Below are 117,500 nucleotides of genomic sequence, written 5' to 3' on the forward strand. Positions count from 1 at the left end.
CAGAGCTGAATAGGAAATTTGACTTTCAAACACAAGAATCAAGGGAAGCATGGAAAAGGTAAACAAGAAGAGAAATCATAAGGGACTAACTAAAGTATGTTGTGTATATATATATATATATATATATATATATATATATATATATATATACATATATATATATGTGTGTGTGTGTGTGCAAGTATGTATATGTATGTGTATATATATATATATATATATATATATATATATATATATATATATGGAGAGAGAGAGAGAGAGAGAGAGAGAGAGACAGAGGGCACATAGTGAGTTGAATATGAAGGGATGATATCTAAAAGAATCAAATCAAATTAAAGCATAAAAAAGGAATTATTGAGGGAGGGGAAAAAGGGAGAGATAGAATGGGGTAAATTATCTCGCATAAAAGTGGCAAGAATAAGCAGTTCTGTAGGAAGGGAAGAGGGGGCAGGTGAGGAGAAATGAGTAAATCTTGCTCTCATCAGATTTGGCCTGAGGAGGGAATACCATACACATTCAATTGGGTATCTTACCCCACAGGAAAGAAGGAGGAATAAGATAAAAAAAGGGGAGATGATAGAAGGGAGAGTAGACAGGGGGAGGAGGTAATCAAAAATAAACACTTTTGAAAAGGGACAGGGTCAAGGGAGAAAATTCAATAAAGGGGGATAGGTTAGGAAGGAGCAAAATATAGTTAGTCTTCCACAACATGAGTACTATGGAAGGGTTTTACATAATGATAAGCATGTGGCCTATGTTGAATTGCTTGCCTTCTTAGGGAGCGTGGGTGGGGAGGGAAGAGGGGAGAGAATTTGGAACTCAAAGTTTTAAAAACAGACATTCAAAAATAAAAAAAAAAAATGTTTTTGCATGCAACTAGGAAATAAGATACACAGACAATGGGGCATAGAAATTTACCTTGCCCTACAAGAGAAGAAGGGAAAGGGGGTTGGGAGAGGAGTGGGGTGACAGAAGGGAGGGCTGACTGGGGAACTGAGCAACCAGAATATATGCCATCTTGGAGTGGGCAGGAGGGTAGAAATCAGGGAAAATTTGTAATTCAAACTCTTGTGAAAATCAATGCTGAAAACTAAATAGATTAAATAAATTAAATATTAAAAAGTACTACATAAAAAAGAAATAATATATAATTGCAAAATTGAGTTCTGTATAAAGTGTACTTTTACTTATATATTGTGTTTTATTTATATATTTGAAGTAAGATAGCAATGTGTGATTTGAAATTCCACCTTCAGTTTCCTTTGTTACTCATGAATTCTTTATTTTGTTTTAAAATAAATCTTTCAAGCAATTCTTAATCAAACTAATTTGACAAAAGGCATTCACTTTGCAAGGAAATAGTGATAATGAATTAATAGTTCCTTTGGTTCCAATATTTCATCTGTCTTCATCCTCCACCAGCTCCCCACACCCTAAAAATGATCATGCTATGGGTTTCACTTCTTTTGAGGACAGTTCCTTTCTTTAATCAAAACTATAAGAGCCCAGAAACTCTGAAGTGATTTTGAATTTTAAATAATCCTTTGTACACATCTAAATTTTCCCCAGATACAATTTGTTTGGTTTTTGAAAAGGTTTTATGCAGCTTTAACCTGATCATAGAAAACATTACTAAATATTTAATTTCTATAGACTTTTCTTTTTGTTTTCTCTGCCTTGCCAACTATTTGAAAACACATCCTTGAGTGGAGTGTGTGTGTGTTTAATCAAGAGAGTATTTGTTTTCTTGCCCTTGACAAGTAAACATTTCAGAAGCTTTTGTAGGCAAAGTCTTAATGGCTTCTTGTAATATGACAGAATTTTGTAGTTTTAATGAGTTCCTTCAAATAGAACGATAAATTTGCTGCTTTCTAGTACCTACATTTTTTTCTTTTGATGGAAAAGGCATTAACTTCTTCAAGGCAAATGGAATTTTAAATGGGACATTGTGATAGCATGAAAGAATCAACATAGTTACAACCCTCTTCCCCAGCTATCCAGTTTATCAAATAACACCTCATATGTTAGAGGGTCAAAAACATTTATTAAGTTCTGACTATGTACCAGGTCCCAGCTAAGTGACATAGTCTTCTCTTTTATTTTTTGGAGGGGGGAAGGCAGGGCAATTGGGGTTAAGTTACTTGCCCAAGGTCACACAGCTAGTAAGTGTGTCAAATGTCTGAGGCCAGATTTGAACTCATGTCCTCCTGACTCCAGGGCGGTTGCTCTTCTCACTGTGCCACCTAGCTGCCCCCAAGTGGCATAGTCTTTAGATAAAGTACTGGGATTAGAATCAGAAAGATTCATTTTCATGAGTTCTAATCCACTCTCAGACACTTACTAGCCGTGTAACCCTGAGCAAGTCACTTAACCCTGTTTGCCTCAGTTTTCTCATCTGTAAAATTTGCTGGAGAATGAAATAGCAAATCACTCCAGTATCTTTGCCAAGAACACTTTAAATGAAGTCAAAACAATTCAGGCATGACTGAAATAACTCAATAACAATAAGAACATGTACAAGGCCCTGTGATAAGGACCAGGATGTTTTTTAAAAAAAGGCAAAATTGGCCAAGACGGCAGCTGGTAAGCAGGGAATAGTGTGAGCTCCCTACCGAGTCCCTCCAAAAACCTATAAAAAATGGCTCTGAACCAATTCTAGAATGGCAGAACCCACAAAACAGCAGAGGGAAGCAGGGCTCCAGCCCAAGACAGCCTGGATGGTCTCTGGGTGAGGTCTATTCCACACGGAGCTGGGAGCTGGGAACGGAGTGGAGCAGAGCCCAGCCTGAGCGGCGTGGAACAACAAGACCAGCAACCGGGCAGAGCATGCCCTAGCGCCCTGAATCAGTGAGCTGCAGCAGTTACGAGACTTCTCAACCCACAAACACCAAAGACTGCAGAGAAGGTCATTGGGAAAAGCTGCGGGAGTGGAAGGAGTTCGTGGTTCGGCTTCCAGCCCCGGGGGCAGCGGAGGTGGGACAGCTACGGCTGTTGCTGCTTCCGGCTCCAGGCCCACCTGGTGGGAGGAATTAAGTGGTGGATCAGAGCAGGGGTTCACAGCCTGCCGAAGATTTAAGCCCAGTTTGGGTTAGGGGTTCTTGGGGAAGGAGCAGTGCTGGTGTGGCAGAGCTGGCACCTCTCCCCCAAACGTGGAACATAGAACTCTGTAGTCTACAAGCAGTCATATCCCAATGAAAAACTCAAAGGTCAAGTTAGGTGGCTGGGAATATGTTCAGGCAGGGAAAATGCACTGAGATTCAGTCTCAGACTTTGCATTCTTTCTTTGCTGACAAAGAAGACCAAAACATACAGACAGAAGAAATTAATAAAGTCAAAGAGCCTACAACAGAAACCTCCAAGAAAAACATGAACTGGTCCCAGGCCATGGAAGAGCTCAAAAAGGAGTTGGAAAAGCAAGTTAGAGAAGTAGAGGAAAAATTGGGAAAAGAAATGAGAAGGATGCGAGAAAACGATGAAAAACAAGGCAATGACCTGCTAAAGGAGACCCAAAAAATACTGAAAAATACAGTGAAGAAAACAACACCTTAAAAAACAGACTAACTCAAATGGCAAAAGAGCTCCAAAAAACCAATGAGGAGAAGAATGCCTTGAAAGGCAGAATTAGCCAAATGGAAAAGGAGGTCCAAAAGACCACTGAAGCAAATACTACTTTAAAAATTAGATTGGAGCAAGTGGAAACTAGTGACTTTATGAGAAATCAGGATATTATAATACAGAACCAAAGGAATGAAAAAATGGAAGACAATGTGAAATATGTCATTGGAAAAAAACACTGACCTGGAAAATAGATCTAGGAGAGATAATTTAAAAATTATTGGACTACCTGAAAGCCATGATCAAAAAAAGAGCCTAGATATCATCTTTCAAGAAATTATCAAGGAGAACTGCCCTGATATTCTAGAGCCACAGGGCAAAATAGAAATTGAAAGAATCCATCGATCACCTCCTCAAATAGATCCCAAAAAGAAATCTCCCTGGAATATTGTTGCCAAATTCCAGAGCTCCCAGATCAAGGAGAAAATACTGCAAGCAGCCAGAAAGAAACAATTTGATTATTGTGGAAACCCAATCAGAATAATCCAAGATCTGGCAGCCTCTACATTAAGAGATCAAAGGGCTTGGAATACGATATTCCGGAGGTCAATGGAGCTAGGATTAAAACCTAGAATCACCTACCCAGCAAAACTGAGTATCACGCTCCAAGGCAAAATATGGATTTTCAATAAAATAGAGGACTTTCAAGCTTTCTCAGTGAAAAGACCAGAACTGAATAGAAAATTTGACTTTCAAACACAAGAATCAAGAGAAGCATGAAACGGTAATTAAGAAAAAGAACAAGAAAAAGAAATTGCAAGGAAGTTACTAAAGGTGAACTGTTTTGTTGACATTCCTACATGGAAAGATAATGTGTATGATTCATGAGACCTCAGTATTAGGGTAGCTGAAGGGAATATGCATACATATATGTTTATGTATATATATGGGTGAATGTGTATTTATGTATGTATCTATGTGTATGTGTATATATATATGGAGAGAGAGAGAGAGAGAGAGAGAGAGAGAGGACACAGGGTGAGTTGAAGATGAAGGGAAGATATCTAAAAGAAATAAAATCAAATTAAGGCATGAGAGAGAAACATACTGAGTGAGGGAGATAAGGAGAGATAGAATGGGGTGGATTATCTCGCATAAAGGAGGCAAGAGCAAGCAGTTCTGTGGGAGGAGGGGGAGGGCGGATGAGGGGGGAATGAGTGAACATTGCTCTCATCAGATTTGGCCTAAGGAGGGAATACCATACATACCCAATGGGGAATCTTACCCCACAGGAAAGAAGAGGGAAGAAGATAAAAATAAATGGAGAGGATGATGGAGGGGAGGGCTGATGGGGGTGGAGGTAGTCAAAAACAAACACTTTCAAAAGGGGACAGGGTCAAGGGAGAAAATTCAATAAAGGATAATGGGATGGGAAGGAGCAAAATATAGTTGGTCTTTCACAACATGAGTATTGTGGAAGGGTTATACATAATGATACATATGTGGCCTATGTTGAATTGCTTGACTTCTTAGGGAGGGTGGGTGGGAAGGGAAGAGGGGAGAGAATTTGGAACTCAAAGTTTTAAAAACAGATGTTCAAAAACAAACAAAAATGTTTTTGCATGCAACCAGAAAATAAGATACACAGACAATGGGGTGTAGAAATTCATCTTGCCCTACAAGAAAGGAAGGGAAAAGGGGATGGGAGGGGAGTGGGGTGACAGAGGGGAGTGCTGACTGGGGAAGAGGGCAACCAGAATATATGCCATCTTGGAGTGGGGGGGAGGGTAGAAATGGGGAGAAAATTTGTAATTCAAACTCTTGTGAAAATCAATGCTGAAAACTAAATATGATAAATAAATTTAAAAAAATAAAATAAGGTAAAATAAAGATTTCAAAAAAAACAAAAAACAAATGGACGCTAACAACAGCAGCTGCATCTTGAATCTGTCGCCTTTGTTGGAAATTCCTTGGAGGTCATTGTGAGCCCTCTGGACGTGGACAATGCAGGAATTTGTTTTTTCTTAATTACACTTATTTGTTTCAAGAGTTGTTGTTGAACTTGGGTAGGATTGAGAGGGAGAAAAAATAAATGCTTGTTCATTAAATAAATGAAAGTAAAGGAAAAAAAGAATAAAAGTAGGTGACATTTCCTAAAAAAATAAAAAAAGGCAAAATCATTGCTTGCACTTCAGGAGCCTACATTGTAATAGGGAAGATAGAATTTAAATATATGTCCCAAAAGTTTTAGCAAAGTTTTGTTTTTTAGTAACTTAAGAAGTATAAAGGTCATATATTTAGAAAAAGCAACATTTTAAACATTAATTATCTGTTTTAACATATTCATACATTTATTATCAACTTTTAATATTGCCACCGTCTTGTGCTGTGATCAATTTTTTACACTTTGTAAAAATTTTCTTCACTTGTTTCTCAGTGACTGAAAGTATTAATTTGTTTTCCTACCCTTAATATCATACAAAGAACAAAGTTTTTTTTATGGATATACCTGATAGTTTCGTTATGACCTAACCACATAAGAAAACATCTAATTCATAAAGATCAAACAGTTAAAGCAACCAAGTAAGAGGTCATCCTGTACTGATCCACAAATCTGAGAAAGTGTCTTCCAGAAATTGTCACAAATACACAATGCATATGGGAGTGTATTGTCTTGTTAAATTAAAATTAAAAATTCATTTCTTTGAAAATTTTCAAAATTAAGGAACTTTAAAAGAAGTTGAAATACATTTTGAAACTTTTTTTTAAGTTTCTGGTATGTATAAAATATTCACATGTGTGTATGTGTGTATGAATCCAGGCTTCCAAGCAAAATTGGCAGAATATCTAAAATCCTTCTTTCCCTCAATGTATTTCTCTTTCATATAATCTTTTCAACCACATAGATCTTTCCCCTAAGAACCTCTGCATCCAACTTTACTCTTCATTTAAGTATGTTGCTTTAACTATATTCTGTCAATCCAGAGTTATATCCCCTTCACACTTATCAATAATAAAAAATTGGCTCTAGACTTGGGTGGAATTCTCATGTTGTATTTATTCATATTGATAAATTTAGATATCTACGTCTACGTTGCTAAGTAAATATATATTTTACTCATGAAATATTGTCACTTAAATTATTCAATTTAAAAACCTCAATTGTGTGGAGGATGTAAAGCAAAGATTTTTATTCCACTTTAAGACCAAGTAAGCTGAGACTAAGAGATGTAATGCAACTTGTCTGGAGTCATAAAATTAGGAATAAAACAGAAGAGAGAGGGATTAAATCTATGTCTTCTGCCTCCAAACTCAGTACTTTTTTGAGTAAAATTGGGCTTGCATCCTTAATATTAACTCTATATAGGGAGAGGAATTTCAAGAACAACCAGTATATCCACATGAAGTTAATATAACAACAGGGTTTATTCAAAGTGAAAACAAACTTATTGGAAATACTCTCTCATACAAAAAAGGATACAAATGCTAGATCTCCACCTTAATGCCATTCCTTTGCCCTGCTTTTATCTGGTGCAGAGAAGTAAAGAGAAGAAAAAGAGATTCTGTATAGCTTCTTCACATTAAAGATGTGTCATATTAACTTTGAGCAAGGGAATTACACACTCCAGCATATGAGATCAAATCCCTTTTCAGGTTACTCCAATCATGAGTAGACAAAAATAAGTGCAGAATTAGGTGGAATTTTTTGTAGTTAGGCAGAATTTTTTGTTGTTAAGGGTTTTGCTCATGCATAGTCATCTAGCTCTCTCTCTCTACCTGTCTCTATCTGTACCCATCCAGGGGTTCCTGACCTAAATGGATTACAAACATATTACACCAGTATTACCAGAAATCTGAAGTTTATGACACATTTGATGAAATTTGTATTTAGATTATAAAAAGTTAAAGGAGTGTTACATGGACTTGTTAATACGTGTTCTTAGATATGGCTGTTCTAAAATGGCTTTATTTCCTATAATAACTAAAAATCATTTTATTTAAAATACAAAATGGGACAAAATTCAGTTTCACTGGGGATCTCCTCTCAAGGCAGAAGCATTGCTTTGACTCAACTCACATCAGAGAAAAATATTTTTTTTCATGATTTTGGTGGTACTCCTATACTTATCCTTGTGTTGCTATATATGCATATATGTGTGTGTTTATACATACATATATTTATATATATATATATATATATATATATATTTTATTTTTTATTTTTTTCTATTTTACGTAATCTTCCTTTACAAATGTGTTCTATAACCCTTTCCTTTCTCTATAGACCCATGTTTTAAAGAGAGAGAGAATTTATTTATTTAACAATTTATTTATTTAACATATTTGGTTTTCAGCATTGATTTTCACAGCATTTTGAATTACAAATTTTCTCCCCATTTCTACCCTCCCCCCACTCCAAGATGGCTTATATTCTGGTTGCCCTGTGCCCTAGTTAGCCCTCCCCTCTATCACCCCCCTCCCCTCTCATCCCCTTTTCCCTTCCTTTCTTGTAGGGCAAGATAAATTTCTACGCCCCATTGCCTCTGTATCTTATTTTTTAGTTGCATACAAAAACTTTTTTTGTTTTTGAATATCTGATTTTACAACTTTGAGTTCCAAATTCTCTTCCCTCTTCCCTTCCCACCCACCCTCCCTAAGAAGGTGAGCAATTCAACCTAGGCCACACATGTATTATTATGTATAACCCTTCCACAATACTCATGTGGTGAAAGGCTAACTACATTTTGCTCCTTCCCAACCCATCCCGCTTTATTGAATTTTCTCCCTTGACCCTGTCCCCTTTCCAAAGTGTTTGTTTTGATTACCTCCACCCCCATCTGCCCTCCCCTCCATCAACCCCCAGCCTTTTATTTTTTTTTTATCTTCCTCCCTCTTCTTTCCTGTGGGGTAAGATACCCAACTGAGTATGTATAGTATTCCCCCTCAGGCCAAATCTGATGAGAACAAGGTTCACTCATTCCCCCCTCACCTGCCCTCTCCCCTCCTCCCATAGAACTGCTTCCTCTTGCCACCTTTATGCGAGATAATCCACCCCATTCTATCTCTCCCTATCTCCCTCTCTCAATATGTTACTCTCTCATCCCTTAATTTCATTTTATTTCTTTTAGATATCTTCCCTTCATCTTCAACTCACCCTGTGTCTGCTCTCTCTCTTTTACATATATATATATACACACATACATAAACACATATATATATATACACATACATACACATACATACATATACACATAGATATATGCATACATACACATTCACATATATATATATATATATATATATATATATATATATATATATATATATATATATATATATATGCATATTCCCTTCAACTACCCTAATACTGAGGTCTCATGAATCATACTCATCATCTTTCTATGTAGGAATGTAAACAAAACAGTTCAACTTTAGTAAGTCCCTTGCAATTTCCGTTTCTTGATTACCTTTTCATGCTTCTCTTGATTCTTGTGTTTGAAAGTCAAATTTTCTATTCAGTTCTGGTCTTTTCACTGAGAAAGCTTGAAAGTCCTCTATTTTATTGAAACTCCATATTTTGCCTTGGAACATGATACTCAGTTTTGCTGGGTAGGTGATTCTAGGTTTTAATCCTAGCTCCATTGACCTCCGGAATATCGCATTCCAAGCCCTTCGATCTATTAATGTAGAAGCTGCCAGATCTTGGGTTATTCTGATTGGGTTTCCACAATAATCAAATTGTTTCTTTCTGGCTGCTTGCAGTATTTTCTCCTTGATCTGGGAGCTCTGGAATTTGGCAACAATATTCCGGGGAGATTTCTTTTTGGGATCTATTTGAGGAGGTGATCGATGGATTCTTTCAATTTCTATTTTGCCCTGTGGCTCTAGAATATCAGGGAAGTTCTCCTTGATAATATCCTGAAAGATGGTATCTAGGCTCTTTTTTTGATCATGGCTATCAGGTAGTCCAATAATTTTTAAATTGTCTCTCCTGGATCTATTTTCCAGGTCAGTGGCTTTTCCAAGGAGATAGTTCACATTGTTTTCCATTTCTTCATTCCTCTGGTTCTGTTTTAAAATATCCTGATTTCTCATAAAGTCACTAGCTTCCACTTGCTCCAATCTAATTTTTAAAGTAGTATTTGCTTCAGTGGTCTTTTGGACCTCCTTTTCCATTTGGCTAATTCTGCCTTTCAAGGCATTCTTCTCCTCATTGGCTTTTTGGAGCTCTTTTGCCATTTGAGTTAGTCTGTTTTTTAAGGTGTTGTTTTCTTCAGTGTATTTTTCAGTATTTTTTTGGGTCTCCTTTAGCAAGTCATTGACTTGTTTTTCATGGTTTTCTCGCATCCTTCTCATTTCTCTTCCCAATTTTTCCTCTACTTCTCTAACTTGCTTTGCCAAATCCTTTTTGATTTCTTCTATGGCCTGGGGCCAGTTCATGTTTTTCTTGGAGGCTTTGGTTGTAGGCTCTATGACTTTGTTGTCTTCTTTAGGCTGTATGTTTTGGTCTTCTTTGTCACCAAAGAAAGAATCCAAAGTCTGAGACTGAATCTGGGCGCGTTTTCGCTGCCTGGCCATATTCCCAACCAACTAACTTGACCCTTGAGTTTTTCAGTGGGGTATGACTGCTTGTAGACTAACGAGTTCTATGTTCTACGTTTGGGGGGGGAGGTGCCAGCTCTGTCAGAGCCGCACTCCTCCTTCCCCAAGGACCCCCAGTCCAGACTGGGCTTAGATCTTCAGCAGGCTGTTGCACTCCTGCTCTGATCCGCCACTTAATTCCTCCCACCAGGTGGGCCTGGAGCTGGAAGCAGCAGCAGCCGTAGCTGCCCCACCTCTGTTGCCCCCGGGGCTGGAAGCGGAACAGGGAACTCCTTCCACTCCCGCAGCTTTTCCCACTAACCTTCTCCGCTGTCTTTGGTGTTTGTGGGTCGAGGGGTCTGGTAACTGCCGCAGCTCACATATTCAGGGCGCTAGGGCCCCCTCCGCCCGGCTTCTGGTCTGGATTGTCACCGCCGCTCAGGCTGGGCTCTGCTCCACTCCGTTCCCAGCTCCCAGCTCCGTGTGGAATAGACCTCACCCAGAGACTATCCAGGCTGTCCTGGGCTGGAGCCCTGCTTCCCTCTGCTGTTCTGTGGGTTCTGCCGTTCTAGAATTGGTTCAGAGCCATTTTTTTATAGGTTTTTGGAGGGACTCCGGTACGGAGCTCACTCTAGTCTGTGCTTACCAGCCGCCATCTTGGCTCCGCCCCCCAAGAGAGAAAGAAGGAGAGAGACAGAGACAGAGACAGAGACATAGACAGAGAATGAGAGTGTCAGAGACAAAGACAGAGATAAAGACAGAAATAGAGAGAAAGCTCACACAACTTCAATCAAATCTGACAGAATATGCAATATTCCAAAATCATCTGTACATCCACCCCAAAGACATACCTAAATTTTAAAAAGGGATAGAAAAAGCTTAAACATTGCAATCATGCATTGCTCGTTTTATTTTATTTTTTATTCTTTCCTGTTGCATTATGGGATAATTGCATATATTTCAGGAAGTTCTGTTTACTTCACTTTGTGTCAGTTCCTACAAGTCTTCCCATTTCTCTAACTTCTTCATATTTGTCATTTCTTATAGTTGAATAGTATTTTGTGTACCAAACTTATTTAATGATTCCCAAATCAATGAATCTCTGTATTATTTCTAGTTCCCAGTTTCTAGTTCTTTCCAAATTAAAAAAAAAAGTTTCTGTAAAGATTTTAGAGTACATAAGAGCTTCGTTTCTATCAAATTCCTTGAAGTAAATGTCTAGCATTGGCATCTTTAGGTCAAAGATATGGATAATTTAGGCACTTTCATAGCATAATTCCAAAGTCCCAAATGAACTTAATTTATTCACAGCACAAACAAAAATAAAAGTTTCCCTATCCTTCGACCACTCTTCCAGCTCAATTTTCATCTTTTGGAATCTTTGCCTTTTACTGAGTATGAGGTAGAATATTAAAGATGTTTGGATTTGAATTTCTTTCTTAATTATTAGTGACTCAAAATAATTTTATATGTCTTTATAATTTGCAGTTTTTTTTACTATTTGTTTTTATCTTTTGACTCTTACTTTGAGGGGTTTTCTAATATGTATCAAAAGTGTAGGCTGAGATGAGACCCCTGCTTACACAGTGGTTGGCTCTTTGCCTTATGGCAAGGAATTTGTTGTCATTTGTTTTACTTTTTTCCCCCTAGTATCACACATCAAAGATTATGTTTTGTTTTTTGCTTTAATTTCTCCTTTCCATTTATTGATATCATAACATCTTTATTGTCAAGTAGAAGGAGTTTGGAGGTGGTTTTAATTGAAATATTGATCAGTCTTTGGTCTACATACTAATAATGCTCCTCCTAGTTGTCAAAGTATAGCCCATTACTGTGCCTTTACTTGAATATGTTTAACTTGATGGAACCTGCACAAACTTGTGCTATTCTGGTATCTTCTTGTCATAATATTCTATAACATGAGGTAGAAGAGAAAGATCAGAGTCTTAATCCTGTTTTGTGAAATACTAGATATGTGATATTACTGAAATAATTTGACTTCTCAAAGACTCAATTTGTTCATCTTTCAAATAGGAAAGGGCTTGAACTATATAATCTTAAAATCTCTCAGCTCATAATACTGTGCTCCTATTATCCTAAAATGTACCATAACTAAAAGATACCTTGGGAATAATTTGCCTGAGTTGTAATTCCTATAGTAACCATTTTTGTTTCCTGATTCCACAGATTTGAAAGTAAAATTATAATGTGTCTTTTAGTTGAGACATTTTTATACTTACTACATAAATACTTTACACATGTAAGTCTGGAGTAGAAGGATTTTATGCATATATGTTTTGGAATGTGTGTGTTCATAACAAGGTAAAGATAAAGGGTCTGTAGATTTCCAATCTGATAAATAATTGATGCCTTTTCTTATTTATTTAGTCACATTTTTTAAAAAGTCTATAGTTGAATAGCAAGTTCTCTAGAGTTTATGTATGTAGAGAAGTCAAAATCAACAGATATAAGTTCAAGAAGGTGTAAGAAAATGAGAACAATAGCTTTGTGATATACATCTATGTATATCACATAGATATACATAGATGACATATATGACATAGATATACATCTATGTCACTTGACTAACTGTGAATCTTTCTGGGTCAGACCTGTTATCCTTTGCCCCTCTCACCCTCTAATACCTTGAGGAGTTTGAAGTTGCTTTTCCTTTCTGCCTTTGAATTAAACCCCTATCACCTGTGTTTCCCACAGTTTAGGGGCCCAGGAACTAGTACTCCAGTTCTATTTAATCCCTTCACAGCAGACCAGGTTTGACAAAGTAATGCTTAGTTTCAAGCTATATCAAGAACAAATATATAAACATTTTCTTCAATACCTCAGAGACATAATCCCCCACTATTCTACATCAATATCAGGTGAGATTTGGGGAGCTTGGAATAAGTTTATAACATAGTTCAGTTCCTATGTGCCATTAATCCTGTACTCCTACCAATTTTAAGTCTAAAGGCAACATAGTCAGATTCTACTGGGCTAGTGTGCCCAGACTTACACTCCCCAAAGTGTCACTGCTGGACATGATGAAACATCTGGCTGGGAGTCCTAAACTCTTTCATGCTTACAGTTTCAGCTTCTGGGGTAGATTGATGACTTCATTTTCTGCATCTAGAACAAAAAAGAATTGCTGAAAGACCAAAGATCCATGAGTTTTCTTGGGCCAAATAACAAAAAGGCTGAAGACAGGTACCCTTCAAGCAAACCCTACTTACTACATGGTGTGAGGGAAGAAATCTTTCTCCATAAGATTCAAAAGCAATACAAGCCAAAGCCATTATTGAGTCAGGAAAGGTTTAAATGTACAACAAATGGAAAAAGGATGCTTCGAAACATATGATAGGCCAACATAAAATATTCACATTTTTGTTATGTTTGCTGTCTCTCTGCTTGACTTGTATTCATTATTTCACTAACGTTTAACTCTATTTTATGTAACTCTGATATGATTCCAACTTAATCTTGGTGAAATATTTTGAAGATATCTTCCCATATTTTCTTTCAAATAACTTTATTTATATGTTCATCCACTTGCTTGTGGTAACAATATTTATTGTGAAATTAGTTGTTGTCTTTTTCTTCTTTGTCTCACCCTGGTTGGGGTGAAATATATTAGTACCATATTTCTCTGACAAAGGGGATTTAATAGTGTTACTTATTAGTGCACATTTGGCCATATCATATGAAGTTATGTCAGTGAGGTGGAGTTCACATTGATATAATAAAGCATTTAGACTGGTAAAAGGAAAGTTAATATTAGTCAGAGTCACTATATTACCAAAACCATAATGAGCATGAAATTAATGAGCCAGGGTAATGATATATGTCTCCTAGATTCTCTTTCAAACCTCTCAAAATTTCTCATCTACAAATATTACTATGCAAATGCTATTACAAATATTATTATTCCATTTCCTGGAATGTGAGTCAGTCAATAAATATTGATGAGGCACTTACTATGTGTCAGGCTAAGCACAAAGGCTATAAAGAAATGTAAAAGATAAACTCTACTCTTGAGGAGCTTACAATCTAATAGGGGAAAGAAAATGAAAACTACACACAAACAAGCTATAATGCAGGATAAATTGGAAATAATCAATAGAGGAAAAGCACCAAAATTAAGAGGAAGTAGGGAAGGATTCCTGTAGAAGGTGAGACTTTAAGTGTTTGTTTGTTTATTTAATTTATTTAATATATTTAGTTTTCAGCATTGATTTCCACAAGATTTTGAGTTAGAAATTTTCTACCCCCATTTTTACCCTCCCCCCACTCCAAGATCGCATATATTCTGATTGCCCCTTTCCTTAGTCTGCCCTCCCTTCTGTCACCCAGCTCCTCTCCCCTTATACTCTTTCCCCCTTATTTCTTATAGAGCAAGATAGATTTCTATACCTCATTGCCTGGGTATCTTATTTCCCAGTTGCATGTAAGAACAACTCTTTTTTTTGATCATTTGTTTTTAGAACTTTGAGTTCCAAATTCTCTCCCTTCTTCCCTCCCTACCCACCCTCCTTGAGAGGGCAAGCAATTCAACATAGGCCACATATCTATCATTATGCGAAACACTTGCATAATACTCATGTTGTGAAAGACTAACTATATTTCCTGCCATCCTATCCTGTCCCCCTTTACTTGTTTTTCTCCCTTGACCACATCCCTTTTCAAAAGTGTTTGCTTTTGATGACCTCCTCCCCCAATCTGCCCTCCCTACCATCATTCCCCTTCTCTTATCCCTTTCCCCCCAACTTTCCTGTGGGGTAAGGTAACGAATTAAGTGTGTATATTATTTCCTCCTTAAGTCAAATCCGATGAGAGCAAAATTCACTCATTCCCTTTCTTCTGCCCCCTTGTCTCTTCCAATCGAGCTGCTTTTTCTTACCACTTTTATGTGGGATAATTTACCCCATTCTATCTCTCCCTTTCTCCTTCTCCCAATATATTCCTCTCTCATCCCTTAATTTAATGTCATTTTTTTAGATATCATCCCTTCATATTCAACTCACCATGTGCCCTCTGTCTATATACACATATATGTATATATATTCCCTTCAACTACCCTAATTATGATAAAGGTCTCATGAATTACAAATATCATCTTTCCATGTAGGAATGTAAGTCCTTTATGATTTCTCTTTCCCATTTACCTTTCCATGCTTCTCTTAATTCTCATATTTGAAAGTCAACTGTTCCATTCATCTCTGGTCTTTTCACTGAGAAAGCTTGAAAGTCCTCTATTTCATTGAAAATCCATATTTTGCCTTGGAGCATTATACTCAGTTTTGCTGGGTAGGTGTTTCATGGTTTTAATCTTGGCTTCTTTGACCTCCAGAATATCATATTCCAAGCCCTTTGATCCCTTAATGCAGAAGCTGCTAGATCTTATGTTATCCTGATTGTGTTTCCACAATACTCAAATTGTTTCTTTCTGGCTGCTTGCAGTATTTTCTCCTTGACCTGGGAGCTCTGGAATTTGGCAACAATATTCCTAGGAGTTTTCTTTTGGGGAGCTTTGTCAGGAGGAGATCAGTGCATTCTTTCAATTTTTATTTTACTCTGTGGCTCTAGAATATCAGGGCAGTTTTCCATAATAATTTTTTGAAAGATGACATCTAGGCTCTTTTTTGATCATGGCTTTCAGGAAGTGCAATAATTTTTTTAAATAATCTCTCCTGGATCTATTTTCAGGTCAATGGTTTTTCCAATAAGATATTTCATGTTGACTTCCATTTTTTCATTCCTTTGGTTCTGTTTTATAATATCTTGATTTCTCATAAATTCACTAGCTCCTACTTGTTCCAATCTAATTTTTAAGGTAGTATTTTCTTCAGTGGTCTTTTGGACCTCCTTTTCCATTTGGCTAATTCTGCCTTTCAAGGCATTCTTCTCCTCATTGGCTTTTTGGAGCTCTTTTGCCATTTGAATTAATCTTTTTTAAGGTGTTATTTTCTTCAGTATTTGTGGGTCTCCTTTAGCAAGGTGTTAACTTGTTTTTTTATGGTTTTCTTGTATCACTCTCATTTTCCTTCCCGATTTTTTTCTCTACTTCTCTTACTTGATTTTCCACATCATTTTTGAGATCTTCCATGGCCTGAGACCAATTCATATTTTTCTTGGAGGCTTTTTGATGTAGGCTCTTTGGCTTTCTTGACTTCTTCTGACTGTATGTTTCGTTCTTCTTTGTCACCAAAAAAAAAAAAAAAAACAATTCTGTAGTCTCAGTCTGAGTCCTTTTTTGCTCCCTGGTCATGTTCCCAGCCAACTACTTGACCCTTGAGCTTTTCGTCAGGGTATGACTGCTTGTAGAGAGTACTTTGTCCTATGCTTTAGGAGCCTTGAACTGCTATTTTCAGAGGTACTTCTACACAGCAAGCTCTGCCACAGCAGTGTTCCTCTTCCCCCAAGTAGTGCCAATCAGGACTGTGACTATATCCAAGCAGGGCAAAGCAAGAGAACCCTGCTTCTGTGTCAGCAAAGCACTCCCTGCACTCCTGCTCTGGTCTGCTGCTTGATTTATCTTAGCATGTGGTCCAGGGACTCCAGAAGCAGCCTTAGCTGTAGCTTTGGAAGCAGCCTCAGGAGCTTCCTGCTGCTGCCTCTGCCACTTTGCCACCTCTACTACCCCAGGACTTGGGCTTGACCACTCACTTCTCTCACTCAGATCCAGCATTTTTTCCATTAACCTGCTCCATTGTCTTTGGTGTTTCTGGGTTGAGAAGTCTGGTAACTGCCACAGCTCAGTGATTCAGGGCCCAAAGGAATGCTCCACCTAACTCCCGGTCTTGTCTGTCCTGGTGTGGCCCAAGCTGAGTTGTGCTTCACTCCCGGCACCTTGAAATAGACCCTTCCCAAGGACCATCCAAACTGTCTTGGGCTGGAGACTTGTTTACCTCTGTTATTTCATGAGTTCTGTAGCTCTAGAATTTGTTCAGAGCCATGTTTTACAGGTGTTTGGAGGGATTTGGGGGAGACATTAAGGGAGTCCCTGTTTTCCACCTGCTATCTTGGCTCCACTCCCCTTATGTATGTTTTCTACAGCTTTTTTTTTAAATTAGAAAGTTTTCCCTCTGCAAATGACTTGGAATATAATGGATTCTATATGGTATATTTCATAAGCATTCTTATATTAGTATATAACAGAGTCAAAAGTATTTGCTCAGTTAGTAAACATATAGTATTCTTATTAGAATTATATTCAGGCAACATGAGAAAAATTTTTTAAAAAGGACATAACAAAAGTTTAACATGTTGAGGCGGGTCAAAAAAGACTTTATTAAATATCTTCTATGTGCTAGGAACTCTTCTAAACACCAGAAATAAAAATATCAGAAAAAAATCTAGTCTATGACCTCAAGGAATTTATACTTTGTTGTAATAAGAGAAGATAACACATGAAAGGAAGTTGAAGCTGAGAGAGGGAAGAGTATGGAGGTTGCAGGAGGCATTGACCAATCAAGGGAAGGCAGTGTAAGGATGGCGTGATACTCCAGTATTAAGAAATGACATGGTGAAAATGTTCATAGTTTTAAGACATTAAAGCTTTTTGCACACCCTCTATATAAGGCTTTTGTTTTAAAGAAAAGTCAGTTTATTTGTCCTCTGACTTCCATTGTCTCCCTCAAATTTTTAGGTTTATAACAAATGAAGAACAACATTTTACTATTTCATATCATTTGGATTCTTTTATGTTATCAATTTGAGAAGTAATTTTGCTTTCAACATCACCTGAAACTTCAACTATACACAGGCATGGATAATGAAATTAACTGAGTATTTGGGATCAAAAGGAGTAATGATTACAATACAACACAATATGATTAAAATATAGTACCTAGAGAAATTTGGAGTGTGTTAGTAGATTTTCTTTCATCAGCATTTAATAGATTGTATCAGTAAGGCAAGATTCATGACCTTGAGGATGACCATGAACATGCCTGTATGGTTCAGAGTGTCAAAGTATGAAAAATTCTGTAGGTAGATGGGAAAGTATAACATTTATTTAGGCACCAAAGAATCAAATCCCAGAACCAGTAATTTGATATAGCAGTAGTTTTATTCCAGAACCAGCAAGCCCATCTCAATGTAGCAACAAGGAGATTAAAACACAGTATTACAGGAAAGAGCCAAGTCATCCTGTAACCTTCCCCGCACCCCCTTTCTGTAAACAATCACCTCTGAATCTTAATTGTTTGCTTGCCTCCTCTGTCCTCTCCCCCCACCTCAGTCCTCGGGTCTGCAGCTCTCTGGTCTCCACTGTCCCCTCAGCACTCTTTTCTGCAGGTGTGTGTACTCAGAGCTCTTCTCCTCCTTGGGCTGAAATCTGAAATCTGGCTTCTCTTCTGACTTCTGAATTCTCAGTTTTCAGTGGCTACCATCTGAGTGTATATGTTCTTTTTAGGGCCTGAGAACTACATGCCCAATAGGCAAAAGAGTGTGGGCAATATCTTTAATCACTGATTAGCATCACAAAGGTATGGGCTGGCCTCTCTTGACTGGCCCCACCTGAGGCCTATTGAATGGATGGGAAAGATCTTCAATCACATTATCACCACACAGATTTGTAGTTTATGTATAATATCACATTGAAGGTATTGTGCTTTCCAATTCATTTGGAAGCTTCACAAAATTTGATTGTTTTAAAAATAAACAGAAATTTGCAAAAGAAAAAAAAAAAGAAATGGCATGGTGGAGAATAAAGTTTAGGGATTCATGAGTGGAGCCCACGCAAATTTGATATTGAGAACATGGGCCTACTTCTTAAAAAAGGATTTCTTAATATTGGTTAATTCAAGCATTACTGATCAACCAGAAGAAGGGCTACAGGGATGAAGTGATCTTTCAGGGTTAGAAAGCCATGGAAAAGAGTTAAGATCCAGGAATAGTGGGCTGCTATAGTATGAGACAGAAGGAAGTTATGAAAAACATGGGTGAATAAAAATTAACATATATCAAAAATATAGACCAGAGGCAATAAATTAAACACATCAGAAAAATCGATTATTTATTTAGTAAGAATTGATATAGAGATACATGCAGAATATAAACATTAGAATATCACATATAACAAATGTCTATAAAGAAGAATACTTTTTTCAGAATATTTTAGAAAGGGAAAGCAAAAATTCTATTGATACCATCTTAAGTTATGAGTTGACAATTCCCTACAATTCACGAAGTGATGGTTTTGAGAGAGGAGAAACAAGAGGCAGAGAACAAGGCATAGTGAACACTCCTCTTCTTTCACACCTTGGACTGGGACTAGAAACTATCTCAGAACATACAGGATCTGATGTATAAGCCTCAACACATGTGTATATATGTACAGAAACTCTTTCTTTTACATCCCCTTCTTCACTAAAGTAAAACTGCTCAGCTTCCTCCTGAATCCCACTTCTTCCCTCCTCTCAGAGGCTTAGTAACCAAGAGAAGAACATCTAAGATGATAGGTCATACCCATGTGAAGAGTGGTAGACTGAAAAATGCCAGATCTAAATGAGAGATGCCCTCAAGAGCGCATCAGTCACTTAAATGACATAATATATGTAGCTGTTCTATAAAGTACACACTGTATAGAAATATTTATCTATATACTATCATATATAAGTACATTACATATGATTCTCTTATACACATACATTTATGTAGATTGCAATATCTTCAAAGAGCATCTGAATTTATATTTAATAACTTCCTCTCTCATCGATCCTGAGTTATTATAAAAATAGTAAGCTAATTCTAATGCTTTCCTTGTTATGTCCCCAGTTCTATGTCTTTGATATTTTTAGAACCACTGATCCTAGGCTTTAGAAACACTAATCATAGGCTTCTGATTATCCCTACCCTATCCCTACCCCCTCAAGTTATCTCTTACCATACTCAGGAATACTATCCTGCAGTCATAATCCTGAGTTTGCAGCTAACTGAGAACATCTTGGATAGTAACACATGTTCTTGTTGCTCAAAGATAAATCAGTTTCAGCTTGGCTCAACACTTCCATAACCTAATAACATTCTATCACTATCTCAATAATATGGTGCTCTGGTGGGCCAAGATGGTCCATTTGGATAACAAATATGGCACAATTTGGTATTAGAAATTTCTTCAGCTAAATGGCCTAAGGTGCAAGGTTTTTTTCATATTTGATAGGGAGAGGCTCTCAGAAGAATATATACAAATTGAATATTAGATTGGGAGAGATCATCAGAAGAACAAATAATTGTTTTAGCACCTAGTTCTAAGAGCTCTTCAGACTTGAGAAAACAACTGTGCTTCTGTATTCAACACTACACTTGAACACATCTCAGTACATAATGGAAGATCAAGGGGAATTTAAATCATGTTTATATCTCAGTAAAAACAATTACTTAATTTAAATGAAGTGCCTCTAAATTCTTGTACTATATGGATAAAACCCCTCCTGTGAAAGGTGCACACTGAGGTACATAACTTGGATCCCTGAAAAGCTTTCCTCTTATTTCTTTATTATATTTCTTATATACCTTCATCATTATTTTGATCACACATATAAACATGCAAAACAGTGCAGCAATGATCACTTCAATAATATGAAATTTATATACATTGATGATATTTCCTGACAGCTGAACTGTCAGCTTAGCCCCCAAGTGATAGTGACCTGATTAACTGAATATCACAGATTATCCTTACTCCTTCTTTGTATGGCTCTGGATATTTGGGGCCTTCAAGGTAGTGAAGATACATCTATATTCCTCTTCCTTGCCTGATAATACATACTGTTCTCATAGATGACTGGTGATGCTACTCATATCTAGCAGGTAACATTCAACACAATGGATTCTCATAGGTACTATTTGAAACTTTAGCTTAGCCTGAGAACTTATTGAGATCAGTCAATTTTTTTTCACATGAAACTGCAAATATATTGTATATAGCTTGCTTTTCCTTTTAAATATATAATAAAGTTATCAAGTAACTTTTTCTCCCCTCCCCCTGCCCTAGAGATAGCTATCATTAGAGACATATAAACATATATGTTTGCCAAGGAGCCACCAAAGAAAGACAAATACCGGTTTGCTGATGGCCAGAGGATCCGGGACCTGGAATGGGTCCTCATGGGCTACCAGATGTACCCTCAGGCCCTCACCTTCATGTTTTATGATGTACAAAACCAAGACTTAATGCAAAACCTGATGCTGTATCACTTTGGGAACACTCTGGTTACTGCCCAGGGAGCCCCCAAACCCAGGGGACATGATGGGGGCAGAGAAGTGCAGTGGTACATATTTATCCCAAGTACTGAGAGCTGAGAGAAGCTCATCTCTATGCTTGCCAGACAGTGGGAAACCCCTCAAGCTCACAGGGTAACAGACTAGCCATTGGACAGCAAATAGGATGAGGACTGGGAAATACCAGGCCCATCCAGCCTTTGGCCTCCCTAGAACACTAAGCTCCATGGAATTGCATCTTCTCAGATGTTCACTGGGTGGGGGCTTGGTTTTTTTTTATTAACCTGTTCTATTCTATCATGCTCTGCATGCTGGGAACCTGTAAGAATTGAAAGGAGTCAAAAACACTATGATTTAGTGCTGTCTAGGGCTGTCTCTATTTCCACATTTGTTTTATTTATATATGTACATCAGTCATCCCAAACAATTCCATTGTAAATAATGGTGAGGGAAGCACTTGTGATATCAAAGTGCAGTGTTGTGTCTGTGAGCTGTCTTTGATTGGCTGTGCTGCTAAATATTTAAGTTAGTACAATTTACAGACACTTTTTTTTTACAGATACTTTTAAATTTGTCTTTTTATGAAGTGTCAAAATTGGTATTTATTTTGCTGCTAATCATGAACCTCATAGCAAAATTTACATGAAGGTGCCCCAAGTGTGGGGACATCACTTTGGTGGAAGGTGGCATGCTCTCACTGCCCACAGGAACATGGATGTGACTGGCTGCTTGGGACACCTGGGCCACCCCGCCCCTCCAAGCACCGAGTGTTGCTCCCATCTTCTCCTTTCACAATACCAATAAAGTGGAATTTGACACACACACACAAAAAATATATGTGTATGTTTTCACATATATACAAACATGCATTGCTATATTTATACATATACATACATATTTATGATATACATACATGATATGTATATATTATACACACATATATACATAGAACACATGCATATATGTAAATTCATACTATACATACTTCTATGTATCTTTTTTTTCCCTCTGGATGCAGAGAGCATCTTCCTTCATAGGTCCTTTGTCATTAATTTGTGTATTTATAATAGTCAAAATGATTTAGTTTCTCAGTGTTCTTAAAACAACTTTGTTATTATTGTATACAACATTCTTTTGGTTCTGTTCATTGTACACTTCATTATTTCATGCAAGTCAGAAATTTCCATGTTTTTCTAAAATAATTTGTTCTGTAAGAAATGATAGGGTCAGTCAGTTTCAAAACTAATAACAATACCTTGAATATGGCACAATGAAATTTACTGCCAGTTACTTTTCTACAAATAAATGCCATCAAATTTTTGTAACCACTCTATTGGGTTAGGTCTCTTTCCAAGGCCCATAGGTCTGGGAATCAATGGATAATATAAAGGTTCACTTGAATCTATATAAGCCAACAATAATATTTGCAATAGGTATATGACTTATTCTTTGAAAGCCTGTTTACATAATTTATCCTACTAATCTCTAAATGAGGCCAGAGTTATCAAATTTCAAATGCCATGCCAGAAGGTGCAGTTCATAGATAATATGATAATATATTTATAGCTACAAAGTGTTTTAGAATCCTCATAGTATCACACATTTAGAGTTGGAACATTCAAAGCTATCTAGCTGATATTTTGATTTTACTAATCAAACTGAGACCAAAGGGAATTAAACAATTCAACCAACATCACACACATTGCAAACATCAGAATTGGGCTTTGAAACCAGGTTCTCTGATTCAGTGTCACTCTTTTTTTTTAATTCCTTGTTCTTATTTTACAGAAAACTAGATTCAAGTAAGTTAAATAATTTTCTTATGGTCACAAAGGTGTGGCAGGGGCAGGGGCAGGATATGAACTGAGTTCCCCTGATTCTAAATCAGTGCCCCTTCCCCAGTAGCACAGCACACATAAATATATAATATAGCAATAGGTGACCCTAATTGCACCACTCTTTTACTTACTTCCCAATAAAGTGAATGGATGAAAAATGTGTTTTCTATATTTCTAAGTGCTACACATTTGTGATAACAATAACAATAATAAAAACAATAGGCCAAAAATGTCCCTGGTGCTCAGGGAGCCCGTATTTGAATATTGGATAAAAACACTTAGAGGAGAATGGTTTCCAGGGAAATTTTGGAAAGTTACAGGGAAAAAATTCAATTTTTTAGTAACAAGAGCTATCTCTCAATAGATAAATGGTCAAATGATTTGAATAGGCAGCTTCCAAAGAAAGTAGTCCACCCTAATAACAAATATGAAAAGAAATGCTACAAGTGAATAACAATTAGAGAATTGCAAATTAAAGAAACTCTGAGATTCTACCTAATATCTATTAGACTTTCAAGCATGAAATAAAAAGAAAAAGAAAAAGTTACACTCCTAGTTTTTCTTTGCTGGAAACTCATACAGATCACGAACTCTGACTGTGATTATCCCACAGGGCTTTATCCTAGGCCTTCTTTTCTCACTTTATGGCACTTCACTTAGTGATCTCATCATCTACCACAGATTTAATTATCATCTCTATGTCAGTGATTTTCATACTTGCCTGTCCTACCCCAACCTCCTTGCTGACCTACAAATTTGCATCTCTAACTGCCTTTCAAACGTTTTTAACTGAATGTCCAGTGGATACCTTAAACTCAACATGTCTAAAATTGAATTTATTATTTTTCCTCTTAAACACTGTACCCTAATTTCCCTATTATGTCAAGAGCCTCACTATCCTCCCTGTCCCCCAGGCTTGTCAATTAGGCACCATCCTTGAATCCTCATTATTTTTCTCACATACCGCCATTTCCAATCATTTGCCAAGACTTGTTGATTTCACCTTTACAAAATTCTTGGCTACACTTCCTTTTCTCATCGGTAATGTAAAAGCCTTGTGACAGCACTCATTACCTCATGCTTAGACTATCGTGAAAATCTGATACTGGATTTTGCCTTCAAGTTTCTCCGCATTCCAATCTATGCTCCATCCAGATGACAAACCGATTTTCCTAAAGCTCAGATTTGACCGTGTCATTCTCCATCAAATTCCAATGGCTTCCTAAAATATTCAAAGATCAAATACAAAATAGCTTATTTCGTGCTTAAAGTCCTTCATAATCTTATTCTCCTCACCCCATATGTCCAAGAATTTTTTTCCTTTCATTTCTGGTGATGTATTATTTCAATCTAGTGACACTGGCTTTCTCGCTATGAACGAGACATTCCATCTTTCAAATCAGGTTATTTTTTTCTGCCTGCTCCCCCTTGCCTAGAATGCTTTCCCTCTTCATATCTACCTCCTGGCTTCTCTGGGTTCCTTCCAGTCTCAACTAAAATTTCATGTTCTACACAAAAACTTTCCCACACTTTCTTAACTCTTGCTCATTCTGCTTTTACTTATTCCCCACTTATCTGTTTATATGCTGTTAATTTATCCTAATTTTTGTATGTAATTTTTTTTCTTTGTTGTCTCCCCCATTGATTGTGAGGTTCTTGAGGGAAGGGACTGTCTTTTGCCTTGATTTTGTAGTCCTAGTACTTAGCACAGAGTCTTTTTTAATGCATTCTTAAAATTGAATTTTAGGATGCTGAGTGTATCCCATCATAGGAGATGGGAAGGCGGTCGGATGTGACTGTGTACATTGAGAATGAACTTGGGCAGGAAGGTCAGATGCAGGTGAGGAACAGGTGAAGAAACCCTGTGTTCCTCCCTCACTCCACATGACTGACCCATAAATTGTTCCCTGCTCAGGAAATGTTTTGGCCAGCACTTCACAGCCTTCTGGCTCCTTAAGTTTCTCCTCTCAGGATAGGCAACTGTTTGCTATTTTCTTTCAGTTCCTTAACTATATCCAATCCCCAACAAGCTCACCTTTCACATGCAACTAGTTTGAATAAGCTTTTATTCTTTTTTGTAGCACTTCTGCATCTTCCAAAAGTATCAAACATCTCAAAATCAATACCAGTGTCCTTTAGAATTTCTAGAATTTGTCTGCTGAATACGCATTTTGCGATCTGTTTGTTTCCTTCCATAAACAGCGTCACAGAAGCTTAATTTATAAGTACATTGAGACTTTCTTCTAGTTTGGGGGCCTTGGGGAAAATTGTATCAAGCTCTTTAGATGCCTCCAATTTCTTAACAATATGGAGATCTCACATCAGCTCTCCAGACTGCTATAACCAAAGATAAGTGGGCCAACTGCATGATGTTTTGAGTCCTTGGTGTATGTCTTCATCTGAAAGGAGATCAAAACTGATAAGCTGAATATAATACTTGTTAAGAATTTCTTGGTCAACTTGATTTAGAAAAGAAAGAAGAAAATCAAATTACCAGTATCAAAAATGAAAAGGGTGAATTCACCTCCAATGAAGAGGAAATTAAAACAACAATTAGGAATTATTTTTCCCAGTTGTGTGCCCATAAATTTGGCAACCTTAGGGATATGGATGAATATCTACAAAAATATAAATTGCTCAGGTTAACAAAATAGGAAATAAAATTCCTAAATAACCCCATCTCAGGAAAAGAAAGTGAGCAAGCCATTAATGAACTCCCTAGGAAAAAATCTCCAGGGCTAAATGGTTTTACATGTGAATTTTATCAACCATTTAAACAAAAAATAATTCCTATACTTTATAGACTATTTGGGAATATAGGGGAAGAAAGAGTCCTACCAAATTCTTTTTATGACACAAATATGCTACTAATACCCAAAACAGGAAGAGTCAAAACAGAGAAAGAAAATTATAGACCAAATTCTCTAATGAATATTGATGCAAAAATTTTAAATAAAATATTATCAAAAAGATTGCAGCAACTTATCACAAGAATAATACACTATGACCAGGTAGGATTTATTCCAGGAATGCAAGGCTGGTTCAAGATTAGGAAAACTATCAGCATAATTGATCATATCAACAAAACTACCAGAAACCATATGATCATCTCAATAGATACAGAAAAAGCCTTTGACAAAATACAACACCAATTCCCATTAAAAACACTAGAAAGCATAGGAATAAATGGAGCCTTCCTTAAAATCATAAATAGCATCTACCGAAATCCATCAACAGGCATTATTTGTAAAGGAGATAAGCTAGATAATAAGCTAGATACATTCCCAATAAGATCAGGAGTGAAATAAGGATGTCCATTATCACGCCTAGTATTCAATTTGGTACTAGAAATGTTAGCTCTAGCAATAAGAGAAGAAAAAGAAATTGAAGGAATTAGAATAGGCAAAGAAGAAGCTAAATTATCACTTTTTGCAGATAATATGATGATTTACTTAGAGAATCCTAGAGAATCAAGTAAAAAACTACTTGAAATAATAAACAACTTTAACAAAGTTGCAGGATATAAAATAAACCCACATAAATCCTCAGCATTCCTATACATTACTGACAAAGCCCAACAGCAAGAGATAGAAAGACAAATTCCATTCAAAGTTACTGTAGACACCATAAAATATTTGGGAGTTCACCTGCCAAGACAAACCTAGGGACTATATGAAAATAATTATGAAACACTTTCCATGCAAATAAAGTCAGATGTAAATAAATGGAATAATATCAGTTGCTCATGGTTAGGCCAAGCTAATATAATAAAAAAGACAATTTTACCTAAATTAATCTATCTATGCAGTGCCATACCAATTGAACTACCAAAGAATTATTTTACTTAGCTGGATAAAATAATAACAAAATTCATCTGGAAGAACAAGAGGTCTAGACTATCTAGGGTATTAATGAAAAGAAATGCTAAAGAAGGTGGCCTAGCCATACCAGATATTAAACTGTACTATAGAGCAATAGTCATCAAAACTACCTGGTACTGCCTAAGAAACAGAGTTGTGGATCAGTGGAATAGGATAGGTACACAAGACGCAGTAGTCAACAACTATAGCAATCTCCTCCTTGATAAACCCAAAGAGGCCAGCTTCTGGGCTAATAATTCACTCTTTCACAAAAACTGCTGGGGAAATTGGAAAATGGTAGGACAGAAACTGGGCATAGACCAATATCTTACACCATATACCAAAATAAAGTCAAAATGGGTTCATGATTTAGGAATAAAGGCTGAAAATATGAGCAATTTGGGAGAGCAAGGAATAGTTTACCTATCAGATTTATGGAAAAGAAAAGAATTCATGACCCAACAAGAGATAGAGAGGATTACAAAATGCAAAATGGATAATTTTGATTATGTTAAATGGAAATGTTTTTTTACAAAAAAAGCCAATGCAACAAAGATTAAGAGGGATGGAGAAAATTGGGAGAAAATCTTTACAACTAGTGTCACTGATAAAGGCCTCATTTCCAAAATATACAGGGTACTGAGCCAAATATATAGGAATACAAGTCATTCCCCAATTGAGAAATGGGCAAAGGATATGAACAGACAGTTTTCAGAGGAAGAAATTAAATCAAATCCCCTCTTAGATACCACATCCCTCCTGACAGATTGGCTAAAATGACAAAATAGGAAAATGATAAATGCTGGAGAACATGTGGGAAAATTGGAACACTGTTACATTGCTGGTGGAGTTTTGAACTGATCCAGTCATTCTGGAGAGCAATTTGGGAGTATACCCAAAGGGCTATGAAAATGTTCTTACCCTTTGACCCAGTAATACCACTTCTAGGATTGTATCCCAAAGAGATCACACAAGTGGGAAAAGGACCCATATGTACAAAAAATATTTATAGCAGCTCTTTTTGTAGTAGCAAAGAATTACAAATCAAGGGGATGCCCATCAATTGGGGAATGCCTGAACAAGTTGTGGTATATGAAGGCAATGGAATACTATTGCGCGATAAGAAATGGGGATGATACGGACTTCATAATAACATGGAAAAATCTACAGGATATAATGCTGAGTGAGCAGAGCAGAACCAGAAGAACATTATACACAACCACAGGTATATGGATTCTGTGATGATTAACCCTGATAGACTTTGCTCTTCTCAACAACACAAGGTGCAAAGACAACTGCACAGGACTCATGATGGAGACAGCTATCTACATCCAGAGAAAGAACTATTAAGCATGAATGCAGATTGAGACACACTGTTTACTCTTTTTTTTCCTTTTTTTTCTCTTTTGTTTGTTTTTGTTTGTTTGGTATTTTTTTTGTTTTGTTTCTTCTTTCTCCTGATTCATTCCATTGGTTATAATTCTTCTTTACAACTTGACTATTGTGTAAATAAGTTCAATGTGAAGTTATATGTATAAGACATATCAGATTACATGCAGTTGGGGGGGGTAAAAAATGTGGAACTCAAAATTATGTGGAACTGAGCATTGTAAACTAAAAATAAAAAAATCTTAATTAAAAAAATAAAAGAATTTCCACCATGGGCTTACTGAAGTGACGGTGGGGCTCCTTTCATGAGGAGAAAGCATGGAGCATGTTCCTCAGCTTCTTCAGCCCCAAGGTTAAGGTCTTCCTTCCTGCATTTGGTAGTGGCATTCAAGAGGAATATGGCCGGAAATATGGCACTCCACCTTCCTGGTGAGCTGAGGGGCATGGGGGCCATCTAACCCATCCACTTTCTGCAAGTTCTTAAAAAAACAGAAATGTTGGGTCAGAGCTAATTTCATATTTCTCAGTCACTTAAATACACATAAATATGTGTAATTATATGTGTATATATATATATATATATATATATATATATATATATATATATATATATATTCCTTCCCACATTAAATTTTCCATGATTCTGGCCTTTTATTTTGTAAAATTCTAGACCTAGTCATTATGGAAAAAAATATAAAAGTTCCCATTTTTTTTGTACTGGAAAATTAGCTATTAGGATGAGTAGGCCATAGCCCACTATGCCCATTTTTAACAGATGTTATTGTTTTTCACTATATTTTAAAACATTATCATACAAAGTAAAATTGCTTTTTAAAAATGGGACTAAAGTAGAAAATATTTGTTTTTTTATCTGGAAAAATGTTTCTAGTTTACTTAGGGACATCCATTTTAATGGTAAATAGGAACTTGAAGTGGCTGTCCTGAGTTTCAAAGTATCAAATTATACCCTCAAAATAAGTGGAAAGCTTTGCCACTTTCCTCTACACATTTCTATTGATAATTCTTGGTTATATTTTAAATATTTATTCACCAAACCATGAGCAGACATAAACTTGTGCTTCTATGTATATTCAGTAATAATATACACTCAGTTATAATATCCCCCAATAGACAATGGTTAAAGGATATAAATGCAAGAAAACCTTTGTGTAAAGGAATGTATGTTTCACTAGGCAATTCACTTGACTACCTATTATCTTGTATTTGTATGTTAATGCTGGTTTAACACAATTGTTCATTATTATTTACATGGCATTTTTTGTTTATGGCAGAAATTCTACCAAACTGAATGTTGTGAAGATATAGGGATGTGTAAATACCAATTCAGAATATTTCCAGAGAAAGCCATGGTCAAATAAGAGAAGAGATAGACATATGTAGATATTTTCTTACTTATTCAGTCAATCAGTCTACTGAAGAGCATCACAAATTATGTGTACCTATATTATCAGACAAACTGTCTGCTCTGTTCCTTACTTACTATGAAGCCCATGTCTCTTATCTTGCCTGGATCTGTAATTAAAATATCTCAGTATTTACACTGAGGCTCACATCAGCCTGAATCAAGCTACAGTGGGGAGGAGGTGAATAGGGTTATCTAAAAGTCAAGAACTGCTATATTAAAAAAGGGCATTAAAGATCATTCCAATTTTCTATGAGGGGAAACTATAAGAATGTGATCTGGAATACATACTAATCTTGAAATGGGAAAGAGAGTGAGTAGCTAAGTATGAACTAAAATGGTTATTTTGAATATGGACTTTCCTAAAATATTGCTCAATAATAACATTAAGCAACCCTTTACCCCCAAAATAAAAGAAAAACAGGAGAAAATCCAAATTTATAGAGAGGAAGAATTTAAATGTTTGTTGTATGTGCTCTTAAATAAAAAAAAAAATTACTAGATTATTAGCTCCTTGAGTGCTCACTGAGGTAAGGAAATTGAAAGAGTCCACAGGTCCATTGTTTATAGCATAGTTCTAAATATATATTGAGAGAGGGAGAAAGGGAGAGATAGAAGGGGGTAAATTATTTCACATAAAAGTGGCAAGAAAAAGCAGTTCTGCTGGAAGGGAAAAGGGGACAGGTGATGGGGAATGACTTGAGGAGGGAATAACATACACACTCTATTGAGTATCTTACTCCAGAGGAAAGTAAGGGGAAGGGGATAAAAAAGGAGGGATGATAGAAGGGAGGGCCGATAGGGGCATGAGGTAATCAAAAGCAAACACTTTTAAAAAGGGACAGGGTTAAGAGAGGAAACTGCATAAAGGGAGACAGGATAGGATGGAAGAAAATATAGTTAGCCTCTCACAACATGATTGTTGTGGAAGTGTTTTACATAATGATACATGTGTGACCTATGTTGAATTGCTTGCCTTCCTAGGGATGGTGGGTGGGAAGGGAAGAGGGGAGAGAATTTGGTACTCAAAGTTTTAAAAGCAGATGCTCAAAAAAAGTTATTTTTGCGTGTAGCTGGGAAACAAGATATATAGGGAATGGGGCATAGAAATCTATCCTGCCCTATAAGAAAGTTAGGGGAAAGGTGATGGGGGGGAATGGGGTGACAGAAGGGAGGGCTGACTGGGGAACGGGGCAATCAGAATATATTCCATCTTGGAATGGGGCAGAAATGGGAAGAAAATTTGTAAGTCAAAATCTTGTGGAAATCAGTGTTGAAAACTAAAATATTAAATAAAAATGATAAAATTTAAAAAAAATAAATAATGCATTATACTTTGTTCATAGTGCTTTGAAGAACCTGAGCATAGGCAGGTTCTCAATGAAAGCAGGTTTCAGAGAGAAAAGTGGGATCCTTGGATATTCTATTAGTTTGTAAATTTTCGTGTTGCCTCAGAAAGTAGAGTTTAAATTTCCATCAAGGACATTATTCTCTTGAGTTTTGACCTCACAGCTTGGTTTAGTTTAATGCAAAGAGTGTTGTGCTGTGTGAACTTGGGAAAGTCACTCAAATTCTATTTCCTTATATCTAAAATGAGGATGATGGACTAGGTGACATCTGAGTTCTATCAACCAACCTGGTTTTCTAGCTGGATTTTTAGAGTATAGTATTATCTCGTTTCTCTATCACCTTGCCAGAGTTACAGAAGAGAAAATCATTTGTATTAGCTATTCTGGAGGCCTCTGTATGAAATTATAGTAAAGAAAACAAATTATCAATTACAGAAATACTATTTTGAAATCTAGGATGAAAAAGCTACTCATGAAAAACTTTCTCTACAAATCTAGATCCATATCTTTTCTACAAATTTTAATCTTAAAGAATCTCCCGGAGCACAAAGAGAATGAACAATTCTGAGCCCATATTTGTCAAAGGTAGGATTTGACACTTGGTCATCACTGAGAGGCTAGATCTTAATTTATTATACCACATTACCTCTCCATAATAAAACAACTTGTTGTATACCAGTATGGTTTTGCAGTGGGAGAGCTCTATTATATTTTATATCACTTCTCAGGTATCTCTCTCCTGGCAGCCATCTTGGCCAAAAGTCAGCAACTAATCATATCAATAAAGGTTTCTCTAGAATTTTACCAGGAATTGAAGTTAAACTGCCATAGTTATACTTTGTAAACAATATTATTTTGATTTTAAAAATGTGACAGCATTTGCCTTTCTACAGATCCATGATTGGTTGGTTATTGTCCTTTATTTTTGAAGAGGACCAAAATGATATCACTTTGTTAGAGTCAAGTTGTAGTGTGTTTGACTGTGTCTGATCATACTAATGTGAGTTGGGAATGCTATACCACATGTCAGGTACAAATAGTGCATGTGAACATTTGTGGTGAATTCTCTAAATTCGTACATCTCACATTTCTTTTGAGCTACTTTAATTTTGCTTTGCTTGTAGAGCAAGGCTCCTCCTCTGATGAGGGCATGCCATGCTGGGTAGTCCTGTGCCAGTGTCTTCTATGTCACACAATCTATTCCAACCTTCTTAAGAGAGATCTTGAGAGTGTCCTTGTATCAATTTGTCTGACCACCATGTGGGCACTTACCCTGTGTGAGTTCTCCATAAAAATAGTCTTTTGGCTAGCATATGTTTTGCATTCAAATAACATAGCCAGCCCACTGGAGTTTCACTCTCTACAGTAGAGTTTGAATGCTTTGCAGTTTAGTTCAGGAAAGGATCTCAGTGTCTGGTCTCATCCTGCCAGGTCATTTTCAGAATCTCCCTAAGACAATTCAAATGGAAATGGTTCAATTTCCTGGCATGGTGCTGGTATACTGTCCAGGTTTCACTGGCAGCTCTGTAGAGCATCAGTTTTGTAGTCAGTTAAATAGCTCTTCTCTCCCATATTTTTCTTTGGAGCCTCCCAGACACTGAGCTAGATCTGGCAATGCATATGTTAAACTTATTATCACTGTATATATCCCTGGAAAGTAATACTGCCCAGGCAAGTGAAGTTATCTACAGTTTTCAAAACTTCTCCATTTTCTGTAACCAATGGTTCCACATACAGATGGTGTGGTGTTGGCTGATGGAGCACTTGTTTTTTCTTGGTATTAATTTTTAAGCCAAAATTACCACAAGCAGCAGAGAATCTATCCACACTTTTTTGAGTCTCAGTTTCAGAGGCTGTACTGAGTGCACAATCATCTGCAAACAAAAAATCATGTACCAACACTCCCTCCACTTTGGTTTTGGCTTGTAGCCTTTTCAAGTTGAAGAATGTGCTATCAGTATGGTAGCTGACATTGACACTGTGTTCATTGAAGAAATTTGATAACATGGTTGAAAATATCATGCTAAAAAGCATGGGAGTAAGCACACAGTCTTGTTTCACTCCATTGGTAACTGGACAAGCATGAGAGCATTGTGTATGATTCAGAACCCTTGGAAGCATGCTGTTGTGAAAATAACATAATACTGATGACCTTCTTTGGGCTACAAAATTTTGACATAATTAAATTTTCCACACGCTTTCATTACTGACAGTATCAAAGGCCTTGGTCAGATCTACAAATGTTGTGTACAGACATCTGTTCTGTCCCTGGCATTTCTCCTGGAGTTGTTGGGCAGCAAACACCATATTGACCATTCCCTGGTCCTTTCTGAAGCTCCTCTGTCTCTCAGGTAGATGACCATCTTACAGGAGAAGGATCAGACTATTAAGGAGGACTCTGTCAAGAATCTTGCCAGCAATGGCTACGAGAAAGACACCCCCCTGCTCCCCGCTGCCCCACCATGATTATCAGAAGGCAATCTATTTCCTTTACCTTTATAAAGATGAACAATAGAGGCATGCTTGAACTCCTGGGAGATAACCTCGTCTTGCCATATAATATGGAAAATTTCAGTCAGCTTTTGTATGAGCAATGGACCTCTCAAGTTGTAAACCTCAGCTGGAATAGACTTAGCCCCAGGCACTTTGCTATGAGAGAGGAGTTTAATGGCATTCAGAACCTCTTCTTCAGTTGGAAATTTGTCTAGAGAGGGATTGACCAAATTCTACCTTCTGTGGTTTCAGCTTTGATTGATGATGGTCTGTTGAGAACACTATGGAAGTGTTCAAACCATCACATGTCCTTATCACTAATCAATGTGGCTCCATCAGCCCTGAGTAGCTTTGATGCACCATAGGTCTTTGGCCCATAAATAGCCTTCAGGGCATCAGGAAAGCGCTTTGGATTGTTACTATCAGCATAAAAGTGAATTTCATCTTCCTTCTTCCTGAACCAAGAATCCAGCAACTGTCTAAGCTTTGCTTGTACTTTACTTTAGATGGAATTGAATCCTGCCTTTTTAGAGGTGGATGAATAATTCTGCTGATAATCCCTGTGGAGTTCTCATTTTTCATTTAGCAGCTTGTGAATTTCCCCATTATTTTCATCAAACCAAACTTGATGTTTGTGAGTGTTCTGCCCCAGATGAACAAATACAATGCTGTCCACCAAATATGTGAAAGCTGCCCACTCCTTTTCTGCTCTGCTGTTGCCAATTATGTGTTGGCTCAACTTTCCCCTCAAATAAGCACCAAACTTCCCCACTCAGAGGAGAGTCCTAATCAGTTGACATTAATTCTTCTGGTGGTTATTTTGCCTTGGGGCCACTGCTTTTGTTGAATGTGAATATTTAGCTTGGAGAGCTAAATATGATCAGTCCAGCACTTTATGCCACATGTTGCTTTCCTCACTCTCAATTCCTGTCTGTCTCTTCTCCTTACAATCACATAGTTTATTAAATTCCAATGTTTGCTGTTAGATTGCATCCACAAATTTTATTGCATTTAGATAAATGGAAGACAATGTTGATGACGAGAAGCTTATGAGATGCACAAGTCTTCAGTACTAAGTGATCATTGCCATTGCTGTTTCCAACTCCATTCCTCTCAAGAATTCCTCCTTGCCATGTCTGGTAGTCTGAGGCTCAGTTATCATTAAAGTCACCCAGAATTATAAGGATCTCCAGGTTTTCTTAAAATTTTTCTTTGACTTCACCAGGATTCTTCATGGTGGGAGCATAGGCACTGATAGTGGTGGTATGGCCTTTTCCTGCAAATGACGATCATATTATCCTGAACCTGTTGTTCACTCCTTTTGGAAGACATACAACCTTGTTGACTAGATTGGTTTCAATTGTAAAACCTACACCAACTTGATGGCACTCCCCTTCATTGCATCCACTGCAGAAAAATATGTATCCACTTCTGACTTCATTAAGCTGGTCTTCATTTGCCAGCCTTGTTTCACGCAAGGCTGTTTTTGGATGTGATACTTGCTGACTTCTCTCACAAGACCCATTTGTCTTTCAGGTCTACTGCATTTTGTGTTGTCTGTAAGTGTGTGTACATTCCATGTACCAATGATAAATGGAATAATCTTTGCAGGAATTTTTGTAATTTTTTTGCATGAGTTTTGTCCACAGTGTTTGAGACCCCTTGGTTATCCTCAACCTGGTTTATCATTTCTGCTGAAATGGTTACTGTGGTGTGGCCACTGTGCATGGTATAGCTTTTTGGAGCCACAGTTGAGAGTTAGGTGGACCAGGTAGACACAAAAGGTACAAAGCAGACCTTAAAAGGGTTTAGCTGCCCTTACAGAGTTACTAGTCTTCCCTGAACATTAGTCTCTGCTAAATCCCTTCTGCAGAATCATATTTTACCCTCCACCTCCTATAGTCTTTCAAATATCACTCACATTAATTTATTAATGAGATGTGTGAATGCATTTTGTATCAGAGTATGCATTTTTGTCACCTGTGGTGAGATGCTTTGAGTGCATCAATGGCAACTAAGAGATCATATACTTAATTAAGTGAAATATTTCCTGTCCTTTAGAAGTTAGAAGTTATCAGTAGTAATGGTCTGAAGGAATTCATATGACCTACACAATTTTTATTTCTTTACTATAGGCTTCATATCAATAGTATCTATGGCTTCCTCAAAGCAAATAGAATTTTCAATTAAATATATTTTCCTGACCCTATTTTCAAAATTGCTCCAGAGATTTATGATGTGGCAAAGCCATTGAGTCAAAGCTATATCAACTTATTAATACTGAATATGACTTGAATTGAGACTTCAATGTTATTTTTTAATTAAGATTTAAAATCACATTTTATGTTTTATAAAAAAGTCCTTAAATCAGAAGGAAATTATATTACCCATTTAAATCTACACATTGCATCAAACAATCATTTACTTATAATAATTCACATGAAAAGTCTTGATAATTTAAAAAAATAAGTGACAGATTTTTTTGTGTATATGTGTGGTTTTGGCATCTGTTGCTGAGAACCTTAGTCATAAATGTTTCAACTTTTCTTATAAAAATCTAGCTTCATATGGCACTTTAAATTTTACAAATCAATTTCTTCCAGGGTCCTGTGAGATATGTAGTGACACATCATTTTTCCCATTGATGAATGAGGAGACTCAGGCTCAGAGAGTTTAGGTAATGTCCAATTTCACCCTGCTAATAGTGATCAAAGCCATGAATTAAAGAGCAATCTCTTGAATATGAATTCAGTGATCTCTTACACCATACTGATCATGTTTTCACATAAAATTATGAAGCTACTGCCATTTAGCAGCACAAAATATTAGAATTTGAAAGAATCCTAATGATTACCTTGTCCAGTGCCCTAATTATATAAAAAAGAATGCTGAGACTCTGAGAGGTTGTGACTTCTTTTAGCCTTAATAGAGAGTTGTTCTAGCATCTTTAACAAAGCAGAAATCTTCCTAGGAGATATTTATTATTGATATCTGTGAAAATATTTGATTTACTCATACCACTCCATGAATAGTTAAAAAGAAATGGATTCTAAGCTTTTTAAAAACAACTGAAATCTCTCACTAATGTTTGATAAACAACTACAATCCAGTCAATTGCCTTCTTATGAAATGTAAGATAATCCTTTGTGTTTTTTTTTCCTGTTCTTTGAACATGACTTCCTTGTAACATAGTTGGTTATCCATGAAAATATAATCAAAATGACAAGAACAGAGTCTATATAGCCTGCCAATTTTCTGTTGTTTTTCATCGTTGCTTTTTTTTTCTCCCTTCCTTTTTTCAAGCTGATTCTCACACCTGTTACTAGACTGCTATGCTTGTCAGAAACAATAAAAGGGAATGGCTTTAACCACTGGGAACAGACCTTTTGGTAGGACCATAGGGGAATCCCAGTCAGGAGCCAGCTGGTATTCTTAAATCTATTTATTGCTACAGGCTGTGAGCAAAGGGTTTCTTCTGTATGCTCTGTTCACATCATTTATTTTCAAACATGGGTCTTTCTTTGGCTTATAAAAAAAATCAGATGTAATATTTCCAATGTAAAATTTTCTGTCAAATACTCAGATGCTGTGAATTTGCAAGCACATGCTCCAAGCACTTAAAGAGAGGCTGCTGTCTGCATTGTATGTTTAGTTTCATTATTCCCTGAATATTCATTTGCTTGAAAAAAGGTGGAAAAAAGGTTTTGTGAACCGAAAGAAAGCCAAAGTCACCAACTATTTCTGGCAATATATTTATCCTTATCATCATTCCTATTCAAAGCAAAAATGATTTTAAGGTGGTCGTTGTTGTTGTTGTTTTCTTCTACCCTTCCCGGTATTTGCAATGCCAATCAAAATTCAATTATTTTCTGCTCAAAATAATTTTATTATTACAAAATAAACATAGGTGATGAATATGGCTTTTAACTATAAATTGGTAGGCCAATAACGAGGGAGATTTCTTGTGTTCCTGGGGGAAAAGACTAAAGAAAATTTTGGGAACTGAGGACATTGCCATCTTATTCTTAGGATTTCAAGTAATTTGACTGCAAAGCAGGAAAAAATATATATAAATTTAGCTCTGAATTTTGATTGCTTCCTATTCACACTGAGCTATAAATACTTAACTACAAAATTGGTTTTTGAATGTATTTACACTCATGGCCCTGGAGGTAAAAAGGAAAGAAAAAAAATAGAAAGAAAAAACTCAAAAGGAAAAAGGAATTAAGGGAGAAAAGCAGAAAAAAGAAAGTGATTTTATTAATATTTCACTGAGATAATTTTGAATATAAAATTGATTTCTTAAAAGTTCAGAATTTATATTTTGTCATATATTGTTGGAAGAGTCTGCTAATGATATCTGTTCATCTGTCAACTGTTTAAAGAAGTAACTCTGAACAAGTATCAACATTATGCAATGAGAAGTTTGGCTTTGATGTTAGTTGGAACACAAAGTTGTTCTTCAAGGAAAAAAAAATAGAATGTTATATCAGTATCATAAACTATTACAAGAACTAAGAATATGATTTCTAAGTGTTAGGTTTCAAAAACCCAAACCTGAAAGCTTAGAGAAAAAAAAGAGGAAATACTAAAGTAAAATCCTAAAGAATATGAACAGTGTGGAAAATAATCTGAAAAGAAATCTTCTAAGGGAAATAAGTACTTCAATATAGAATGATTTCATTGAAGCCTTAGAAATTAGCCCATTCCAATATGGTAATTTCAGAGGAAGATTCACAAACTTCCACCTCTCCCCCAGTTTCCACCATTTTCCCCTCTACTGTAAAATCTCTTTGGGTCCTCTTTTATGTCAGGCAATTAACCCCATTCTACCTGTCCCTTTCCTCCTTCCCCAGTGCATTCTTTTTCTCACCCCTTAATTTTATTTTTAGGCACTATCTCATCATATTCATCTCACAACTATGCCTTCTGTCTTTGTATACTCCTAAATGCCCTAATAATGAGAACATTTTTAGTAGTATCATCTTCCCATGTAGTAACATAAACAGTTCAACCATATTGAATTCCTCATGATGTCTCTTTCCTGTTTACCTTTTTAATGCTCCTTTTAAGTTTTGTACTTAAATGTCAAATTTTCTGTTCAGCTCTGGTGTTTTCATCAAGAATATTTGAAAGTGGCATGGCCAGGATGGTGGCATGAACACAGCTATCAACCAAAGTCCTCTAAACACCTGTAAAAATGACTCTAAACAAATTCTAGAGAAACAGAACCCATGAAATGATAGAGTGAAACAAGTCTCCATCCCAAGACAGCATGGATGGTCACTGGGAAGGGTCTATTGCATCCTTCTGGGAGCAGAGCACAGCCCAACATGGGCCATAGCTGAAGGGACAAAGCCAGAATAGACCTCATGAAACAAGCCTCAAGGCCGTGAATCACTGAGCTGTGGCAGTTTCCAGACTTCTCAATCCATAAATGCCAAAGACAACTGATCAGGTCAGTGGGAAAATTGTTGAACCCAGGTGAGAGAAGTGCATGGTCCGGCCCCAGCCCTGGGGTGGAGGAGTCAGCTGTGGCAGTGGCAGTGACAGCACAAATGGCAGGGACTGTTTCCACAGTGCCAGGTCCACAGGTGGGGGAAATCAAGTGGCTAATCAGAGTGGGAGTGCAGGAATCTCTTTGATGGTGCTAAGGAAGCTATCTCTTGCTTTATCCTGCTAGGATCTGGGACACAGTCCTGGTTGGTGGACATTGGGGGAGGAGGAGCCCTGGTATGGCAGAGCTTGCAGTGGATGTAGAGAGGGAGTCCTCCTCATAGTTCACAGGCCAGGAGAGGAGTCCTTCCTCTGAAAAAAAAATCATACCACTTTAGAATAGAAGTAGCTCTGAAAGCAGCAGCACAAAACCCCTGAAGCATGGGACATAGCACTGCACACTCAGAAAGCAGTAATACCCTGACAAAAAAAGCGAGAAGTCAAGTAATTTGCTGAGAAAATGAGCAGGCAGCATAAAAGTATTGAGGCTATAGATTCTTTTTTGGGGACAAAGAAGATCAAAACATACAGCCAGAAGAAGTTAACAAAGTCAAAGAGCATACATCAAAAATCTCCAAGAAAAGTGTGAATTGGTCTCAGGCCATGGAAAAGCTCAAAAAGGATTTTGAAAATCAAGTATAGAAGACGGCAGCTGGAAAGCAGGGACTTGCGTGAGCTCCCCCCAGGTCCCTCCAAAAACCTGTAAAAATGGCTCTGAACAAATTCTAGAACTACAGAACCCACAAAACAGCAGAGGGAAGCAGGGATCCATCCCAGGACAGCCTGGATGGTCGCAGGGTAAGATCTATCATGCACAGAGCTGAGGGGAGCGGAGCTCAGTGTGGGCAGCAGCAGTAACAACCAGACCAGGAGCCGGGTGGCACAGGCCCCAGTGCCCTGAATCAGTGAGCTGTGGCAGTTATCAGACTTCTCAACCCACAAACACCAAAGACAACAGAGAAGGTTAGTGGGAAAAGCTGGGGGAAAGAGTGAAAAGAGTTCACAGTTTAGCAACTGCCTCCCGAGGCAAGCAGGGGTGGTGCAGTTATAGAACTACAGCTGCAGCTGCTTCTGGCCCCAGGCCCACCTGGTGGGAGGCATTAAGTGATCAGAGCAGGAGTGCAGAGCCTGCTTAAGATCTGAGTCAGGTCCAGTCTGGTGGTTCTTGGGAAATGAGGAGTGCTGGTGTGGCAGAGGTGACTGTATAGAAATAGCTCTGAAATCAAGCTTGGAACAAAGTATTCTTTGCTCTACAAGCAGTCATACCCTGACAAAAAACTCAAGGGTCAAGTAAGTTGGCCAGGCAGTGAAAATGCACTCAGATTCAGTCTCAGACTTTGGAATCTTTCTTTGATGACAAAGAAGACCAAAACATACAGCCAGAAGAAGTCAACAAAGTCAAAGAGCCTACAACAAAAGCCTCCAAGAAAAACATGAGCTGGTCTCAGGCTATGGAAGAGCTCAAAAAGGATTTGGAAAAACAAGTTAGAGAAGTAGAGGAAAAAATGGGAAGAGAAATGAGAGTGATGAGAGAAAACCATGAAAAACAAGTCAGTGACTTGTTATGGAAACCCCCCCAAAATACTGAAAAAATATTGAAGAAAACAACACCTTCAAAAATAGACTAAGTCAAATGGCAAAAGAGCTCAAAAAAGCCAATGAGGAGAAGAATGCCTTGAAAGGCAGAATTATCCAAATGGAAAGGAAGGTCCAAAAGACCACTGAAGAAAATACTAACTTAAAATTTAGATTGGAGCAAGTGGAAGCTAGTAACTTTATGAGAAATCAAGATATAGAGGACTTTCAAGCTTTCTCAGTGAAAAGACCAGAGCTGAGTAGAAAATCTGACTTTCAAACACAAGAATCAAGAGAAGCATGAAAAGGTAAACAAGAAAGAGAAATCATAAGGGACTTATTAAAGTGGAACTGTTTTGTTTACATTCCTACATGAAAAATGATATGTATAATTCATGAGACCTCAGTATCATAGTAGCTGAAAGGGATATACATATATATATATACACACATCTATGTACATATGTGTGTGTATATACATATGTGTATGTATATATATATGTGTGTGTGTGTGTGTGTGTGTGTGTGTGTATATATATATATATATATATATATATATATATATATATATATATATATATAGACAGAGGGCACAGTGTGAGTTGAATATGGAGGGATGATATCTAAAAAAATAAAATCAAATTAAGGGATAAGAGAGGCATACATTGGGAGAGGGAGAAAGGGAGAGATAGAATGGGGTAAATTAGCTCACATAAAAGTGGCAAGAAAAAGCAGTTCTCTAGGAAGGGAAGAGGGGGCAGGTGAGGAGGAATGAGTAAATCTTGCTCTCATTGGATTTGACCTTCGGAGGGAATACCATACACACTCAATTGGGTATCTTACCCCACAGGAAAGAAGGAGGAAGAAGATTAAAAAGGGGGGATGAGAGAAGAGAGGGCAGACAGGGGGAGGAGGTAACCAAAGCCAAACACTTCCTAAAAGGGACAGAGTCAAAGGAGAAAATTCAATAAAGGGGGACAGGTTAGGAAGGAGCAAAGCATTGTTAATCTTTCACAACATATGTATTGTGGAAGGGTTTTACATAATGATATGCATGTGCCCTGTGTTGAATGCTTTCCTTCTTAGGGAGGGTGGGGGACAAGGAGGAAACAGGGGAGGGCATCTGGAACTCGAAGTTTTAAAAACAGACATTCGAAAACAACAAAAAAAAATGTCTTTGCATGCAATTAGGAAATAAGATACACAGGCAATGGGGCGTAGAAATTTATCTTGCCCTACAAGAGAAGAAGGGAAAGGGGGATGGGAGGGGAGTGGGGTGACAGATGGGAGTGCTGACTGGGGAATGGGGCAGCCAGAATGTCTGTCATCTTGGAGTGAGCGGGAGGATAGAAATGGGGAGAAAATTTGTAATTTAAACTCTTGTGAAAATCAGTGCTGAAAACTAAATATATTAAATAAATTAAATATAAAAAAGTTGAACAACAAGAAAAAGAAAATCAAGTATAGAAGTAGAGGGAAAATTGTGAAGAGAAATGAGAGTGATGCAAGAAAATCATGAAAAGCAAGTCGACATCTTGCTAAAGGAGACTCTGAAAATACTGAAGAAAATAACACCTTAAAAAATAGACTAACTGCAATGGCAAAGAAGCTCCAAACAGCCAATGAGGAGAAGGATATATTAAAAGGCAGAATTAGTCAAATAGAAAAGGAGGTCCAAAAGAGCACTTGGAGGCTTTTTTGACTTCTTCTGGCTGTACGTTTTAATTTTCTTTGTCTCCAAAGAAATTGAAAGAATCCACTGGTTGCCTCTTGAAAAAAGATCCCAAAGAGATAATTCCTTGGAATATTGTAGCCAAATTCTACAGTTCCCAGGTCAAGTGGAAAATATTGCAAGCAGTCAGAAAGCAACAAGTTGAGTATTGTGGAAACACCATCAGGAGAACACAAGATCTAGCAACTTCTACTTTAAGGGATCGAAGGACTTGAAATATGATATTTTAGAGGGCAAAGGAGCTAGGATTTAAACCAAGAATCACCTACCCAACAAAACCGAGTATAAAATTTCAGGGCAAATATGGACTCTCAATGAAACAGATGACTTTCAAACATTCTAGATGAGAAGACCAAACTGAATAGAAAATTTGACTTTCAGGTACAAGAATCAAGAGAAGCATGAAAAAGGTAAACAGTAAAATGAAGTCATAAGTGAATGTAAAATGTAAAATGATGATATCTAAAAATAAAACTAAGGGGTGAGAGAGTAATATATTGGGAGAAGATAAAAGGGAGAGATAGTATGGGTTAAATTATCTCATATAAATGTGGCAAGAAAAAGCTGTTGTAATGGAAGGGAAGAGGGAGTAGGTGAAAGGGAATGAGTGAATTTCTTCTAATTAGTTGTGGCTTAAGGAAGGAATAACACACACCCTCAATTGGGAATCTTAACCTATAGGAAAGTAGGGGTGAAGGGGACAAGAGGAGAGGGATGATGGAAGGGAGGGCAGATTGGGGGAGGAGGTAATCAAAAGCAAACCCTTTTTAAAAGGGACAGGGTCAAAGGAGAAAACTGAATAAATGGGGACAGGATAGAATGGAGGGAAATATAGTTAGTCTTTCACAACATGAGTATTATGCAAGTGTTTTGCATAACAACACATGTATAACCTATATTGAATTGCTTGCCTTTTCAAGGAAGGTGTGTGGGGAGGGAAGAAGGGAGAGAATTTGGAACTTAAGGTTCTAAAAATAAACGTTAAAAAATTGTTTTACATACAACTGGGAAATATGATATACGGGCAATGGCATATAGAAATCTATCTTGCCCTACAAGAAAGTAAGCAGAAGGGGGATGGGGGTAGTGGTGATAGAAGAGAGGACAGACTGGAGAAAGAGGCAATCAGAATCCATGCCACCTTGGAGTGGGGGGAAGGGTAGAGATGGGGTGAAAATTTGTAACTCAAAATCTTGTGCAAATGAATGTTGAAAACTAAAAATTAATTTTAAAAAAGAATGTATGAAAGTGCTCAATTTCATGGAATGTCTGCTTTTTCCCCTTAAGGATTATGCTCCATTTTGCTGGGTAAGTGATTCTTGGTTGTAACCCTAACTCCTTTGCCCTTGCTATATCCACTTCCCAGTGACCTCTTTCTTCAAGAAATTATTGTTTATAATTATGGGGCTTCTTTATAATGAATGAAACTTTATATTCTTATTACTTATTCCCAAGATAGGTGCTCTCTTCTTTTTCTCATTATGCTTACTTATTCCAAACTTTTCAATGAAGTCAATAGTCTTCAAAGTATATTATTATTCAATTTAGAGTGCCATTGAATTCTTCATTGAATCTCTTCATACTCAGCAACAGACAGTGAATAAGCTATTATTATTATTATTATTATTACTATTGTTATAGTTATTCTTGGATTACCATGGATTACCATGAGAATTTTAATACAATGTTAATAGACAATTAATGAAATATTATTTTTGGCAATGAATGAATAAGTAAATGAACAAGTGGATGAAAACACATTTATTTTTTGCTCTCTACCAAGCATTTTGTTAAGGGTTGTTGGTAAATTCTGATGGCCATTGCATTTGTTTTTCCAAAAGTGAACCTGTGCAACATCTTTCCAGTTTTGAAAAATGGTATTCTGATTTAATTTTTAAAATTTATGAAACTCTCAACTTGGCACTTGTTCAGATTCTTCAGTGGTATATCTACTCATTATACAAGGATCTCATATTTTGAGCATTGAAAATCTAGTTAAAAATCTAAAATTTTTGTTATTCTTAGTACCCTTTTCTAACTCTCAGTTGTTGTCACCATAGAAGTGGAAGAATGAACTAGATGCACAACGGTATGTGTGTATAAGTGAGTTTGTGTGTGCCTGTGCATATATGTGGGATCAAATTGTTCATTAAAAATTTGTCTTCATACTGATGATGAACATCTCTAGCCTTATCTAGGCTAATTCTAAGAAAAAGAAAAAAAAATCCATGATCTGTTGCCAGAATTACACTTTATACTATTCAGATATTTTAGAATTTCAAGAATTTTCATTCAAGTGGCACAGCTATGCTCACCAACTCCCCCAAGGTGAGCCATCAGAATAGGACTTTGTGGAGGATTTTCTTGTATTGAACTAATGTGTTTCTCTCCTAAGTTTCTACATATTGGTTCTATTCCTGCTCCCTGGCCAACAGAACAAGTCTTTTCCACATAATAGTCCTTGAAGTATTTGAAGGCCTTAATTATGCCTTCTTATTATCTCTGCATTATCTAAACCAGATTAAATATCCACAATTCCTTCAATCAGTCTATAACTATTTGTTAAGCCTGTCCTATGGGCCTTGCATTGTGCTTATCATAGGGAATAAAAAATTAAAAATCATATAGTCAGTGCTCTCATGGAGCTTATGTAATTTCAAGGGAGATGTCATGTAATGTTCAAACGCAAGAACATAGATATACACACAAAATAGAAGGCTTTGGCAGGGAGAGGAGAAGTAGTAAGAGTAATAAAGATTAAGAAAAGCCAAATATTCAAGGGTGTACTTTAGCTCGATGCTGAATGAAGTAAGGGATTCCATGAGATAGAAGTGAAGACGGAATGAATATCTCCCATAGTGATGAGAAAGGAAGAGGAGAGACAGGAGATGGAGTGTCCTGAAGGGAATTCTTATTTATTTAAAATTTATTATTTATTTATCTTAACCTTTCACATTCTTTTTGAATTTTTAGTTCCAAATTGTCTCTCTACCATCCCTCATGACCCACTGAGAAGGCAAGCAAAATGATATGTTTTACATATGAAATCATGCAAAATATATAACCCTTTTATCATTGCCCCTTAATATGTCTTATCTCATATCTCTCCTATTTCCTTATTGGGTAAAATATATTTCTATATCCAACTAAGAATAAGCACACACACATGCACACAAACACACACACACACATATACACACACGTGTGTGTGTATGTGTATTTCTTCCTCTTTGAACCACTTCTAATGAGATTAAGGTTCAAGCATTGCTGGTCAGCACACCTATCATCCCCTGGATTGTAAAAGTTCTCCCTTGTTCATCTCTTTTACATCAGAAAAATTTCCCCATCTTACCTCTCTCTTCCCCCTTCTACCAGTGAATCCTTCTTTCTAACCCTATTAATTTATTTTGGAGATCATTCCAACGTAATCTACTCATACTCAAGGCCTCTGTCTATGTAGAATCCTTCTAATTTCTCTAATAATGACAAAGTTCTAAGAAATTACATGTATCCTTTTCCCATATAGCAATGTAAACAATTTAACTTCATTGAGTACCTTAAGATTACTCTTTCATGTTTATATTTTTATGCTTCTCTTGAATCTTCTGTGTGGATATCCAGTTTCCTATTCAGCTCTGGTATTTTCATCAGGAATGCTTAGAAGTCCTCTTTTTCACTAAATATTTATTTTTGTCCTGCAAGATAACATTCGGTTGGGCTGGGTAGTTGATTCTTGGTTGTAACCCACACTCATTATTTCTTAAAACACCGCCGAATTCCGTCATAATCATACATAGCAGTTTCCCCAATTGGATATCCCCTCAATTTCTTTGCCAACATTTAAAGAGCTATTATAAATATTTTTCATACACACAGCTCCTTTTCCTTTAAAAAAAAATCCCTTTGGAATACAGACCTAATTGCTTGGTCAAAAGGTTTGCATGGTTTTAGAGTCCTTTGGGTAGAGTTCCAAATTGCTCCCCAGAATGGTTGAATCAATATGCAATTTCACCAAGAGTGAATTAGTGTTTTAATTTTCCCACATCCCCTCCAACATTTGTCATTTTCCTTTTCTCCCATATTAGCCAGTATGACAGGTGTGAGGTAGTACCATAGATATATTTTTTTTTAATTTGCATTTCTCTTGTCAATGATTTAGAGCAATTTTTCACATGACTATAGATACCTTGGGTTACTTTGTCTGAAAACAGCTTATTCATATTCTTTGACCATTTATCAATTGAATGGTAGCTCTTATTTCTGTAACTTTGACTCAGTTTCCTATATGTTTGAGAAATGAGGCCTTTTTCAGAGAATCTCATCGTAATTTTTTTTCACAATAACGATTACCAACTACGTTTTCCCCTCCTGTTTTTCCTACCCTCTTTCTCCTCTTACCTTGTCAATTCTCAAGTGTTTTTCTTCTGACTTTTACCTTCCCCAAACTTCCCTCCCATCTATCAGCTCCCCCTTCTCTTATCCCCTTCTCTTCCTCTTTTCTCCATCCAACTGAATGTATACATTATTCCCTCTTTGAGCCTATTCTGATGAAAGTAAGGGTAATGTGTTCCCCTACTTCCTTTCCCCATTTTCTCCTCCACTGTAAAATCTCTTTCAGGCCTCTTTTATGTCAGATAATTTAACCAGTTCTACCTCTCCTTTTTCCCTTCTCCCAGTACATTCTTCTTTCTCTTCCCTTAATTTTATTTTATTCTTAGGTAATTATGCATCACATTCAACTCATACCTCTATTCTGTTTAGGTATACTCCTTCTAACTGTAATAATAATGAGCAAGTTTTCAGAAGTTGTAAGTATCATTTTCCCATGTAGGAATATAAACAGTTTAACCTAATCAAGTCCCTTATGATTTCTCTTTCCTATTTAATTTTTTTAATGCTTCCTTTGCATAATGTACTTGAAAGTCAAAGTTTTCTATCATTGAATATCCATTTTTCCCCTTGAAGGATTATACTCAGTTTTGCTGGGTTGGTGATTCTTGGTTGTAAATCTAGTTCTTTTCCACCCTAGCACACCCCCAGAATATCATATTCCAAGCCCTCAGATTTTTTTTTTTTATGTAGAAGCTGCTATGTCTTATGTTTTACTGATTTTGGTTCCATGATATTTGAATTATCTCTTTCTTGTTTCTTGCCATGTTTTCTCATTGCTCTAAGAGGTCTAGAATGTTGCTATAATATTCTTGGGAGTTTTCATTTCAGGAGTGGATCAGGGGGTTCTCTTAATTTCTGTTAGATGGTGTCTAGGCTCCTCTTTTCGATCATGACTTTCAGGTAGTCCAATAATTCTTAAATCATCTCCCCTGAATCTGTTTTTCAGATAATATACTTTTTACAATGAGATATTTCACAGTTTTTTTCATTTTTTTTTCATTATTTTGATTTTGTTTGAGTGTTTCTTCATGTCTCATAGTTACTAGCTTCCACTGCCCAATTCTAACTTTTAAAGAATTATTTTCTTCAGTACCTCCTTCTAATTGTACCTGCTTTTCCATTTAGTCAATTCTACTTTTTAAGGAATTCTCTTCATTGGATTTTTGTGCATCTTATACCACTTAGCCTATTCTATTTTTTAAAGATTTTTTTCAGTATTTTTGTGCCTCCTTTACCAAGATGTTAACTCTTTTTTCATTATTTTCCTACATCACTCTCATTTTTCTTCCCAACTTTTCCTCTATCTCTCTTATTTGATTTTTAATATTCTTTTTGTGCTCTCCCATCACCTGAGACCAATTCATATTTTTCTTTGAGGCTTTGGATGTAAAGTTTTACTTTATTGTCTTCTTTCTGATTTGAACTTCCTTGTCATCATAATAGCTTTCTATGTTCAGAATTTTTTCCTGTTGTTTGCTCATTTGCCAGTCATTTCTTAACTTTTAACTCTATGCTAAAGTGTGGCTCTTCTTCCCAATTGCAGTGTCACAAGCTTCAGGATTTTTGTGCATCTGAGTAATATGTAATTCTTGGGACCAGTAAGTTTTTGGCTCCTATAATGTGGTATAATCAAGGAAAAGGTGTTTTTACTACTCTTCTACCCTGTCCTCTGGTCTGTGAATGACCACAAGCACTCTTCACTTAGCAACTGTGGCCAGTGTCCCTACTCCCCTGCAGTCACAAGCTCTGTTGTATTAGTGTTCCTTTTTGCAGTTGGACTAAAACCCAGGACTGTGACCCTAGTCCAAGTATACACAATGCAACAGAGTCTTGCCCCTTGTTCTTTTGACCCATTGTCTGATCCCTTGACCATCTGTGAGCCGGGAGCTTTGAGGACTACTGATTTAGTTGCTCTGAGGCCTGATCCTAGTTGCTAGTTTACAGTCTGTACTGGTGCAGCCTGAGTTGGACTACTCTCTACTTTCACCCTGGAGCAACAGACCTTTTCTCTTGACCTTCTAAGTTGTCTTGAGCTGCTATTTGTTTGAAGTCATTATTTACAGGTATTTGGAGGGGTTTGGGGGAGAACTCAGATGACTCTCTGCCTTTATTCTGCCATCTTGACTGCATCTGCTACCATTCATCTCTTTCTTTAACTCTTTCATGCACTCTTGTTGGGCTTGTGTCCAATTAGAATTTTTCTTTGAGATTTCACTTCTAGCATTGTTGTCTCTCAGCTTTTTCTTGGTTTTCCCTGACATATTAGGGGCTTTACGTGTCCATTTTTTTAAGTTTGATCATATTTCTGGCCTGTTTCTTGACTTTGAATTTCACATTAAACTTGGACTCTGTTTGCCTGGGGATGGGGAAGCACTATTCCAAGTTTCAGGCTTTTTTGTGTTGCTGTTTTCAGAACTAATTCTAGAATTCTGTAAGTTTTCAGTGCTTTTAATGTGATGTGATCCAAGGAGAGTTGTGGTCATTGCTCTCCTGACCTGTGCTCTGGTCTTTACCCATAAGTGGAAGTTCCTCCCCTGCAGCCATGAGTGCTGATGCTCCTCTTGTCCCTGAAATTATTCAGACACTTTGCTCACTTGTAGCCACAAACACTAGTGCACCTCTCTACCTTGGAACTGTGACCAATGACTTTGTCCCCTTGTGACCATCCTCAAGACCTCTCTCTGCCCTGGAACTATGATACTGAACTGGGAGTGATAGCTGCCAATCAATATCAAGTATAACCAGCACCAGCAAAAAGTTCATTTTAATCTGTTTCTGACCAGTTTTCTGACCCACTAACCATCTCTCAGTTGAGAGCTCACAAAACTTCTGCCTGAGTTGTTTAGGGCTGCCTCCAGTGTCCACTGCTCGTCTTATTAGATGGAGTGGAACTAGGAAGTAGTACTGTTGATGAATATGGTGGTAAATGTTCAGGAGGAATTATTTAATAGCATCCTAATATTACTCTAGCACATTCATTACACATTAAACACATTCATCATCATTCCATTGACTGAGTTTTTATATGATTGAAAATGAAGGTAACTTACTCATATGGTAAGAGTGAGGGATAACAGCTGGACCAACTGAAGATTCCAATTCAGAGCAAAATCAAGAAGATCCCCATCATATTTAGCGATCCCTTTATGGATAACTTAAGAAGTATCATGGAAGAAACTCACAAGATAGGCAATCATGGTTTCTTTACGATTTTCATATTTACAAAGACTACCTGGTTTAATGAGATCACATATCTAATTGATTCTTTAGCAAGGCAAAAAAAAATGTTTGTATGATATTTGGTCTTTTGCTGTGATCTTTACCAATGAGATAAAGGTATAAAAATTCTTATTTTTTTTACTAGAAATTCATTATAAACTCTCAGTGTGCCAGTCCTTTAGAGTTCAAGTTAAGAGTGGAAATTAATTTTTCACTTTTTGGAGGTTATTCTGAGCGCTAATATTTTCACCATTCTGTCTGTTTCCTGTCTTTTCAGTAACCAGCTATTTCCCAGGCCAAGGCTTAATCTAAGGCATGTACGCCTTTGCTATCATTCCCCAAAATCAGCTCAGAAAGAAAGGAAAAGGAAGGAGAGAGACCTGAAAATGGCTACATGCCTTTGTAGCATTTATGAGGATTTTCTGAGTAAATTGATAGTGTAAATAAATTTCCAAGTGAGATTTTTATTTACAAGGAAATACTCAAACAATGTCTGTTAACTGCAATTAAGCTTACAGTTTTGTTTAAGTGTAGCTGACTGGAATTTTACATTCCAACTTACTCTTAGCCTTTAACTTAGAAATTATAAGCTCTCAAAAATTGTAACATTGCATTCCTCTAAAAATACTCTACATTTCAAATTTCTTTTGGTGAATTCATTGATTTTGCTCTCTTATTACTATACATCACTTTGCTTTTGTTACAATAAATTTAGACAATATTCAATTGAAATTTTTAGATTAATTTCACATGTATAGTTTACACACTTCTTTCTCTTCTTCAATTGATATATTCCAAGTTGTGGTTCTGGTTCACCACACAGGAAGGCAGAAGATTAATTATTTCATGAAATGAGAAATGCATTAAGGAATCCTACCATTTAAAATAAAACTGAGCAGTGTGAGGTTTGGATGATTGTTTGGAAAGCTCTGACAGTTAAATATATATTTCCCACAGCAATGAATTAAATGCTGAAGCAGAATAAAAAGGGAACAATAACACATTTTTAATAAAGGGAATTAATTAACATATGGTGACTCTCTCAAGTAGTGCTTTTTTCTTGACAGCCAATGGTATCAGACAGAGGGCAGTAGAATATAGACTGAACCCTTCTCCCACAATCAAAAAGTTGCTTTAGAGTAGATAGACAGTGCCTCACAGACCATGTTAAAACACTAATTTCTAAATTGAAATTATTCAAGCAGAGTAAGTCTTTATTTATTTAAGAGGTGTTTCCCACCCTAATACAATTTAATGTATGATCAGTAAAAGCTGAATTAAAACGGCTATATATCAGCATTCTCCTGGGAGTTCTACTTTATTAATGTGCATCATAATTCAGTACAATTTAGCTCATGGTATTCAGGCACCAGAGTAGAATACCTGCTGATTAATATCTGGTATAGAAATTGTAATGTGCTGGTTATGACTTGAGTAAGAAATGAGCATTGCTGATTGACTGCATGAATAGAGTAAATAACAGTTCCGCCTAGTAACTCATCAAAATGATGAGTGATTCCATGGAGACTTTACCAATGAAAATTAATTTCTGTTGGAGAAAAAAAAACATTATTAGCAAAGTTTCAGAGACTGAGATTTTTAAATGACATTAAGAACATACTTTTATTTATGTTTTTCTCTTTTTATCTCTTCTGAGGATTTATCTCTTTATATTTCTTTTAAAATACTGAAACTGTGTCTGTTTCATGTTTTTAGAAAATGTATGTATGTACGCATGAATGTATGTATGTTTACATATTTTTCCAAGATTGTTTTTCACAGTGTAGGTCAGCTATAATTATAAAGAAATATTTCAACAACTCAAGTATGGATTTGAAAGCATTGGAAGATAATTAGGAACCTTTTTATGCATCATTAAATCCTTTGCATAGTGATTTAAAAAAAATCCTATCTTAAAAAATGTGACTAATAGATAGATACTTATAGTTCTCCTATTAATCCAGGATATTTTGAAGGTTGAAGAAGAATGCACAGATTTCTTCAACAAAAAAAAAAAATAAAAAAATCTAATTGCTACATAATATCACCGTTTACTGAATAGTGCATGCTAAAACATGTCATATTTCTAGAGATCACCTGAAGTGCAGAACTTAATGAAATACCTAATGATATTGTCTTGCAATAAAACCATAATTCAAAATACATGCTGCTTTGATATTTCTTTGATAATCAGATAAGAAAAAAACTACAATAAGCATTTATTAAGAATTTACTATGTGCTGGACACTGTACTGAACTCTGGAAGGTGCAGTGTGTGTTCAGGGAGGACTGGTACATCTGGTGTGAAGGCTGCCAAGCCATTTTCAGGGCTTCTTTCCACCTTTGATGTCCAACTTGCATCTAAGAAGTTGTAGTATATACAGTGGTCACACTCCAGTAAATAATTTCAGCAGACAGGCTAAACCAGGATGAGGGTAACTGAGGGGTCTCAAACCCATTGGAGAGTTAGGGGGGACATCTACTCCACCCAAGCATGTGAAGATTTACCTTAGTGGAATGAGCAGATGAGAACAATTTATTCCAATGGCAATGAAGGCAGCTGAAGCAGGCACTGTGGAGTGCTGAGAACTTGGTTAGACATAGAAGACTCCAAGGCCATCCACTGTATCTCAAGTCATCACCAGTCATCTTAACTCTGTCCTGCCACTAGACTGCAATGACTCTGGAGAAGAGAGTGAGACCAATGACTTTGTACAACTTTGCCTCACTTAAATCCAATTCATGAGAGAGTCAAAATGCATCACCCATACCATTTTGCCACTTTTACCCACCTCAAAGTACTGTGGTGACAGGAAAATCATGAAGCCACAGATGTGGATACACTAGGAGCTGTAGTGACAAATTTGCACACAGCTGGTCCAGGCCATAGGATCAGCTCAGTAGACTGAAGCAGCAGTGGGATTCGAAAGCCCCTGGGAGTCTGAGCAGCCTTTTTGTCGCTCAGCAATGCTTACCTCTCGGCATGAAATAATGGCTAGAAAAGAAACCCTAAAAATTGTCTGCTGCACCCAATCCTTTCCAGCTTGCTAAAGATGGAAAGGATCTTACACTGTGGTTGGAACACACACACATGCACACACAAAAAAATTTTGTGAAGATGATTCCACTCACCATCAGTACATAGAATATGCACACACTTATGAACAACAAGAAGTCCAGTAGGCCTAAAAGAGTAACAGCTCTTGTTGCAAGAGAATGCGAGAACTATCACACCCAAATAGCAGTCCTGAGTGAAACAAAGCAGGCACATGAACACCCAATTACCAAAGTCAGACTTGTATACACATTTCTCTGGAATGGCCACAGTAAAGGGGTGTGCCAAGAAGCTGCCTTAGGTTTTGAAATAAAATTAATCTAGTCTATAAGTTCATATTTCTCCTAAGGGAGAGGATGATATACTCATGACAATGCAATTGCCCCTTGTAGGAAAGTGTGATACCACCATAGGAACACCATGATGAACTCTAATGAGGTGAAAGAAAAAAGTTATCAAGACCTAGAGACCCTCATCATCAATGTACTGAAAGAGGTCAAGCTTATATTTCTGGATGGCTTTAATACCAGAGTAAGCACAAACTATCAGATATGGCAGGAGATCCTTGGGAGGAATGAAGTTGAAAACAGAAATGGCCACTTACTACTCAAGACTTGTGCATCTCATGACCTTCCCATCACAACACTGTCTTCTGTTTACATAATCATAAAAAAACTTTATGCATGCACCCTCACAGCAAAAATTGGCTTTTAGTAGACTATGTTATTATAAGGAGAAGAGACAGGATGTGAGAGTGATGAAGGCAATGTGTGGCACAGAGTACCAGACAGATTCTAGACAGATTGCTAGACATTTCCTCTCTAAACTAAACATTGGCATTTAACAAAAAACAGAATCCCCAAGGCAAGAGTTCTACCAAAAGACTTAATATCAACAGATTAGAGAGCTTCTCCAAGCATAAACAGTTGGCTGGTACCTTGGATAGGAAGCTGAGCCAACACAGAGTTGGCAACAGTGGAGCAAAAAAGGAGTGGGGCCCTTTCAAAGATTTGATGCAGAGCCCTACATTTACTCATCTGGGACAGAACACTAGCAAACATCAAGATTTGTTTGACAGAAATAATGGGGAAATTCAGAAGCTGCAAAATGAAAAACAAGAACTCCATGGGGTTTACCAGCAGTCTAGTACATGTGTCTCTAAAAAGTGGATGAAACTCAATTTTATTCTGATAGTTGTTGTGTTTGTCCTTCCTTCTCAAAGAGGACCATGACATCAGGAAAATGATGACATGACTTGCAGTTGACTTAGATTTGAGTGAGGAAGGGCTGTGCAGGGTCACCAACCTCACTTTCTCCTCCAGAGCCATTTGGGTCCAGCACCCTGATATTCACCAGGATGACTGGAGATGGCCCAGGATGCACTGGGACACTCTGGCCCTTTTAGGCTAAGGTATTTTCAGGTTCTTGTTTTGAGTGAAGTGCCACAATTCTGTGAATAGCCTTCTTTAAAAAGTTAATCAATACAAGGTTCAAAGACAGCTCCAAAAGACTCATGATGGAAAAATCTATGCACATCCAGAGTCTGAGGTAAACTCTTTGTTCTCTTTTTTTTCTTCTTTTCTGGTTTCATTTTTTCTTTCTCATGATTCATTCCATTGATTATAATTCTTCTTTACAACTGGACTATTATGTGAATAAGTTCAATGTGAAGGTAAATGTAGAACCCACATGGGATTACATGCTGTCTTGTGGGAGAGGGGGGAGGAGAGGGAGAGAGAAAATTTGGAACCCCAAAACCTGTAGAACTGAATGTTGTAAACTAAAAATTGAAAAAAAAAGAAGTTAATCAAGTGATGGTCCCTTTCATCAAAACTCAAAAGAAAAAAAATCAGACTGGGAGGGAAGACCCTCAGGGTTTCTGGCCAAAAGAGAAACAGTTACTATTTAGTATTTACATTTACTCAGTGCTAGAGGGGCAGGCACCTATTGTCTAATCTATGAGCTCCAGAGTGAATTGGGTCTAAAATTTGGTTTGTGAGAAAGAAATCCAGACAGTAAACCCCAAGGTAAGGAGTCAGCCTTCAGCCATCAAAATGTACCTTCCTTTGGGCAGAGCACCCTGAGGTGGAGTGTGGTGATATGAGGTGAGAGGAGGAGAGGAGAGGAAACGAGAAAAAAATAGAGGAGAGGCTACTTCTTAAAGTGATCTGTTCACTGAATGAGCATTACCTCCCTCAAAGTGAGAACCTAAAAAGACCTTAGCCTAAAAGGGCCAGGGTCTCCCAATGCATCCTGGGCCGTGTCCAGTCCTCCTGATGAATATCAGGCCACTGGACCCAGATGACTGGAGAAGAAAGTGAGGCTGGTGAGCTTGCACAGCCCTTCCTCACTCAAATCAAAGTCAACTGCAAGTCATGTAATCATTTCCCTGATTTTATGGTCCTTTTCAAGAAGGAAGGAGAAATACAACCTGTGATTCTGATAGTAACAATCCAAAACACTTTTATGATGCCTGCAAGACTATTTGTGGGCCAAAGAGCTATGGTAAATGTCAAATACTCAGTGCTGATGAAACCACATTGATTAGTGATAAAGACTTGATCCTGGGGAGATGAGATGAACACTTCCACAGTGTTGTCAACAGGCCATTGTCAATCAACGTTAAAGCCATTGATCATACATCTCAAGTTGACGTCAAGCCCCCTCCAGCTGAACTTTTAGCTGTAGAAGATGTTTCAAATGTCATTCAGCTCCTCTTATGTGACAAAAAGCCTGCTACTGATGCTATTCCAGCTGAGATTTACAAGGCAGGATGTTCATTGATCATACAAAAGCTGACTGAAATTTTCTAGTTTATACAGCAGCAGGAGGATATCCCCCAGGACTTCCTGGATGCCTCCATTGTCCATCTCTATAAAGGAAAAGGAAATAGGTTGTTCTGTGACAATCACAGAGGGTCTCTCTATGATGACTGCCAGCAAGATTCTTGCCATAGTCCTCCTTAATAGGCTGATCATTCATCTGGAAGATGGTGATATACCTGATAGTCATTGTGGCTTGAGAATGGGCTGAGTAATAGTCAATATGGTGTTTGCTGTTTGACAACTCCATGAGAAAGGTCAGGAGCAGAAGTGAGGTCTGTGGACAACATTCATTGATTGGACTATGGCCTTTGAAACTGTCCGTCATGAGGGTTTGTGGAAAATTATGGCAAAATTCTGTTGCCTGGAGAAATTCATCAGTATTGTACTTTGGTTTCATGATGGCATTACCACCAGGGTTCTGGATAATGGACAATGCTCTCATTCTTTCGTAGGAAACAATGGAGTGAAGCGGGACTGTGTGCTTTCTCCCATGATTTTTAGCATGATGTTTTCAGCTATGTTGTCAGCTGTTGGCAATAAGAACAAAAATGGCAAGAAGTTTATCTACTGCACTAATGGTAAATTATTTAACTTGGAAAGGCTACAAGCTAAGACTAAATTGCAGGGGGAGTTGCTGCATGACTTTTTGTTGACAAATGATTGTGCATTCAATGTAGCCTCTGAGGCTGTGATGCAAAAAATTGTTGCTTGATTCTCTGCTGCTTGTCCTAATTTTGGCCTGAAAATTAACAGCAAGAAGACAGAGACTTTCTCTCTCTCATATGTCCACATGGCCATGAAAAAATGGAACTGCTGTTTTTCTGTCTCTGATGAAGGCATCTTGTACTATAAGAAATAGGGAAATGGATTCAGAAAACATGAAGAAAAAAAAACATGACAGAACCTATATTAGCTGATGCAAAATGAAGTGAAAAGATCTAGGAGATCATAGGGCCTAGTAACAGCTATGTTAAAATGATGATCAAGGGAGCCAACAGGGCTGTGTGAAAACAGTGTCTTACAGGAACTCTCACACAAATTCTGTCAAAAACCTCTAAAAAAGGGAATCTGAGCAGATTCGAGAGAGTTAGAAGCCACTAGTAGATTGAGTGTGGCAAATTTCCAAGCCAGAAGAGTTCTCAGAGTAGACAGGACAGATTTGTAGGCTGAGAGAGTGCCCAGGCTGCAGAGCTGCCCCAGACAACACCAAAGCAGAAGCAGCTGTGGAAATCAGCCAGCAATCCAGGCTGGGAGAATGCTGGGTGCATGAACCTGGTGATGTTCCCTAGGCCTCCCAACCCAAGACAGGAGTCTGTCAGAGCTATAGGAGGAAGCAGCACAGCAACTGAGGCTGCAAGGACAACTACCCCAGAGGCATGCAGCCTAAAGGTTTGAAACATGCCTTCTTGAATCTTCCAGGAGTCATAATGGCCAGCTAAAATGGCTCTCTCTTCCTCCCTCCCTAACCCAGATAATATTCCTTCAGGAGAAAGTTTGAAAAGAACAGCCAGAAGTGGGGCTTCAGTAGCCTTTTAGCTTGAGAAGTTGGGGAGAGGGCCCTTATGGTGGTGGTGGAAGGAGACTAGTGCAGGCAGAGAAGTGTCCCAGCAAGTCCCACCACAGCAGAATAGTGGGAGTTCTCAAGGCTCAGGAGGGTGGAGCCAGCAAACCTCAACACCACAACCACAGACCTGCCTTCACATAGCCAGGGGAAGTGGCAGATATCAGGACAGAAAAAGACTGTACCACAGCACTAAGGGAAGAGGAGAAATCTAGCAGCCAGACCACCCTTCCCCAACAACTCAAAAAACCAGAGGCCATAACACACAAAGGTAATAACTACACCCACAATTCCCAGAACAAGAAGCTGGGGAAAGAGCACCCTAAACCCCAGAAGCAGAAATCCATTTTAAAGCCAGGAAAAAGTTAACCAACATGAAAAGCTCTAGGAAACAAAGGATTATTGATTCTTTGTACGGAGACAGGGAAGATCAAAATACCTATTTCAAAGAGGACAGCATGGACACTATACCCACACCTGAAACCTCAAAAGGAAAGGTGAACTGGTCTCCGGCTGAAAAAGCATTTCTGGAAGAGCACAAGGAGGATTTTAAAAACCAAATTAAAGAGGTAAGAGAAAAAATGGAAAAAAATCACTGATGAAAACAAATTTTTAAAGAGTAAAAATTGTGGGGGTGGAGCCAAGATGGGGAATGGAAACCAGGGACTGGCCTAAAGCTCTCCCCCAGGACCCTCCAAACACATATAAAAATGGCTCTGAATAAATTCTACAACTGCAGAAACCACAAAAAAACAGAGAGGAGCAGGGCTACAGCCTAGGACAGCCTGGATGGTCATGGGTTAAGATCTATCACATGGACCTGGGAGAAGAGCAGAGCCCAGCATAGGCAGCACCCAGAACAACCAGACCAGTATCCAGGTGGAACATGACCTAGTGCCCTGAATCAGTGAGCTGTGACAGTAACCAGACTTCTCAAATCACGAACACCAAAGAGAGCAGAGAAGGTTACTGAGAAATAACTGCAGGAACAGAGTGAAAGGAGTTTGTGGTTTGGCCACCACCACAGGGGCAGCGGAGGTGGTGCAGCTACAGAACTACAGCTGCAGTTGCTTCGGGCCCCAGGGACACCTGGTGGGAGGAATTAAGGGGCAGATCTGAGAGGGAGTGCAGGGCCTGCTCAGATCTGAGTTGCAGTCAGGGTTGGTGGTTCCTGGGGGAGGAGGAGTGCTGGTGTGGCAGAGCTTGCTGTGTAGAAACAGCTCTGAAAACAACAGCACAGCCCCTCAAGCTTGGGATAAAATACTATATCCTCTTCAAGCAGTTGTACCCCAATAAAAAGAACAAGGGTCAAGTAGTTGTTTGGGAACATGGCCAGGCAGCAAAAACGGACTCAGATTCAGGCTCAGACTTTGGAATCTTCCTTTGGTGACAAAGAAGACCCATCCACCCAGAAGAAACCAAAAAGGTAAAAGAGCCTATATAAAAAGCCTCCAAGAAAAACATGAACTGGTCTCAGGCCATGGAAGAGCTCAAAAGGGTTTGGAAAAGCAAGTTAGAGAAGTAGAGGAAAAATTGGGAAGAGAAATGAGAATGATGTGGGAAAACCATGAAAAAAATTCAATGACTTGATAAAGGAGACCCCCAAAAATACTGAAGAAAAAAACACCTTAAAAATACACTAACTCAAATGGCAAAAGAGCTCCAAAAAGCCAATGAGGAGAAGAATTCCTTGAAAGGAGGAATTAGCCAAATGGAAAAGGAGGTCCAAAAGACCACTGAAGAAAATACTACATTAAAAATTAGATTGGAGCAAGTCGAAGATAGTGACTTGATGAGAAATCAAGATATTTTATAATATCTTGATTTGGTTCTGTTTTATAACAGAACCAAAGGAATGAAACAGCAGAAGACAATATGAAATATCTCATTGGAAAAACCACTGACCTGGAAAATAGATCCAGGAGAGAGAATTTAAAAATTATTGGACTACCTGAAAGCCATGATCACAAAAAGAGCCTATATATCAGCTTTCAAGAAATTATCAAGGAGAATTGCCCTGATATTCTAGAGCCAGAGGGTAAAATAGAAATGGATAGAATCCACCAATCACCTCCTGACAAAGATCCCCAAAAGAAAACTCCTAGGAATATTGTTGCCAAATTACAGATCTCCCAGATCAAGGAGAAAATACTGCAAGCAGCCAGAAAGAAACAATTTGAATATTGTGGAAACACAATCAGGATAACACAAGATCTAGCAGCTTCTACATTAAGGGTTTGAAGGGCTTGGGATATGATATTCTGGAGGTCAATAGATCCAGGATTAAAACCAAAAATCACCTACCCAGCAAAACTGGGTATCATGCTCCAAAAGAAAAACATGGATTTTCAATAAAATAGAGGACTTTCAAGCTTTCTCAGTGAATAGACCAGAGTTGAATAGAAAATTTGACTTTCAAACACAAGAATTAAGAGAAGCATGAAAAAATAAACAAGAAAGAAAAATGATAAGGGACTCACTAAAACTGAACTATTTTGTTTACATTCTTACATGGAAAAATGATGTGTATAATTCATGAGACCTCAGTATTAAGGTATCTGAAGAGAATATATGTCTGTGTATATATATAGCCAGAGGGCACAGGGTGAGTTGAATATGAAGGAATGATACCTAAAATAATGAAATCAAATTAAGGGATGAGAAAAAACGAGAAATGGAGAGATAGAATAGGGTAAATTATCTCACATAAAAGTGGCAAGAAAAAGTTCATTGGAAGGGAAAAGGGGGCAGATGATGGGGAATGAGTGAACCTTTCTCTCATCAGATTTGACCTGAGGAGGGAATAACATACACACTCAATTGGGTATGTTAACCCACAGGAAAGAAGGAAGAAGGAGATAAAAAGGGGGGATGATAGAAGGGAGGGCAGATGGGGGAGGAGGTAATCAAAAGCAAACACTTTCAAAAAGGGACAGGATCAAGGGAGAAAATTGAACAACGGGGGATAGGATAGGAAGGAGCAAAATATAATTAGTCTTTCACAACATGAGTATTGTGGAAGGGTTTTACATAATGATACACATGTGGCCTATGTTGAATTGCTTGCCTTCTTAGGGAGGGTGGGTGGGTGGGGAGGGAATAGGGGAGAGAATTTGAAACTTAAAGTTTTAAAAGCAGATCTTCCCAAAAAGTTTTTGTATCCAACCAGGAAATAAGATATATGGGCAATGGGGCGTAGAAATCTATCTTGCCCTACAAGAAAGTAAGGGAAAAGGGGATAGAGGGAGTGGGGTCACAGAAGGGAAGGCTGACTGGGAAACGGGGCAATCAGAATATATGCGATCTTGGAGTGGGGGAAGGGTAGAAATGGAGAGAAAATTTGTAATTCAAACTCTTGTGAAAATCAATGCTGAAAACTAAAAATATTAAATAAATGTGAAATTTATTTAAAAAAAAAAGAAAAAAAAGTAAAAATCACACAACAGCTAAGGTGATTCAGAATCTAGTTAGAGAAAATGATGCCCTGAAAAATAAATTAAAGCAAGTGGAAAATGCGGCCCAGAAGCAAAATGAAGACAATTTGTTAAAAAATTAGAATTGAGCAAGTAGAAGCTAATGACTCTATGAGGCATCAAGAGTCAGTCAAACAAAATCTAAAGAACAAAAAAAATAAGTAAATAAAAGAAAGCATGAAATATCTAATTGGAAGAACAACAGACCAGGACAATAGATCCAGGCGACACAATGTAAGAATTTTTGGTCTACCAGAAAGCTGTGATGGAAAAAAGAGCCTGGACAGTATCTTCCAAAAAGAGGTCCTAGAACCAGAGGGCAAAATAGTCATCAAAAGAACCCACCAATGACCCCCTGAAAGAGAACCCAAATTAAAAATGCCAAGAAATGTTATAGCCAAATTCCAAAATTATCAAGTGAAGGAGAACATACTGCAAGCAGCCAGAAAGAAACAATTCAAATATCGCAGAACTACAGTCAGGATCACGCAGGATCTTACAGCTTCTACATTAAATGACAGGAGAATTTGAAATATGATATTCTGAAAGGCAAAGGAACTTGAACTACAACCAAGGATCATCTACCCCGCAAAATTGAGCATAATTTCCTAGGCAAGTAGATGAACATTCAGTGAAGTAAGGGAATTCCAGACATTCCTGATGAAAAGACCAGAGCTCAATGGAAAATTTGATCTTCAAATACAAAACTCAAGATAGACATTAAAAGGTAAATGGGCGCAGGGGGAACTCTAGTTAATCAAGAAGGCAAATTAGTTACATCCCTATATAAGATTATTTTGTTTTATATGTGTTTATACATATGTCAGTCTTGAGAATAGTACTGTTATGACAATTGAAAGGGGTATGCGTGTATACATATATATATATATATATATATATATATATATATATATATAGAGAGAGAGAGAGAGAGAGAGAGAGAGAGAGAGACTGTGGATGTCAGTATAAAATAACTGATATAATGATAAAAAATACATAATTAAGGGATGTAAAGGTATGGGTGTCTGGGAGAAGAGATAAGGAGGTAGTAGAAAAGGGTAAATTACATCACACATAGAGGCACAAAAACATACTATAGTAGAGGGAAAGAAGGAATGGAGAAGAGATATATTTGAGCTTTACTCTCATTGGATTTGGTTCAAGAAGGGAATAACATACCTTGAGAAGTATAGAAATCAAATGTCTACTACAGGCAGTAGGAGGGAAAGGGGGAAAGAAAAGGAAGGGGAATAGTCAGAAGGGAGGGAAGAAGTAGCAAGTGGAAACAGGTAAGAAAAAAGAGGGGAATCGATAGAGAGGGTAAACTGAGGAAGGCAGCAGTCCAAAACAAATCTCCTGTGTGGAGTGGAAGGGAGAGGGGAGAAATAGAAACATAAACAAGGGGGAGGGGAATAAGATGGAGAAAAACACACAGATAGTAATAATAACTGTGAATGTGAATGGGATGAACTCTCCCATAAAATGGAGGTGGATAGCTGAGGAGATTAAAAACCATAACCCTACAACATGCTGCTTACAAGAAACACATTTGAAATAGGGGGATACACACAAGGTAAAGCTAAAAGGTTGCAGTAAAATATATTGTGCTTCAGCTAAAGTAAAAAAAGCAGGGGTTGCAATCCTAATCTCAGCAAAGCAAAATCAAAGATAAATATAATTAAAAGACATAAGGAAGGATACTATATCTTGCTAAAAAGCACCATATACAATGAAGCAATATCATTATTTAACATATATGTACCAAGTGGTATAGCATGCAGATTCTTAGAGGTGAACTTGATAAATCTAACCTCAAAATAAACAAGAAAGAAGTTAAGGAAGTGAATAGAATTTTAGAAAAGGCAGATATAATACACATTTGGAGAAAACTAAATGGGGATAAAAAGAAATATACTTTTTTTCTCAGTGGTACATGGTACATACTCAAAAACTGACCATGTACTAGGGCTTAAAAACTTCACCATGCACTGTGGAAAGGCAGAAATAGTGAATGAATCCTTTTTCAGATCATAGTGCAGTAAATTTTTTTTTGTAATAAAGGATGATGGAAAGATAAATTAAAAATGAATTGGAGACTAAATAATCTAAAGAATGAGTGGGCCAAAGAACAAATCATACCCTGTACATATATGTGTTTATGTATGTGTGTACACACATGCACAGAAACATATGAATCAAAGGGAGATCAAAGAATAAAGTCATTAGAATTAAGGATCAAGGTAGAATTTTAGCTGGATATTGAAGGAAACCAGGGGGGCTGAGATGAGAAGCAATCATAAGCATAGGGAAAAATCAGTGAAAGTACTCAGGGTAGGAGTAGGGAGGTGGAAAAAGGCTACTGGTATAATGAGGATATCAAGTAATTATCGTCTAGACTAGGGTACTGGAAGTTTCAGAGAAGAAAAGCAGTTGTGTACATGAGAGATTTTGCAACGGAAGAAAACAATGAATTGACAATGGATTAGAAGTAGAGCAAGAGAAAGTAATTTCAAGGTTAAACCTAGTTTGAAAGCTTCCTAAGTGTTTGTATGGCTATTCAAAAGTAATAAAAATTTTAGCATGATGGGTGGTGGGGCTTTGGGTAGGAGAAAGAGATATTGAGTTCAGTGTAGGACATGCTAAGTTTAAGCTATCCATAGACCACCCAGTATCATATTTGTGTATAATGATGATTTCATTGGCAGGAGAAACTATTTCCCCTTCATTCAGAGATATACAGCTATTTTGCAAGTTATTATCATTCAGAGATATACATCTATTTTGCAAGTTATCATCATATGTATGTATGCTTACCTTGGTGTTATTGCTTTCAGTGGCCAATCTAGTGTATTGACCCGATATTAATAATGAGCAGTAACTGTGCCAATATAATTTTGAGTCACTGATAACTTCTTTTTTTTAATTTATTTAACATATTTAGTTTTCAGCATTGATTTTCACAAGAGTTTGGATTACAAATTTTCTCTCCATTTCTACCCTCCCCCCCCACTCCAAGATGGCATATATTCTGGTTGCCCTGTTCCCCAGTCAGCGCTCCCCTCTGTCACCCCACTCCCCTCCCATCCCCTTTTCCCTTCCTTTCTTGTAGGGCAAGATAAATTTTTACGCCCCATTGCCTGTGTATCTTATTTTCTTGTTGCATGCAAAAACATTTTTGTTTGTTTTTGAACATCTGTTTTTAAAACTTTGAGTTCCAAATTCTCTCCCCTCTTCCCTTCCCACCCACCCTCCCTAAGAAGTCAAGCAATTCAACATAGGCCACATGTGTATCATTATGTATAACCCTTCCACAATACTCATGTTGTGAAAGACTAATTTGGCTGCCTTCTGGTCTGGATGGTCCACGCCGTTCAGGCTGGGTTCTGCTCCAGTCCGTTCCCAGCTCCCAGCTCCGTGTGGGATAGACCTCACCCAGAGACTATCCAGACTGTCCTGGGCTGGAGCCCTGCTTCCCTCTGCTGTTTTGTGGGTTCTGCCATTCTAGAATTTGTTCAGAGCCATTTTTATAGGTTTTTGGAGGGACTCGGTATGGAGCTCACACTAGTTCCTGCTTACCAGCCACCATCTTGGCTCCGCCCCCCCTTTTTAGTTCTTTTAAGCAGCAAATTTTAGTTATACATATAATATCTATATCTATATCTATCTATATCTATATCTATCTATCTATATATATATATATATATATATATATATATATGATATCTATATCTTTTGTTACTTTATATCTGTTAATTTTTTTATCTCTTTTGGTAGTTACTGAAAGTTTCTTCTATTTCTTGTGTTTACGATTTTTAAATGGTAGTTTAAATATTACTTACCTGTTCAGTCATTTTCAATTATGACTGACTCTTCATGACTTCTTTTGGGGTTTTCTTGGCAAAGACCCTGGTGTGCCCTGTCATTTCCTTCTCCAGCTCATTTTACAGATACAAACCTGAGGCAAGCAGGTTTAAGTGACTTGCTAAGGGTCACACAGCTAGTACATGTCTGAAGCCATATTTGAACTGAAGAAGAGAGGGGTGTATAGGTTGTTAAAGGAGAACTAGCACATCTAATGTAAGGACTTGCTAAGACCTTTTCAGGGCTGCTTATCCACTGTTGGTGTCTACCTGCCACCCAAACCTTACCTGTGACTCCATGAAGTTGTACCATGTGTGGTGGCCACATCCAAGTGAAACCGTCTTGGCAACTTGGCTAAACCAGGTTAGGGTAACTGACAGACCTCAAATCCATCAGTGTGTCAGAGGGGTGAAAACCCTAAACATGGGAAGACTTACGTTGTAATGGGTGGATGAGAACAATTTGTTCTAACAGTTACAAAGATGGCTGAAGCAGACACTGTGGAACACTTAAAACTTGTTTAGACATCAATGATACAAGGACATCTACTTGATCTCAGGCCATCACCAGTCATCTTGGCTTCTGTCTTGTTATTGTCTTCAATGACTCTCAAAGAGAGAGTGAGGCTGATGACTGAACTCTTCCTTGCTTAAATCTAGCATACATGCAAGTCAAGACATCACCCTTGTTATGTCATTTGTTCTCCTCAACAGGAAATATGAATGAGATTTTTACAAGCATAGGAATTTACATAAATGCTTTAGTAAATGAAGCCAAGCTACAGCAGAGCTTTCACTAAAGTAGCAAATCAAAATATATTGTCTGTTCTTTCAATAAAAACCTAAGCTTGGATAGCCCTGCTTTAGAATATCATCATTTCTTGTATTCTCTTCAACATGTATTTTCCCTTTTGGTCAATTCTAGACTTTTTTTGCTTAAGTCTTGTTTATGTGTGTGTGTGTGTGTGTGTGTGTGTGTCTACATAAACACATACATACACACATATGTGTTTGTGTTTCTGTATGTATGTATATATACACCAAACACACAAATGCATTCACTCTTCTTCAGTCACTATATTCCTTGTGGAGTTAAAAATTTGAAATCACATATTTTGAGTTGTGTTGTAAATCTTGCCCTAGAGTTGGATCCAAGATGGTGGAGTAATGCCAGGGACTTATCTGAACTCTCACCCAAAGCTCTCGAAATAGCTTTCTAAAATTATCCTAAACATATTCTAGAGCAGCAGAACCCACAACAAGGTGAGGGGGAAAAATTTCCAGCCCAAGAAACCTAAGAGGGTCAGCAGGAAAGGCCTGTTGCACCAGGGTAAAAGATGACTTCGGTCCATCTTCAACTTCAAATAACATCATATGATTTCATATTCATATTCCAAGAGTGAATATGCTAAAATTGACAGGAATGTGAAGTTATTGAGTTACTGCATCAAGTTCACATGAATCTTGCAAAGTGCATCAACCTTTGCATCACAAATGATGCAAGTCATATTGAAGATGTTATTTGTTAATATTCCAATTTTAAAGTGTTGTTTAAAATTTCGATCATTGCATTTCTTGAAAATATGCATTTTGCCTATGTGTCCAGACTTTAGGAACACCCTGTATATAAAGGTACTTATGTTGTCATGGAAAAATAACTTATAGAATAAACAACTTATGCAAAGAAGCCAATCCCAGAATTTAGGTTTAAAACAAAATTGAATCAGTTATGCTAAGTTGACAAACTATTTTAAGGTAATAAAACTTATTTTAATAACACCAATGTTATAGATTTTTATGCTAGTACTATTACTGTGCAGTACCATAGAGCTATTTCTAGAGACTTGACTCTAATTTGTAGTAATCCTAGAGATCCTATCTAAATGCTAAGTTCAAATCCTGACTCAGCTAGATACTGTAGGTCATACTGAACAATCCTTTAATCTTTCTCAGCCTTTGATTCTGCAGCATTGGTATTATTTTACTGAGGAATAACTTTAAGGATCAAATGTAATAATTAATTCAGAGTGCTTTGAAAACTTTAGTACAACATGTAAAGTCCAATTATATTTAAATACAAAATGTTGGAAAGTATGAACTGCTTAGCAGATATTACCACAGTCTAGAAAGCCAAAGATTTATGCCTACTTTAAAAAAAAACCTGTTAAATTACTTTAAATATTGAAAAAAATCCCTCTAGCATTGTGTCTAACTACTCTATCTGGATGCTTTAGGTCAATGACCTAAAGACATAAGGCAGCCATTGGTTACCTCTTCTTCTAGAACCTTAATACACATTCTCTGTCTGGTTGTGAAAATTTAATGCTTCTTAACCAACAAGAACAGGCATGGCTAGAGTCATTTATGAACACCATTTTCCTAAGTATCAGAATATAATTAGCAAATGTCTGGTTATTTAGTTTTCTATCTTACAGAAGAATGTTCGTGATTGCACTGTGCACACAAATGATGATAAAGAGTACATAACTAAGTAGCACCCAGGCGGTGCTCATTTCATTTTATGATAGGGAGTCCTCTGCACCAGAGGAACTGGATTTCAGGACTCCTCTTCATTCATAGTACCTGTGGAGAATGGCCTTAGAATAGTGTTTTATGACTAATGAGTCAAAATTAGGAATGCATACCCCAAGGAATTAAAACCCTTGCTGCTGTGAAGTAAATTAACTCTTCTAGGACACAGTCTTGAACCTTTTCTAAAACAACCCTTATCTTACTATCAAACACCCCAGAGGAAGTAATTTACATCATAGCAGTTTAAAATCCTATAATCAGGTCCATAGAATAGATTTTTTAACCTCCTGCAAACATAAATCCTTCGCAATAGCAATTAAATTTACTGTCAGGTTCATTTTGAGATTTAAAATAGAGCAACAATTTTGTGGCGAAAAGCCAAAGCTTACCTATTTTATCAGATAGTGAGGCATTTCCCCCCTTTCCCTTCCCTCCCTCCTCAATAAACTTTACCTTGGTACTAAGTAAAGCACTTTGCATTAACTCCTACAGGCCAATAAAATTCTATTTATGTAACAGATATAGCCCTAGGCCATTTAGTTCAAGAATTTGTATTTAATTGTTAATGGTCAATTAACGGTTTTAGTCTCTAAATGCTTACTTACCCTCCCTAATATTGAGCATGGTGCCCCAATTAACACCTTCTCTTAAGGGGCACTTCAAGAAAGCCTCAGCAGCCATGAATTCATCTTTTGGCCAGTTGCAGAATAAAGCACCTTCGGTCAGTAGTAGGGACAGCCTTGCATTAATAGCAAACAAGCAAGTTAATTAGCTCCCAAAGGGCAGTTTCCTTGGGTTACAATGTATTCAGGAATAATCTTCAAGCACTGAACTGTAATGCTTTAGGACCTGAAGTAATCTGTGTAAATGAATCTAGAACCATAAACAAATGACTACACACAATGTTAGAGATCTTCTCACCCTTCAAGTCCACTTTTATGTAATTTTGGACCTAGTCACCATATCTGGATTAATATCAGACTTAAAAACTGAGTTCAGGATATAAAATTACCAGAGAACAGAGTATGTAAAAGGGTAAAAATTTGTTATTTCTTCTCTTGCTACTCTAGGATAACCTATTAAATGTATGCCATTATTTGAGAACACTGCTGAGGCATTCTGGAAAGTTATTAAATCTCCTTACCTCACAAGTGAGGATTTCACAAATTAAGATATCCTAGTGGACTAGTCTTGTTCAGTAGGTATCTAATAAGTCCTCTGTCCTATAAAATTGTAACATTATAAACTTAGTTGATTTATTCTGTTTATCAAATTTTTAAGAAATCAAGCTCCAATTTACAATTTGTAACAACAAAAATAAAAAAACCTTATCTTTCATCAGAACAAGTTTTTTTAATATAATATTTAATTTGTTTATTTTCAGTTTTCAATATTCATTTTTATAAGTTTTAAATTTTCTCCCCTTCCCTTTCCCCTCCCTCCCCAAGATGGCATGCAATCCAATATGGGCTGTACACATACATTCCTATTAAACACATTTTCACATTAGTCATGTTGCATAGAAGAATTATAATGAATGGGAGAAACCATGAAAAAGAAAACAAAACAAAACAAGACAAAACAAAACAAAAGAGCAAAGAGTCTCCTTCACTCTGCATTCCAACTCCATACCTCTTTCTAGGGTTGTGGATGGCATTTTCCATCATGAGTCCTTTGGAAATTTTTAGGTCCTTTCATTGCTGAGAAGAACTAAGTCTACCAAAATCAATCCTCACACACTGTGGCTGTTACTGTGTACAATGATCTCCTGTTTGGCTTACATCCCTCAGCATCAGTTCATTTAAGACTTTCTAGGTTTTCCTGAAGTCCACCTGCTCATCATTTCTTACAGCATAATAGTATTCCATTACATTCATATACCACAACTTGTTCATCCATTCCCCAATTGATGGGCATCCCCTTGATTTCCAATTCTTGGCCATCACAAAAAGAGCTGCTATAAATATTTTTGTACATGTGGGTCCCTTTCCCATTTTTATTATCTCTTTGGGATACAGCCCTAGAAGCTATATTGTTGGGGAAAAGAGTATGCATGTTTTTATATCCCTTTGGGCATAGCTCCAAATTGCTCTCTAGAATGTTTGGATCAGCTCACAGCACCAGCAACAATGAAGTAGTGTTCCAACTTTCCACATCTTCTCCAAGATTTATCATTTTCCACTTTTGTCATGTTAGCCAAACTGATAGGTGTGATGCGGTACCTCAGATTTTTTTTATTTGTATCTCTCTACTTAGTAGTGATTTAGAGCATTTATTCTTTTTTTTGATTGTTTATTTAATTTATTTAATATTTTTGTTTTCAGCATTGATTTTCACAAGAGTTTGAATGACAAATTTTCTCCTCATTTCTACCCTCCCCATCACAACAAGATGGCATAAATTCTGGTTGCTCCATTACCCAGTCAGCCCTCCCTTATGTCAACCATCCCCTTTTCCCTTACTTTCTTGTAGGGTAAGATAAATTTCTATGCCCCATTGCCTGTATATCTAATTTCCTAGTTGCATACAAAACTTTTTTTTGAACATCTGTTTTTAAAACTTTTACTTCCAAATCCTCTCCCCTCTTCCCTCCCCACCCACCCTCCCTAAGAAGGCAAGCAATTCAACATAGGCCACACGTGTATCATTATGTAAAATCCTTCCACAGTACTCATGTTGTGAAAGACTAACTATATTTTGCTCCTTCCTATCCTATCCCCCTTTATTCAATTTTCTCCCTTGACCCTGTCCCTTTTCAAAGGTGTTTGTTTTTGATTACTTCCTCCCCATATCTGCCCTCCCATCTATTGTCCCCACTTTTTTATCCCTTCCTCCTTCCTTCTTGTGGGGTAAGATACACAAATGAGTGTGTATGTTATTCCCTCCTCAGGTCAAATCTGGTAAGAGCAAGATTCACTCATTCCCCTCATCTGCCCCTCTTCCCTTCCAACAGAAGTGCTATTTCTTACCACTTTTATGTGGCACAATTTACCCCATTCTATCTCTCCCTTTCTCCCTCTCTCAATATATTCCTCTCTCATCCCTTAATTTGATTTTTTATATAATCCCTTAATATTCAACTCACTCTGTGCTCTCTGTCCATACACACACACACACACACACACACACACACACACATATATATGTATATATATATATATGCATATATATATGTATATATATATATATATATATATATATATATATATACATGTATATATTCCCTTCAGCTACCCTAATACCAAGGTCTCATGAATTATACACATCATCTTTCCATGAAGGAATGTAAATAAAACAGTTCAACTTAAGCAAGTCCTTATGATTTCTCTTTCTTGTTTACCTTTTCATGCTTCTCTTGATTCTTGTGTGTGAAAGTCAAATTTTCTATTCAGCTCTGATCTTTTCACTGAGAAAGCTTGAAAGTCCTCTATTTTATTGAAAATCCATATTTTGCCTTGGAGCATGATACTCAGTTTTGCTGGGTAGGTGATTCTTAGTTTTAATCCAAGCTCCTTTGACCTCCAGAGTATCGTATTCCAAGCCCTTCGGTCCCTTAATGTGGAAGCTGCCAGATCCTGTGTTATCGTGATTGTTTTTCCACAGTATTCAAATTGTTTCTTTCTGGCTACTTGCAGTATTTTCTCCTTGACCTGGGAGCTCTGAAATTTGGCAACAATGTTCCTTGAAGTTTTCTTTTTGGGATCTATTTGAGGAGGCGATCTGTGGATTCTTTCAATTTCTATTTTACCCTCTGGCTCTATCAGGGCAGTTCTCCTTGACAATTTCTTGAAAGATGATTTCTAGGCTCTTTTTTTGATCATGGCTTTCAGTTAATCCAATAATGTTTAAATTATCTCTCCTGGATCTACTTTCCAGCTCATTGGTTTTTCCAGTGAGATATTTCACATTGTGTGCCACTGTTTCATTCCTTTGGTTCTGTTTTATAATATCTTTATTTCTCATAAAGTCACTAGCTTTGACTTGCTCCAATCTAATTTTTAAGGTAGTATTTTCTTCAGTGGTCTTTTGGACCTCCTTTTCATTAGGCTAATTCTGCCTTTCAAGTCATTCTTCTCCTCATTGGCCTTTTGGAGTTCTTTTGCCATTTGAGTTAATCTATTTTTAAGGTCTTATTTTCTTCAGTATTTTTGGGGTCTCCTTGTGCCAGTTGTTGATTTCTTTTTCATGGTTTTGTCAAATCACTTACATTTCTCTTCCCAAGTTTTCCTCTACTTCTCTAACTTGCTTTTCCAAATCCTTTTGGAGCTCTTCCATGGCCTGAGACCAGTTCATGTTTGTCTTGGAGGCTTTTGATGTAGGCTCTTTGACTCTATTGGTTTCTTCTGGCTCTATGCTTTAGTCGTCTTTGTCAACAAAGAAATATTCCAAAGTCTGTGTCTGAATCTGAGTCTGTTTTCACTGCCTGGCCATGTTCCCTGCCAACTTACTGGACTCTTGAGTTTTTTATTGGGGTATGACTGCTTGTAGAGTATAGAGTACTTTGTCCCAAGCTTGAGGGTCTGTGCCATTGTTTTAAGAGTTCTTTCTACACAGCAAGCTCTAGCACACCAGTGCTAGTCCTTCCCCAAGAACTGCCAACCAGGACCTGACTCAGATATAAGCTGGCTCTGCACTCCCTCTCAGATCTGCCACTTAATTCCTCCCACCAGGTAGGCCTGGGGCCAGAAGCAACTGTAGCTGTAGCTCTGTTAGCAGCCTCAGAGCTGCATCACCTCCACTGCACCTGGGGGCGAACTACTTCACTCTGTCCCAGCAATTTTTCCCACTAACCTTCTCTGTAGTCTTTGGTATTTGTTGTTTGAGAAGTCTGGCAACTGCCACAGCTCACTGATTCAGGGCACTAGGGTATGTCTGGTTGGTCCAGGAGCAGCTCACACTGGGCTCTGCTCTGCTCCCAGTTTCATACGCCAGACCTTACCCCATGACCATCCTAGCTCTCCTGGGCTGGAGCCCTGGTTCCCTCTGCTATTTTGTGGGTTCTCCAGTTCTAGAATATGTTCAGAGCCATTTTTTATAGGTGTTTGGTGGGACCTGGGTTGGAGCTTATGCAAGTCCCTGCTTTCCAACAGCCATCTTGGCTCTGCCCCCAGGGTGGATTCTTTGGATGACTATTTTACTCTCTGTTTCTTGGACCTCAGGGAAGTTTTCCTTAATGACTTCTTGGAAGATACTCTTCAGGCTCTTTTTTTCATCATGGCTTTCCCATCGACCAATAACTCTTAGATTATCTCTCCTGGTTCTATTTTCTAGTTTAGTTGTTTTAGTAATGAGATATTTTACATTTTCTTCTATTTTTTCATTATTTAGATTTTTGTTTGACTGATTCTTGATGCCTTATGGAGTCATTAGCTTCTACTTTCCCAATTCTAATTTTCAACAGTGTTTCCTTCAGTTAGCTTCAGTACCTCCTTTTCCATTTGACCAATTTTACTTTTCGAGGAGTTATTTTCTCCAGTTAGATTTTGTACTTCCCTATCCATTTGGCCAATTTTACTTTTTAAAGATTTGTTCTCTTCAGTGATTTTTTTCCATCTTGTCCATTTTATTTTTAAAAGAATTGGTCAGTTTTTCTTCTACCTTTGTAATTTGGCTTTTAAAACCCTCCTTGAGGCCTCCTGAGAATGCTTTTTGGGCTAGAGACCCATTCACATTCCCTCTTGATGTTTCATATGTGAATATAGTGTCAACGCTATCCTCTCTGGGTCTGTATTTCAGTCTTCCCTGTCCCCATAGTAAGCTTTTATGGTCTTTGCTTTTTTAGTTTGCTTCTTCATTTTGATTGCCTTTTTCCTTGTTTTTAAAGTGGATCTCTGCTTCTGGGGTACAGAGGGTTCTGTCACAAACTTCTTATGCAGACAGCTAGGGGCCTGGTTACTTGCTTTGTATATGGTGGCCTCTAGATCTGTCAGCTGGAAGGTATATAATATAGCTGTAGCTCACCTGGTGCTGAGCAGGAGCTGGCTAGTGTGTGCCAAGGTTGAGGCCAGGTGATGTCAATAGTCCCTTGAATCTTGCAACCTGAGGTGTGGGGGAGGGGTGGTCTGGCCACTGAAGGTCTCCTCCTACCCTAGGGCTGGCTAGACCACGGGTAGACTCAATTGCTGGTGGATGCCAGTCCATGCTGGTGTCTGCTGATTCCCTGGCTGTCTGAAGTCCTAGCCTTGGTGCTTGTAGGCTCCACCCTGCTGGGGCTCTGGATCTCCATCCACTGAGGTGGGGCTTGCTGGTTGCCTGCCTCCTGTGCTGGTCCCCTTCAGCTACAGCAAGAGGGGCCCTTCCCATTGATCTCCTTAACCTCCTGAGCTAAAAGATTGTTGTACCCCCTTTGCTGACTCCACTATTCCAGGAATTTTCCTGGAGCATTATTCTTTGGGTTTTTCAAGGTCAATGGTGGGGGTCAGGTGAGAAAACATACTGTTTATTTCACCATCTTGGCTCCCAGGAGTTCAATTAGGTGACTTTCAAACATTTAGTCTGTGTGCTGATATACCCAGGTGTAGCTGCTGCTGATGCTGCAAGCCCAGTGCTTCAGCTCCAACAGACCCCTGTTCTGCACTGAGAGGTTTGGCCATTGCTGCTGCCACTGGTGATACAGTGTGCCAGTGCCCACTCCTGCTCTACTCTGGTCAGATCTAGACCTGTGTGCTCTGTGCTCTCCCAGCTCAGTGCGACAGATCCTTCCTATGGACCTTCTTGACTCTCCTTGGCTGGAAATCTGCCACACTCTGTCTCCTTCTGGATTCTGCCACTCTCAAAATTGTTCAGATTAATTTTTTAGTGGTATCTGTAAAAATTCATGAGAGAGCTCAGTTGAGCGCCTGCTCTCACTCCACCATCTTGGCTCCACCCCAGAACAAGTTTTTATTAAGAATTTTGGGTTAGTGTCTCCAAAATTCACCATTAGAAAAATCTGTTTAGGAACTTAGTTTTGTCTCTTCATAGTAATGCTCCCTCTTTTTTTTGAAGAAGGGAATTGTCAGCTGATTTTCTTTCAAATTAAAAAGAAAGAAACATAACTCAATATGTATTTTTTTAAATGAGAGGCAATGAGTATCCCTTAGTGGTAGTGGTAGATGAAAGCAACCAGTTAGAATACAATATTACAATTAAGAGGAATGGTTGATATTAAAGGATGGTCTAATGCCACTCAGTGGTTTACCTCTAGATTCAGGCAACACCATCCTTGCTTTGTGATGCATGACAATGTAAGCAAAATTTGGGGGGCAGCTAGGTGGCATAACTGATAGAGTTTAAGGCTTGAAGTCAAGAAGACTCATCTTTCTGAGTTAAAGTCTGGCCTCAGACACTTACTAGCTGTGTGCAACTCACTTTCTGTTTGCTTCAGTTCTGCATCTGTAAAATGAGCTGGAGAAGAAAATAACAAATCATTCCATCATCTTTGCCAAGAAAACCACAAATGGGTTAATGAAAAGTCAAACAAGACTGACATGACTGAAAAATAACAAATAAAATTTTTAAATGAAGACAACAATTAGGAGGACAATTCATGAGACAAGAAATTATATTCTTATTGAGGCCAAATTCTTATGATTGCTTTGGCTCTAAAAGGTACTGTGCTATGATTGTAACAGACTGAAGAAGAGTGTGTGCGTGCATGTACGTGTGCGTGTGTGTGTGTGTGTGTGTGTGTGAGCAGGAAGTTGAGAGTTTGTTCTTGCAAAGCACCACTAACATAAAAATGCTTAAGTGGAAAATAGACAGAACCATGTCCACTGAAGCAATGTGTTGGAATTTTAATTGGACGGATTCAATAATTTCCTATATGAAACAATGCTAAGCCTACATCTGACCAAGAGCACTATCATACACAGAAAGGTGGAAAGACTACTTAGAAAACTCTAATATGTATCTGGATAGGAGGTAGCATAGCAGATAAGTAGCAAGATTGTTGAATTTGTTAAAATTTTATTAGTAGAGAGGAGACCAGAAGTGGTGCTAAGTAGATGGTGATCAAACTCTTCTTAAAACTCCCTAGCATGAGCTATAAAAAATTTCTGTGTGCATTTGGACATTGTTAGGAAATTGTCAATTACTAATTAAAGGCATATCAAAACATTAAGGATACCTTTCCAGAAAAGTTAACAACTCTTCTAGAAAAAAACTCTTCATCAGGATTTCCCAGTAACAGAGCACGAAAAAATTGAAAATAGACAATTTGGTATATCATATCACTATAATAGGTGGTCATTGATAAGATACACAGTGTCTAGAGGATGGACAAGACCATTTAAACATTATGATATAAGAATTGGATGAAGAAACTTAATTAGCTTAGAGAAGATAAGACTCAGCAAGGACAAAATGGCTATTAAAAGATTTAGACTGTTTCTGTTTGTCCTCAGAGGGCAGAGTCAGATACAATAGATAGACATTTTAAGGAGCCAAATTTAGACTTGATGTCAACAAGAAGAAGAAAAGACAGAAACAAAAATTCATAACAATTTAGAGTTGCCTCAAAGTGGTATAGACTAATAGACTGTCTGTTATAGGTGATAAGTTCTCTCTTCTTGGAGGTCTTCAAGAAGAGGCTTAGAGACCTGATAAGTTACAATTTTATGTTTATTTCAGTCTAGATACTACTGAGGTTACTTCCAACTCCCAAGTGAGTGACTCTGACTCTTTGATTGTCAAAAATCAAGTTGATCATTTCATAAAGTATGTCATGTTACAAATAGAATCCATTTTATATGTTTTCTATTACAAATCAGTCTTCTCATCCTATGAAAAGACCAGATCTGTTCAGGGACAGAATAATTTTTTAATATCAGAACTTTAATGTTAAAAGACAGTAGGAAATTTTGCATTCTGAACCCCAATTAATAAAGAATTTGGCTTATGAAAAAGAGGAACATTTAATTGAGTATGTTTTTTATGTATATATACATATACATATACATATATAAGTCATTCTTGTGAATGGTATAACTATTGTGACAAATGAAAGGGATATACATAGGTTGTGAATGCCTGTATAAATTAACTGATGTAAAGATATAAAATATAAATAAGAGATATAAAGGGAGGGCTATGAGGGAAGTGGTAAGGAGGTTGTAGAAAAGGGTAAATTACACCAAAGGAAGTGGAAAAAAACATATTATAGTAGAGGGAAAGAAGGGAGGGAGAAGAGCAGTATTTGAGCTTTACTGTCATCTGATCTAGTTCAAGAAGGGAATAACATACTCTGATAAGTTTAGAAATCTAACTTGTCCTATGGGAAGTGGGAGGAAAAGGGGGGAAAAAGGGAGGGGGGAGGGCAGAAGGAAGAGGAGAAGTAGCAAGTGGGTTACGGTAAGATAAGGGAGGGGAATAAAGAGGGAGGGTTAACTGAGGAAAGCGGCGGTCAAAAGCAAAACTTTGTTGGGGAGGAGAAGGGGAAAGGGAGAAATAAAAGCATAAACAGGGGGAATTAGGATGGAGAAAAAGACACAGATAGAAATCATAACCCTGAACGTGCAGGGGATGAACATTCTCACAAAACAAAAGCAGATAGCAGAATGGATTAAAAACCATAATCCTACAATATGCTGTTTAGAAGAAACACATCTGATTTGTGGAAACTTATCAGATTTGTGGAAAAGTAAAGAATTCATGACCCAACAAGAGATAGAGAGCATTACAAAATGCAAAATGGATAATTTTGATTATGTCAAATTGAAATGTTTTTGTACAAAAAAAGCCAATGCAACAAGAATTAGGAGGGAAGCAGAAAATTGGGAGAAAATCTTTGCAACTAGTATCTCTGATAAAGGCCTCATCTCTAGAATATACAGGGAGCTAAGCCAAATATATAGGAATACAAGCCATTCCCCAATTGAGAAATGGTCAAAGGATATGAACAGGCAGTTTTCAGAGGAAGAAATTAAAGCTATCTACAGGCATATGGAAAAATGCTCTGGATCGCTGCTGATTAGAGAAATGCAAATCAAAACAACTCTTAGATACCACATCTCTCCTGTCAGATTGGCTAAAATAACAAATCAGGAGAATGATAAATGCTGGAAAGGATGTGGGGAAATTGGAACATTGTTGCATTGCTGGTGGAGTTGCGAGCTGATCCAGCCATTTTGGAGGGTGGTGTGGAACTATGCCCAAAGGGCTATAGAAATGTTCATACCCTTTGACCCAGTAATACCACTTCTCGGGTTGTATCCCAAAGAAATCACGCAAGCGGGAAAAGGACCCATATGTACAAGAATATTTATAGCAGCTCTCTTTGTGGTAGCCAAGAATTGGAAAGCAAAGGGATGCCCATCAATTGGGGAATGGCTGAACAAGCTGTGGTATATGAAGGTGATGGAATACTATTGTGCCATAAGAAATGGGGATGATGCAGACTTCATAACAACCTGGAAAAACCTACACAACATAATGCTGAGTGAGCGGAGCAGAGCCAGGAGAACGTTGTGCACAGCCACAGATATGTGGATTCCGTGAGGACCAACCCTGACATACTGCGCTTCTCTCAGCAACGTAAAGGGGCAAGGACAACTCCAGGGGACTCACGATGGAGAATGCTATCTTCATTCAGAGAAAGAACTGCGAAGTTTGAATACAGACTGAGCCACACTACATGCTCGCCTTTTCTGCTTCTCTTTTGTTTTTGTTTTTGGGTTTTTTTTTTTTTTTGGTTCTGTTTCTTCTTTCTCATGATTCATTCCATTGGTCAAAATTCTTCTCCACGACTTGACTAGAGCATAAATTAATTCAATGCGAAGTTATACATGATAGTTATATGAGACTTCATGCCGTCTTGGGAAGGGAGGGGGGAGGGAGGGGAGAAAAACTGGAACTCAAAACTATGTAGAACCGTGTGTGGTAAACTAAAAATAAATAAAGAAAAAAAAAGGCAAAAAACAGGCAAAAAACAAAACAAAACAAAAAAAAAGATATAGTAGGTCATGGGGAGACATACATTTCTGTACAGGTATTTTAGAGTTCTTGAACATAGAAGTTGGCCCTTGTGGGTGTGGTGTTAATGTTATTAAAGACCTTCCCATTTAATAGGCTTCAGGTGGAGTTAGTTAAGGAAAGCTTGATTAAAGGAGGCTTGTTTGTAGGCAGGCCCACATCCTTTTGCTAACTAGAGGTGAAGCCCCAGGCCCACACCTTTTACTGATTAGGAGTGAAGCCCTTGGGCCCTAAATAGGATATATATACCCTGAGGGTAGCAGTTAAGCTCAGAAGAGAGAACTTTGAGAAGAAGACAGAATTGGGAGAAGAAGAGAGAACTGGAAGAGATGGAGAGAGAGAACTGGAAGGGCTGAGAGGGAGACACAAAGATGGAGAGAGAATGAGAGGGAACTACAAGGAGAAAGAACTGCAAGGGCTCTCAGAAGTGCTGACATTCAGAACTAAGGTAGGAAAGGATGTAGGCAAGCAGAGAGTTAGGATTTGTGAGAGAGTGTTTACAAGAAGACCCTAGCAGAGGGGAAGGTTACAGGATGTCTTGCCATGATATTGTGTTTTAATTTGCTTGCTGTTATATTGAGTGGACTTACTGGTTTTAGGATCCAATTGTTGCTGTGTCGAATTGGAATTATTGGTTTGTTTTACTTCTTCTGTGTTCTATATAGAGAATCCCTTATATTTTTTCATTCTGAACTATACAGGCATATTCATGGTCACCATCGATATCATGAATCTCACCTTACTGATACAGTTAGGGATAGCTTTGGGTAACTAAGGAGGAGAAGATTGAATCTTGAAACTTGGATAAATTTAGAAACTGAGAAATTGTGGCATTTTAAGTACATCAATATGTGTCTGTGTTTGTTTGCTTTGAATTTTCTTTTTTAAAAAATTATTCAGTATTTTGTTTTCCCTGAATTGAATGTAAAAACAATTTTCAACATTTGTTTTTAAAATTTTCATTTCTGAGTTCTCTCCCTTCTTCCCTCCTCACTGCCCTCATTGAGAAGGCAAACAAGTCAATATATATTATACATGTGTAGTCATGCAAAGTATATTTCCATACGAGTCATGTTGTGAAAGAAAATAGAGACCCCAGAAAAACCCTTAAGAAAAATAAAGAAAAAAAAAAGTATGCTTCAATCTGTATTCACCATTAGTTCTTTGCCTGAGGATGGATACCGTTGTAGCACTTTTCATCAAAAGTCCTTCAGAATTGTCTTGGATCATTGTATTGCTGAGAATAGCTAAGTCTTTCACAAGTAATCATCTTAAAAAATGCCTGTTACTTTGTACGCAGCACATTTTACTTTACATCAGCTCATGTGAGTGCAAGTTTTTTCTGAGAGCAATCCTGATCATCATTTCTTGTAGTAAAGTAGTATTCCATCATAATCACTTACCACAACTTGTTCAGATATTCCCCAATTAATAGATAGCCTCCCAATTTCCAACTCACTGCCACAAGAGAAGAACTGATATAAATAGTTCTGTTCATATAGATTATTTGCCTTTTTTTTAAATCTCTTTTTGTAAACAGACCTAATGGTGAACTATTTGTCCAGTGAGATATTTCACATTATCTTCTATTTTTTTCATTCTTTTGGTTTTGTTTTATTGTTTCTTGATTTCTCATAACATCGTTAGCTTCCATTTGCCCCCTTCTAATTTTTAAGGAATTATTTTCTTTTAAAACATATTAATTTATTTATTTATTTTTAGTTTTCAACATTCACTTTCATAAGGTTTTTACGTTCCAAATTATCTCCCCCTTCCTCTCCTCTGTCCACCTCAAGGTGGCATGCAATCTGACATAGGTTCTACCTATATGTTCAATGGGTGTGCAAGGTTTCATAGCCTTTTGGGCATAGTTCCAAATTGCTCTGGAGAATGATTGAATCATGCAGTTTAGTGTCTGGTATGGCTAGGCCACCTTCCCTAGCATTTCTTTTCATGAATTCCCTTGATATTCTGGATCTTTTGTTCTTCCAGGTGAATTTTGTTATTATTTTATTTAGTTCTGTAAAATACTTCTTTGGTAGTTTCATTGTTACTGTGTTAAATAAGTAAATTAATTGAGGTAAAACTGTCATTTTTATTGTATTAGCTTGGCCTAACCATGAGCACCTGATGTTTTTCATTCATGTAGATCTGATTTTATTTGTGGAGAAGTGTATTACAATCATGTTCATATAGTTCCCGAGTTTGTCTTGGCAGGTAGTGTCCCAAATATTTTATAGTGTCTACAGTAACTTTAAGTGGAATTTTTCTTTCTATCTCTTCCTGTTGGGATGTGTTAATATTATATAGTAATGCCATGGATTTGCATGGGTTTATTTTATATCCTGTGACTTTGCAAAAGTTATTTATTATTTCAAGTATTTTTTTGCTTGATTCTCTAGGATTTTCTAAGTATATCATCGTATCATCCACAAAGAGAGATAACTTAGTTTCGTTTTCACATGTTCCAATTCCTTCAATTTCTTTTTTATTTCTTATTGCTAAAACTAACATTTCTACTACCAAATTGAATAATAGGGATGATAATGGACATCCTTGTTTCACCCTGGATCTTATTAGAAAGGCATCTAATTTATCCTTATTACATATAATGCTGGTTGATGGTTTTAGTTAGATGCTACTTGTCATTTTAAGGAAGAATTCATTTATTCCTACGCTTTCTAGTGTTTTTAATAGAAATAAGAGTTTTCTTTTATCAAAAACTTTCCCTGAATCCACTGAGATAATATATGTTTTCTGCTAGTTTTGTTGTTATGATCAATTATGCTCACGGTTTTGCTAACATTGAACCAGCCTTGCATTCCTGGAATAAATCCTACCTGTTCATAGTGTATTATTCTCATGATAAGTTGCTGCAATCTTTTTGCTAATATTTTATTTAAAATTTTTGCTTCTATATTCATTAGGGAAAATGGTCTAAAATTTTCTTTCTTTGTTTTTGCTCTTCCAGGTTTAGGAATTAGTGCCATATTTATGTCATAAAAAGAATTTGCTGGGACTCCTTCTTCACCCATTTTCCCAAATAGTCTATAAAGTATTGTAATTAATTGTTCTTTAAATGTTTGATAGAATTCATGTGTTAATCCATCTGGCCCTGGAGAATTTTTCCTAGGCAGTTCATTGATGGCTTATTCAATTTCTTTTTCTGAAATGAGGTTATTTATGCATTTTGCTTCCTCTTCTGTTAATCCAAGCAATTTATATAATTTTTTAAATATTCATCCATTTCCCTAAGATTATCTAATTTGTGGGCATGCAATTGGGCAAAATAATTCCTGCATTATAAAGCAGCAATCATCAAAAATACTTGGTACTGGCTAAGAACCAGAGTGGTGGATCAGTGGAATAGGTTAGGTACACAGGATACAGTAAGCAAAGAATATAGTAATCTACTCTTTGATAAACCTAAATTGTCCAGCTTCTGGAAAAGAACTTACTATTTCACACACACACACACACACACACACACACACACACACACACACAAAACTGCTGCAAAAAATGGAAAATAATATTGCAGAAATTGGGCATAGATCAATATCTTACTCCATTTACCAAAATAAAATTAAAATGGGTTCACAACTTAGATATAAAAGCTAATACTCTAAGCAATTTGTGAGAGAAGGGAATAGTTTACATGTCAGACTTATGGAGAAGGGAAGAATAAAGAAAGCATTACAAAATGCAAAATGGATAATTTTGATTATATTAAATTGAAAAGATTTTGTACAAAGAAACCCAAGGCAACCAAGATTGGGAGGGAAGCAGAAATTCGAGAAAGAATTTTTACAACCAGTGTTTCTGACAAAGACCTCATCTCTAGAGTATCCTAGAAACTGAGTCAAATTTGTAAGAATAGAAGTCATTCCCCAATTGATAAATGGTCAAAGAACATGATTAGGCAGTTTTCAGAGTTTATTTTTGATTAGAGAAATGCAAATCAAAACCACTCTAAGGTACCACATGTCTCCTGTCAGATTGGCTAACATGTCAAAACACAAAAATGCTAAATGCTGGAGATGCAGGAAAATTGGAACACTATTGCACTGTTGGCAGAGTTCTGAACTGATCCAACCATTCTGGAGAATAATTTGGAACTATGTCCAAAGATTATAAAAATTTGCATACTTTTGCCCCAGCAATACCATGTCTAAGGCTGTATCCCAAAGAGATCATACAAGGGCGAAAAGGACCTGTATGTACAAAAATATTTATAGCAGCTCTTTTTGTGATGGCAAAGAATTGGAAATCAAGGAGATGCCCATCAACTGGGGAGTGGCTAAACAAATGGTGACATACAAATGTAATGGAATACTATTGTGCTATAAGAAATGAGGAGCAGATGGAGTTCTTAAGAATCTGGAGAGTCTTATATCATCTGATGATGAGTGAAGGGAGTAGAACCAGGAGAACATTGTACACAATCACAGACACATTGCTTCTGTTTTGTCTAGGCTCTTGTGCTAGACTTGGCTCTTCTCAACAATGCAAGGTTCTAAGACAGCTCCAAAAGACTCATGATGGAAAAGGCTATCCACATCCCGAGAAAGAATTACAGAATCTGAATGCAGATTGAAGTACACTATTTGCTCTCTCTTTTTTTAAAATTTTATTTTATTTTTGTTTTGTTACATCTTTCTCATTGTTCTTCAGGGTAAGGGGCATCACAACCATATGATTAAACTTATGTGAGTTAGGTTTTCTTGTGACTTAAGCAGGCCATCAAAGACTCTTGATTCAATCAATGACTCTTGATTCAAACAAAGACAAGACTCAATCAAAAGCACTTGATTGCCTTAGTGCTGAGAAGCACTTCAAAGGAAAAAAAAACAGCAAAAAGTCGCAGTTTGCTTGCCATTACACAAACACTTTTGAAAAGGGACAGGGTCAAAGGAGAAAATAGAATAAATAGGGGTGGAATAGGATGGAGGGGAATATAATTAGTCTTCCACAATATGACTAATTTGGAAATGTTTTGCATATCTGCACATATATAACCTATATTTAATTGTTTGCCTTCTCAATGAGGGTGGGTGGGGAGAGAAGAAGGGAGAGAATCTGGAACACAAAATTGTAAAAACAAATGTTAAAAATTGTTTTTACTTGTAACTGGGAAATAAGATAAACAGGCAATGGGGTAGTTAAAGCTTTCTTGCCCTACAAGAAAGTAAAGGAGAAGAGGATAAGGGAGAGCTGGTGATAGAAGGGAGGGTAGGTTGTGAAAAGGGATAATCAGAATGCATGACATTTTGGGGTCAGTGTCTAGGAGAGATGGGGATAAAATTTGGAACTCAAAATTTTGTGGAAATGAATGTTGAAAACTAAAATTAATAAATTATTTTTTTAAAGTGCTTCCAAACCTGGAAAAAAAGAATAATTGAATCAGTTCACAACTTCACCAACGTGCATTAATGTTTAATTTTTCCTGTATACCCTCCAACATTTGTTATTCTCCTTTTCTGTTCTATTAGCCAATCTAATAGGCCCCTATCAAAAGAGATTTAGAGCATCTTCTCTTATGGCTATAGACAGTTTTTATTATTTCAAATGAAATTTTTTCAACAACAGATATTTCATATCTCTTGATCATTTATCAATTGGGGAATGGCTCTTTTTTAAAATTTAACTCATATATTTGAGAATTTAGGCCTTTATAAGAGAAACTTACTTCAAAATTTTTCAAATAATGATTGCAAAATGTATAATCCTCCATCCTATTTCCCAACCCCCTGTTTATTCTCTCTCTCTCTCTCTCTCTCTCTCTCTCTCTCTCTCTCTCTCTCTCTCTCTCTCTCTCTCCTTTTGTCCATTTGTCCTCAAAATGTTGTGCTACTGATTACTGCCTCCCCCAATCTACTTTCCACTCTATCACACCCATCTCTTCTCTCATTGCCTTCCCCTCCTACTTTCTTGTAGGATAAGATAGATTTCCATATTCAGTTCAGTGTGCATGTTATTCCCTCTTTGAGCTTTCTGAATAGAGTAAGGTTAACTCACTGCCTACTATGCCCTTCATCTTCCCCACCACTGTAAAACCTTTTTTTTGTCTTTTTCATGTGAGATAATTTACCCCATTTTACCCCTCCCTTTCCATTTCTCCCAATACATTCCTCTTTCTCACCCCTTAATTTTATTTTTTTAGATATCATCCCTTCATATTCAACTTCCTGTTGTAACCTCTCTCTCTATATATATATACCCCTAACGGCCCTAATAATGAGAAAGTTTTATGAGTTGCAAGTATCATATTCCCATGTTGGAATGTCAACAGTTTAACCTTATTAAGTACCTTATGATATCTATTTCCTATTACCCTTTTTATGCTTCCCTTGATTCTTGTATTTGAAATCACATTTCCTATTCTGCTGTAGTCGTTTCATCAAGAATGCTTGAAAGTCCTCTATTTTATTGAAAGTACATTTTCCCCTGAAGGATTGTGCTCAGCTTTGCTGATGAGGTGATTTATGATTGTAATCCTGGCTCCTTTGCCTACAAGAATATCATATTCCATGCCATTCAATCCCTTAATGTAAAAAGCTGCTCAATTTTATATTATCCTTACTGTGGTGCCCCAATATTTCAATTGTTCTTTCTGGCTGCTTGCAAAATTTTCTCCTTGACCTGAATGCTGTGGAATTTGACTATATTATTGGTGGGACTTTTCATTTTGGGATCGCTTTCAGCTACTGATTGGGGGATTCTTTCAATTTCTGTTTTACCTTCTGGTTCTAGAATATCAGGGAAATTTTCATTGATAATTTCTTGCAAAATGATATCTAGGTTCTTTTTGTGATCATGGCTTTCTGGTAGTGCAATAATTTTAAAATTATCTACTGGATCTATTTTCCAGGTCAACTGTTTTTCCAATGAGGTATTTCACATTGTCTTCTATTTTTTTCATTCTTTTGGTTTTATAATATTCTGTCTTGATTTTTTTTCATAAAGTTATTAGCTTCTACTTGCTCCATTCTCATTTTAAGCAATTATTTTTACAGATATTAATTAATTAACTTTTAGTTTTCAACATTCACTACCATACTATTTTGAGTTCCAAATTATTTCCCCTTTCCTCCCATTGCCCCATCCCAAATGGCATGCAGTCTGATATAGACTCTACATATACATTCATACTAAATATATTTTCACATTAGTGATGTTGTAAAGAAGAATTAGAATGAAAGGGGAAAAGCAAAAGAAAAAAAAACACACACGCACACACATAGAGAGAGAGCAAATAATGTGCTTTAAATTTCATTTGGACTCCATAGTTCTTTTTATAGATGTGGATAGCATTTTTTCATCATGAGTCTTTTGGAGTTGTCTTAGATTCCTGCATTGCTACGAAGAGATAATGCTATCAAAGTTAGTCATCATAAAATGTTGCTATTACTATGTACAGTGTTCTCCTGGTTCTGCTCACTTCACTTTACATCAGGTCATACACGTCTTTGCAGTTTTTTCTGAAATCAACATGCCCATCATTTCTTATGGAAAAATAATAAGGAATTATTTTCTTCAATGAGCTTTTGTACCTCTTTTTACATTTGACCAGTCCTACTTTTTAATTGAAATTTTGTGTCTCTTTTTCCATTTGTCCAATTCTGCTTTTTAAGAAATTTTTCTCTTCTTTGAGTTTTTTAAATCACTTTTACCATTTGGCCTATTATATTTTTTAAGGGTTTTTTTTCCTTCAGTATTTTTTAAGCTTTTTTCATGATCGTTTTACACCACTCTCATTTCTCTTCCCAATTTTGCTTTTACCTCTTACTTGATTTTCAAAATTCTCTTTCAGCTCTTCCATGGCCTGAGACCAATTCATATTTTTTTTTTCTTCAAGGCTTTGGATGTAGGAGTTTTGATTTTTGTATCTTCTTCTGAATGTGTGTTTTAATCTTCCTCGTCACTATTGTAACCTTCTATGGTCAGAATTTTTTATCTGCTTGCTCATTTTCCCAGCCAATTTCTTGACTTTATCTCTTTGCTAAATTGTGGCTCTGGTTCTGGGGTACAGATGCACTATTCCAAGCCTCAAGGGTTTTGTGCAGCTGTTTTCACACATATTTCTAGGCATCTGTAGGTTTTTCAGTTCTTGCAAGGTGGTATGGTCTAAAGATATGTGCATTTTATACTCTCCTGTCCTGTGCTCTGGTCTGTGAGTGACTGCAAGTATTCTTTTCTGTGCTGGAACTGTGACAAATGTCCCTGCTCCACTGGAGCTATGGGCTCTGGTGTGCTAGTTCTCCTCTTTGTTCTTTGACTGCCACCTAGGACTATGACCCAGATTTGAATATGGGCAATAAAGCAAGAGTCCTGCCCCCAGTGCCAGCAAAGAGACTCTTGTAATCTCTTTCTCATTAGCTATTCATCCCCTTACTATCTACAGGCTGAGAGCTCCCAAAGCAGCCACTGCTGCTGCTACTTTAGTATCTCCCAAGGCCTGTTCCTGGTTTGCCAGGGCCAGATGTGACAGATCTTTACTGCCAACCTTCTAAGCTATCTTTTGCTGGAAAACTATTTTACCCTTTCCTTCTTTGGGTTCTACCATTTCAGGAATGGTTTTATGCCATTATTTAACAGTGTTTGGAAGGGTTTTGGGGGAGAGCTCAGGTGAGTCACTGCCTTTTCTCTGCCATCTTGGCTCCCCTTCTTGTGTCTGTCTTGTATATAGTATGATGGGAGGAGGTGAGATGAGAGGAAGACAGTAATCCAGGCATTGAACTCGTTGAGTAAGGAGGGAAAATACTCTACATTTTAGTAGATCGCCACCAGGACCTTGATTGGGTGACAAATTTGGATAAAGTGTAACTAAACGGAAGAGAAATTATTGTTGAGTGATGAAGGTAGAGGGAAAGACTAGAAGCATAAATAGGGGAAAATTAGTATTCAATTTTCTCTTCTCAGACTAGTTGGTAACAGGACATGTGAAAAGTTGTAACCACATGTGGGGAAAATGGCCAGGTATAAAGTGTCATCCAGGAGGAGACAGGTTATGAATGTTGCCCAAAAAAGCATGAGAGGAAAAAAAAAATAAAATGAAAGAAATGTATTTGTATATGTATATATGCATACAAACATGTACACACACATATTTATATAGATATCTGTGTGTGTACATGTGTGTATACATATATGTGTGTGTGTGTGTGTGTGTGTGTGTGTGTGTATCACTCCAGTTTATGCAAATGATGTTACCTGAGGGATCTAAAGTATATTTTATAGATTATGTTATCATGGCTGCTTATTAAAGCGAATGATTCTAGTAGAGGAAGAGAGATTTGTCCAAAAAGTGTTATCTGAGAAATATGTCCAGCAAGATGGAGGATTACCTAATCTCTGCAAAACATCGTTAGTTCTTCAATATTTACACAAAGCAATTATGCACTAGATGTAGAATAATTATGGCTACATCCTCAAGAAAAGAAGAAATAATAAATCAGGTCAAGAAATCCTACTAACCGACACTGGATAATACACATATAATATTCAGTCACTACCAACCTCTTCCATGAGCACACAGCAGACATTAACTCTTCGTAGCCACATTAAGGAAAGGAAAAGTAGACAGTGCAATTAGGCAGAATAAAATTGGATTGTGCAGCTGACTACTTTGGACCTAAGTGGAAGGTGATTTGAAACGTAGCTGAAACCAGTCCCATACAACAGAGCTGTCAGAACCCAAGCCTAGGAACTCCCCAACTCCCAAGTTAAGAATCCTGAGACAAGAATTCGACTCAGCTCCAAATGGTCTTTACAACCAGCAACAAAGGTGGAGAGAGCTCGTTAGTGATGGGTAGTATAAGGAAGAAAGAATATATAAAGAGAAAAGGCCTTTTTCACAGCCAAGTACAAAAATAGTTAAAATAATAAAGAATGTAAATAGATATATAAAAAGACTAGAAATAAGTATAAACAAAATGGAAGTCACAACAACAACAAAAGCAAAACTGCAGAAAAACTAGAGTGTGATTAGCAAATATTATATCAAGGAGAGTGTTTGATGAAAGACAGTATCCTAGTCCCTCTGCATTGAGATCATGAAAGAATGAGAATTGTCATGACATTTCAAAGGATAAATAAAACTCAGAATTAACAATTAACATGAAACAAAATTAGGAAAGTAAGAAAAATAATATGTGATGAAAAAAATCTCTAATGTAGTGAGAGACCACCACTACTACTACAAGTAGTAGTAGTAGCAGCAGAAGCAGCAACAGCAGCATGACAATGCATACATCCTTATACACACACACACACGTATATGTAATGAAGAGAATATAAATGATATAAATATAACATATAAAATATATTAATGAAGAAAATAACATAAAACTTGACAAAAAAAACCTTCCAAATAAAGATAGAAAAGCATTGACCAAGATAATCTCCCAATCAGCTGTGGGCATAGCGGGGATACTCGTACTCCAAGTTCCAATACATATAGTGGTTATATTTAATGACATAAGTGATAACCAAATACTTTCAATTAAAACACCAAAGGAGTTTTAAGAACTTACGATTGTTCTGAAATTAAAAAAAAAATAGTGGGAAAGATAATATAATAATTCATTCCAAAAACAATTGGAGCTCCAACTGCAGCCAAAAATATTATATGTCCTTCCTGCAATAATCAAATCATGATGGAGGGGAAATTAAAAAAAAGCTGACTTCTTTCTTAAAGAAGGTAGCCCCCAACATATGAACTTTCTATTTTTTTCTGACTGGCAAAATGAATCAATGCTTTTGTGGGAAAGGACTGCAGAATAGCAGGTTACATAGAAGGGAAGAAGAGAGGGAGGAGGGCTAGGGTTAGGATAAGGGGACATAAATTCTTCACCTCTAATATCTCCACAACTCAAAATAAGGGGCTGGTCATCCATATGTCTAGTGGCAAGAAACCAGGAGGTAGGTTTGGGAGAAGGGGATGGAGCTAATAGAAAAGAGGGGCCTGGGACCTGGGTACTGAAAGAAAGGGACTTGTACCAAAGGAGAAAGAATTCACCAATTGGAGAGAATTTAAGCTTGAAAGAAAAGATGGGGCATGATATGTTTAGTTTGAGGAAAAGCTCTTATGTTGGGGGCTAACTTCTTTAAAAAATTGTGAATACTCTCTAGAAGGATTTCCCTGAAAAGAAAGAATGTGATTTCAAATTGGCAATTGGACTGAATGGAGGAAAGAAAATAAATCCTGATAAGGGATAGCATGGATCTGAAGATGGATATTCCTTTTTTGAGGGCAGTGGAAAAGTTTCCTCCAAGTTTTGGAATACAGAGTAAATCTCACCATATGATATTGGTTTCACATGACTGCCTTTCTTTCAAACTGATATTTCTGAAAATGAGGCAGAGCAGGAAAAGGAAAAAGGTGAAACAAGATCTACAAAAACATAGAAATTTTATAAAATGTTAAATAGAGAATTCAACTCATATGAGTGATACAAAGAATAAAGAAGTAAAAACTCAAGGCATAGTCAATGAATAAAATAAAATAAATTCACAGCTCTAGAATAGAAGAGAAATAATGAGACCAAGTTAAAGGAAAGCTTCTTAGAAAAGGATACAATGAAGGAAAGTTAGAAGAAAATCAAAGGTTATGAGCAAGAAAGAAGGAAATAGAGGAATGACGATAATGAACAACTTCTCAATGGGATAGGGAAAGAGAAGAGGGAAAGGAAAGATGAATAAGGATAGAGTAGCAAAAAAGAAATAGGAAATGAAGGAAAATAGCATCATGGAGCCATTTAAAAATACTAAGAAGAATAATAAAGGATGTCCAGAAAGAAGTAAAATGAAGGGGAAAGAAAAACAAACAGGAAAACCTGGAAAATTGTGGAAATGATTTTTTTTATTTAAAAATAGGAGAGTTGTGCAAAATGAAGATAAGTACTTTCATGTATGATTTTCTTTCTGTTCTATTTGTATGAAAATGCCCAATTTGCTTTCTGTTTATTAAGAACAGTAGAAGAAAAGAAACTATAAAGTTGAAAAGTTGTTGGAAATTTAAAGATGACATGGCTTTATACATAAACAGTATGCTATAGCAAAAGCAATTATAGATAAATATGAAAAGCAAGCATATCAAATATAATTTATTAATCAATGCATAATAAAATATTAGTTAATATAGAGGAATATAGATACCAAATAGAAACTAAATAATGTCATCTGAATGACGGGTGGGTCATACAACCAAATAATAAACAATGAATAATTATCTAAAATGGAGTGATAAAGAGACAGCAAGCCACAATTTCCATGATTAAACTGAGAGCTCATGGGGAAAAATAAGAAAACCCAAAATAAGTTTAAAATGCTAGATTTTAAAAATAATATAAAGAGATAAACTTGGAAATCCAAAATAATATAGCTTGTAGTAGCTATGTAGCATGGAAAATAAAGTTTGAACTTGGAGTGAGGAAGACCTGAGCACAAATTCTGCTTGAGATACTATTGCTATTTGAAACTGAACAAGGCAAAAACTCTCTGACTCAATTACTTTATATGCAAAATTAAGATAATATTTCATTTACTTTAGTGGATTATTTCATAAATTGGATATCAAAATAAGTATAAACTGCTTTGCAAATCAATTTTCTATGGGAATATTGACTACTACTATTTTTTAACTGAAAAACAAAATTAAAACCTAGTTCTTAAAAAAAAAAAAACAAACTTAGAAAATTGTTAAGCCCTTAGTTAACTTGCATACATCAATTTGAAGGAAAACCAAATTGCCAAAATGAAAATCTAGAAATAGACAATCACAATATCTCTTAGAATCCTTGCTCCTTATATGCAAGAATTTTTCCTGTTCTTTGAGAGAAAACAAGTATATAGTGCATGCTTTTTTCACTGATTAATTATTGGGGGAGAGAAAATAAATAATATATTGTAATAGTAGTGTTAATTTTATGGTTAAAATATGAATGAAAATCCACTTATCAGAATGCCCTCTCCATAATTGAATCCTGGAAAAATTAAGAATTGAAAGTAATATGTAAAATATTCATTTTAACATATTATGAAATAGATATTTTGAACAGCACAAATTAAGAAAATAAAATCAAATCAGTTATAAAAGATCTATCAAAGGTGAAAAAAGATCCTGATCCAATCACATCCATGTTAATTTTATAATTAAAATAATTAATAAGTATCTGAAATAATTTATGCTAAAATCAAGAAAGGAAATAGTTTAAGAACTTCTTTCATAAGCAAATATATTCCCAATATTTAAATAAATAAAACATTTAAAGGGAAGAAAACAATAGATCAATGATTAATGAATATCAAAATTTTTAATAAGATCCTGACCCCCTCCAAAAAAAAAAAACAACTCTAGAAATATATCCAAAACCAGCATTCACTAAATTGGATTTATACCAGGGATTTAAGGATGGTTCCACAAAGGAAAATATTTGGTATTACTAGTCATGTTGCAAATATAATCCAAAATATATGATTAAATTAATAAAATGCAGAAAGTCTTTGATAAGAGACAACTTTATTAATGATGAATATTCTTTAAAAGCCTGAACATAGAAGGAATTTTGATTTTAATAAGATAAAATTAATGTTTCTAAAACTTGAGGTTAGTATCTTATGTAAGAGTCTAACACTAGAAGACTTTCCAGTAAATTCAGTAGTTAAGCACGCATTTCCCCCTTTCCAAACTTGTTAGATCTGCTTCCATCAAGGCAGTGATAGATGTAAGAATAGAGAAAGTAATTAGGTAAAGACATAGGCAATGAGCAGATGATTCAGGGAAGGCAAAGTAAGGCAAAGCAAGACATGGTAAGGTAGGAGAAGGCAAGGCAAGAGGAGGTAAGGGGAGGGTGGAAAGTAGTTAAATTAATAATGTCAGTAAACCAGGAGGACATAAAGTAATAAAGTGCAGCTGGACCTCAGGATTTAGGATTCCTGTCCATCTGCATAAAACACAGGAATGATAGGAGTTTAGGTAGTGATAAGAAGAAAATTTTAAAAAAAAAGAAAAGGTGCAAAAGGATAAATAAGAGTATTGCAATTCTGACCAATAGGATTAAAAATGGAGGGGAAAGAGAAACTCGCACTAAGAAAGGTAGTTTACTCATTTAGTCAGTTAAAGAGTTAGTCAGTTAATGCCTATCAAATGCTTATTTTGTTACCAGACATTGTGCTAAGCCCTAGGGATACAAAGAAAGGCAAGTATATGGTTACTGCTTTTCGTAAAGATCTCATTTTAGTGTGAGAAAACATTCAACAACCTACTCACACACGCAGACACATACAAGCACAAGTGTGCATGCACATTTGCGTACATGCTCATGTATGTGTGTGTGTACGTTTGTGTGTGTGTGTGTGTGTATGTGTGTGTGTGTGTGAGAGAGAGAGAGAGAGAGAGAGAGAGAGAGAGAGAGAGAGAGAGAGAGAGAGAAGGAAAAGAATAGCAAGGGGATGGAGAATAACTAAGAAAGCCAGGATATAAAGGACTTTAAATATCAAATGAAGGGTCTTATATATTTGATCCTGGAGCTAATAGGGAGCAACTGGAGTTTGGTGTATAATAAGGGATTATTATGATGATATGATCTCAACTATATTTTAGGAAAATCACCCTTACAAACAGTTAATTGGAAGATGGATTGGAGTAAGAAGTGATGATACAGGAAAGAAGATAGAAGCTTCTTTTGCAATATATTAAAAAGATGATGGGTGTTCATGTTATGGTTGTTTATGTATGAGTATAAAGAAGCAGATGTAAATGAGAAATATTTTGAAGGTAAAAAATGACAATATTTGGTAACTTATTGGATCTATGCTGGGAGTGTGAATGAGCAACAGAGTATAATCCTGAGCCTAGGTGACTAGAAGAATAGTTGTGCCTTCAAGAGTAATAGAAAAATTGGAAAATGGAAAGGTTTAGGAGGAGAAATAATGAGTTCTGTTTTGGTCATGTTGAGGTTGAGATGTTTAGGAGACATTCAATTTGAATTATACAAAACACAGTTGGAGATGTGAGTCTGAAGTACATGTGATGTCTTCAGTACAAAGAAAATAAAATAAGTAAATGACCAGGTGGAGAATCAGCATTTTTATAGCAACTACTATGTGCCAGGAACTACACTAAATTTTCTTTTACAAATATTATCTCTTTTGATCTTCATGACAACCTTAGGTTGGTGTTCTAGACCCCAAAATCTATCCACTGTGCCACCAGCTATATCTATATACATGTACACATACATAGGCTCATAATACATACATATATATGCATACATACACAAAATGCATGTCCTTCAAGAATCTAAAAATAGAATACTATAGAACTCTCCTACTGTAATAGGAGAGAAAAGCACTTCTGTGATCAATTATAGGTTCCTACAAATCATTAAACTCTTTTGATGAAAAAAATGTACTATAAATTGGACAGTTGAGAATACTTAGGTAATGCAATTAATGTTTTCTTTTCAAAATGTTTAAATTTTTCAGTCACCTTTTTTCAGGAATGCTACCTTAATCCACACAGGTATTGTTGCCTTTCCCTTATAATGAGCATTTTATATACTTTTGATTTATTTTCACATCACTTTTCTTTTATGCATTCCTTCCTTTCAATGGAATGCATTATCTTAGAGGACAGTAACAATTTCAATTTTCTCTGTGTTTCTCCAATGCTTGCATTTAACCAATTGTTGTTGAGTTTTTTGAATGAATGATTTATTGAATGAAATAATTTTATATCCACGATGCTGTGATGTGGGGGGAAGGTAGAAGAAAGGAAGAAAGGTTACTAAACAAAATATCAACAAGCAATGAAAATCTCAGTAAACAGAGGATATCACCTAATTATCTAATTCTTGAGACAGATTGGCACAGTGGAAAGAAGGAAAGATTTGGAACTGGGAGACTTGTGTTCAAGTACTAGCTATGCTAATTGTTAGCTTGGTGACATTGGATGAATTAATGAATCTTTCTGAGGGTCAGTTTCCACATGGGTGATAGTAGACATGTAGTACATGGTTGTTGAATTGGGCCAATTTTTCTGACTGCTCATTGATAATTTTTACCAATGTATCGGCCTCTTAGTTTCAAATTTTTTTCTTTCTTTTTGTATGTGTACATGTATATATATATGTGTATACATGTCAATATATAATTTATAATTTTTAAACTTTCCCTCACTTTACCATCTGCCTTATTCATAGTTTTAATTTCCTCAGTAGGCAGTATATTTTCAGAGTTAAATAATAAATGAAAGCTGATAGTAAATATAATAAATTATGAAGAACATTAGTGTAAAATATTTGGGAATACGACTGGTATGAATGCTAAAGTATATAATAAAGTTTCATTCCATTATTTCTATTTGTCAGAATGCTTACTTGAAAATTTATCATTATTAATATTTGATTCTTGGTTTTGTGAGGACTGGAGAATAACAGCAAGATTGGGAGTCTGAAAGCTTGAAAGGATAGTAGAGACACACAGAAACATACAGGTAGGCAGAAGCAGGAGAAACGTGTTTCATGAACCTAAAGAGGAAAAGAAAATGTAGTAAAGAAAATGAGTTACCGGTGTCAAATGCTACGGTGAATTCAAGAAGAATAAGGATTTGACATCTAATCAATTGGTGTTTACTATGGAGAAGGTATTTTCAGTTGAATCAACCACATTAAAGAAGTTTAAGAAGAGGGAGAGGAGAGAGGAAGTAGATGTGCCTAGCATAAAGCTTATGAAACTGGTAATCTTTTTCTTTCTTATTTTGGTGGTTGTGGGTAGAGACTGGGTTTGTGATTTCATTGGTGTAGGAAACTCCTGATGACTAAGCTACATCCACCAATGCAGATTTACAACTGTTCAATCACTTGCTTTTAAACAGATGTGTGGGGGCACTGGGAGGGTAAATGATAAATACTGTCAAGATTTGAGCATACATCTTCTTGAGCAGCATTTTATGCACTGAACAAACTTTCCCCCCTTAAGTTAGGTATTTCAGATATTATTATTGCCATTTTATAGATGAGAAATCCAATTTGAGAGAGATTAAATGACCTGTCTATAGCCAAATAATAACAATGCATCAGAGTCTCAATTCAAACCCAGGTCTTCACCGTACCTATCATTTTAACTTTGCTCATAGGATATCCATGAGGGAACTGGGACAACTGAATCAGAAAGTTGCAGGTACCTACACTGTGTACCAAGAAAGTGTTGTCAGGAGGCCATGAAAATATACTCTATCAAAGCAAACCTGGCCCATCATATAACAAAGAAGAGAATGTAGGTTATGACATATACAGACAAAATGGATCATCTAATCTAGTCAGATGCCAATGACCTTAATAAACCGTTCTACAAATAAGTTTGCCTGTGTAGAAGTAGAGAATCAAAACAATCATCTAAATTCTTGTAGCTAATAAAAATTCTGTTTAAATACCCATATAATTGAGGCAAATGTGTTTTTTTTATCTTAAGTTATTCAGATCAGTTCAACTTAAAAGCCATTTATTGAGCTCTCATTATGTCCAGTTCTATTGTTAGTATTATTTTCTAATTCACTTTAGAACTGTATGTGGTCACATTGAAGGGGAAAAAAAGTTTCATTGTGGTTTTAAATTAGATCCACAGTTAAAGCTACATTCCAAAATTATTTAAATGTCTTAAAGTATCACAAAATGGCATGTCTGTCACTGACACAATTCACAGGTTGAAATGTGTCAGAAAGCTTACTAGTTGGTACTAGTGGGTACTAGCCTAAGTTCTACCTATGTCTCCTTTTTCCTATACAGTCCCCAATCAGGAGTTAATTTGATCCTACCGTGTGAATCTTTCTAGACTCAATTGATCAGATTTTTCTATATTATAGATCTTCCTAAGTGCTAAGTTTGCACTGTTTTCTTCTGTGTCTCTGACAGGAGGGCTAGATCTTTTGAAGAAGCTTTCAAATGGTCATGAGGCCTGTGTATTCCCATTGATATATGAAAGAAAGAAAGAAAAAAAGAAAGAAAGAAAGAAAGAAAGAAAGAAAGAAAGAAAGAAAGAAAGAAAGAAGGAAGGAAGGAAGGAAGGAAGGAAGGAAGGAAGGAAGGAAGGAAGGAAGGAAGGAAGGAAGGAAGGAAGGAAGGAAGGAAGGTAGGTGCCAGGCTCTATGCTAGGTCTTTATACATATTATCACATTTGATACTAACAACAAACCAGTGATAATAATATCCCCATTTTGCAGAACAGAGGCAGGCATAGGTTAAGTGACTTGCAAAGGGTCACACAGTTAATTGTGTCTGAGACCTGATTTGAACTCAGTTCTTCCTGGCTGTAGCTACATGGTTTTATCATAAGTACAACCTAGCTGTTTCAGTGGGAAAACTGAATCTCTGAGTGATTAAGAAACTTTTATTAGTCAACTAGTCATACAGTTATCAAGTGTCAGAGGAAAAAAAATTACACATGCTTCTTGACTCCAAATTCATTGTTCTTTCAATTATTCCACACTATGTTTTAAATGAATTATTGAGGGAGCAGGGATTGGCTTTGCAAGAAGAAAGAAGAAAGAAAGATTGAAAAGAGGTAATACTAGTTAAGGCAATAAGAGAATGAAAATAAGATGGAAATGGTCATTATTAAAGTAACAAAACTATGGTATCAAAGAAATTACCTTCCATAAGTGGAATTTGTCAGCAATTGTGGCCATTCTGAAGTGTATTAAGCTTTTATTCCAGTGTTGTTTGTTAGCTTTACATCAGACCTACCAATTTTAAAATAGTGGTTCAGTGTTTTAAAGTTATTTGAACAAACCAAATCTCTAATTTTAGGTTTTGCTTTATTGAGTGAATGGTCATCCTCAAACCCTGCTGCGCTCTCTTCTTTTTAATAACTTACCTGAAATGTCTATCTAAAAATAAATCTTTTCATGAAGAAGTTTCCCAGCAGAGTAAATAGCACTTAATGCTTTAGCAATCAAGGATGCAATAGGAGAAATAAAAATGATAGCCAAGTACGGGAACCGATGCTGTACATTATTAAATTCTTTGACTCACATTATTAAATTCTTTGACTCAAGACAGGTACTGTAACTCACTGTTATCTATTGCAAATGCAGAAGATATTCCCCAGACACTGCTAGTGATATACAAGCAAACTTATTCATCAACTCCAGATGGTTATGTTTTACTCTAATATTGTTTATGGAATACTACTCCATTATTGCATTGATTTTAACTTAATCAAGAACAATCTATACATTTTAACCTCAAATATGTTGGCATTCATGCAACCGGCTGTATACTTAGAAGTATATGCTTTTATATTTGCGGTTTCATCACTTTGGATGGTTATCATAATTTGTTCAAGTAATTGATAAAAACTAACTAGCAAAGTAAAATTAAACTCTAGGTGAATCTCATTGATATCGCAATATCATTTAAATTTCATTTATTTTTTAATTTTTTAAAGATATTTATTTTTAATTAATTATTTTAATACCTCCTGAAAATAAACCTGTAATTGCAGTAGAAAATTTAACATATATGTATTTAGTAATAGATACATATATCGCATTGGTACATGTTTTATATATATATATATATACATATATATATATATATGTATATATATATATAAAATATATATATATAATATATAAATATATAAATATAATATCTATAAATAAATAAATATATTATAAATATAAATATATATAAAATAAATATAAATAAAATAAATAAAAAATAAAAATAAATATAAATAAAAATAAATATAAATTATAAAATAAATATAATATATAAATATATATAATATAAAATATATATATATACATATATATATATAAATATATATATATGTATATATATATACACATATATATATATATATATATATGTGCACATATATATACACATACCTATAAATACGCACACACACACAGAGTCAGATACTGATTATTGGTAATAATTCTGTGTGATTGATTTAATTATTCAAATTTACACTACATATTTCTTTGGATTAGAAATAATTTCAATATTTTGCATAATTAGAACTTTGGATAGTATAAATTTTAATACCTGTGACAATCATAGGAGTCATTTTTTGCACTAATTTAGACCTATAGGCATGCATAATACCTATACATATATAGTACACATATCTGTATGTATGTAATGAAGGTGTATTTGAAGATATATGTATACATATACATATATGTACACATATACATACACACATATACAAATACATGTATGTGTGATCTATGCATTTATATGCATAATTATGGTTACACAATATACGTACTATTTCCTTTTATAGTATTGGGCTTCTATTCAATGAGCAGGAATTAGGAAACTTTTCTTTGTACAATGAACATCATGATATTCCTTCAATTTCATAAGATGCCCAATCCATCACTAGGTCACAAGAATGATGTTTACATTCATTTATGACAGATATCACTTTTTAGAGGCAACCACATGCTAAATATGGGATTAAGATGGGGGATTAGACTTAGTAATACCATTTTAGTAAAGATATTATAGCCCCTCCCCACCAGTGCCACTATATCTCCATGATGAAAACTCTGTAGGGCAAGGTGATTATACTTTTTGACTAAAACAATTTAATTTTCTTAAATAGTAAATAAAATCAATATAAAACAACTAACCCCCCCCAAATTGAAAAGATATCTTGATTAATACACATATTATTGAAATGAATGTTTTCTAAGGTGATTAATTTGAAATCTAATGTTATTTGATTGTTTCCATTTATTTAAATCCATTTAAATAATATCCAGTTATTTGAATGTATCCATTCTCTTAATTTTGCTCAAAAAATCAGGCCTATCCCTATAATCTCTCTCTCTCTCTCTCTCTCTCTCTCTCTCTCTCTCTCTCTCTCTCTCTCTCTCTCTCTCTCTCTCTTTCTCTCTCTCTCTCTCTCTCCTTCTCTAAAAATATGTTTTCTGGTAGATATTAATCTATCACTCATTGCCTTCCTAGTGAAATTAGCATGTCTGAGATACTTGATTAGCCCTCCTTTCCCCCTTTATAATTATTATCGTTGCCATTGAGAGTGATTATGATGTTAATTATTTTTGTTTTCTGTGAGAGCATATTTCCCAGCATTACAAATGACTTTTGCCTGGTGGAGAGAAAATAAGGGCATTGGTTAGGAAGGATCCCCAGCTTGTACCTCCCCCTTCAGTGTTTCTAGTAACTTTTTGATTTCTATAGAGTCATTAAAATAATTAAAAAATATAGAGGAATATATGTGTTTATTCATGCTGCAGAATGACTCAGTTGTGCTAATGATCATGTGAGAAGAAGTAAAAAGGAAAAGAAGAAAAGAATTAATTTTTCCTAATGCATGTAGGACCAAGAGCTGATAGATTGTAAGCTGAGATGGACTAGTCAGAGAAGTATCACAATTGCCCTAGATGTCCTTTTATGCACCGTTGAGTCAGCTTAACAATAGAATTAAAAATATGTGGACAAAACTGAGGTATCCAATACAGTTATTCTCACTCTAAAATAGCAAAGATACTACTTTGAAAGAGCAACAATAGGGATTAGGTAATAATATTAGTATATAGCCTCAGTACATAGAAAATGATAAGTGTAAAGAGCAGCAATAAACCAGCAGAGAAATATCAGAGAAAAATAGAGCTCAGAGCTTTAGCACATGATAGTAACAGTGGTGACATGGAGTAAAATAGAGCCACAATTTGAGGAAGATCACAAGGTGCGACAGAATGTGAAAAGAAAAATTTTAAAAAGACTATTAACAGTAGAAATTCTCCAAGTGGGTTAGGAGGTAATTGACACTGAAATAGGAGCCCTTCTCAACTTGGAATTTGAGTTTTGCAGGAACAGGTTTCCTTTCCTAATGTCAAACTAGCGTATAAATAACTGTACAGTTTAATGTGGGGGTAGGGGATAAAATGATGCCATTTCTTGATTTTCCCATTACTTACTTTTATTTTAATTCTATGTCATTTAAATGGGGATATAGGTGAGAGAGTGGATAGAGTACCAAGATTAGAGTCAGGAAGACTCACCTTCTTGAGTTTAAATCGGTTTTTAGCCACTAGCTGTTTGGCCCTAGGCAAGTCATTTAACCCTGTTGCCTAAGTTTCCTCATCTGTAAAATGAGCTGGAGAAGGAAATGGGAAACCACTCCAGTATCTTTGCCAATAAAATCCCAAATGGGGTTATGAAGAGTTGGACCTGAGTGGAAAAAAAAAAAACGATTGGACCACAACAGACTTAAATAAATTGCAATTTGCTCTATGGTTTAGCTAGAAATATTGATAGACAATTCACTGAACTGGACATTAGACCTACAGGAAAATCTTGGAATGATATGATTCTAATTCTTATTGGAATGCTCATTATTCTGACACCTAGCCCCATATTGGTGACTAACTGAAAAGCTCTGATAGTTGCTTTTATAAAGATAATAGAATCATTGATTTAGAATTAGAGAAAACCTGACAAGTCACCTAGTCCAAACCATATATTAAGATCAGAATCATAGGGAAATAGATTAAGAGGGAAAGAACTCTGAGGCCATCTGCTATGCTCCTTACATGAAATGTGATATTAACAGTTTTTGGCCTCACCACTTTTGTTCTCACTTTGAAATTTTCAAAGAGGTATGATTTTTATGTCTTTCACTTTGCCCTCTATGTAATCTTATTTTATCTTAAAACATTTTGTTGCCAGGTTTATATTCTTATAGTCTATTTCAGCATGTTTTAAGAGTAAATTAATCCATTGAAGAGTCTTATTTGTCTCCAAACTCTTTTTTCATACATGGATCCTTTTCTACTCTTACCCTACAAAGTGTAATGTCACTATATTTGAGAAAAGTAACCCCAGGCTTCTCTGGGTCAAGTGGTTGCATTCACCTTTAAAGATCATGAGAAACAGCTGCAGGGTGAGGAAAGGTAGCATTTATGTTCCTGCAAAAGCCTCCTAAAGTAATACAAACAAAATCCAGAGATGCTTACTTCTGTAAATGATATAACATTTCAGAGCTCTGTCTCTTGGATTTCTCTCTTAATTCAACATCTTTTTAAAGAATGCTGACACTTAGAAGTTTTATCCATTCTCAGAGGACCCAACAGTTTGTCATTTTACTAATCTTGTCCTCTCTTCTGCGGCAGATGTCAGATAAAACACTACTCACATGGACTACTTGCTAATTAAAAGGCATACACAGGCAATGGTCCACTGGAGCTGTTATATGATGTATTGAAGAAACTTTTTGGATGGCAATTTTTCTATGCCATGACAAAATAAATCTAGAAGTATGTAGCCACAAAACAGATGGATTACATGGTTTTGCTATTAATAAACTCACATTTAGACCTCTATGCCTGAAACATCAACTCATAAAATGCTAATTGTAAAAGTGATCTTAGAGTTCATCCAATCCAATGTTCTAATTCAATATTTTTAAGTAGGTTGAATCAGGTGTCACTTTAATACTCAGTGAAGTTTTGTGTAGCTGTTTTACATCATGAAATCTATACATAACTTGTTTTTTTAAAGACAGCATTATTATGTGTATGATATCCTTATAGTTAACAAACTACCTATCTGATTCCCCCTTAATTGTTCAATCATCTACCACATGGAAGCAACCTAACCCCGCCTTTCACTACCCAATCCAATCCTGACTGCTCCTTCCCCAGTGCCCTTGGTAATTTGCTTCCCAGAGTGAACAAACTTCTCTTTATCTTGGACTTTGTTTTCTCACATTTAATCCATTTATTTCCCTTAACTGAAACCTAGCTTCCCCCTTCAACCTTGCATTCCTGGACTTCATCTGCAGCATTAGATGTTGATTCATTTTTAACCTCGATGTATTAGTTCAGTAGACAGCATTGGAATTCTCCTTCCTCCTCGTTGTCACTTCAGACTCTCGTTTTATTTCCTTCACTCTGCAAGTTCACATATTTTGAAATTAATTAAATTTTTCTGCCCTACTCAAATCATTGTAGCTGTTGTACTTCCACAAGAGTCATTCTTCCTCCTTTCTCAAAAAATCAACTTCCTAGCTCACTACTCTCTTGTAACTGAGAAAAAGCAAAGTGCTGGTGCTAACATTTTGAGTTTGAACTTTTAAGTGAATTTATACAAAGTTACATATGGGACATGCATATGTATAAAGACATTAATTATGTTGGTTCAAGCTGCACCTGAATGTCCAAACTTCTATCCATTTTCTTGCCTTTTGCTTTTTTCTCTCTAAATTTTAGGTCCAGCCAAGTAATATAATGAATAGAGCGCTAGACTTTAAGTCAAGAACTTGCAATTTTAGTTCAAATACTATATCAGTCTCACTAGCTATGTGACCCTCAGCAAGTTACTTAATCTCTGTCTGCCTAAATTTATTTCTCTGTGTATTGTGTCTGAAGTCTGCCACTTCCTCTGACTGTGAGAAGGCATGTCTGAGGTCCTGGTGTTGAAAATTGCTGGCTCTGCCCTCCTTAGGCTCGGGAACTCCCCCCATTCTGCTGAGGTGGGGCCTGCTGGGACAACTCTCTTCCTGCACTAGTCTCCTTCCACCACCACCACCGTAAGGGCCCTCTCCCCAACTTCTCAAGCTAAAAGGCTACTGAAGCCCCACTTCTGGCTCTTCGATTTCGAAGTTTCTCCTGAAGGAGTATTATCTGGCTTAGGGAGGGTGGGATGAGATCCGTTTTAGCTGGCATTATAGTTCCCAGAAGTTCAGGAAGACTCGTTTCAAACCTTTAGACTGCTGGTTGCAAGCCTCTGGAGCAGTTGTACTAGCGGCCTCAGGCGCTGTGCTGCTTCCTCCTATAGCTCTGACAGACTCCTGTCCTGGGCTGGGAGACCTGGGGATCACCACCAGTTTTACATGGCCAATGTTTTCCCAGCCTGAATCACTGGTTGAGTTCCACAGCTGCTTCAGCTTTGGTGTGGTCTGGTGAAGCCCTGCGCGCTGGGTGCTCTCCCAGCATATAGATCTGTCCTGTTGACCCTAAGAACACTCCTGACTTGGAAATTTGCCACACTTGGTCTACTAGTGGCTTTTAACTCTCTCAAATCTGTTCAGATTCACTTTTTTAGAGGTATGCGACAGAATTTATGTGAGAGCTCCTTAAAATGCTGTTTTCATGTGGCCATCTTGGCTCCACCCCCTATCATTCTTTTAGGACACAGGCAGTGTATTATATTTCTTGTGCTCTGGAATCCAAAATGGTCTTTGGGTCGATGAAAATCATTTTTAACGTCTCTCAAAATTTCACTGTTGTTGCTATTGTGTAAAAGTTTAACAGATTTATTAGAGATTTTATCTCATATAAAGCAAAAAAGGTATCCATTGATCTGATTTTATCTTCAAATGGGAAATATGAGTCTATTTCCTATATTCTATTCCTATATTCCCATTTCTATAGTACCTTGCTCAATCGGTCACCTCTCTATCAATCATATACTTTCTCTTCAAACTTCAGTCTCTCCTTATTAATTAGTTCCTTTGCCTTGATTTGCAAACATGAACATTTCTCATATCTTATAAAAATCAAACTCTAATCTTTACCCGGAATGTTTCAAGATGTTGTACAAATTCTTGTTTATTTAACTGCAAGACTTTCAAAAGACATAATAATATGACTAGAATTCAAACTACTTCTATGAATTGGAAATTTATTTAATCTATTAATTTTCTTATCTGTAATATAGGAAGACATAATCTAACGCTGCTGTTTTATCATCTATTTCAGCACAAGCACTCACAACCTCTCTGTAGCATCTGACATTCTGCACAGCTCCTTCCTGCTCTATGCTCTCTCCTCCCATGGATCATATAATATGACATAATTTTTATTTTGTCCTACCTTCTTTCTGAAAACTCCATATCTGTATTTCTCACTGTAAACTTTTTTGCTTATCTTCCCTCCTGTAGAGAAATTTTCTATGCTTTCGTTTTTGATTCTCTTCTCTTGAGATAAAACTAACACCATAATTATTCTATTTTTTCCATTTGTAATCTCATTCATTCTTATGGATTCTTCCATCCCTTCTTTTTTAATAACTCCAAAATTTATATCTTTATTATGAATTTGTAAAAAAATGATTAAAACTTTTGTTTCCACAGAAATTATGTAATACATGAATTCTGAAATCTAGGGTTCCATATAAGCCATAAAGTCTTTTACTTGCAATGAATGCAGAAAAGTAAATTGTGAAGAAAGTAGTGGAGAAGATGTTGATTAAACATTTTCACTCATCAGGCTAATCAGCATACCTAAGAGTGAACATTCTATCCTTTGTTCTCTAAGTAAATCCAGGAATTGCCTCTCTTTTGTCAACAATAATGGCCCATGAGGCTAAGAGCATTTCTCTGCCTATGGCTATTAAGAATGAGGCCCCAGGATACTATCAACATAGATTAATACTATATTATCTTCCCAGCAGAAGAAAGGGAATTGAGAGATAAAATGGAGGAGTTAAGTCTCACACAGAAGATAATGGACAAAGCAGGACCCAACTAGGTAGAAGTCAGTTAAAATAGGGTAAAAGTTAAGTCTTGGGACAGCTAGGTTGGCACAGTGAGTAGTGCACTGTCCCTACAGTCAGGAGGACCTGAATCCAAATCCTGCCTCAGACACATATACTAGCTTTGTGACCTTGGGCAAGTCACTTAACCCCAAATGTCCTGCCCCAAAACAACAACAACAAAAAGTTAAGTCTTGCTTGGGATACTCATACATAATAAATTCATGAATATTAACTTCTCTTCTGGGAAAACTAGTAGTTCATTTTAATGTTCATACAATGCATGTAGTGGGAGGAGGGGGGATATCAAAAGTAACTATGTAATAGTTGTATCGGAAATTGTATCCCCTATGGTACCCAGCCAATAGGGAAATAAGGGAGGGATTTTCTGGTCCACATAGTTATTTTGGCTTGCTTTTGTTTCCATAGGGTTGTGTCTATTTTATGAGGCACAGGGCCATTGCAGCTGCATAATAAACTTTTTTTTTTTTAATATTCACCCCTCTTGAGCCTGAATGAGTTATTTTTCACAAACCTATCTCTAGCCCTACAATTTCAACTGATATTTGCACTTCTCAATCTGCATATACAACTATATCTTTAAATACAAATTAAAAAGTGAATTAATTGCTTTTGTTCCCCAGTGGAAGCTGCTTTTCCTGAAATCTCTTTTTATTGCTAATTATATTTTTCCTCATTGCCAGGGTTCAAAATCTATAAAATATTTTCTTCACCAATACCTGGAATGGTTGAATCTAATAAAATTAAATTCAATTGGTATGAATGTAAAGTTTTATACTTGAGCATTTAAAAAATAAACTCCACAAATATAAAAGAGAAAAGATGAAGTGACAGAAATTATGATAATTTCATTGTACTCTGACTTTATTAGACATCATCTAGGAGATGCCTTTCAGTTTTAGGTAACCTCTTTTAAGAAGGATATTGATAAAATGGAGAATAAAAGATCATGAATTCTAATGTTTGAGGATTTCTTGGAGAAACTGAGTACGTTTTGTCTGGAGAAAAGATGGCTGGATGCAATAACATTGTTCAAGTATTGAAAGAGCTCTCATATAAATAAGGAGTTTGAATATTGCCCCTTGAATAAAGAACCTGGAACAGTGGGTAGAGGTTTCCAAGGATTTTGATGCTAGGAAAATCTTCTTAATGATTAAATCTGTGCAATGGTGGAACAAATTGATTGAAGGGATAATGGTTTATCTTTTCACTGAACCCTTGAAACAGAAGGTGGATGATCACTTACCAAGTGTATTATAGTCATCATCTGACTATGAACCCCTTGGTTTCTGTAAACAGATTTGCTTGACTTAGTTTCATTGACGCTATTTTTTTTTCCTCAAGATATTTTCAGTTGAGTTTATCTGGGCTCATTTATGAAGATTTTTTTGGGTTCTTTTGTTAGAGCTGAGCCATTTCTTGGAGTCCATTCAGTGGCAAAATGTTATCAATTGATATTAATAAATCCAATAGCATATATCTACTAGCATTTTTCCTCATTGCTCCATGAAATTGTGTATATTCAAGAAATACTTCCATACACCTTAACTTATTTGAGCATCTATAAATACTCTAGCCTTTTTGAAAAGAAACTCTTAATCTACATATAGTTGCTTTGGGGTGGTTGGCTTTGTGCTTTGTATTTATTGTAAATAGCTCCCAAATCCATTGAGGGTATATATTGATTGGTACTGTAAAAATTCTGTGGGCATGCTCTTGCCATGTAGTTTTGACTTAAAGATGCTAGTGAATATCTGGATGTTAGTGAGTCTCTTGGTACCTACAGTCATTAGTTTTTCTCCTTGATAACATCAACATCTAGGCATTCTATGGAATTTTTTTTTTCTACCAGTGGTAGAAATAGGTATTTTCTACCAATGGTAAATGGTATTTTCTACCAGTGGTAGAAAATGGTACATTCTGCCATTATTTTCTACCATTTTCCTTACAAACTCTGAAATGATTAATCTATTTTGGCTTCTTAAGAATAAGCTATTTCAGAAACAATATCCTGAATTGAGACTATAAATCCTTCTCTTTCTATTCACAAATCTCTATGATGTTGCCATGATTCTTTTTCTTTTTACATCTTATTAAATGACTTCTAAAAGATGTCACCCATGGGAGGTCTTCTGATTTCATTTTTTTGATGTTTTTGTTTCCTAGGCACCAGCCTTAGATAAACTAAGCTTTTGTTTACATTACACAAATTCAATGGTATTATAACTATTTTCAACTTTTACTATTGCTTATCTATATCTGTATTCCAGAAAGATATTTCTGGAAGTATTTAACCTGTTACCATATGCTCTCAGAATATCTACCAATAATCTTGCTCCTTCTTGGTAAGGAGTTATTAATATTTCCATTTCTATCTTGGGTGATAAACCCTATATTTTATGACCAGTACACTGCTTTTTGTAAGGATTATTTGTAGGCCTATTATTAGGATAAGTTTTATAGTTTAAAATGGTAAGATTAATATTGTATAGATGTTAGTTGTCTTAAACTAGGTCCTTCCAAATAGTTTGATTTTCGAATAAAACAAATCTCTTGACACACAGCCAGGGATTTCTTCTTTACACATTTGCTCAATGTGTATTGCTTGGAGAAAACCAAATTATATGTAAGTATCACTTTCCTTCATTGGTTTAATTTGACTAATAAATTCAAACTCAATAGCTTCAACCTCTGTCTTTATTGTGAATCAAAATTTTAAACTTCTTCAATACAATTTACAAGTGGCAACACTAAAGAAAGTATTCCTTCAGATGGAGAACTTATTTGATTTGTTTTTCAGTGTCATATAACTTGATGCCCTATGTGTATTTCATGTGATGACAACTGATGACAAGATTGCTTCAAAAGACTGGTCTTTGGCAGCTCATACAATTTGTAAATATTTACATCTAGTATTTAGTAAGAAAGCAGGGATATTCCCTTAATATTTTGGTGTTGATGATCCAATTAATTCTTAAGCACACTTCTGAAAGTAGGGAATGGACCTTCAGAGCAAGAGAATAATGTTTAATGTTTGTATTTTAGAGACAGAATAATGCATGTACACATATACACTGGAATCTCTGCTTTAGTGAACTCACACAAAGCATTTTTTTTGCCCCAGTTCTTTGAGAGAAACATTAAATGGAGGCTTTACTGTGTTTGTATTTCTCTACCTCAGAAACCAAATCTATAAACACATCTATCATCTTAAATCTTTACTACTTTTTTACAGGATTTAGAGCAATTTTATAGATGAAAAGCCTAAGGCAGATATAACTACTGTATAAGTTCTAACAGACAAAACCAGCTTCCCCAATATTACTCCCCCAAATCCTATCCTTAACTCATGGAGACCTAGTGCTGCTTATTCATCAAATCAATAACTCTGATACACTTACTCCCAGTTTAGAGCCTGCCAATGAGTGCTTATGTCTACAAATTCTGTTAATAAGATATTGACACTGTATTTTTCCTTCTGGTTCTTACCTTTCTCAGTCGTAAATAATGTGTCATTTTGAAATGGAATACCACATCCATGGCAGACATAAATTCGAAATGATGTCAACCTTTTGCAGCTTAAGTGAAGATCTAAAGCTCAGCTTTCTGACCTATGATCTCCAATCTACTTGTTTACACATTTATTTGTTCTGTCCCTTAGGCTCTTCCCATACCAATTCTTTGAGTTCAATATAGAGGAAAATAAAATGGTGGATAGTAGATTTAATGCGGTGGAGGTGCTTTAATTGTTGATTTAGAGAAAAGTTGATACCCTTAGAACATGAGGGGTCCTAAGAGTACATTTAGCAAAAACCCTCTCTTTTGTAGTTGAAGAAACTGGAGATTTAGTGCAATTGATCTGCCTAACATCATGCATGTAGCAAATGCCAGAAGCAGAATGCCAACTAAAGTCTTATCTTTTCCTAATACAGTGATGAGCTGATCGATTTCACTTATACCTACTATATATTCATATAAAAACAAAACTGCCTGGCAGCTACCTTGTTATGCTATGTTGATATAAAATCATTCATTGGTACACATTCTATTTGGGGAAATAGCTATTCACTCTTTCAGGGAAAAAATTAATATCCTACAAAATGGCACTTTTGAATGAAAATAGTCACTGTCCCTTCTATAGGAAGTGATCCTTCTGTTACTGGAGAGCATCATGTACTCTCCAAGGACAATTTTTTTCTGGAATTTCATCCTATACACATGTGTGTGCACATGGCCACACACACATATATGTATATTATATCTATATATGTCTATATATATATGCATTTATCAATGCATGTGTATATACTCATTCTATATGTATATATTCTATACATACATGTATAGAATACATGTGCATATATATCTGCATATAATGTATGTATATTCTATATGCGTGTATAAATAATGCAATATATGTATATATTGATTATATATGATTATGATATATGATATATAGTATATTCATTATATATGATTATTCATTTTTATACACATATAGAATGTTCATATATAAGAGAAAAACAGAAATACAGAGAGTGAGACAAAAAGAGACAAACAGGTAGACAGAGTATTTACTCTTTGGTGAGAAGCAGTATGATGTAGTGGGTAGAGAGTTGGCCTGAAACTAGGAAATTCTTTAGTTCTACCTGACATATATTGACTGATATCCCCTGGACAAGTCATTTAGCTGCTCAAGGCTCTAGGAAAATCTAAGATTATAAATTGCAGAAAAGGTTCTATTTTTTTTCAAGGAGTTTCCTGTATTAATGAAATCTAAGTTCATTCACTATCCTTGGCACAGTGCCTGACACATCGTAGATGCTTAATAAATACCTGCTTACTTGTTGACTTGACTGTAACAATGACAACTCTGCTGGTTTTGATTGGGATTTTGCCCTACAATAGACACATTAAACTAAAGTGGCGAATTTGTTCCTGGATAATGAAAAATCAATATGGTGTCTATCTTGTCCATAGATTTCTGCCCTTTCTAAATCTACCTTAGGAATTCTGACTTGTAATTAGTTTGATAAAGTAAGGCAGGTACCTTAGTTAAATTCCTCATCTGACACTATCCTTAGCAGACTAAACATAATAGTTCCTCATGGTTTTTAATCCTATTCCCTCCATTTTATCAAAAGCATTATAAATATCTGTGCAGCACAGGGGATTTCTTAATTTAGGGATATTATTACCTCGGTATGTAAACTGCAATTAGATTATGAATCTGGTATCAAGGTTACGAAGCATCTAAAATAGCAGTAAGGGATAACAGAAATAAGAATTTCTGAGCCACTATGTTATAGCATTGTATACCTGTGAATGCTTTTCGGTGCATTTAGGGTTAGAATCTTTGATAGTCATTATTTAGGGTCAACTATACTGAGTATATATAATTCATATCATCTTTACAGAAAATGTAGACATAAAACCCTCAATTGACTTTATTTACTTGCATGTTTATGTAGAATCATGAACCCATTTGGGTCTGCATGAATTTGTGCAGAAATGAATTTAAGGAATCAGGTTAAGAAGAAGCAGCTCTATCTTACACACATGTACACTGACAGAGATAATGGGCATGGATATTCTGGGAGCGCGATTTTGTCACACTTTTAATTTCTTGTTGTCCAGTAGCCTTGAATAGACCATGAATAGAAAGTAATACTCAGAATGTTAGTGAATCCCTTAGTCACCATACCCACCCATATCTCTTTGTACAAATATTTTTTGATCATGTTTGCCACATGTTTGCTGCAGGTTATTCAGCTCTGGCATAGTACAAGCTTATAATTTTTTTTTTAACTCACAGTTTGTATTGAAATCATGAGAAAGTCTGAGGCAGGAAACAATGGTTTTGATTTTTTCTTTCTATTCCAAATTGACAGTTCTTCAGTATAGGAAAGGCCCAAAGTGGAAATTCTAACAATTCAGAATATCAACTCAACTTTGACTTATGGACTCAGATAACCACCCAATGCCTCAAGAGGCTTCCTTATTTGTCAACCATCATAAAGCTGCTTTGTTTCAGCCAGAATTTGAACTTGGGTCTTCCTGACTTGAAATTCAGCCCTCAAATTACTCCTTTTTTTTTTCTTCTGAGTTAGGCCCTTTTAATGTTTCGTAAGACTGGCTGCTAAAGCAAGAACCATGAGAAAACATTTGCTTTTTTTTTCTTTACAGCCAAAAAAGAGGATAAAAATGAAACAAAAAAACACTACAGGTATTTGTAGGGGGAGAATGGTGTTGCACATGGGGTATAACATTATAAACTCAAGATAACTCATAGAAAAAAGGTGACCTCCCATAGCTACCACCCCTCTCTGCAAAAAGTGTATATGGAACATCCGTCTTGTCAAAACTGCCTCTCTCGCTCCCTTGAAATGTCATCCGAGTTTGTATAAGAAGCCCAAAGTCTGTCCGTCTGCCTTGGGATGTTCTCATAAGGCTCCATCAATGATTAGACTACAAGGTAAAACCCCCAGAGTCCATTCACATGACAGGGGAAAAGAAATGGGAGACATTCTTCAAACTTCTTCCTTTTTCCTTGTGGCTTGCTGTCACCTCCTCCTCCTCTTCCTCAGCTTCCTTGGAAACCAACCTGTCTCCAAAGCACCCTCAGCACCCGAAGCCTACCCGGCCATTGACTCTGTCGCTGCCACCGTCCAGTTGGCTTCCAAAGTCTCGAGGCTTGGCGAAGTCCAGGGTTACTTTCTTTCCATCAATCTCCCCATCCTTTATAGCCTCTTTTGAATCTTTGGCATTTTCTCCTGAGTTGAAGTTCAAAAATCTGAACTCTTTTGAAGACACGGTCTCTTTGAGATTATCCTGGCCCCCACAGAGCCTTGAAATGAATCTTTCAATGTTTCTTCTGTCGTGTCTTCAGACAGGCCTTTGATGAACAAGGTTTTGTAGGACTGGTTTCTTGGGGCTACATTGGCAGCCTTCTTTCTGTCCCTCCATCTCCAGCCCGATGGCCCTGCCTTCAATCTCTGTGTTGTTACGAGAATTCAAAATTTCTTTTGCATCTTCCACAGAGGCAAATTCAATGAATGCTTACCCTTTGGGTAGGCCTTGGTTATTCTGGGCAAGCTAATGGATGTTGCCTTCTTAAACACTACTTTGCAGACTCTCCTCCGTGACGCTGCAGGCGGGGTTATTCAGCAACAGGGCCTTGGAGTCTGACGGTTTCCTGTTGCTCCTACCCCAGGAATTATTCTTACTTCTAGGATTCTCTTATTTTTCTCCTCTGTGTAGTCCAAAATGAGACCTCGGCCTTTCTTATTTTCTTTTACTTTTTCCAGCTTATTTTCAGAGCTGGAACCACTGAGGTCCAGAGCCTTTTCCATGTTTTCAGCAGATTCAAATTCCATGTAGCCAGACTTCCTGGTGGCACCAATGTGGACGTCCAGAATGGTCAGGTCCTTTTTTCAAAGAAGTATGCAGTGCCATTTTTGAGCTCAGAAGCAGTTTTGTTGAATTTCAGGTTAACAGCCAAAAGATTGAAATGTGTATGCGCTTCAGCATGCAGTTTCCCTTTCTTGGCTTCAAGGGCCTTCTGTTTGCCCATTTCCTGTTTCCTCTTTCCAGGGGTGCTTCTTTCATCGCCACTTCCTCTTCCTCATCCTCTCGTCTTCTTCCTTGTCACCCTCACCTTCATCATCTTCCTTCTCCTCATCTTCATCATCTTGCTCCTCCTCTTCAGATTTCTTGGCCTTCCCAGGTTTCCCCACTGCCACTTTCATGTCAGTTCCCTTCCCTTTGGCAGGTGTGGTAGCCATAGCTTCTTCTTCAGTCATCCTTATCTTCTTCATCCTCGCCTGTACTCCTCATCTTCCTCACCCTCCTCATCCTCAGGTCTTGTTTGGCAGGAGTTGATCCCAACTTTGCATCTTTGGGAGGATGAAATTCCGCATCCTCCTCATCATCACTGCCTTCTTCAGACTCACTGTCCTCCTTCTTGGCATTATTTCCATTTTTTTGGCCCCTTTGGCTGGGGACACTGCCGCTTTTGTCGGGGGTGGGGTGGGGGTTAACTGGAGGGGCTCCGTTCTTGCCTGGCTTGACAGAGGCTTTGGCAGTGGTGGCCACCTTCTAGGGGCGTGGGACTAGGGTGGCCTCCTTCTTAGCAGGAGTCATGGCTGCTTTCTTGGCTGATGTGGTTGCAACAACAGCTTTTTTATTTGTTGGTACCTTCTTTGCTGGTATGGCCACAGCCTTTTTGTCATTCTTCTGAGGATCTAAAACATCTCTGTTGCTTTCTTCTTCATCTTCTGACAAGTTCTCATCTTCACTGCCTTCTAGCTCTTTTGGGAGAGGGGCCATTTTCTTTGGCTCACCTTGGATTATAGGAGCCTTTCCTAGTTTCTCCATGGTGGCAGTGTGTAACTAAGGTGCAGAGGGTGTAGGTCAGTCTGCGGAGTCCCAGGCAAAGTCGGTGGTGGCAGAGAGCTCCAGCAGAAGCTTTGTCCTCAAGCTTTGCTCACCAAGACTGAGAAGTAAGACTCCCTTAGATTATTCTTGAAGAATGTTTTTCCTCTAGATTTCTTAAAATAATCCACGGTAAAAATGATAGCTGAGTACCGCTGCTTAAATAGTCTGGAAATTGTCCCAGATCCGGAGCTGTGTGTTATTTCTCCCTCTTCATAACGGCTTTGCTTTATCTGTGGACTAATTGCAAGCCCAGCTCCTTTTAGTAAAAAAGTTCATTGAAGAAAAGGATCGTTTTTGTTTTGTCATATCCTCCATTCAAAACACATTGCCTTGCACATAATAGGTACCTAATAAAGACTTGTTGAAATGAGTTAAATTAGACAGTTTACACATTTTGAGTGTAGAGAAATTAGAGGCTTTTCTCTGGATTAATAATATTACAAGAAGATGGCGGCTGGTAAGCAGGGACTAGAGTGAGCTCCGTACCTGAGTCCCTCCAAAAACCTATAAAAAATGGCTCTGAACCAATTCTAGAATGGCAGAACCCACAGAACAGCAGAGGGAAGCAGAGCTCCAGCCCAGGATAGCCTGGATGGTCTCTGGGTGAGGTCTATTCCACACGGACCTGGGAGCTGGGAGCTGGGAACAGAGTGGAGCAGAGCCCAGCCTGAGTGGTGTGGACCATCCAGACCAGAAGCCAGGCGGAGGGGTCCTAGCGCCCTGAATATGTGAGCTGCAGCAATTACCAGACCCCTCAACCCACAAACACCAAAGACTGCAGAGAAGGTTAGTGGGAAAAGCTGCGGGAGTGGAAAGAGTTCGTGGTTCGGCTTCCAGCCCCAGGGGCAGCAGAGGTGGGGCAGCTACAGCTGTTGTTGCTTCCGGCTCCAGGCCTACATGGTGGGAGGAATTAAGTGGCGGATCAGAGCAGGAGTGCAACAGCCTGCTGAAGATCTAAGCCCAGCCTGGACTGGGGGTTCTTGGAGAAGGAGTAGTGCGGGTCTGACAGAGCTGGCACCTCCCCCCCAAACGTGGAACATAGAACTCTGTAATCTACAAGCAGTCATACCCCACTGAAAAACTCAAGGGTCAAGTTAGTTGGTTGGGAATATGGCCAGGCAGCGAAAACATGCCCAGATTCAGTCTCAGACTTTGGATTCTTTCTTTGGTGACAAAGAAGACCAAAACATACAGCCTAAAGAAGACAACAAAGTCATAGAGCCTACAACAAAAGCCTCCAAGAAAAACATGAACAGGCCCCAGGCCATAGAAGAACTCAAAAAGGATTTGGAAAAGCAAGTTAGAGAAGTAGAGGAAAAATTAGGAAGAGAAATGAGAAGGATGCGAGAAAAACATGTAAAACAAGTCAATGACTTGCTAAAGGAGACCCAAAAAAATACTGAAAAATGCACTGAAGAAAACAACACCTTAAAAAACAGACTAACTCAAATGGCAAAAGAGCTCCAAAAAGCCAATGAGGAGAAGAATGCCTTGAAAGGCAGAATTAGCCAAATGGAAAAGGAGGTCCAAAAGACCACTGAAGAAAATACTACTTTAAAAATTAGATTGGAGCAAGTGGAAGCTAGTGACTTTATGAGAAATCAGGATATTATAAAACAGAACCAAAGTAATGAAAAAATGGAAGACAATGTGAAATATCTCCTTGGAAAAACCACTGACCTGGAAAATAGATCCAGGAGAGATAATTTTAAAATTATTGGACTACCTGAAAGCCATGATCAAAAAAAGAGCCTAGATACCATCTTTCAAGAAATTATCAAGGAGAACTGCCCTGATATTCTAGAGCCACAAGGCAAAATAGAAATTAAAAGAATCCATCAATCGCCTCCTCAGATAGATCCCAAAAAGACATCTCCTAGGAATATTGTCGCCAAATTCCAGAGCTCCCAGATCAAGGAGAAAGTAATGCAAGCAGCCAGAAAGAAACAATTTGAGTATTGTGGAAACCCAATCAGAATAATCCAAGATCTGGCAGCTTCTACATTAAGAGATCGAAGTACTTGGAATGCGATATTCTGGAGGTTAATGGAGCTAGGATTAAAACCTAGAATCACCTACCCAGCAAAACTGAGTATCATGTTCCAAGGCAAAATATGGAGTTTCAATAAAATAGAGGACTTTCAAGCTTTCTCAGTGAAAAGACCAGAACTGAATAGAAAATTTGACTTCCAAATACAAGAATCAAGAGAAGCATGAAAAGGTAATCAAGAAACGGAAATTGCAAGGGACTTACTAAAGTTGGACTGTTTTGTTTTCATTCCTACATGGAAAGATGATGAGCATGATTCATGAGACCTCAGTATTAGGGTAGTTGAAGGGAATATGCATATATATATATATATGTGTGTATATATATATATGTATGTTTATGTATATATATATAAGTGAATGTGTATGTATGTATATATCTATGTGTATATGTATATGTGTGTGTATGTGTATATATATATATGTGTATATATATATATATATATATATGTGAAAGAGAGAGAGCAGACACAGGGTGAGTTGAAGATGAAGGGAAGATATCTAAAAGAAATAAAATGAAATTAAGGGATAAGAGAGCAACATACTGAGAGAGGGAGATAGGGAGAGATAGAATGCGGTGGATTATCTCTCATAAAGGTGGCAAGAGGAATCAGTTCTGTGGGAGGAGGGGAGAGGGCAGGTGAGGGGGGAATGAGTGAACATTGCTCTCATCAGATTTGGCCTGAGGGGGAATACCATACATACTCAGTTGGGTATCTTACCCCACAGGAAAGAAGAGGGAGGAAGATAAAAAAAAATAAAAGGGGGGGGATGAGGGAGGGGAGGGCAGATGGGGGTGGAGGTAATCAAAACAAACACTTTGGAAAGGGGACAGGGTCAAGGGAGAAAATTCAATAAAGCGGGATGGGTTGGGAAGGAGCAAAATGTAGTTAGCCTTTCACAACATGAATATTGTGGAAGGGTTATACATAATGATACATGTGTGGCCTAGGTTGAATTGCTCGACTTCTTAGGGAGGGTGGGTGGGAAGGTAAGAGGGGAGAGAATTTGGAACTCAAAGTTTTAAAATGAGATGTTCAAAAACAAAAATTTTTTGCATGCAACTAAAAATTAAGATACACAGGCAATGGGGCGTAGAAATTTATCATGCCCTACAAGAAAGGAAGGGAAAAGGGGATGAGAGGGGAGGGGGGTGATAGAGGGGAGGGCTGACTGGGGAACAGGGCAACCAGAATATAAGCCATCTTGGAGTGGGGGGGAGGGTAGAAATGGGGAGAAAATTTGTAATTCAACTGTTGTGAAAATCAATGCTGAAAACCAAATATGTTAAATAAATAAATTTAAATTAAATTAAAATTACAAAAAAAATAATAATATTACATGCACTATGTGGGTATTTGCAGGAAGAAAGAAAATTTCTTTCAATTGTTAATGACACATTTCCATTGCCCTAATATTGTGTGTCTGCCAGTGAGCTCTTTAGCATTGCCAAAATGAATATATAAAAACTTTTGTTGCAGATATGTATACATAAACAAATATACACACAACCTTCAGTGTTTTAGGCAATTCTCTAAAAGTAACCAGTTGCAGAGAATGTGTTGACCTGCAGGGAAACTCCTCAACTAGGAGTTCCTTATAACAATAAAATCACATTTCTATTCTCTATCCCATATAGTTTATTAAAATTTATTTTATCCATATAAATATATATAAAACATGAATATAAATTACACATTATATTCCATAATATATTATTCACAAGAACCTCCCTTTCAAGGTAGGATGTATACAGGATGGAAAGAATCTTCCTAATTGTTAACGGTTGAAACTAGAGAGGCAGGGTGGGGTGGCTGCACCAATGGAAGCTAAATGATCTTTTCATGCATGGGATACAAATGAAACAAATTGAAGGCAAGAGGGATTTTTCATATGCACAGACATCTAAATTTTGCCAGTGTAAATAGGCAGCTAAATCATTCTTGTAAGCCACAACTTTCTCATTTGTACATTGAAGGTTTTTTTTTTTACAGATCTTTGGAAAGGTATTATTAAAAATATTATTTGTAATTGTATTGTAGTACTTTGACAATGAAAATATTAACTGTGGGCATATTTTCCTAGCATCTAAATAC

The 117,500-nt window shown here is 36.7% G+C and overlaps 2 pseudogenes; both read right to left on the bottom strand.

Annotated features, from left to right (window-relative positions):
* Nucleotides 1–25,148: 25,148 nt before the first annotated feature.
* On the bottom strand, nt 25,149–73,732 carry LOC118838061 (annotated as a pseudogene).
* A 37,650-nt stretch (nt 73,733–111,382) lies between these two features.
* LOC118838071 lies at nt 111,383–113,295 on the bottom strand (annotated as a pseudogene).
* Between the last annotated feature and the right edge of the window lie 4,205 nt (nt 113,296–117,500).

Source organism: Trichosurus vulpecula, chromosome 1 (genome assembly GCF_011100635.1).
Source record: "Trichosurus vulpecula isolate mTriVul1 chromosome 1, mTriVul1.pri, whole genome shotgun sequence".
NCBI classification, from domain to species: domain Eukaryota; kingdom Metazoa; phylum Chordata; class Mammalia; order Diprotodontia; family Phalangeridae; genus Trichosurus; species Trichosurus vulpecula.